We start from the raw sequence: 127,395 nt of genomic DNA, 5'->3' as shown, positions 1-127,395 counted from the left end.
ACAATATATTATAATTAAAAGCTTTTTTTGGTATATACTCCACATCCCTAATTTGGTATATTTACTAAGCAAAGTTTGTTGACTTTTAGTTGAAGCATATGCACCTCACCCGACTGCAGTCATCGACTTCCGTCTGCTTTCGTACGTCACCTTGAACACGGCCATATAAAGGCTTTATTGGTTTTAAAGCTAGAATCCTTAGTTGTTACATACATTTTTTTTACTTCTAAATGAATGATAGATACCCATTGATTCTTGAAGAATATAACTTATAAAAGCCTCATAAGCTTAGTCAAACTGTTACCCAAAATATAAGCTTGTTTTACTCCAATGCTTGTAAACAATGTAAACAAACACTTTATAGCCTCTAAACATGGTTAAAACTATCCTTTTGATATCATGGATGGTTAGTCCTTGCATTCATAGCTCTGTCTGAATTTGAGTCGTCACATTTGTCCAGGCCCATCCCTCAGCTTTATACCAAAACAGAGGTGGGGTGACGCTTTATTGTTTCAACTAAGTACTCTAACTTTAGTGTGTACTCCACACTAATTTGGTTTGTCACTCACTCACTCTTAGAATGTTAGCCATGCTGTACTTCCTCTTTAGCGTCGCCTCATTGGCTGCTTCGTTGGGAAAGACAGAAAGTGGAGGCGGTGTTGTTGGTGTCGTTTGATGGTTCCTTCTACCCAACCTAAAGCTTCTGTACTCACAGGGAGTCCTGGTGGAACAGATGAGTAATGTCTTTATCACCAAGACCTTCCCCATCCATTACAGCCTGGTAATATATAACCTTTTACCCCTGACCTCTAACCCATTGTGAGTTTTTGGGGTGGTGTACTAACCTAACCTCTGACCCCTCCAGGTGACAGGTCTGTATGCAGAGTCTCATGGTGTCGTAGCTAGCAATATGTTTGACTCCGCAACCGAGAAGCACTTCACCACCTTCAACGCCACCGACCCCCTTCTGGTGGACGAAGCCGCGGCACTCTGTGTACAAGACGGGCGTGGCCATGTGGCCGTGGTCAGACTTGGGGATCAAGAACAGAACGGCGACTCACTTCATACCCTACAACCCCTCTGTGACTTTTAGTCAACGCCTGGCCAACGTCACTCACTGGCTGACTGGGGTACTTAACCTCTGACCCCCTCGTCCATAACTCCATTGTTTTCACTGAATACTGCTTTTAAGTTTTGCCTCCATTCCTCTGGAGGGGAGGAGACAGTGTTGTTTGCAGCTCTGTACTGGGAGGAGCCAGACAGGACAGGTCATATGTATGGACCAGAAAACACCACCCACATAGGACAGGCTCTTAAAGAGGTGTGTGTCTAACACATTGGGCTTGTTTGAGTGGTAAGGCTGAAGCAATTGACTGCAGACAAGTCGAGGAGTGAAGTTGGGCAAGGTGCATCTGCGACAGCCTAAAATCAGACACTGATGTGGTTTTCCAACAGCAAGGCTCAGTGCAACATGGCACACAGCCTTGCTTTTCTTTGGAATGTTGAAATATATCCCCCCATATCACACACTCACAAACTGTAAATATATGTGTGACATTGTACTATCAATTGGTGAGCGAGAGACTCAAATATCACATTAATTTGTACATATCCACACTGTATACAATCACGTCAAAGTTCGTTTCAGTCACGTCTTTGGTCACGTTCGCTTGGGTCAAACAAAAACACTAATGATTGGTTGACAACAGAGCCTCCCACAATGCAGGGTGATGCTGCAGGGTGAAGTTGGGGAAGAGCAACTTCAGAAACCTGCAGTCGACTGACATAATGACGTTTGATCACATGGTTATTGTAAAGCTCAGGCAGTCGTAACGTGGCGCAAGTCTGACCATTTTTATCCACATAATGCAACACACTTTGAATGGCGGTGACCAACTTTGGTCATCGACTCGACAAAATTGATCAACTTAAACACATATTACATTGCATTATATTGTGCTCAGTTCTGCTGATGAATTTTTGTTACTGTACGGATGTGTGTGTTAACAGGTAGATGACGATGTGGGTCTGCTGCTGTCAGAGCTGAAGCGGTTGTGGGGGTGTGTCAACGTCATCGTCACCAGCAACCAGGGAATGGCCCAGTGTTACACTGATCACATCATCAGACTGGACGACTGTCATCTCCCTGACAACTACTCAGTAGTAGACCTAACCCCTGATGCTATCATACCCAATGGAGGTATACACACACACACACACACACACACACACATACTCACTGTGAGACGTTTATGACTAGTTAAAGGAGATGTTGGTTAATGTGTCAGCTGCTGGGGCTGCCACCGGCGCCAAACAACGGATCTCTGTCCCAGGCACGCTGCTTCCTGGCTGGGGAGGGCTGTGTCGACGTCCCCCTAATGGTGGGACTGGTGGTGGGGGTACTGCTGGTTCTCACCACATTCACGGGTCAGTCTGCCTTATTGTTTGTATTACATGCATTACATTATTATCATGTTTCTATTGAAATATGTTGTTTTTACTATAGCCGAAAGACAGGACATTTAAATGAGCACTACAACCCTTGTCTCTCTCTCTGTCTCTCTCTCTCTTTTCCTCTCTCTTCCTCTTCCCTCTCCCTCTCTCTCAGGTCTGTTCACGATACAGGATGATGATGCTGACCCTCTGCTAGACTAAAGCAATCAATCACAGCTCCCAGCCCGACTATACTGACCAACCACAGATCATAACAACAAACCAAAGCTCACCCCCATGCTCCCAACAGCCAATCAGAACTCAGACAGGAATAAATAGAGAATAGAGTGTCATTTCAGACACAGCCATACTCTTTTCCAAGAGTTACAGAGCGGTAGTCAGATTTACACACTCCTCATTCTCTGTGGTACAATACTTACAGTATGGAGGGTACAATACTTACAGTATGGAGTATTCAAATAAATATGTACACTATAAATAAACATATTGAGCCATAAATAGATCAAACTAAAGAAATAAGACACTAAAGAGAAGTCAGTTAGTAGAAACAGACTGAGGTTACTTGAATTTGTCTGTATACAGAGAAGCCATCTAATATGATATAACACATGTTATATATTTGAAGAAATGCTCCGTTAATTTTTTTGCAAGACAATCCTAAAAAGAATACATGTTTGTTAGGAGAGCTTCTGGTAAAGGGATGTAAATGTGTATTTTGAAGGTTTATTTCATAAAGAGTAGCGCTATATTGCAGAAGTAGCAGTAGTAATTGTCTGAACAGCAGTGATGGGTTTGGTTAGCTACTCTGTAGACTGCTGAGCCAGGCGGTGGAGTCAGAAACAGGACTGAAGCTGTGTTTCTGCTGTTTGTTACGGCAGAAACGTGTGTGTGTGTGTGTGCTGAGATAAGCTATAGCTCTGGTACTCTATGGTTTCCTGTAGTGTTAAAAGGAGACAGACAAGCTATACTGTTCGATTCAGGTCCTTTATCTGAAAATAAGTTATTTGAAGGAAAACAGTTTCAGTTTGTCTGATTCTCTTGTCAAGCCACTGTGTGTGCTTGTGCCAGTGTGTGTGTGTGTGTGCCTGCATGTGTGTGTATCGGTGTAGAGAAGTCGAAGATCTGCTGTTACTATGGTTACTATACCATAGTACTATGATTAATATGCTGTTATTATGGTTACTGTACAGTAACTCTACTGTTACTATGTCAACCGCCCGCCTCCAGGTGGCTTCTGAACTGGTCCTCAGGGTGTTTCTGCTCATATTGTCATTGACTGACATATGAAAGTATAAAGGAAACCTAAATGTTGTGTCCACATTGTATCATTATTTTACAAAGCATCTATGCTTAATCATTACACTGGATATAATTGTTGTGTGTGTGTGTGTGTGTGTGTGAGAGAGAGAGAAGGGGAAAGAACACAACCACACATGTTGGGTTTGAACAGTTTATATATTCTTCATTTCAGTCACATAATGTATTAAAATGCAAAGATATAAAATTAAATAGATACTGACTCGTGTAACATTTGTATATTCTGATGAAACTACATGTTTTAAAATATGGGTTATCTTATCTCTTATTACCAATATCGCTATAGATACTACTACTATCTCTGTGGTATCTCATAGTATGTCTGAATTGTCACAGGTTAATAGTCTTTTCAGGAGGTAATGTTACAGTAATAATCCATCTCACAACATCAACTTTAGTGCGACAATCTCCAAACATTAGCATCAGAGCGGTATGTCACCAAGAAAGATCAATTCGTTAGCCCGTTGAACCCTCCAGAGGGGTATACTACAAAGCTAGATCAAGGAGTTAGCCAGTTAACTTGCCTGAATATTTTTAAATACCTTTTTTGGGGGGGGGGGGTGTAAGCTTGAAATGGGGACGGTCTAATGGACTCTACAACCAAAAAGACATCACTATGTTTAGCTTTCTTAATGAACCAAAAAATCAACAGTTGTTTATCAAAGTTAGCTGGCTAATTGATTGATAATGTTTTGTAATATACCCCTCTGGACACTCCCAGATACAGCAGACCCAGGTCCTATTAAACACTGTTTTCATAATTCTCATTCAGTTTGGACATTCTAAATGGAAGAACATAAATCAGCAGTACATAACTACTATCAATATTGCTAGGGGCAACAAGAGATATGTCCAAGCTGAGGGACATGGACACATCAACATTAGAAAAATGTAAACCCTCACCAAATAAAAACACTAATATATTTATTTATTAAACTCCTTGAGATGAACCAACTAAGTCGTTTTCAAGGGGGTCCTGTGAGTTCAAAGGAAGTAATGACTTATGTCATAACTTCTATATCACACCTGTACAATACATCCATGTTAAGTTTGGTTAAAGGTAGATTCAACAATATGACATCGTCGTCATACACAATGGTAGTGATTATGATGGGTAGCTGGGATCCAGGGACTGGCCCGCAAATATTTTTTATGACAACACCCGAGAAATTACAACATTTTCCCCCTTTGTCGCACTAATGCAGTTCCACAAAATGCATGGGCATCTCTGTCACAGACATGAAGTCTTAACAATTCAGAGAGACGTGAGGGAAAATTCTATCTTGTCCTGTCCTGGAGCCTAGGCTGTTTTCCTAACCATTCTCAATCCCACTGAAACCCCAAATTCTGACACCTATCTCGTGTGAAAATTCCTAACTTTATTATGTAAACCATAGGTTACATTATCAAGTCACGTCTCTCGCCTATGCATGTCAAAATACCACTAGAACATTTCCCCCGATTCTCTGAGATGTCTCGTACTTGCTGCCGATATAAGAACTTCGGTAGAGAATGTGTGATCAGAGTAGATATGGATATTTTTAAAACCGAGTTGATACCTTGATAATTAAACTATTTCCACTCGTCATCTGCCCGTTATTATTGCGCTATCTGTATAAATATCAACTCAATTTTGCCAAATATAGGAGATATCTAGCAAGTTTAGCAACTTTGGTCATTTGACTGCCGTTACAACGTTTGTATGATTCGACAACGCTATACTCGGGATGCGCTGTGTCGAGATGGCCTACAGCTGAAATGCTCTGAATTGATAACATGATAACGCTCGGAATTTATGAACGGCCTGTTTTGCAATTCACGTCATTGGTGATCAAAGATAGTTACTCTATCATGACTAAATATCATTTTCTCTGAAATCTTTACATAGTGCCACAGCCAAGCCGACAAGGTGGCGCAGCGCCCCTCTTATTTAGGGATAACCCTGGCATTGTGACTAAACGCTTTAAATGGGCACTTCTGATTTTTGGGGTATTTCCTGGGACTGTCGGGATAAATATTAATTATTCCCGATATTGAAACTTGTTAGAGTTTTGGGAAAATATTCATCCCAACACAGCAGAGGGATTTCCAAATCTGTTCCCTCTCAATGTGTACTGTACCTTCCATTGAGACTATAGTGGCAGTGCCAATACTGTCAGTCTTGGCAGAAATTAATTTTACTGTTGATTTCTGTAAGTAGGAAGTTGACCCATATGATGATGTCATATTGCAGTGTACCTTTAACCTGCTTTGTGCTGATAAGAGCTGGCTCCAGCTCAGCCTGGTGTCCTGATTGACTTTATTTTTTATAAAACTCATTTCTGATATGAACCTGGATCAATACAGCCTAATCTCTGAACCGATTGCGTCTCAAACTTTGGCTACAAAGTTCAGACCCTTTACCTGCTGTTACTTTTGACCCAGAACAGAAACAGAGAGAGGTTAAAGGTCAAATGTAGAATGCTGAGTCCACTTGTGACTCCAAATGCATACGCTCAAGTGTATTATTGCTTTTATAAATAAAGTTAATATATATTTGCACCATATGAAGTTCATATATGTTCATATATATTTGCCAAAAAAATAAGTTCATATTATGTTCATATATATTTGCACCAAATGAAGTTAACAAATAAAGTTCACATATATACAGTACCAGTCAAAAGTTTGGACAAACCTACTCATTACAGGGTTTTTCTTTATTTTTACTATTTTCTGGATTGTAGAATAATAGTTAAGAAATCAAAACTATGACATAACACATGGAATCATGTAATAACCCAAAAAGTAATAACCTCAAATATCAAAGTGTATTTTATATTTGAGATTCTTCAAAGTAGCCACCCTTTGGCTTGATTACAGCTTTGCACACTCTTGGCATTCTCTCAACCAGCTTCATGAGGTAGTCACCTGGAATGTTAATTTGTGGAATTTCTTTCCTTCTTAATGCATTTGAGACAGCCAGTTGTGTTATGACAAAGTAGGGGCGGTATACAGAAGATAGCCCTATTTGGTAAAATACCAAGTCTATATTATGGCAAGAACAGCTCAAATAAGCAAAGAGAAACGACATTCCTTCATTACTTTAAGACATGAAGGTCAGTCAATCCGGAAACTGTCAAGAAATTCTAACGTTTCTTCAAGTGCAGTCGCAAAAACCATCAAGCACAATGATGAAACTGGCTCTCATGAGGACCACTACAGGAAAGGAAGACCCAGAGTTACCTCTGCTACAGAGGATAAGTTAGAGTTAACTGCACCTCAGAAGTTGCAGCCCAAATAAATGCTTCACAGAGTTCAAGTAACAGACACATCTCAACATCAACTGTTCAGAGGAGACTGCGTGAATCAGGCCTTCATGGTCGAATTGCTGCAAAGAAACCACTACTAAAGGACACCAATAAGAAGAAGAGACTTGCTTGGGCCAAGAAACACAAGCAATGGACATTAGACCGGTGGAAATCTGTCCTTTGGTCTGATGAGGTCAAATTTTAGATTTTTGATTCCAACCGCCGTGTCTTTGTGAGACTCAGAGTGGGTGAACGGATGATCTCCACATGTGTGGTTCCAACCATGAAGCATGGAGGAGGAGGAGTGATGGATCTTTGCTGGTGACACTGTCAGTGATGTATTTAGAATTCAAGGCACACTTAACCAGAATGGCTACTACAGCATTCTGAAACGATAAGCCATCCCATCTGGTTTGTGCTTAGTGGGACTATCATTTGTTTTTCAACAGGACAATGACCCAACACACCTCCAGGCTGTGTAAGGGCTATTTGACCAAGAAGGAAGGTGATGGATTGCTGCAGCAGATGTGCCTCCACAATCACCCAACCTCAACCCAATTGAGTTGGACCGCAGAGTGAAGGAAAAGCAGCCAACAAGTGCTCAGAATATGTGGGAACTCCTTCAAGACAGTTGGAAAAGCATTCCAGGTGAAGCTGGTTGAGAGAATGCCAAGAGTGTGCAAAGCTGTCATCAAGGCAAAGGGTGGCTACTTTGAAGAATCTAAAATATAAACTATATTTTGATTTGTTTAACACTTTTTTGGTTACTACATGATTCCATATGTGTTATTTCATAGTTTTGATGTCTTCACCATTATTCTACAATGTAGAAAATAGTAAAATAAAGAAAAACCCTTGAATGAGTAGGTGTGTCCAAACTTTTGACTGGTACTGTATATTCATATATATTTGCATCATATAAAGTTGATCGGTGGAAGGCTTAGTGTTGATTGGTGGAGGGATGGTCAGACATAGTCAGGTAAAGGTCTCTGTCACCATGACTACCTCAGGGATGAGGTCATCAGAAAGAGAATCACATATCCATATTCTACATGACAGAAAATCTTATCTGTTCTACACAATTCATGTCTATCTTAACGTTCTGTAATGTTGTGCCTTCCTGAGCAGACAAACAAGCAAACATAATTTACTATGACTCACAGCTCAGGCACAACACACACAGTACACACACATCTCTGTACATATAAATATATACACATTCAGTTAAAAACTAAAGATAATACACACCCAGTTAACCAAACTAAAGATAATACACACCCAGTTAACCAAACTAAAGATAATACACACCCAGTTAACCAAACTAAAGAGAACACACACCCAGTTAACCAAACTAAAGATAATACACAGCCAGTTAACCAAACTAAAGAGAATACACACCCAGTTAACCAAACTAAAGATAATACACACCCAGTTAACCAAACTAAAGATAATACACAGCCAGTTAACCAAACTAAAGATAATACACACCCAGTTAACCAAACTAAAGAGAATACACACCCAGTTAACCAAACTAAAGATAATACACAGCCAGTTAACCAAACTAAAGAGAATACACACCCAGTTAACCAAACTAAAGAGAATACACACCCAGTTAACCAAACTAAAGATAATACACACCCAGTTAACCAAACTAAAGAGAATACACACCCAGTTAACCAAACTAAAGAGAATACACACCCAGTTAACCAAACTAAAGAGAATACACACCCAGTTAACCAAACTAAAGATAATACACACCCAGTTAACCAAACTAAAGAGAATACACACCCAGTTAACCAAACTAAAGATAATAAACTCCCAGCTAACCAAACTAAAGATAATACACACCCAGTTAACCAAACTAAAGAGATCACACACCCAGCTAACCAAACTAAAGATAATGAACTCCTAGCTAACCAAACTAAAGATAATAAACTCCCATCAAACCAAACTAAAGATAATAAACTCCCAGCTAACCAAACTAAAGATAATAAACTCGCAGTTAACCAAACTAAAGATAATAAACTCCCAGCTAACCAAACTAAAGATAATAAACTCCCAGTTAACCAAACTAAAGATAATAAACTCCCAGCTAACCAAACTAAAGATAATAAACTCCTAGCTAACCAAACTAAAGATAATTAACTCCCAGCTAACCAAACTAAAGATAATAAACTCCTAGCTAACCAAACTAAAGATAATAAACTCCCAGCTAACCAAACTAAAGATAATAAACTCCCAGTTAACCAAACTAAAGATAATAAACTCCCAGTTAACCAAACTAAAGATAATAAACTCGCAGTTAACCAAACTAAAGATAATAAACTCCCAGCTAACCAAACTAAAGATAATAAACTCCTAGCTAACCAAACTAAAGATAATAAACTCCCAGCTAACCAAACTAAAGATAATAAACTCCCAGCTAGGATACAGCTTTCAGGCCGCTGTTTATATTACATTCACATTTTTTCTAATTTCATATTATCTTTTAGTATTATTCATGAAGACGTGAAAATAACATGACATGCTGTCTTCTGTCACTATCCAGTCTTCTCAGCAGAGTGAGAAATACAAAACAGAGATGAAGAGATAAAAACAGAGAGAAGAGTCACATTTGTGTGTATCAGTGTCGCTTCCGTCCCTCTCCTTGCCCCAACCTGAGCTCGAACCAGGGACCCTCTGAACAGATGGACAACCATCACCCACGAAGCATCGTTACCTGTCACTCCACAAAAGCTGTGAAACAACTACTTCTAGGTCAGAGCGGGTGAGGTCACCGGTTGAACACTACTAGCGAGCACCACTAAATAGCTAGCCATTTCACATCGGTTACATGTGCACACTTTTAAATATGTGTGTTTGTCTATGTGTGTACGTGTCAGAAAGAAGACTCGTACTGCAGTAGTTCATAGAGCAGAGGTCTGTCCCTGTATCGAATGCCTGCGGCTGCAGGCGTCAGGTACTGTAGTAGGTTGATGGTCCTTCGCAGCCGTCTGTCCACGTAGTGAGCATCCCAGGCCGGGTAACGTTTCCTGGGCATGTCAATCTTTATCAGAGGACCTTCGAAACGCCTCGAGGTGGGGGGCTCCAAACGCACCTGGAACACCGGCAGACAGCCTTCTGCGATGATGTCATCACTGTGAAACGGGGCAGCCAGGTGGACTGGGGTGGGTGGAGCTGAGGGGGGCAAGGGGTTACCCCACAGCAGCTCATCCCACCAGGTCGATGCCGGGGTGGGGTGTGTGTGCGAGGGGTGAAGAAGGCCGTAGTACAGAAGCATCACCAGTACTCCACCCGCAAAGGACAGGTAGACACCACACAACGCTGGAACTGCGTAGCTGTCTGTCTCTTCATGGTCACGATACACATACCTGTAACACACACACACACACAACTGTTTTGATATCCACGCACACACATTTGTCTCTGTACAATCATGAGAGATACACCTATTCGAAGATAAAACACATACTGTAGGTGTGTGTCTATCTGTCTGTCTACATACCACAGTCCAGTGAGCAGTGTGTTCTCAGCCAGTACCACAGAGTAGTAAGCCACCATGCGTCCCCTGGTGTGTCCCTCCTTGACGTTGAACCAACAGAAGATGTAGACGATGCCCACCACCATGTTAAACAGCACCTCCTCCCAGCGAGACATACAGAAGTCTGTTCCTCCATGCACCACCCACAGGGCCATGCCACACCAGTGGAGCACCACGAAGATGCCAAAGTACAGGTGGAAGAGGGAGGCGAAGAGGGCGAGAGAGAGAACGCGGGAGGAGATGGTGAGGAGGCGCCAGAGAAGGTGGAGGAGGGCACCGCGGTAACTCAGACTGCGCTGGTCGTCTCTGGAGTCGCGCAGGAGCTTGTGGTACGAGGCCAACACCCAGGATAGAGACAGAAGAGAGCCTAGACTAGATATACCTAGGGAGAGAGATGGAGTGACTCATCTTGATAGCTGTAATACTAGTTGACCAGTGAGTGTGTGTGTGTGAACTGTGTGTGAACTGTGTGTATACATACACTGTAGAGTCTCAGCCCGGTTCTGCTGTATCATAATACAGAGCTGCAGTACCAGTTGAGGAGCTGACTCCAGGAAGGTCTCCAGTAGCCGCAGCATGTTGACGTCTGCGTACTCAAACATCATGGCCCAGTAGAACCTCCTCTGTGCCTCCTTATGCTCCTTCATACGGTGGGACTGGATACCCAGGTATAACGTACGGATATACCTGGGGGTCAGAGGTCAATTATCATGGCAGAGAGAGAGAGAGAGAGAGAGACGGTTTGTGTAGAATGAATCAGATTAAACCCTGAGTGCCCCAGGATGTGCTTGTGGGGTGTGTGTGTGTGTGTCTGTGTTTCTCTTGTGTGTTTGTGTATGTGTGAGCATGTGCGTAGACATGCTCATACAACCATCTGGGCTGCATCATATGAGCTAATTTCATACCACACCAATAATTCACTGGCCACATACAGTAGAAACGCATGCACGCACGCACACATTTCACCAGATAAACCTGCAAGATGCCGCATCACAACAGAGAGTTTAATTTGGTAAAAAATGGTATGTCCCTATCCATCATTCCCCTCCCCCCTTCACTTCTGTTATGCGTGTTTCTGTCCATTCTACTCCCTCCCTCCTTCTCACAGTGATCTAACTCAATCAGACTGAACCATTCCACACACACCACTCTTTGGGAAAGACTCTATTAGGGAGATTGTTACAAACGTACACACACACTAGCTCTTAAGCCCACTCAACATCTCCCTCAGGCACCTAGGCCATGAAAGATTAGTCTGACAGAGAGAGAGAAGGAGAGAGAGAAGGAGAGAGAGAAGGAGAGAGGGGGGGGGGGTACACACAGGATATCCGAGTGGAGTGGCATGCCTTTGACCTTTGGTGTTCAGTCTGGATGTTTTGATGTAGTGTTTTTCCAGTTTGATGGCTAACTAGTCTTGTGACTATCAGCTCTGCTAGCTAGTTAGCTATCCAGCTAATTATCTAGCTGTGTCAGACACAGACAGTGGGAGTGTAGAGAAACCACAAGAGAAGATGGAAATCGATTGAGCCCAAATAGGTTCAAACTGTTTTTACCGAGTGAAAAAAAAGAAGCTTTATTCAGGTCAGTGCTGGTTCTGCATATGTGCCCTTCCTTGCTAATTATATAAGCCATTTAGTGTATGGTTTGAGTAGCCTAGCTAATACTTACAGCCAATCACATCCTAAATATCACCTCCTTCACTGACTTCCAATGTGTGCGTGCATTTTTTTGTGTGTTTGTGTGTCAGCGGCAGATACTCTTTCTTCTTTGTTCTCCACCTGTACACACACGGTGAGGTTAACATGTGATCTAGCACATGGACTTCATTAGATAGTAGATAATAGAGAATGGGAGAGGAGAAGGGAGGAGAGAAGAGGAGAAGTGAGGAGAATGACCTAAATGGCCATGTAGTCCTGTAATCTCCACCAGGCACAGCCAGAAGAGGACTGGCCACCGCTCACAGCCTGGTTCCTCTCTAGGTTTCTTCCTAGGTTCCGGCCTTTCTGGGGAGTTTTTCCTAGCCACTGTGCTTCCGCATTGCTTGCTCTCTGGAGTTTTAGGCTGGGTATCTGTATAAGCCAAGGGGTAAATTGTGGTGTAGATATTGGGGGATGAACAGTAGACAGGGTGGTCCTGGTGGTCCACCCCGGATTTTCTTTTTGACATTTTAAAACGCATTCCCTGCAATTCTACACAGTTTGAAATGACTTATTATGCCTCTCTTGAGTGGTATTTTGAAAACACAGCACAAGTGGAAGGATAAGTAGAAGGCCACCCAACCCCCCCAAAAAATAAAATATAGATATAAATATATTTTTAGGAAACCAGCTAACTTCCTGCATTTCAACACCTTTTGTCATGGGGCAGAGAGAGAAACGTGCAGTTTTATAATGCTATTCTACACATTTTCTCATGAGTCTGAGAACATTTAGCAGTTTTAAAGCAAATTTCCTGCAATTCTACAAATCCTTCCATGTGGCAGAGAGAAAAATGTGCTGTTTTATAGCTTATCTCATGGTATTCTTCACATTTTGACATGAGGCAGAGAAAAAATGTTGCAGTTTTAAAGTAACTTGTCCAGTGTAAATCTCACTTTTAAAAGTTAATAACTCATACCCAAATAATGTTGTTGACTCATCCTATACTTGGATTTGTGGCCAAAGCATAAATTGGAGAAAAAACACTTTAAAAAAAAACCCTCTCACACTTGTATCTCAAACAGACCTTTTCAAAAATAATTCCTATTTCCTCATAGAGGATGATGTCATCCTCCTAAGGAGGATGAGCTGGCCAATCAGCGGTCTACTTGCATGAACATTTTTAATGACTGGTATATGCCCACACCATTCTGTTGTTGGGGTACACCCACACCATTCCAACGCAGAAAAGATGTGTTTTAACATACTTCATTTTCCTTCCTATTTAAAAAAAACTCATATTGTAATTCATTCTAGGTCATATTTCATAGAAATCTGGAAACACTGGACAGTTAGACTTTGGGCAAAAACACAAAAATAATTCCTTTAAACTGTATAACTGATCAATGCACCATCACACCAGGTCATTTAATGCTTAAAAAAAATTGCTGAATAAGATTTTGGCTACAGAAGTGGCATTTCGTACCGATCTCTACAGCTTACGTCCAAAATCATATCCTGTGAAATGACGTCAACACATAGTGGAGGAGTTACTAACTAGCTACAAGTGGCTAGCATAGCTAACGAAGTAGCTACATCATTCACCACCAACGGCAAACCCCATTTTGTGTTTGAAACTTGAGAAAGAGGAGGAGTTGGAAAGTTTTTTGTGCCCAAAGTTTACAGTTAAAGCTAATTTCCTGCAATTCTACAAATTTTGCCATTGCTTTTTGACATGTTCATATGCTATCTGGGGGCCCCACGACCCAATAAAAAATAAAATAAAGTATTTGAAAGATATTATTGGGAGGAATGAATCAACCTATTCTGAATATTGGGTAGGACATATTGGGTGGCAAGGCAAATGTGTCCTACCCAATATGGTATAAGCACTTTGTGGCAACTGCTGATGTAAAAAGTGCTTTATAAAATACATTTGATTTAAATTTGATTGATTGAAGAAGAGAGGGGAGGAGAGAACAGGGGGGCATGCTCTGTCCTTACCTCCAGACCTGTCCCAGCTGTAGAATGTGTATGGTGATCTGTCCTTACCTCCAGACCTGTCCCAGCTGTAGAATGTGTATGGTGATCTGTCCTTACCTCCAGACCTGTCCCGGCTGTAGAATGTGTATGGTGATCTGTCCTTACCTCCAGACCTGTCCCGGCTGTAGAATGTGTATGGTGATCTGTCCTTACCTCCAGACCTGTCCCGGCTGTAGAATGTGTATGGTGATCTGTCCTTACCTCCAGACCTGTCCCGGCTGTAGAATGTGTATGGTGATCTGTCCTTACCTCCAGACCTGTCCCAGCTGTAGAATGTGTATGGTGATCTGCCACAGCCACACTGAGGCAACTTTGATCCGGTCTGTTCCAGGATAAACCCCTCTGTGGCCGGCTGGCCCTTGCCTGGTCAGCTTTTCTCTCTCTCCTCCCCTGCTGCAGTCCACCGTCCCCAGCCAGGTGGTCAGACACTCTCCGCTGTAGTCCTGGACGAACCAGCGGAAGCTCAGTATCTGAACTACAATGGACGGCACCAGCACCAGGAAGAGCGTCAGGCCAAACCACAAATAGTCCTGTCTGGCATAGTAGTCCGCAGCGAGAAGTAGGTCTGTTCCCACATCCCAGAAGAAGACGAGGAGAGCCAGGATCAACCAGAGACAGTCCAGCCACAGTCCCTCCTCTGGCGGGCAGCGAGTCTCCCTCAAACTCCTACCACCGCCAACTCCGGTCCCCCCAATCCTTCTATAATAATGATCATAATAATAATGGTAAAAGGCTCAAAATGAGAATAGCAGAGACAATTATCATAACACGCATGCACGCACGCACACACACACACACACACACACACACACACACTCTTACCCAGTAGTGTGTTTCCCCAGCAGGTTTCCCAGGCAGTTGGAGCGACAGCCCCAGTAGCAGACAGCAGAGTGACAGCAGAGACAGATGTGGATAGCTGCAGAGTCCAGAGGCTGACAGTCTTCCTCTGTGTCTCCATCAAACACCCCCTCCCCCACTCCTTCCTCCGTTTCTCCCCCTCCCCTTCCATCAGACTGCGCTGCCATGTTCCTCCCCTTTCCTCTCGTCCCGAACCAAAACACACCCTCCTCTGATCCCACGTCACTTCCCAAATACCTCCTGTCCCTCCCCAGCCGCGGTGTTTCTGTCTCTGACTCTCCCGGGGAGCCATCAGAGCCGGTCACCGCACGAAGGCGGCTGCCCCTCTCCCTCCTCCTCCTCTCCCTTCCTCCTTTCTAGGAAACACTCTATCCCCTCTCCTACCAGGCGCCCCTTGCGACCAGTGGCAGCGGTTGAATCCGTTCCTATTCCTCTCCTCCTCCAGCCTCTCTTCATCTCCCAGTCTCTCGCTCCCTCTGCATCTTCTACATGGCTGTTCTCACCACGGTCATCTAGGGAGACAGTGGCTTGTTATGACGTAATGCAGCATCTCCCAGCTAAGAGACGTGTGTGTGTGTGTGCTGAGACATGAGTGTGTGAAAAGCCAGTGAATTAATCCTCATCCATGCGGAGCTGTAGTAGCGTTTCAGCCTTTCCCAGCCTGTCTCTCAACCTGTCACACATACACCACAGCAGCCTATGAGCTGTCCGCTCCACCTCACTGCTTGAGCCCTCTGCGCTGCTCAGCTCAGGTCAGAACGCACTCACACACACTCCGCCTCCTAGCGGCAAGACTAGACACAACATCTGCACATCTGTACATACACTCTCTCTCCCAACCCCCCTCTCTTCTCTCCCTCAGCAGGCTTCAGGCCAATAGCTCAGCCAGCCTAATCACCCAGAACATATGTGTGTGTGTGTGTGTGAGCCCTGCCAGAGGAAGGAGAGGGGAGAAGAGATGGAAATAGAGAGGGAGAGAGGAAGGAGAGGGGCGAAGAGATGGAGATAGAGAGGGAGAGAGGAAGGAGAGGGGCGAAGAGATGGAGATAGAGGGAGAGAGGAAGGAAGAGGGGGTGGGAGATGGGAGAGATAGTGAGGGGGTAGGGGAGGAGCAATTATAAGGATTTAAGAAGAGGGGGACGAGGGAGGGATAAAGCACAAACCAGCCTCTTCACTCTTTCATTTTCTCCCTCTCTCTTTCTGTGTCCACTGGAGATGAGCCTCTATGTTGCCATGACTACCATCCCAGGGTGGCTGAAGGGGAGTCTGGTAATGTGGTCTGTGAAGGAAAGAGAGATGGAGAGAGAGAGAGGTAATCAGTTGTAATTTGTTCTATAATCAATTCTCCTATTTCTCCATGTTTTTCCTAATATGTATCAGATACAAACCACACTAGTCTACTGGCTACAGGGACTCTTATGCAATATCGATATTTGCATATTTCATAATGACAATAAAGCTTTATATTAAATTGGACCGAGGGAGAGAGGAAGATGTACTGCTCACTTGAGATTAAAATAAGAACTGTTTTTTAGAAGTGGGATTGTATGTGATTTTAATTGATGTGACACTTGGTGCTCTGCTTTGAAATGTAGTCCTGTGGCCTGTTAGATAACTGGTGTGTTTCTGAATGCAGACATCTTGGCTGGGTTTCCCAAATTCTATGTTTTTTTACGATACATCGTTGGTTACTAAAGTGCAATATTAGTAACCAGTTTCAAATAAGCTTATGAAAATATATGATAAAAGTGCCCCATAATAACACAAATGCATCAGGACTGACAGTTTCAATATTGTTCATATATACTTTTTTTTACCAATGACATTTTTGTTTTGTTTTATTGTTTGTGTGTGTAACCTAGGCATTTTGCCAGATCCTCTTCCCTAATCTTGGGTTTGTGTGTGTGAGGCTGCAAAGGGCCAGGATTCCATTCTAGAATCATAGTTTCGACTGATCCCACAGTTTTGTTTTGGTACTGCAGTTTAACTGTTGCCCAGCCCAGAAAGACAATTTCCACAGATGGCCACAAAGAGAAGTCAGATTTGAAAAGACACTTTAATCATCACCTTCGTGCACAACACATCCATTGAATTATTCAAATAATTGTAGCTGAGGCCATTTTTTTTTAATCACTCAAAGATATTAACATATGAACATTTTATATTCATCCAATGTCTGCCATGTTTCTGGATGACTTCGTCGCTGCTCGCGTTGCACTCTGTGCACACTGAGTGATAGTGTGCATGTGACGTTGGTCCGTATAAACCGGATGCAACCCGAATATAGACGGTCTATGAATCAGTATATGCGAACATGAGTAAATTACCTTGAAAACAACGGTCCGACATCTTGGATCTTAAATACACCTCAGAATTGTGATGTCAGGGTGCATGAAGGCTTCCCCCCGGTGGTCAGGGGTATGTGTTGCATGCTGAGCTCTAGCAGGTCATACACCCGGCTGCTCTCCTTCAGCAGTCTCACCAGCGGCTGCTCTCCTTCAGCAGTCTCACCAGTATCTGCTCTCCTTCAGCAGTCTCACCAGTATCTGCTCTCCTTCAGCAGTCTCACCAGCGGCTGCTCTCCTTCAGCAGTCTCACCAGTATCTGCTCTCCTTCAGCAGTCTCACCAGTATCTGCTCTCCTTCAGCAGTCTCACCAGTATCTGCTCTCCTTCAGCAGTCTCACCAGTATCTGCTCTCCTTCAGCAGTCTCACCAGTATCTGCTCTCCTTCAGCAGTCTCACCAGTATCTGCTCTCCTTCAGCAGTCTCACCAGTATCTGCTCTCCTTCAGCAGTCTCACCAGTATCTGCTCTCCTTCAGCAGTCTCACCAGTATCTGCTCTCCTTCAGCAGTCTCACCAGCGGCTGCTCTCCTTCAGCAGTCTCACCAGCAGCTGCTCTCCTTCAGCAGTCTCACCAGCGGCTGCTCTCCTTCAGCAGTCTCACCAGCGGCTGCTCTCCTTCAGCAGTCTCACCAGTATCTACTCTCCTTCAGCAGTCTCACCAGCGGCTGCTCTCCTTCAGCAGTCTCACCAGTATCTGCTCTCCTTCAGCAGTCTCACCAGCGGCTGCTCTCCTTCAGCAGTCTCACCAGTATCTGCTCTCCTTCAGCAGTCTCACCAGCGGCTGCTCTCCTTCAGCAGTCTCACCAGCAGCTGCTCTCCTTCAGCAGTCTCACCAGCGGCTGCTCTCCTTCAGCAGTCTCACCAGTATCTGCTCTCCTTCAGCAGTCTCACCAGCGGCTGCTCTCCTTCAGCAGTCTCACCAGCGGCTGCTCTCCTTCAGCAGTCTCACCAGCGGCTGCTCTCCTTCAGCAGTCTCACCAGTATCTGCTCTCCTTCAGCAGTCTCACCAGTATCTGCTCTCCTTCAGCAGTCTCACCAGCGGCTGCTCTCCTTCAGCAGTCTCACCAGCGGCTGCTCTCCTTCAGCAGTCTCACCAGCGGCTGCTCTCCTTCAGCAGTCTCACCAGCGGCTGCTCTCCTTCAGCAGTCTCACCAGCAGCTGCTCTCCTTCAGCAGTCTCCGACAATGCTGAATAAATGTTTTGCCTGCGCTACTGATGGCTATATCAAGACTAGTAAAGGCCAAGTTTTGTGAAGAAATTATTTTGATTTGTATTTTATTTTGAAAATTTCAAAAAAATATTGTGGTCTGTCAAAAAGCAGTGTCACTTGCCACATAATTTTGTCACACTTTGCTTCTTGAAAGACCAATATCTTGAAAACTTGACTGCTGTCATGCAAAACATTTTTGGGACTGTATCAGAGGCTTATTAAAAATATAATCAGAATTGGCTAAAATTAGGTTGGGGTTAAGGTAAAGGTCAGTTTTAGATTTTGGTAAGCCGTTTTACAGGTCAGAAGTGACTTTATAGCTTCTCCCGTTGCATTCCACTTAAACAGCGACATTTGGCCTCCATCTTCTGGCCACAAACATTTGGTTCACCATAACCCAATCAAACATTTGGAATGGGATTTTCCCATTCGTACTGACGGTTCACTGCACATAGTTAAAATATCTGCAGGATAGTCTGAACACAAGAGGTCTGGAGTACAGTAACCTTCCCATTGCTCGCACACACAGCGACCAGGTTAAAGCTTTTTCTTTGTTGAGAAACACACAACTGTCACTTGACTTAAATCTAGAAAATCTGATAAATAACAGTAGGCTATACACAGTGTACAAAACATTAAGAACATCTTCCTAATATTGAGTTACAACTCAACCTTTTTCTCTCAGAACAGCCTCAATTCGTCAGGACATGGACTCTACAAGGTGTTGAAAGCATTCCACAGGGATGCCGGCCCATGTTGACTCCAATGCTTCCCACAGTTGTGTCAAGTTGGCTGGATGTTCTTTGGGTGGTGGACCATTCTCAATACACACGGGAAACTGTTGAGTGTGAAAAACCCAGCAGTGTTGCAATTCTTGACACAAGCGGTGCGCCTGGCACCTACTACCATACCCCGTTTAAAGGCAGTTAAATATTTTGTCTTACCCATTCACCCTCTGAATGGCACACATACACAATCCATGTCTCAATTATCTCAAGGCTTAAAAATCATTCTTTAACCCGTCTCCTCCCCTTCATTTACACTGATTGAAGTAGATTTAACAAGTGACATCAATAAGGGATCATAGACTGAACCAGGTGAAATCTATGGTCATGGAAAGAGGTGTTCATAAGGTTTTGTACACTCATTGTATATGACAACGAAGTCAGATGTAAAATTGGATGGCAATGATTTTATTATATTAAGAAATCAACACTTAAGAAATTCACAGTCATTTTATATACACTGATCTATTGCACATATAAAAAAAAACAGGCTTGACACCCAGCTCACATGGGTTTTAGACTATACATTTCTGATCCCCATTAAATTAAGATACAAAAAATAATAATTAACCATGGTTTAGCATTACAATACATTATATACGAGGATTTAAAGCATCCAATACTTTTTAGTTCATAGGAAAATTTTCGAAAAACTGACACTTAAAATGAGATTCCTCATTCCAACTTTACCATTGGAAACAAAGAAAAGGCAATGATTTAGAAGTAACCCCCACTCATCAGAAAAAAGGTAATGATTTAGAAGTAACCCCCACTCATCAGAAAAAAGGTAATGATTTAGAAGTAACCCCCACTCATCAGAAAAAAGGTAATGAACCATAAAAGAAGTATCATAAATGATGACTTCAACGTGTTTGTTCTGACAACAACCATATAAAGCATGTATATCATATAATTCATGTTGGGGTTTTTCAGGGTTATTATTTTAAGCTGCCAAATAAGACTTGCTATTTTGTTCAAAATATACATAAAAACAGTGCACATTTTTCTGTCAAAACCCATAGTGGCATGCACCACAGTAAACATCTATGTTGAAATTTACACGGCTTAGAGGTAAATGTGCCTATGACGCTATCCACTGTACAGCAAGTCAAGGAACTATCCAGTGTTTCCAGTTATCCAGTGTTTTGTTTGTTGACGATTTACCGTCTGACCTCCAGTTTTTAAAGTTTTGTGTTAGTGCTCTTCCTTGTCTCGTCCTATCTTCTCCTTCTTCTCTTTCTCGTCCTGCAGGGCCGTGCCCAGTTTTTTGATGAGGACAGAGAGGACCTTGTCCAGGGGGTCCATCACTCCCCTCTGGAGCCATTTGGGAATTGTAGTCCTTGCGTGGTGGAAGCCTAGCTTCTGGAGAATGTAGTCCACGCCGACAGGATCGATCTTCCGTCCAGTCCAGGAGATGAGCCTGTGGAAATGAATTATTAAGACTGCGTCAAGAAACCTCATAGAGATGTATGACAAAAGGGTTTAGGGTTAGTGTATAGGCCTAAAAGTGGGCTTATGGAGTAGTTGAAATGCTCAGGTGAGGGGTTAAGGAGTCACACACAGGGATCACATACTACAAATGTATGCACTTACTGTACTGTTAGTTTGGATAAAAGTGTCTACGTAGTGGCATATATTGGGTCTGAGGGAAGGGGTCTGGTTTACCTGAGCGTGGGCTCCAGCTGCCAGGTGTTGCACATGAATTCTCTCCAGTCCACCGTAGTATAGTTGATGCCATCCTCCTTGTCTGTGGAGTTCTCATCATTAAGGGCCGTTGGGCTCTTCTGACCAGGCCGAGTGGAAAACATCCGGGGGTTGAAAAGGGCTTCAGACCAGGGAAGGGAGAGAGGGAGAGAAACTATCAAGAGTGCATTGGTTCTCCTTTTTTACTACTAGTTCCGAAATCAAACAGCACCTTCAACTGAAATTCTATTTTAGTTGTACCTTTGGTGCTCTTATTTTCTATATAAAGTTCAGTGCTATTTATCTAATGTAAAGTACAGTTAATTGTTCTAGGTTGCGCAGTGTAGTGTGCTACTGCTGTTGACATTTCAGGTGCCCTCACCCTTCTCTTTCTCCTTCAGGTAGGCAGAGACCAGGTCATGCAGGAACATGATGAGCTCTGCGTCCATGGTGACACAGATGTGGTCGGTGAATTCAGTCACCAGGCTGCACTCCACCTTAGGCTTACTGTTGGAGTCTGAAACGGACGCGAAACAATAGTGTCGTTACCTTGCTTTCCAACAAACAAACAAAGAAAGACAGAAAAAAAAGAAAAAAAAAAGAGAGATAGATACACAAAAGTATGTGGACACCTTCAAATTTGTGGATTGTGCAATTTCAGCCACACTGGTTGCTGACAGGTGTATAAAATTGAGCACCCAGCCATGCAATCGCCATAGACAAACATTGGCAGCAGAATGGCCTTACTGAAGAGCTCAGTGACTTTCAAAGTGGCGCCGTCATAGGATGCCACCTTTCCAACAAGTCAGTTTGTCAAATTTCTGCCCTGCTAGAGCTGCCCTGGTCACCTGTAAGTGCTGTTATTTTTTTGTGAAGTGGAAATGTCAAGGAGCAACAACGGCTCAGCCGTGAAGTGGTAGGCCACACAAGCTCACAGAACGGGACCGCCGGGTGCTGTCCTCGGTTGCAACACTCACTAACGAGTTCCAAACTGCCTCTGGAAGCAATGTCAGCACAACACCTGTTTGTCAGGTGCAGTTGCACACAAGCCTAAGATCACCATGCACAATGCCAAGGTTCAGCTGGAGTGGTGTAAAGCTCACTGCCATTGGACTCTGGAGCAGTGGAAACACGTTCTCTGGAGTGATGAATCTCGCTTCACCATCTGGCAGTCTGATGGATGAATCTGGGTTTGGTGGATGCCTGGAGTACACTACCTGCCCGAATGCATAGTGCCAATGTAAAGTCTGGTGGAGGAGGAATAATGGTCTGGGGCTGTTTTTCATGGTTTGGGCCCCTTAGTTCCAGTGAAGGGAAATCTTAACGCTACAGCATACAATGACATTCTAGACAATTCTTTACTTCCAACTTTGTGGCAACAGTTTGGGGAAGGCCCTTTCCTGTATCAGCATGACAATTGAACACCTTTGGGAGGAATTGGAATGCTGACTGCGAACCAGGCCTGATCGCCCAAAATCAGTGCCCAACCTCACTAATGCTTGTGGCTGAATGGAAGCAAGTTCCCGCAGCAATGTTCCAACATCTAGTGGAAAGCTTTCCCACAAGAGTAGAGGCTGTTATAGCAGCAAAGGGGGGACCAACTCATTATTAATTCCCATTATTTTGGAATGTGATGTACGATGAGCAGGTGTCCACATATACTTTTGGTCATGTAGTGTTTCTCTGATATAGGTCAGACACTTCAGAACAAACTTCCTTTAGATGTTTTGGGGACTATCTGTTGTTCCATGCAGTGAATCTGTTATTCAATATGTTTGTATGGGCTAATAAAGGCCAAACATAATTTTTCAAGGGGTATTAAAATTCAAAATCAAATAGCTAAATGATCCTTGGGATGACCTTCTTAAAACAATTCCATATAGCTTAGTAGACCCCCCCCTCGACTTAGACTCTTCGGGGTTAAGTGCCTTTGAACAGGGTATGGTAGTATGTGGCACACCGGTTTGAGTGTGTGAAGGACTGCAACGGTGCTTGGTTTTACACTCAACAGTTTACCGTGTGTATCATGAATGGGCCACCACCCAAACAACATCAAGCCAACTTTACACAACTACTGTGGGAAGCATTGGCATCAACATTGGCCAGCATCCCTGTGGAACTCTTTCGACACCTTGTAGAGTCAATTCCCTGACGAATTTAGGTTGTTCTGAGGGCAAAGGGGGGGGGGGGGTGCAGCAACTCAATGTTTTGTACAATCAACTGAGCCTACCGGTCAAGGAGGGTTCGTCGGGATCCTGAAAGTTTTTGGAGCTGAAGTTCAGCTGCATTCTGGGAAGGGCGAAGATTGTCTCTGTCTCGTGGTTGTAGCTTGAAGAGCCGCTGAAGCTGCTGAGCAGGCTTGAACTCTTGGCGGCCGCCCCGCTCTCTGGGTTGTTGGCGTGTACGTTGCGCAAGAGGTTCAGTTCTGGGGAACAGGATACATTAGAATGAGGCAGGACTCTTGAATAACATTGGGTCAAAGGAAACAATAGACCTTGAATTTGACATTGGTAGTATTTAGTACACTTTACCCTCATTCCTCATGGCAGTCACGTAGTTGAACCACTCTTTGACCGTGGCTACTCCGTGAGGCGGGTTTTCGTGCCGGCGACGGGTGATTTTGGTGATGGTGGCCATGGGGCTCTCTAGCGCCCCGCAGGGTTTAGTTTCCATAGTGTTGTGACCCAGATTAAAAGCCAACGTCTGCACGATGTAGGTGGACTCATCAGTGGAGCCTGATTGGATAGAAAATAGGTTGAGGTTAGACGTATTTAGGGCAGCTTGCTTAGGGATGATGTGCCACTTTGTTTTGTATGCCTATATGAATGTAATGTGGTTGTTCATCATTTTTTCTAGTCTTTGATCATTAGATGTTTGATTTGTTTTTACCATTGAGGACCACTTTGGAAACAAAAGTATCAATTAAAACACTTAAGTCCTATCCTCTGGGAAGACACTGTACATATTGTTGTATCGTTTTTTACCCAAATAAATCCAAATTCCCCATCCCTCCTCTCAGTCTCTTGAATGCCTTACCGTCCTCCAATATCTTCTGAGCCTCAGTCAAAAAAGCTATGTTGGGCTCCTCCAGGTGGAATAAGGCCCAGGACTTGGAGCGGAAGTTGGGCCCGTGGAAGCAGGCCAGGGTCATGTGGTTGCCATGGAGACTAATGGAGCCACCCAGTTGCACTGCGTCTTCTGGAAGAGGCATCTGGAAGAGGGAGATGTGGCACCCGGCGATCACCTTCAAAACTCCAGGCCAGTGTCGATGGTGGGCCGCATCCATGTCTAGGAGAGAGGAAGGGAGAGAGCCGGAAGGTGTAATGACAATAGAGGGGGAAAGGGACGGAAAGAGTGGATGAGCATTTAGATGAAAACCAGTCCATTTACTTGATGAACCCGGGAACCCAGTCATAATGGATACTTACACAGCTCTGCAGCACCTTTCTCAATGTTGATGACCGGCGCCTTGGGGGGCAGGTAGGGGACTGGACCCCATGTGGACAATGCTCGTTTGCTTGTGTCAAACTGCTGGGTGAAAAACTCCTGCAGCTTCATCCCAATCTTGATGAGGTCGGGGGTAGTGGAGCGCGAGATGATCACCTGGAAAATATCCCACTGCAAGTCCCCTTGGACAAATATCTTACTGGAGAGAGGGAGGGATAGGTAGAAAGAGGTAAAAAAAATTGAAAAAATAATATGAGAAAAATAATAGGAAAAGAGAAGAGGGGGAAGGGACAGAGGGAGAAAGGGGCCACAAATGAGAGAGAATGAGAACATACAAGAATGTAGCTTCCAGAGGGGTTATAGCTATACATTTTCTCTGGTAGGATAGCTTATTTACCTTTTCTCTGATAGGCTTGTCTCCACAGTGCACAGGTTGACCTTCCACTCATCCTTAAGCTTCAGGTCTGCGTTGCTGAAGACGCCCATGAGGATGCTGGAGCCCATGTAGTCCACGCGGGCCTCCGTGGAACCCATGGTGATCTGGATGTTATGGCTGGGCTGCTGGTTGGGGTGCTCCGAGATGTGGGCTTCAACAAACATGTGTTGTTAGGATCGGCAGAGGGATTTAAAATTCTACTTGTTTGACAGGGATATTTAAGTTAGAGCTGGATGCATTTATCATTTAAAAACACCAAGACCCGAGGCCAGAGTTCAATCTTTGACATCCATAACAATGTGTTTTGGAATAGCACAAAAACAGTACATGCCAGTGGCATAATACATGATTCCCCATCCCTGTACTTACAGACCATCTCTAGGGTGTTGACATCTATATTGCCCCCCACCACGCCGCCTTTAGAGTCCAGTTTGGAGCGGCCCAGACCCACGGACATGCTGATTTCTCTGTCTCTGTTACTACCCACTGACAGACGACCCTGACTCTTCAGCCCACTGGTGGTCCAACTAGAGGTAAACAAGAGCAAAGGGGAAAAGGTTAGTTCCACCCACCTCCTCATGAATAACCAACATCTGCTTTCTATGAGGCATGGTTTGTTTCAACAGAAATATTTCCATGTTAATAATCATACTTTTGGTAAGGGTTATATGTCGGATTGTGTTATGTTTTTATAGGTAGTCAGATATAGACATTAAGTAATATGCTGATATGAATTATAAGGAATAGACTTAAATCTGTGTCTGGGAAACTGGCTCCTAGTGTGTAGAGTATAGTGTGTTGAGTGGGAGGGGTAAAAGGAAGACATACGTGTTGTTGCCCATGACATTGCTCATGTTCATCTGGACGTTGAGCTGCTTCAGGTTGATGGCGAACACCACTAGTGTCTCCCACGGGGTACCCTGGGGGCCGGCTGCCTTGCCGCTCTTATTGAACGATGGCGTGGACGTCTTGGTCACAGAATCTGCATGGGAGGGAAATACATTACCGTTCAAAAGTTTGGCGTCACTTAGAAATGTCCTTGTTTTCGAAATAAAGGCACATTTTTTGTCCATTAAAATAACATCAAATTGATCAGAAATACAGAGTAGACATTGTTAATGTTGGATATGACTATTTTAGCTGGAAATGGCTGATTTTGAATGGAATATCTACATAGGCATACGGAGGCCCATTATCATTAACCATCACTCCTGCCTTCCAATGGCACGTTGTGTTAGCTAATCCAAGTTTATCATTTTAAAAGACTAATTGATCATTAGAAAACCCTTTTCCAATTATGTTAGCACAGCTGAAAACTGTTGTACTGATTAAAGAAGTAATACAACTGGCCTTCTTTAGACTAGTTGAGTATCTGGAGCATCAGCATTTGTGGGTTCGATTACAGACTCAAAATGGCCAGAAACAAAGGACTTTCTTCTGAAACTCGTCAGTCTATTCTTGTTCTGAGAAATGAAGGCTATTCCATGCGAGAAATTGCCAAGAAACTGAAGATCTCGTACAACGCTGTGTACTACTCCCTTCATAAGAACAGTGCAAACTGGCGCTAACCAGAATAGAAAGAGGAGTGGGAGGCCCCGGTGCACAACTGAGCAAGAGGACAAGTACATTAGAGTGTCTAGTTTGAGAAACAGACGCCTCACAAGTCCTCAACTGGCAGCTTCATTAAATAGTACCTGCAAAACACCAGTCTCAACGTCAACAGTGAAGAGGCGACTCCGGGATGCTGGCCTTCTTAGGCAGAGTTGCAAAGAAAAAGCCATATATCTAAGACTGGCCAATAAAAAGAAAATATTAAGATGGGCAAAAGAACACAGACACTGGACAGAGGATCTCTGTCTAGAAGGCCAGCATTCCGGAGACGCCTCTTCAGTGTTGACGTTGAGACTGGTGTTTTGCGGGCAAAGTTATTCCCAGTCTTAATGAGGGATATAGTATTCATTCATCATTCTAACTGCATTTATTGTGTTCCTTGATGGTGCTGAGCACTAATTTTTGAGTTGGTACCTCTTCTGGGGGCAGAGGAATCGGAGACACTCCTGGTGCGTCCGGGGGCCGGGGACTTGAGGTGGGAGGACAGGCCCCCGGGGGACATGTTGCTCCCAGTGGAGTGGTCTGAGAACACGTTGGGGGACTGGGGCATGTGCTGCCCAGTGCTACCGTCCCAGGTCCTCCAGTAGGCTTTACAGCTGGACTCTGGTGACAGGTGTTGGGCCATGTTCTCTACAGAGTCTGGGGTGGCTGGACCTGAGGCTGGAGGAGAGAAGCAGGTTCAGGTAAAGGGCATGTTTTGAAATCAACACAGGTTTGGGGAAAACATCCCTATGGTTTTAAAGGGACTGACATTAACAGATTAAGAGAGTGAGAGAAAACAGAGTATCTAGGAAATAAACCCAGTCAGAAGTAAAAATGTTGATAATTTATTACACAAGGAAAATTACACTCTCAGGGCTCAAAGGCCTATCGAGGAGTTGTGTTTCTACCTGTTGGCATGTTGATGGTCTGGTCTCCTAGGAAGAGGCGTCGGGCGATGCTGCGGCGGTACCAGGCTCTGGGGAAGGCCAGGATTTCACTCAGCCTCCGCATGTCATACTTGAAGGAGGCAGAGCCGATGTCACACACAGCTAAGAGAGAGAGAAAACATTCAAAGTTGGCCAGGAATACCATTGTCTGTGGATTCAACCATCTTGACAGGGGAATTGAAATGTCAAAATGGATCAGCTTCATTGTCAAGATATACATGACATTCCCATTTTGAAGACCAAATATTGAGCTCAGGTTAGAGACAGTGTCCCAACCATTAACCCCGTTCCAAGAGCAGATAAGGCACCTGAGATATTGATGAGGGTGGTGTCCATCTTGCCCCCCTTGCCGGGTATAAAACTCTCGATAAAGGTTGGTCCTCCGGTGCGTCTCATTCTGGACAGGCTGACCTTGACGAACTCCAGGTTGATGCTGAGGGAATCCTTCCTCCCAGTCACAGAGGACGGCTCCTCATCCACTGTACCTTAAAGGAAAAAACAGCTATGAAGTGACACTTCATGGCGCTGTTATAATGCTACACATTGAACTGATGGAAGACTGAACAAGCCTGCTGTGAAAGTACACTATCACTATAAGGCATGCTGTACAGCGTAGTTGGTAGTCTTCACTGCAATATAATGCACAGGACTAAACATAGGCTATAGAACAGGGGATAAGGCAGCCGACTGTACCGAGTTCAGACAAGTCCCAAGATGCTTGTGGGGGTCGTACAGCAAAATGAACTATTGTGTTCGTGAGAGTCTCATCTTTCCATAGGGTCCATTATAGTTTGTAGGCCAAACCGTTCGGACGCTACAGACGATTTTGAGAGAAGACCGATTTTCAGGATGTCTCATGATCTGACAAACACTGCTCTAGCTCTGTCACCACAGATGCGGAAGTGCAACATTGGCGGATGCGGTGGATTGAGACACCCGTATCCAATGCAAAAAATATATAGATATCTCTAGTTTAAACTGACAGATTTTTATGATGATAATTACAGTGTCTTCAGAAAGTATTCATATCCCTTGACTTATTCCACATTTGTTGTGTTACAGCCTGAATTTAAAATGTTAAAACATTTTTTTTTATTTAAGTTCTCACCCATCTACACACCAAAGTTTGGCTAATTTATTGAAAAAGAAATACAGAAATGGCTCATTCTCACCACTGAGTCAATACATGTTAGAATCACCTTTGGTGGCGACATACAGCTGAGAGTCTTTCTGGGTAAGTCTCTAAAGAGCTTTGCACACCTGGATTGTACAATATTTGCATTTTTTTTTTTAATGTATTCTTCCAGCTCTGTCAAGTTGGTTGTTGATCCTTGCTAGACAGCCATTTTCAAGACTTGCCATTGATTTCCAAGACGATTTAAGTCAAACATGTAACTAGGCCACAGGAAAAGTCAATGTCATCTTGGTAAGCAACTCCAATGTATATTTGGCCTTGGGTTATGGGTGAATTTGGCTCCCAGTGTGTTGGAAAGCAGACAACCAGGTTTTCCTCTAGGATTTTGCCTGAGCTTAGATCTATTCCGTTTCTTTTTATCTTAAAAAACTCCCTAGTCCTTGCCGATGACAAGCATACCCATAACATGATGCAGCCACCACCATGCTTGAAAATATGAAGAGTGGCACTCAGTAATGTGTTATGTTGGATTGGCCCCAAACATAAGAGTTTGTAATCAGGACATAAAGTTCATTTATTTAGATGTTTTTGTTGTTGTGGTTATACTTTAATGCAAACAGGATGCGTGTTTTAGAATTTTTTTTCATTCTGTACATGGTTCCTTCTTTTCACTCTGTCATTTAGGTTAGTATTGTAGAGTAACTACAATGTTGTTGATCCATCCTCAATTTTCTCCCATCACAGCCTTTCAACTCTAACTGTTTTAAAGCCACCATTGGCATCATGGTGAAATCCCTGAGCGGTTTCCTTCCTCTCCGGCAACTGAGTTAGGAAGGATGCCTGTGTCTTTGTAGTGACTGGATGTATTGATACATCAACCAAAGAGTAATTAATAACTTCACCATGCTTAAAGGCATATTTAATGTCTTTTATTTTTTTATCTACGAATAGGTTCCCTCCTTTGCAAGGCATTGGAAAACCTGCCTGGTCTTTGTGGTTGAATTTGTGTTTGAAAGTCACTGCTCGACTGAGGGACCTTACAGATAATTGTATGTGTGGGGTACATAGATGCTGTAGTCAAAAAGCATGTTAAACACCATTATTGCACACAGTGAGTAACTTACACAGAGTGTAACTTATTATGTGACTTGTTAAGCACATTTTTACTCCTGAACTTATTTAGGCTTGCCATAACAAAGGGGTTGAATACTTATTGACTCAAGACATTTGTGCTTTTCATTTTTTATTAATTCTAAAAACATATTTCCACTTTGAAATTCTTGGGTATTGTGTGTAGGCCAGTGACACAAAATCTCAATTTGATTAATTTAAAATTTAGGCTGTAACAACAAAATGTGGACAAAGTCAAGGGGTGTGGATACTTTCTGAAGGCACTGTCTATATTTTTTTAGGATTTTAGTTTTAGGTAAATAAATAATAAAAATCACCAGGAATTCAGTTAAGAAAGTTTCATTAAAAAAATCTGTTCCCAAGTATTACCATGAATAAATAAGGAAACCCGGCCATCCAATCCAACCCCCCCCCCCCCCCCCCCCCCCCAAAAAAACATTCAAATTGCTATAGAATATACATGAGAAATGTTAAAGTTCAAAAACTTTCCGCTACACTTTTCCATACCTAGAGGTCCTGGGCCTGGTGCCTGCCCTGTGACAGCAGATTTCTGTTTCCCTGCCCCGTAAGGGTGGAACACGTAGAGGGAGAAGTCTGACATGCAGGCAGTGAAGCTGAGCCCTGAGGAGTTGCTGGGGGGGGTGGTGAGGTCTGACTGGCTGCTGCTGTGATGGGTCCGGCCCAGAGGGCTACCCAGAGATGGAGAGGGACCTGGAGGTTAGATAAGAGGTTTTATTATGGACCAGATAGGCTTAGAAAACAAAATTAATCCACTCACACACTTAGAAGATGCTTTACAGGTGCATTGGAGTGTTGCTATCTATACCTCCTTTGCCAGGGGGCGGTTTGAGGATGTGTTGGCTCGGGGGGGTGGAGGAGGGTGTATGTGGGCCGTCGGTAGGTTGGGTGCTGGATGGGATCTCCAGTTCACCGCGATTAGAGGAGAATACCAGGTCTAAAGATGGCAGTTTCAGCATACACTCCACTCTGGACATGGGCAAGCAGCTGAAGCGGATCTGAGAGGGCTAGAGACATTGAGTCAGATTAGAATAGAATTTTGAAAACGTCATTACTTTGAGTGTGGTGTCTCAGGGATTGGACATTATGACAGCAAAACATACTCATATTGTACAATGGAGAACAGAGTGACATGAACTGAGCTATGGGGGCCACAGTAAGGTGGGCAGACGGAGGTAGGTTACCTGTACTCTGACATAAACCACCACGTCCACAGGAAAGGAGGAGTAGGCAGAGGTGGATGAGGACACCAGGGATGTGGTGGACTCCTCCAGGGGCTCCACTGGATCAAACTGGCCTAAGTCCTCCTCCTGGGAGTTCAGATCTGAGACACACAGAGACAAAAAGGGGTCAGCTTTGAGCAACGGTTTTGTAAGTTCTTGATGTTTCAGGTCCAGCAAACATTTATGGATTTTTTGTCCAATTAAAATCCAAAGAGGTGAGGTGAACAGATGATGTATTTGCAATGGAATGACCCAACATACCAGTATAGTTCCTTTCCACCGGTGTGATGGGAATGGTCTCCAAGGCTTTCTCCAGGAAGTCCAGAAGACAAGGGCTGATGACCATCTCTTCTGGGAGGGTCTGGAGGGCCACCCAGGCATACAGCTTGGCTGTCTTCACCCCACCACTGCCCTTGCCTTTGGCTGCAGGGGAGACATGATCGGCGTTTGGACAGGGTCACACAAGGCTTCACTACACCCACCAACATTGGTAAGAGAGTGAAAACACAAAGTGAAAGATATATTGGGACAGATTTAACAAATGTTTTTCACTCCCAAGGAAATGAAACAAAAAAAAGGTAAGAAATAAGACCTTGTGCTTTCATTTACTTTTTGGGTCTACATGTTACAGTGTCAAGAAAAAGTATGTGAACCCTTTGGAAATACCTGGATTTCTGCATAAATTGGTCATAAAATTTGATCTTCATCTAGGTCACAACAATATACAAAACACAGTCTGCTTAAACTAATAAAAAACAATTATACGTTTTCATGTCTTTATTGAACACACCGAGTAAACATTCACAGTGCAGGCTGGGAAAAGTATGTGAACCCTTGGATTTAATAACTGGTTGACCCTCCATTGGCAACAATAACCTCAACCAAACGTTTTCTGTAGCTGCGGGTCAGACCTGCAAAACGGTCAGGAAGAATTTTGGATCATTCCTCTTTACAAAACTGTTTCAGTTCAGCAATATTCTTGGGATGTCTGGTGTGAACTGCTCTCGAGGTCATGCCACAACATCTCAAATCGGGTTGAGGTCAGGACTCTGACTGGGCCACTCCAGAAGGAGTACTTTCTTCTGTTGAAGCCATTCTGTTGTTGATTTACTTCTGTGTTTTGGGTCATTGCCCTGTTGCCTCACCCAACTTCTGTTGATCTTCAATTGGAGGACAGATAGCCTAACATCCTCCTGCAAAATGTCTCGATAAACTTGGGAATTCATTTTTCTGTTGATATTAGCAAGCTGTCCAGGCCCTGAGGCAGCAAAGCAGCCCAAACCATGATGCTCCCGCCACCATACTTTACAGTTGGGATGAGGTTTTGATGTTAGTGTGCTGTGCCTTTTTTTCTGTAAGTCTTTAGCTGACACTCTAGGATTAGAGATTAACCTCATTGAGCATTCTGCGTTGTGCTCTTACAGTCATCTTTGCAGGACGGCCACTCCTAGGGAGAATAGCAACAGTACTGAACTTTCTCCATTTATAGACACTTTGTTTTACTGTGGACTGATGAACATCAAGACTTTGAGATACTTTTGTAACCCTTTTCAGCTTTATGCAAGTCAACAATTCTTAAGTCTTCTGAGATGTCTTTTGTTCGAGGCATGTTTCCCATCACGTCTCATTGATTGGACTCCAGGTCAGCTGACTCCTGACTCCAGTTAGCTTTTGGAGAAGTCATTAGCCTAGGGGTTCACATACTTTTCCCAACCTACACCGTGAATGTTTAAATGATGTATTCAATATAGACAAGACAAATACAATAATTTGTGTGTTAGTAGTTTAAGCACACTATGTTTGTCTATTGTTGTGACTTAGCTGAAGATTAGATAAAATTTGATTACCAATTTATACAGAAACCCAGGTAATTCCAAAGGGTTCACATACTTTTTCTTGCCACTGTATGTTTTCTTTCCTTTGGAGAATAACTTTGCAACAGTGTTTAGTAAAACAGCCACTCTGCGTTTATCCACCCACCCACTAAGTGTTTGAAACAGAATGAAATCAAACCGGATCTTAAAACATTCCAACACAGAAATCACCAGTGTCTTCAACATTCACAGATCAAAGCCTTGGAAAGACTGATTGAGCATGCATTAGATTTTAATGGGTGGGTTGATTAAGGATGTCTATGGGCACGATGGAGACGTGGCGCTCTACTGCGGGTCAACACAGAAGGCGAAAGGGCATGCAGGTAATGATGAGAGCTCTCAGTACCTGATGGTAGAGGTGGGGATGGGGGAGGAAGGAGCGAGTTAGTCTTGCTTTGGCCAGCATTGGGAGGGTTGTGAGGGCCGCTATCATTCATACCATACAGCTTGGATTCTTTGGAGAGGGTGCGGGGGAGGGAGGATCCGCGGGAGGCATCAGGCGACTCGGTCTTTATGGTCTTGGAGTTGTAGTGCAACTGGGGTTGGAGGAAATTGAAAAATGGTTTTGCATGAGAATAGTTGAACTCTTAGGTCATCAACGGCAATATAGTTCCTACCATTTAATGAATCCAATCGATGGGTCATCGTTTAAACTCATTATTTACACCATTCCATAGATAGAGGGAAACAAAACAGTAATGGCCTGAAAGCAAAATAACTGACCTTGACATCTACTCCCGGAATGTAAAAGACAGTGGTCTCCAGGTCACTGGATTTGGTCTGCAGAGAGGAGGGCACCTTCTTCCCGGCCAGGAGCTGGGTGGTGGAGGTATAGGTGGGCTGGAGCTTCTTCTTCTTGGGTGGAGATTCCTGGTCCAGACTCCTGGAGCTGCGGTCACAACTCCTACAGTACAAGAGGAGTAGGAACACTTTGGTTACATAGCATTCTTTGACTAAGAAACTTTGGTAACACTTTACTTAAAGCCTGCAGGTATAATGCTTTATAACTTGACTAGATTATAATAAGGCATAGGTCTCTCTATATATCAAAATAGTTAGAAGATCCCTAGGGTTCAGGTGCCGTACCTTCTGAAGGAGACATCCTCGTTCTCCGGCTGCTGGGTAGTGGGGTGCAGGACACACTTGCCGCTGTCAATCTCCACGCGCACGTCCAGCTCAAAGTCGATGTTCCTCTCGGTGACCGAGCTCATGAGGCTGCGGTTGGTGGGCGTGCTGGGCCAGCGCTCGCTGAACAGCTGGCTGACGGCGGCGAAGCCAGATGGTTTCCTGTGTGGTGGTTGGCTGTGAAACAGAGAGGAAAGCAGGGTCATTAGGGGTTCAGCAGGCACAAAAACAGGAAGAATAAAATAATTAATAGTTTGAATTATTATCCTCCATTGAGCATGCTTTTCAGTCCAAGAGTAGGCTTAATCTGGGTCCAAGAAACAGGCCAAATAAACAGTAATGAGAGAGGACTCACACAGGCCTCCTGAAGTAGCAGGAAGGCCTCTCGCGGTCAAACTCTTCTTCCTTGTCGGAATCCTCTGAGGAAGAGGAGGAGAGCTCGTCGCGGCGCATGTCGTCGTGCTGGAAGGGAATGCCAGGTGAAAAGACGGCAGGGGTGGCAGGGGCGCTGAACACTGAGTGGGGCCCTTCGCTAATGGATGGGAAATTATGAAGGTGATGAAGATGAGGATGGAGTCGCTCATCAATGGTGATAGACAACAGATCCATTTCTGTCTCCTCCGGAAACTTCAGCAGAGGACAGATGGGAGGTGTTGAGAGGGGGACAGTTAGACTCAACATTTTTCGGTGATATAAACTCTGTAGCAGATAGCATCCTGCTCAAAGGAACTGTATGCACGTGTAGTACTAATTAATTTATCACGATTATGGATAGAAAATTGTCATAACCAATGTCATAACCAATCTACTCTAACTTAGCATATATACATACAGTACCAGTCAAGTGTTTGGACACACTCATTCAAGGGTTTTTCTTTATTTTGACTATTTTCTTCATTGTAGAATAATAGTGAAGACATCAAAACTAGGAAATAACACATATGGACTCATGTAGTAACCAAAAAAAGTGTTAAACAAATCTATATATATATGAGATTCTTCAAAGTAGCCACACTTTGCACACTCTTGGCATTCTCTCAACCAGCTTCACCTGGAATGCTTTTCCAACAGTCTTGAAGGAGTTCCCACATATGCTAAGCACTTGTTGGCTGCTTTTCCTTCACTCTGCGTTCCAACTCATCCCAAACCATCTCAATTGGATTGAGGTCGGGTGATTGTGGGGGCCAGGTCATCTGATGCATCACCATCACTCCCCTTACACAGCCTGGAGGTGTGTTCTGGGTCATTGTCCTGTTGATAAACAAATGATAGTCCCACTAAGCGCAAATCAGATGGGATGAAGTATCACTGCAGTATGCTGTGGTAGCCATGCTGGTTAAGTGTGCCTTGAATTCTAAATAAAAATCACTGACAGTGTCAACAGCAAAGCACCCCCACACCACCTCCTCCATGCTTCACAGTGGGAATCACACATGCGGAGATCATCCGTTCACCTACTCTGCGTCTCACAAAGACAAGGCGGTTGGAACCAAAAAACTCAAATTTGGCCACAGACAAAAGGACAGATTTCCACCGGTCTAATGTCCATTGCGTGTGTTTCTTGGCCCAAGCAAGTTTCTTATTATTATTGGTGTCCTTTTGTAGTGATTTCTTTGCATTAATTCAACCATGAAGGCCTGATTCACGCAGTCTCCTCTGAACAGTTGCTGTTGAGATGTGTCTGTTACTTGAACTCTGAAGCATTTATTTGGGCTGCAATCTGAGGTGCAGTTAACTCTAATGAACTTATCCTCTGTGGCAGAGGTAACTCTGGGTCTTCCTTTCCGATGGCGGTCCTCATGAGAGCCAGTTTCATCATAGCGCTTGATGTTTTTTGCGACTGAAGACACTTAAAGTTCTTGAAATTTTCCGGATTGACTGACCTTCATGTCTAAAAGTAATGATGGACTGTCGTTTGTCTTTGCTTTTTTGAGCTGTTCTTGCCATAATATGGACTTGGTGTTTTACCAAATAGGTCTATCTTCTATATACCAACCCTACCTTGTCACAACACAACTGATTGGCTCAAACGCATTAGGAAGGAAAGAAATTCCACAAATTACCTTTTAACAAGGCACACCTGTTAATTGAAATGCATTCCAGGTGACTACCTCATGAAGCTGGTTGAGAGAATGCAAAGAGTGTGCAAAGCTGTCAAGGCAAAGGGTGGCTACTTTGATCAATCTCAAATATACACTTTTTTGGTTACTACATGATTCCATATGTGTTATTTCATAGTTTCATAGTATTTCATGTCTTCACTATTATTCTACAATGTAGAAAATTGTAAAAAAATAAAGAAACCCTGGAATGAGTAGGTGTGTCCAAACATTTGACTGGTACCGCACGCACACACACAAACATGGATAATGTCATGGCTATTGCTAGATGTAATATATATTACTAGAGGATAAAATGTCCTGTAATACAGGTTGCTATGTGCGTTACGTTTCCCCCCCCACAGGATGCTCAGAGATCGTGCAATGCTCTGGGAGAGGACATAGGAGAGAGATACAGAGTGAGAGATAAAGAGGATGAAGAGGAGGATGTTAGGATGAAGACACCTGCAGGTGCAGGTGAAGCTGCAGGACAACATCTGGTTTCAGGACAGTGGATAAAACTGACAAACTCCCAAAAGAGAAGACATTACAAGCCCTCACAAAAGACAGTATTAGTCATAAACAACCACCAACTAAGACAGAAAGAAAACTCAATGCCACCTCTAGTCATGGCTTTGATGCACACTTATTAAGAGGTTGGCCAACCTAAAGGTTTACAGTTTTAGGCTCAAACTATACAACCTAAGGTTTTGAAGTTGGCCATGCATAGCTGCTGTGGTTAGGAAAAGACATCTGTGGTTGAAGGAAGTTGATTAGGAACAACATGGAATTCCATTACAGGATGGGAAGGTGTGAATCAATTGTAATATTCAAATATAATTTTAACCACTTAGTACCTACATGCATAGCATACTATGCATGTATACTACCACGCACATGCATAGTCTATCCATATCTACGTAGCAGCAAAATATTGTCAATGACGTAGCTGTAGCAATGCAGTGAATAAATCGTTTTCTTTGTAACACATAACCAGAGGCAACGGCTTGTTGAAAGCCTTGTTATTCCGAGTATATTATTCCCTACAGTTGCTATTAGAGTTGTATTTTGAATGCGTAAAATTATTAACTAGAGTTAACTTGACTAGCTCATCTCTAGCTATTATAGATGGCAAGGAATGACTCAAACCAAGATATGACAATCAAGCATTGATTGATAGTTCTAGCCTATATCTCACCATCCTGTTTGGAATGTCCACGTTTTCAGTTTTAACCAATTTATTAGAAGAAAGGAGAAAAAAAATCTGGTTATTTTGGGATTTTAATTTGTTCGGGATAGTTTTTGGGGGGTTTTACAAATACCTTGAAGACTTCTCCTGGACTGACCGGTCGGTTTGTAGACTCCTGATTATTAATCTTCAGTTGAACAGAAAGAGAACAATGGAATCCATCCAGAAAATCAAAGTATGGCATGTTCAGGATGGGATTTTGCGCTCAAAAAGGCACACTTAACTCTCCCTCAAGGTACAAGCAAGCGAAAAAGCTAACACTTAGCTTCCGCTGACAGAGCGTTTCCACAATGTTTAGACACACACACAGTCAAGAGGCCTGTCATAGTGACAAACAAACAAGGACATGGAGGATTAAATGATGCCATAACTCAGGGATGCACATCTCCAGTTCTCTTCAGCTGCTGTACAACTGCCATCTTGGAGAATCCTACTGTTTACAGCCCTATCTCAGGGTCTACATGGTAATAGCTACCATGAAGACTATTGTGGTCTTTCTATACACTACCATGTCCTGGATGTTGAAGGTGACTCTCGGTCCTGGGGAGGACGCATCAACTCTGATGTCCGGTAAGTCATCAACATCTCCTATTCTGGAACTGAAAGGGAAATAAGAATAATAACAATCCAACCCATTGGAAATTCAATTCACTTCTTGAATTCCTGATTGACCCCACGACTGCTAGGTTCCGGCTGCAAGCGAGGATTCCTCTTCCAGTACCTTTGGCGTTCAATCCTTTTGAGTGGAGGCCTCCCTGCTGCTGTAGAGATACTCTTGGAACGGTTATAGCTGGGTTTGTATCCCAGACCCCACTTGTCCTTCAGAGACGCAGCCTGGTAGAGAAGCAATGATCAGGGCTCATCAGTCATGGTGTCCTTTCCATTTCAGCTCAGGTTAATGACATTTTACATTTTAAACCGGAAAATGCCAGTTGAATAAAGGGTGGTATTAAATGCGTTGACTCACCCTCATGCTGGAGCGTCGTAGTTTCTTGCGCACGTCTCTCCTGATGTCGTTGACGGCCACAGACTCCAGCTGCTGGTAGCGCTGGATCTCCTGGTTGATTGTGCCTTCACTCGCTCCCAGTTTCCTGTTGAAGGGTGGGGAAGGAAAACATGATTGATCCTTGTTTAAGGTGATAAAATATACAACATGAGGTTATAATTGCATTTGACAGGAAGAACTCTTACTTGAGGTCATCAATGACTTTGGCCTGCTCATTCAGCTCTCTGATGTCCACTATTCTTTTGTTTAACTTCCCCCTTCTGGGATCCAAGATCTGGTTGCCCACTGCCGCCTGCCGCCTGAGGTCTATGGTCTCCTGTGGAGTATAGAAGACAAATGACACCCTGTAATTCACATATTACACCACAGAATGTTTGGTTATTTATATAACCTAGATTACACCAACATTAAATAACCTGAATTAGATTACACCTCCACCAACCTGGGTTACTGTATTACACCACAAAAAAAGTATTAAACCAAGCATGAATTATTACACCGAAGTTACATAGCTCACCACCGAATCCACATTTTATACTCACACCAATAATCAAGTTATACACACACATAAACAGCAGAGAAATACACAAAATGGAAGTCACCATCACCATAATCCTTGAGACCTATTGATGACCCAATTCTCAGATAAGGAAGTAAATCACAACATGTGTAACCAGGTGACAAGGGAACCATAAGTGCTTAAACCCCACAAAGTCAATTGCTAAGTGATAGAATTTTGTTTGCCCTCTGAGATTACCACATTTCATGGTGTAACTTAGCAATTGAAATCTATTCTGCAGCTTGAAACATGGGCGATAGAGACTTAATGCCACCCTAAACGTGATTGTGGGGCCCAGTAGATAGGAGACTAGAGGGTAGGGCAGTTGAGAATGGGCTACAGTACATACACATCCCCAGGATATGGGTCTGGGAGCCCTGGCCCTGTTCCCTCTGGACTGGGGAGGAGAATAGTCGCTTAGGTAGTCGGCTGGTGCCGAGACGCTCTGGACACTGGGGCTTTTCAGGCCCAGGATGGTGTTTACTAGCCGCTTCCTGAACGTGAGCCTGGGACTGAGCCTTGGGCTGCTGCACTCTCCCTCTGGGCTCCCCTGTAAGCAACGGTAAGGATACACCCAAGGCAAGGTTCAACTGGGTGCAGCTTGGATAGCTTTTAGCGCTGTCACAGTGGCTGGAAGGGGTTGACGTGGCTTGAACAGATATGCAAAGCCTTAACACTCACAGTGCATTTTTACATTTTTGACACAGACTTAGGATTTCTACACCCACACAGAGCTACAATAATCTCTTACACAAACAGTCTTCTAAACCGTCTCGTGGTTGTACTGCAATAGAATCACAGGTATTAGCAAACTCTAACAGGGTATTAACACACTCAGAATTATGCAACAATTCCAACGATTTTACGGAGTTACAGTTCATATAAGCAAAATCAGTCAATTGAAATAAATAAATTAAACCATGGATTTCATGATTGGAATACAGATATGCATCTGTTGGTCACAGATACACTATATATACAAAAGTATGTAGACACCCCTTCAAATTGGTGGATTTGGCCATTTCAGGCACACCTGTTGCTGACAGAAGTATAATCGAGTACACAGCCATGCAATCTCCATAGACAAACATTGACAGTAGAATGGCCTTACTGAAGAGCTCAGTGACATTCAACGTGGCACTGTCATAGGATGCCACCTTTCCAACAAGTCAGTTTGTCAAATTTCTGTCCTGCTAGAGCTGCCCTGGTCACCTGTAAGTGCTTTTATGGTGAAGTGGAAAAGTCTAGGCGCAACAACAGCTCAGCCGCAAAGTGGTAGGCCACACAAGCTCACAGAACTGGACCGGCAAGTCCTCGGTTGCAAGACTCACTACCGAGTTCTAAACTGCTTCTGGAAGCAATGTCAGGAGTTTCATGAAATGGTTTTCCATGGCCGAGCAGCCGCAAACAAGCCTAAGATCACCATGCGCAATGCCAAGCATCGGCTGGAGTGGTGTAAAGCTCACCGCCATTGGACTTTGGAACAGTGGAAACGCGTTCTCTGGAGTGATTCACCATCTGGCAGTCCGACGGACGAATGGATTTGGCTGATGTCAGGAGAACACTACCTGCCCCAATGCATTTGTAAAGTCTGGTGGAGGAGGAATAATGGTCTGGGGCTGTTTTTCATGGTTCGGACTAGGCCCCTTAGTTCCAGTGAATGGAAATCTTAACGCTACAGCATACAATGACATTCTTGACAATTTTGTGGCAAGTTTGGAGAAGGCCATTTCCTGTTTCAGCATGGCAATGCCCCCGTGCACAAAGCGAGGTCCATACAGAAATGGTTTGTCGAAATCGGTGTGGAAGAATTTGACTGGCCTGCATAAAGCCCTGACCTCAACCCCATCGAACACCTTTCGGATGAATTGGAACGCCGACTGCGAGCCAGGCCTAATCGCCCAACATCAGTGCCCGACCTCACTAATGTTCTTGTGGCTGAATGGAAGCATGTCCCCGCAGCAATGTTCCAACATCTAGTGAAAAGCTTTCCCAGAAGAGTGGAGGCTGTTATAGCAGCAAAGGGGGGACCAACTTCATATTAATGCCCATGATTTTGGAATGAGATGTTTGACGAGCAGGTGTCCACATACTTTTGGTCAAGTAATTGTACCTTAAAAAAAGAAGTTGGGGCGTGGATCAGAAAACCAGTCAGTATCTGGTGTGACCACCATTTGCCTCAAAGCAGCGCGACATCTCATTCGCATAGAGTTGATCAGGCTGTTGATTGTGGCCTGTGGAATGTTGTCCCAGTCCTCTTCAATGGCTGTGCGAAGTTGCTGGATATTGGCAGGAACTGGAACACGCTATCCAACACGTCGATCCAGAGCATCCCAAACACGCTCAATGGGTGACATGTCTGGTGAGTATGCAGGCCATGGAAGAACTGGGACATTTTTAGCTTCCAGGAATTGTGTACAAATCCTTGCGACATGGGGCCGTGCATTATCATGCTGAAACATGAGGTGATGGCAGCGGATGAATGGCATAACAATGGGCCTCAGGATCTCGTCACTGTACAGTCAAATTGACATCGATAAAATTCAATTGTGTTCGTTGTCCGTAGCTTAAGCTTGTCCATACCATAACCCCACCATGGGGAACTCTGTTCAAAGTTAACATCAGCAAACCACTCGCACACACTACGCCATCTGCCCGCTACAGTTGAAACCAGGATTCATCCGTGACGAGCACACTTTTCCAGTGGCCATCGAAGGTGAGTATATGCCCACTGAAGTCAGTTACGACACTGAACTGCAGTCAGGTCAAGACCCCGGTGAGGACGACGAGCATGTAGATGAGCATCCCTGATATGGTTTCTGACAGTTTTTGCAGAAATTCTTTGGTTGTGCAAACTCAGTTTCATTAGCTGTCCGGGTGGCTGGTCTCAGATGATCTTGCAGGTGAAGAAGCCATTGTGGAGGTCCTGGGTTGGCATGGTTACACATGGTCTGCGGTTGTGAGGCCGGTTGGACGTACTGACAAATTCTATAAAACGATGTTGGATGAGGCTTATGGTAGTGCAATGAACATTCAATTCTCTGGCGACAGCTCTGGTGGACATACCTGCAGTCAGCATGGAAATGGCACGCTCCCTCAAAACTTGAGACATCTGTGGCATTGTGTTGTGTGACAAAACTGCTTATTTTAGAGTGGCCTTTTATTGTCCCCAGCACAAGGTGCACCTGTGTAGTGGTCATGCTGTTTAATCAGCTTCTTGATATGCCACACCTGTCTGGTAGATTGATTATCTTGGCAAAGGAGAAATGCTCACAAACAGGGATGTAAAGAAATTTGTGCACATAATTTGAGAAATAAACTTTTTGTGTGTATGGAAAATGTCTGGGATCTTCCATTTCAGCTCATGAAACACTTTACATGTTGTGTTTATATTTTTGTTCAGTGTACAATTCACATGTTCAAAGTGATTTATACAAATATTCAGCATGGTTATCATGTTTAGGCAAAGACTGAAAGACTGACCATATGGATGGTGGGCGACATGGTGTCGGCCTCATCCTCATCAGAGTCCACCATGTTGATGGAGTTGAGGTCAGCGATGTCGTCCACGTCCTCCTCGCCCGTCAGCGAGGTCAGCGTGTTGCCCAGGGCATTGAGCCGCTTGCCGATGTTGGGGTCCATGTGGACATCGATACCACACATCTTCCACAGCACGTTCAGTGCCCAGGTGCCCGCACTGCTGCTTTCTGAGGGTCGTAGAGGGAGAGAGAATATTACTCTACACTAAATCCATCTATCACTCAATACAATACAAAGATCTTGTTCACAGAGAAGTATAAAACAGCTGTGCTGTGTCTTGGATAACAGCTTGACAATGTTCACACTGACCCCTTTCATAATAAACACAAGGTTCGATGTTCATCATCAGTGCAGTACTTACCTGCTGACGGCTGGCCTGTGGTTCTGGAGCACACTTCATATGTGCCATCAGGAACAACACCTACAACAGCAGGACAAACAACATTACATCAAAAAGGGGAACAGCACAGTGTAGGGGACCACACTGCAAGAAGTAGGGTACAAGTAGACCTTAATTAGGGTGGAATATCAAAAGGTATTGGTCCGTTTGATACATAATATTTGGGTGAAGCTGAAGACCTTCCCTATGTCATTTTATCTACTTATTCTTAAACTTCAAAACTCAGCTTTCCCAGGCCCAGCTCTAAATATAGACAAGCCAACCTATTCTCATGCTTTTTTCAATCCCAGCCTGCATGTAAAAGTCAACATCTCGCGGTCCAATCACTCACAGGCGTTCATGATCATGTCTCCTCGGATCTCAGGCTTCCAGTCGTCCCAGGACGTCTCAAAGCCCTCGGCGAAGCGGATGCAGAAGTTCTTGAAGTGGCCCTTGCTGACCAGCGACTCAGAGGAGCAAGCGGTGATCAGCGTGCTCTCGATGGTTAGCACCAGGGCCGAGCCCGTGTCAAAGTCAATGCTGTGGTTTGCCTGTAAGAATGGAGGTTTAAAGGTGGAGTAAGATGTTACAGTTAGGCCATCAGATAAGTCTAACACAGGGATAATATTTAGGCTGAAGTGTCAGTCGTTTGTTGGAAATAGTTAAAGGCTTAATGGTAACATTTTATTTGACGGTCTGCCTATAAACACTATTAAATAGTTTGTTAACAATTAAATGAAGTCCCCCCACACACACAGGGTTCACCCCAAATAATGTAAGAGGGGCGTTGCGCCACCTTGTTGTTCGGCTACACCACTATGTAAAAAATGTATTAAATAAAAATAAATTACTTTATTTGTTATATTTGTTATCAAGGCCAGGCACCACACCCTAACAGTATTATTTTTAAATTTAGATTGCAGGAAATGGCAGTTAAAAGGTGTTTAAAAATGCACAAACCCCCTTAATAATATAATGGTTTACAAATGGTTAAAAAAAAAAATGTAATAATTGTTTATTGGCAGACCCTCAAATAAAGTAGGTTACTGAGAATAGGAAACGTGCCTGTGTGTAATGTTGAAAAACACATTGCTCCTTGGAAACACCCATTTAGTTGCAGCCTGTTATAAAATGATGCATAGTTGATGCAAGTGTGACATTGTGTGTGCCATAACACCCCATGATACATGAAAACAATAGAATCTGTGCCAATTGACCATAACCATTTAAGATTCTTGAAACGGTGAGACGTTAAACCAGTCAAACCCTTTCAAGCTTAAATGAAGTTATCCCAGTAGTATCAATAAAATGGTTGGTTGTGAACTGCCATAACCTGTTATGTCAGCATTGTGTCAAGACTGCATCATAAACACTAATGACAGGTTGTTACAAGTAAAGCAGTAAGACCACTGAATAACATCACACAAGCGTTCAAAAGAGATTGAATAGGTTGTAGGTTACTTTTCGTGCATATTTTTTCTGGCCTACAGATCGGCTGGCCCCAGCTTCAGAGCGGATGCCTTCGAAACCTGGTATATGTCCTTTCTATGGAGATAAGGGATAAAATTATAACTTTAACTAACTGGTAGGAGAACTCACCAGGGACAGTGGATGTAGTCATCAAATTCTAACTTTGATTAATCCCCAATAACTATTTTCATAGATAGATAGTCAGTCATTCACCAAGTCACAAATGCAATCTTTAGCATTTATGAAGACATTTACCTTGGATACATTTTGTAATTTGCTGCTAATGCAAAGGTCACTGTACTGACAAACCTTTCCCCACCATTCCCATGTTTGCTTAATTTCCAAGTTTATCAAGGTAGGTCTAATTACATATATACAGCTAAATACTACTGCAGAGAGCTATATTTACACACACTGAACAAAAACGCAACATGTAAAGTCTTGGTTTCATGAGCGGAAATAAAAGATCCCAGAAATGTTCCATACACACAAAAAGCTTTCTCTCAAATTTTGGGCACTAATTTGTTAACATCCCTGTTAGTGAGCATTTCCCCTTTGCCAAGATGATCCTTCCACCTGAAAGGTGTGGCGTATCAAGAAGCTGATTAAACAGCATGATCATTACACAGGTGCACAGGCCACTCTAGAATGTGCAGTTTTGTCACACAACACAATGCCACAGAAGTTTTGAGGCAGCGTGCAATTGGCTGACTGCAGGAATCTCCACCAGAGCTGTTGCAATAGAATTTAATGTTCATATCTCTACCATAAGCTGCCTCCAACATCGTTTTTGAGAATTTGGCAGCACGCCCAACCAGCCTCACAACTGCACACCACCTGTAACCACGCACAGCCTAGGACCACATCCGGCTTCTTCACCTGAGGAATCGTCTCAGACCAGCCACCCGGACAGCTGATGAAACTGAGGAGTATTTCCATCTGTAATAAAGCACTTTTGTGGGGAAAAACTCATACTGACTGTTGTGCCAATGCCTTCCTAAGCCCACCCATGGATGGCCTCCTGCCCAGGAATGTGAAATCCATAGGTTAATGCCTAATGAATTTATTTAAATGGACTGATTTCCTTATTTAGACTAACTCAGTACAATCGTTGAAATTGTTGCGTTTATATTTTTAGTCAGTATAGCTAACTATATTTAAAGAAAATCAACGAAGCTCAAAATTCCCCAAATTACTTCTAGTCTATATTCATTATTTTACCTTTCGTGTTTTTATAATTGGTTATGATTCAAATGAAGCATTGTGAGAATGGTTGAGAAAAAAACAAGACAATTTGGATCAGTTCTTTTGGGAATGAAATTACCTATGATTTGATGACTACTCACAGAGAGTGCCACTTTCAGACAAGCATATTTCTTACAATTTAGCTCATATCAATATAAACATACAAACAGTTCCAGGACAGGGTCTGAAACAGAATTGATCTAAGACAAAATGGGTCTAAGTGTAGAAGACAAAATGGAGCACTGTCAGGGTTGGGGTAAAAAAAAAATCCCACACCATTTTAACATGCCGCATTGGAAAGGTTTTCTCCTTAAAACATATATGCAATCTTTGGTTGCAAAAATCATTGTTCAGATCATCATTCTCCTCCTACCAGTGAGGTGTTGGTGATGGGCAGACAGATTCCCAGGTCGTTGACGGTGAGCTGCAGGAACAGGGTGCTGAAGGCCTGGGCAGAGGTCTGCTGGATGCCCGGCAGCTTATCCACCACCTCCTTGGTGGCCATGTGTATGTCTTTGTTCAGTGCCAGACGCTGCTCATTCCAGTTGTCATAGGCCGCCTTGTAGTTCAGCCAGAAGAGTACAGCTGCAATGATAAGGGAAACAGGGATGATGTTTCACTATAACTCCCACTTCCGACAATTTTGTTGGAGGTTATACGATTTAGACATTTTTATTTAGAAAACGTAGTCTATTATCAAGGCCTGACCTCTGTCAAAAGCCACAGGCTGAGCAAAGACGATTGGCCGGTTGAGTGTAATGAGGACCGCCTCTTTGTCTGAGGAGCCACTAATCTCCTCCTGAAGGGCGTTCCGTAAGCCAATACGAGTGCGGAAGTAGGCCACCTGGTGAAAGTCTGAACCTGCCTCCTCATAAACCTGTGGGGGAAAAAAAAGGGTTATATCTAACAAAACCTGATTGCAGCAGCCAATAGAAACCAACACAACCTATTTTGATTTGCTGTAGCCTACCTGGTGTTTGACTATCTGGCCCAGGGCGAGGTTCAGATCCACTTGGCACTTCCCAAACAGTTTGAGATAGCTGCTGCTGCCGCCGGCCTGGGCTTTACACTGGATCCTGTTGGAGAGCTCCAGCTCTATCAGCCCTGTCTCGAAGCGCACCGCTCTCATGGACGGAGTGGTGGCCGTCATCTGGATCCCCTGCAAACCACAAGTGTTCAGGAAAGTCAATATATTTCATTTTCAAATGATTAGGACACGTGACGATAGGTGGGTATATATGCATGTTGCAGGACTTTTCTTGTTTCTCATACTGGTACCTTAAACATCAGACTGAGTGAGTAAAGCAGAATCTTGGGCTTGTCAGCGTCTGTCGAGATGTCGTGCTCATTCCACAGAGGGATGGGCTGCTCTCCTCCTGCATAGACACAAACAAGCATTTACCCAAAGTGTCTAAGCAAAATACTGAAACACAACATCAACAACTTTCAGTGTTCTTGTGTTATACAGCGGGACAGACCTGATACTTTCTGGATGACCTCGTTGACTTCCTTCATGAAAACCTTCTGCAGGAACACCAGGTGGTTCAGGAGGTCCGTTGTGAGGTTGTGCTCAAAAGAACCAATCTAGGTGAAGGGGGATTGAAATCAATGAAAATAACAGAAAGGCCTGCAAATTGAATATGCTCACAATAACCACATTTCAGGGCTCTACAGTGTGACCATTTTACTCACATATGCGCCTAAATATTTTGCTGTGCGACCTGACATTTTTATTTAGGAAAACCAGTGTACCTAGAAAAATGAAGGATTCTAGCTTTATTCCCGCAAATATTTGTAATTGTTCTCCTAAATTTCTTTGTGTGGGCCTACATTCTTCAACTTAGGTGCACACGTGCTCCTTGTAAAAAAAGGTCAGCTTAGAGCCCTGGCTTTATTGACAATGTTTCGATCCACAAGGATCTTCGTCAGGTCAAACGGACTGAGTGCTAACCACTCCAAATACACTGAGTATACAAAACATTAAGAACATGGGTGTCAAGAACTGCAACTCTGTTAGGTGATTCTTCAAAGTAGCCACCCTTTGCCTTGAGAGCTTTGCACTCTTGGCATTCTCTCAACCAGCTTTACCTGGAATGCTTTTCCAACAGTCTTGAAGGAGTTCCCACATATGCTGAGCACTTGTTGGCTGCTTTTCCTTCACTCTGCGGTCCAACTCATCCCAAGCCATCTCAATTGGGTTGAGGTCGGGTGATTGTAGAGGCCAGGTCATGTGATGCAGCACTCCATCATTCCTTCTTGGCCAAATAGCCGCTACACAGCCTGGAGGTGTGTTGGGTCATTGTCCCGTTGAAAAACAAATGATAATCCCTCTAAGCGCAAACCAGATGGGATGGCGTATCGCTGCAGAATGCTGTGGTAGCCATGTTGTTAAAGTGTGCGTTTAAAAATTTTTTTTTTAAAAAATACACGTTTTAAATGTTTTTTTTTTATGCCGGTTTTGGAGCAGTGGCTTCTTCCTTGCTGAGCGGCCTTTTAGGCTATGTTGATATAGGACTCATTTTACTTTGTATATAGATACTTTTGTACCCGTTTCCTCCAGCATCTTCACAAGGTTGATTTGTACTTTTCACACCAAAGTACGTTCATCTCTAGGAGACAGAACACGTCTCCTTCCTGAGCGGTATGACGGCTGCGTGGTCCCATGGTGTTTATACTTGCGCACTATTGTTTGTACAGATGAACGTGGTACCTTCAGGCGTTTGGAAATTGCTCCCAAGGATGAACCAGACTTGTGGAAGTCTACAATTTATTTTCAGAGGTCTTGGCTGATTTCTTTAGATTTTCCCATGATGTCAAGCAAAGAGGCACTGAGTTGGAAGGTAGGCCTTGAAATACATCCACAGGTACACTTCCAATTGACTCAAATGATGCCAATTAGCCTAATAGAAGCTTCTAAAGCCATGACATTTTCTGGAATTTTCCAAGCTGTTTAAAGGCACAGTCAACTTAGTGTATGTAAACTTCTGACCCACTGGAATTGTGATAGTGAATTATAAGTGAAATAATCTGTCTGTAAACAATTGTTGGAAAAATTACTTGTGTCATGCACAAAGTAGATGTCCTAGCCGACTTGCCAAAACTATAGTTTGTTAACAAGAAATTTGTGGAGTGGCTGAAAAACGAGTTAGGTTAGTCATTAAGTGTATGTAAACTTCCGCCTTCCACTGTATGTATGCATGTACGTTCAACATACAGAGATGCAAAGAAAAAGCCATATGTCAGACTTGCCAATAAAAAGAAAAGATCAAGATGGGCAAAAGAACACATACACTGGACAGAGGAACTATGCCTAGATGGCCAGCATCCCGGAGTTGCCTCTTCACTGTTGACATTGAGACTGGTGTTTTGCGGGTACTATTTAATGAAGCTGCCAGTTGAGGACTTGTGAGGCGTCTGTTTCTAAAAATATACACTCTAATGTACTTGTCCTCTTTCTCAGTTGTGCACCGGGGCCTTTCAGTCCTCTTTCTATTCTGGTTAGAGCCAGTTTGCGCTGTACTGTGAAGGGAGTAGTACACAGCGTTGTACGAGATCTTCAGTTTCTTGGCCATTTCTCGTATGGAATAGCCTTCATTTCTCAGAACAAGAATAGACTGACGAGTTTCTAGTCTAAAGGCGGCCAGTTGTATTGCTTCTTTAAATCAGGACAACAGTTTTCAGCTGTGCTAACATAATTGGAAAAGGGTTTTCTAATGATCAATTAGCCTTTTAAAATGATCAACTTGGATTAGCTAACACAACGTGCCATTGGAACACAGGAGTGATGGTTAATGATAATGGGCCTCTGTACGCCTTTGTAGATATTTCATTAAAAATCACCCATTTCCAGTTACAATAGTCATTTACAACATTAATGTCTAATCTGTATTTCTGATAAATTTTATGTTATTTTAAATGGACAATTTTTTGGGCTTTTCTTTCAAAAACAAGGACATTTCTATGTGACTCCAAACTTTTGAACGGTAGAGTATGCATGCATGCATGCATGCATGCATGTATGCATGCATGTATGCATGTATGTATGTATGTATGTATGTATGTATGTATGGTCAGGTATAGTCAGCAATACTGGAGCTACTCTACTTGACTGTGGCAGCCTCACCTCAGCCACACAGCGCAGGTAATTCCCCTGGAGGTAGTTGCCCTGCTTCATGGGGATTGGGAAGTCGTCACTGAAGTCCGAGTGGCCCTCGTGGTCCTCCATGATGTACTCTCCGGACATGGTGACTGGCGGGAGGTTGAGGCTGGCCGAGGGGGGCATGGCGGATATGGTGTCCACCGGAGACACCTTGGACTGAAAACATAGCTTGTGGTTGGGCAGCTCAAACGTGAACCTTGTCTGGGCTCCTGCACAGAGAACAAACAAGGATGAGGAAGTCCAATTGAAGTCAATAACTATCAATCAACTCAGAGGAAATTAAGAAAACATTGCCATATCACAAACATAACATCATGTACATACACAGTAATACAAATACAATATCCCATTACCTAAGTCAGGGGTTAAAGCTTGGTGCTACGCTACCTGTCATGCCGTGGCTCTTCATGCGGCCCATCTTGTACTCAGCCTTGAGGGAGGGCAGCAGGGCCGCTCCTATGGTGATGCCGTCCATCATGGCACTGAACTTGAGGACGATGGGCTTCTTCTCCAGCCCCTCCGGCAGCTGGGGGAACTCGTTGGCCTCCACAGGAGTCTGGTTGATGCTGGACGCCTTGTCAGAGGGCTGAGGGGTGGGAGTGTCCTCCCTGTTGGAGGGTGGCCTACAGAGAAAGGAACGTAGTTCGGAATGAAGACAAGTAATTGCTTAGTCCATGGAGGAGATACAGAGGAAAGGAAATTATGGTTTCTTCTCTAAATGTTACGATTCACTGAAGTGCTTTCCTCTCATACAAGATCCTTTTGGTGAGGACCACACTGAGCAAGCAGTTCTGCATACTCAGCCCCAATTCATGGCCGGGGCGCCCCGAGGAGATACCTATAGATTTCAAATGGGACTCAAAGTATATATATACACACACAGTGAGGGAAAAAAGTATTTGATCCCCTGCTGATTTTGTACATTTGCCCACTTACAAAGAAATTATCAATCTATAATTTTAATAGTAGGTTTATTTGAACAGAATCCAGAAAAACGCATGTCAAAAATGTTATAAAATGATTTGCATTTTAATGAGGGAAATAAGTATTTGACCCCTCTGCAAAACATGACTTAGTACTTGGTAGCAAAACCCTTGTTGGCAATCACAGAAGTCAGATGTTTCTTGTAGTTGGCCACCAGGTTTGCACACATCTCAGGAGGGATTTTGTCCCACTCCTCTTTGCAGATCTTCTCCAAGTCATTAAGGTTTCGAGGCTGACGTTTGGCAACTCGAACCTTCAGCTCCCTCCACAGATTTTCTATGGGATTAAGGTCTGGAGACTGGCTAGGCCACTCCAGGACCTTAATGTGCTTCTTCTTGAGCCACTCCTTTGTTGCCTTTGCCGCGTGTTTTGGGTCATTGTCATGCTGGAATACCCATCCACGACCCATTTTCAATGCCCTGGCTGAGGGAAGGATGTTCTCACCCAAGATTTGACGGTACATGGCCCCATCCATCGTCCCTTTGATGCAGTGAAGTTGTCCTGTCCCCTTAGTAGAAAAACACCCCCAAAGCATAATGTTTCCACCTCCATGTTTGACGGTGGGGATGGTGTTCTTGGGGTCATAGGCAGCATTCCTCCTCCTCCAAACACGACGAGTTGAGTTGATGCCAAAGAGCTCCATTTTGGTCTCATCTGACCACAACACTTTCACCAGTTGTCCTCTGAATCATTCAGATGTTCATTGGCAAACTTCGGACGGGCATGTATATGTATTCTTGAGCAGGGGGACCTTGCGGGCGCTGCAGGATTTCAGTCCTTCACGGTGTAGTGTTACCAATTGTTTTCTTGGTGACTATGGTCCCAGCTGCCTTGAGATCATTGACAAGATCCTTCGTGTAGTTCTGGGCTGATTCCTCACCGTTCTCATGATCATTGCAACCCCACGAGGTGAGATCTTGCATGGAGCCCCAGGCCGAGGGATATTGACAGTTCTTTTGTGTTTCTTCCATTTGCGAATAATCGCACCAAATGTTGTCACCTTCTCACCAAGCTGCTTGGCGATGGTCTTGTAGCCCATTCCAGCCTTGTGTAGGTCTACAATCTTGTCCCTGACATCCTTGGAGAGCTCTTTGGTCTTGGCCATGGTGGAGAGTTTGGAATCTGATTGATTGATTGCTTCTGTGGACAGGTGTCTTTTTTACAGGTAACAAGCTGAGATTAGGAGCACTCCATTTAAAAGTGTGCTCCTAATCTCAGCTCGTTACCTGTATAAAAAGACACCTGGGAGCCAGAAATCTTTCTGATTGAGAGTGGGTCAAATACTTATTTCCCTCATTAAAATGAAAATCAATATATAACATTTTTGACATGCGTTGTTATTCTGTCTCTCACTGTTCAAATAAACCTACCATTAAAATTATAGACTGATCCTTTCTTTATCAGTGGGCAAACGTCCAAAATCAGCAGGGGATCAAATACTTTTTTCCCCCCACTGTAATACAACTTATGAATAATCCAACTATTTCCTCCCTGAGACTCACACGTTGGATGGCTGGCGGATGAGGTCGGAGATCTGCTTGGAGAGCTGATGGGAGCTGCGGACCATCATGCTGTGCAGCGTTGCTGGGTGCTGGGGGATGTTGATCATGATGGCGCCCACCTTGAACACAGCGGCGTTATTGTTCTTCAGGCCTCGCTGGGCGCTGTACAGGGCCTGGGACTTTGCTATGTTGCATTTCACAACTGTTCTGGAATGGTAGAGCAGAGTGTCAGCGTTCCAAATATGACTGTTTGACTACAGGTTAACACAGGACAACGTCGATAGAACAACAAAAATGTACAAAAATGCTTGTTTGGGTCATTTTTGTTAGACAACAAGCACACTAAACATTAACAGGCTCACAACGACATCTATGTTATGGGGGCATAAGAACTACAGGGTTCTATATAACCTTGCATTACATTGTTTTTTGTTGATAATTTAGGCAAACAAAATAATAATATTGATCACGATTACAGGAGGAATCGCTGTCATATGGCTGATCTATAAAGATGATCTACCCACCATACACAAAGGAACATAGAAACAGAGGAGAAAAGGAGTGGGTGATTATCAGACAAACATGAAGAGGGAGAATAACATAACTAAAGCTGTACACTGACGAAACACTGGGGTACCACAGACTCGAGACAAAATGAAAGCTTAGTACTACAGTACTGTGGCATTGCTATGATGTTTCAAGGTGCAGTAGTTATAAACACATACAGAAACTCTTGTTTGGCAGTGCTGGTAGGAGATGTAGGGAAATCCTCCAGTCTATTCAAGACGATGGAAGAGAAAGCCAGGGAAAGTAAAAAAAAGAGAGCAAATGAGATAGACTATTCACGCAGAGATATATGGAGACAAGACTAGATTAGAATACTTATTCACCATCCTTCAACTGCCAAAAGTATTTCCAGTGTTGCCAGCCGAAAATGTGCAGTCCTTTGAATATTTCTAGGATTTGTTTAGAGTGAAGTAATTGTAGGAATTATTCACACAGTAGGTTGACATGCAATAAGTATGCAGGTTTCCATTGAAAAATATTTATTTGACAAACGCAAATGTCGCAAAAAATAAAATCACTGCGACATGTGTAATGGAAACGGTAGATATGAGACATTTCTAAAGACCGACAACATTTTTATCTATTAGATGGGGTGGATGTGATGGGCACGTGATGTGATCACGCAACTATAAAGCGCCACTTTAATTCTACATTTTTACTGCTGGCAAAATCTAAATGTTCAACTATAAAAAAATGATGTTTCTTTGCAGGATAGGGATTGTCCTGACGAAACACTTAACTTCGCTTCTTCTCTGGTTGGCTGGCAAGTTTCACTATCCAATTATTTTAGATCTACAGGACTTCAAGTTTCACCATGGGACAGATTGTGGCGATACGTTGGCATGAGAATTATTAGAATATGTCATATATTAGTCAATTTTTGCATTCTATCCACGCTGGCTTTCGCGGGCTATTTGAGACATGAAACAGATTGGTCTGACGTCATTACGTCCAGCTGTTTTTATTGACACAAGGAGTGCATTCGTAAAGTCGCTCTGGCCATCTACTCCGATTTCAGAGCACTCTCGTCTGAGTGTGCAGAATAACTGACGAATTTACGAACGCTCAACACCTGTTGAATATGGCCATATATGTTCAGTAAACGTTGACAAAACAGCGTAATTAAATTGTTACCAGCATCAGTTACAGTCACCAATGCTCTGGATAACCAGCTCTGGTAGAATGGTCAGAGTGAGCCGTTCTCTCATTTTTGTAGCGAGAAAGCTAGCCAACATTAGCCAGTTAGCTTGGGTGCATGACTGTCGTGGTGAGGTTAGAACGCTCGGATCAACCCTACTCCTCGGCCAGAGCGTCCAGTGTGCGCTCTGAACGCTCTGAATTTACGAAAGCCCAGAGGGCACTCTGAGCTCACTCTGGCACTCCACATTGGCTTTACGAACGCACCCAAGATGGTTAAATGGAAAAGCACCCTAGCAGGCAATTGTCGCATCTATTTTCTATATCGAGACAAATGTTAAATGTCGACACAAAATCACTGGACAAGCTAAATCGAAACATAGCTACAGACACAGTGGGGTAGGAAACTCAAACACTCATAATTAATCTTACTGGTTACCAAAATGACAGGCAAACCAACTAGAAACGGAGTGTATTTTAGGTCTTATAATGAATTAACAGACCTAATGCACAGTATCAAACGTCAATCCTCAATGTGGCAATACAAATTAAACCGTTATCAACTTAAAATTGGAGCAGTCCTTACTGAATGTCTGGGGTTATACCCTCCAGGAGCACAATGTTAACTCCTCCTATGTGGGCTGATGCACAAGTCTCTGTCATCTTCTGGTGCAGTATGTCTGAAAAACAGATTTGGGAATTATAATCCAGATATGGCACTGAATAATGTAATACAAAGAGGAGGTGTATTGAACTAGTGACATAACCCAAGAGCTAAGAGCCTCACCCTTCATCTTCTCCTTAAGTGTGAAGCTGCCGTGGATCTTCTTTAGCTCTGCCTCCATGGTCAGGCCCCCGATGTCTGCCTCCAGGTGGGTGCGGTTTACAATGCCGATGCCAAACACGATGAGGGTGACGTGCTGTGGCTCACAGCTTACCAAGCTACGCCGTCGGCCCCCCGCTCCGAGCCCGGCCGGAGGCTTGTTGGTGGGGTCCTGCTGCTCGTTCTCAAACATCACCCTGCACAGGGGCTCCGAGGGGCTGCGGCCACCGTCTGTACAGCACACATAACGCACACACAAATGATCGAACGATGAGTGTGAGGCTTTCCTACTTCTATACAAGCGCCTAGGGGGGTAGGGGCTAGAAGTGGCTAAGTGGAGGGAGAGAGAGAGCCTTACCCGAGAGGCAGTTCTCAGGGGAGCTCTTCTCCAGGATACCGGTGGGGTCAGAGATGAGGGAGTAAAAGTTGAGCAGCTTGTACATGTTCTGCCAGCACTCTGCAGAGGGCTCGCTCTGCTCTGACACTGTGATGGAGTCTGAGTCGTCCATCTGGATGGTCATGTGGTCCGCCACATCCCGAGAGCCCTTCCGCGACACCTTGATCAATTGATTAATTGAATTTATTAGATACCAATTAAAACAGAGCATACATCATTTGATAGGTCACTTAGAAATATACAGTCTATATGATTATTGTAAAATAAAGATACATACTGGTTGGTGTACCTTGGAGGTACGGCGCTCCGAGCGACCAAGCGGGTTGCGTCCCCGGGGCTCCCTCCTGCCCAGCGTGTCCAGTCCTGACTGGGGGCCGTTGGGCGGTTGACCCCCCCCTCCACCTCCCCCCCGCTTGCTCTTCTGAGCAGTGTTCCCGCCACCGCCAGCCCCACTCCGCCCGGCTCCGTTGACGCTTCCCCGCGAGCTGCGGCTAAAGTCAGAGGAGCGGAAGTGGCGGTAGGGCCGCACCTTAAAGGTGGGTGTGGGAGAGGCAGAGCCGGCGGTGTAGCGGCTGAGCTTGATGTCTGTCTGTGTGGCCTTGATGTCATCCACCATGGTGCTGAACTGGTGGATGAGGCGCACCAGGGCCATGTCCACGCGCTGGCTGATGGCCTGGCAGGCGATGGTGAAGTCGCAGTGGAAGGTGTTGTAGTGGCGACGATTCAGGTCGTGAAAGGCGAGGGGAGCAGCGGCAGCCGTGGAGTTAGGCGGGCCAGTGCTGGTAGACTTCTCCATCACCACAGCGTTCAGGCTGAACGTCTCGATCAGCAGGGCAGGCTTGAACTCCAGCAGAGGGAGGTTTGGCATGCCCTGTCTGGAGAGGGAGAGAGAGAGAAGATTACCTTTACATGGCAGGATATCTTAGAGCAGGGATCATTAATGAGATTCAGCCAAGGGCCAAGTTTTTCTTCAGTCGGAACATACTAAAAATACATTTTTAGACTGCCAACTGACCGCAATAAGCACAAAAATATATAATATTTGTCTAAAACATAATCATTATAAAACATTGATTACATATGAGGACATTGCCCAGCGTAGGGTGCGGTCTTTCGGATGAGACGTTAAAACGGGTGTCCTGACTCTGTGGTCAGTCAAAATCCCATGGTTTATTGTAAGAGTAGGGGTGTTCACCCCGGTGTCCACCCCGGTGTCATGGCTAAATTCCCAACCTGGACACATTCCATCATGGCCACCAAATCATCCCCCAAATTCCTAATTGGCATATATCCCTCCTCACCTCTCCACCTGATAGCTGATGTGGTGAGCGGTCTGGCACAAAAATGGTCGCTGTGCATCACTGAGGTGGGTGCTACACATTGATGGTGGATGAAGTGAGTTTCCCCCTACTACAGTATGTAAAGTGCCTTGAGAACCTCAGTTGGCAGAAAAGCGCTACGTACAACCAATAAATTATTATTAATTACTTGTATACGATCACGTCTCTCTATTATGCGGGAAAAAAATTAGAACCCCCCCCGGAAATATTACATTTACATAAGTATTGAGACCCATTACTCAGTACTTTGTTGAAGCACCTTAGCAGCGATAACAGCCTCGAGTCTTCTTGGGTATGACGCTAAAAGCTTGGCAAACCTGTATTTGGGGAGTTTCTCCCATTCTTCTCTGCATATCCTGTCAAGCTATGTCAGGTTGGATGGGGAGCGTCACTGCACAGCTATTTTCAGGTCTCTCCAGAGATGTTCGATCGGGTTCAAGTCCGGGCCACTCAAGGACATTCAGAGACTTGTCCCGAAGCCCCTCTTTCGTTGTCTTGGCTGTGTGCTTAGGGTTGCTGTCCTGTTGGAAGGTGAACCTTTGACCCAGTCTAAGGTCCTGAGTGCTCTGAAGCAGGTCAGTACTTTGCTCCAATCATCTTTCCCTCGATCCTGACTAGTCACCCGGTCTCTGCCGCTGAAAAACTGACACACAGCATGCTGCCACCACCATGCTTCACTGTAGGGATTGGTGCCAGGTTTCCTCCAGATGTGATGCTTGGCATTAAGGACAAATAGTTCAATCTTGGTTTCATCAGACCAGAGAATCTTGTTTCTCATGGTCAGAGTCCTTTAGGTGCCTTTTGGCAAACTCAAAGTGGGCTGTCGTGCATTTTACTGAGGAGTGGCTTCCGTCTGGCAGCTCTACCATAAAGGCATGATTGGTGGAGTGCTGCAGAGATGGTTGTCCTTCTGGAAGGTTCTCATACCTATACAGAGGAACTCTGAAGCTCTGTCAGAGTGACCATCGGGTTCTTGGTCACCTCACTGACCAAGGCGCTTCTCCCCCAATTGCTCAGTTTGGCTGGGCAGTCAGCTCTAGGAAGAGTCTTGGTGGTTCCAAATGTCTGTATTCTTGGGGACCATCATTTACATTTACGTCATTTAGCAGACGCTCTTATCCAGAGCGACTTACAAATTGGTGCATTGACCTTATGATATCTAGTGGAACAACCACTTTACAATAGTGCATCTAAATATTTTTTTTTGGGGGGGGGGGGGGGGGGGGGGGGTTCACTGTATATTGTTTTAGCTCAGAAAACTTGCGGCCCAAATAAAACCACCCCTGGGCCAAATTCATCCCGAGGGCCACCAGCTGGGGAAACCGGTCTTAGAGATTGCACCATTAAGACTATTGGGACTCGCTAAACATGATTTATTTTAGATACTTGGTTTATTTACCTTTTCAACCGTTTATTTTTCCTCTCTTTGGATGTGTCAGAGTCCACAATGTCTGCTCTGAGACACTCCAAGGTGCCAGAGAAGGAGAGGTGCTCCCCGAAGTACATCTTGTAGCTGAGAGGAGTGGTGTCCTGGGCCTGGATCCCTGTGTGACTCAGCAGAGGCTTGAACACAACCTGTGTGTTTTGAGGGAGGGGAGAGAGAATCATCAGAATTATAACACATACTCACTCACTCACACACTAGGTTACCTGGGCGTCTGCTAGCTGAACGGCGGCGGGACACTGGTTGCCCTCCTCAATGTCGGCCATCATTATGTCATCTTGGCTGGTGCTGTGCTGAGAGTGCTGAGACTGTGTTCCATCAAGAGTGTTCTGGTCGCTGGACAGCACCGTGTTGAAGTCTGACGCTGATGGGATGGTGTGGAGGTTACAGGCGATGCCTGAGGAGCAACAGAAAGACACTTAGGGTGACCTTATTTTTACAATTATTTTACTGTGAGCTTTCAGGGTTGGTTACGTCACCAACTTTCCCCCAACATTCACTGAAGAATCTCACAACATTCCCCCTACCTGTCTGCAGGATATTGTGCTGGGAGTGGTTGACCGGGGACTCCTGGGGTACAGCGTTCCCTCCGCCCCGGTTGCCCACAGCGTTGGACATCCAGTTGTAGAAGCTGACGGAGGAGGGCTCAGACAGCAGGGGGTGTTCCGTCACCACATCTGGGCCCACACTGTTACCTAAAGGGGGGAGCAAACATAATGTCATGTTGCAGTCCAATTCTATACCAATTCTCCATCATGATAGCTTGAAAAGGAATCAAAGTACTATAAAAATATGGTGGAAATTCCCTATAACCCATGCTTTAGGAGAATGTTCACACATTCGGGAATGAGGGTATGGAATTGGAACCCAAACCAAGTCAGAACCAGGATAATGTGAGCGTACCTGTGCTCTTAGTGGCGGTTTCATTCCTCTGGGGATTGCCCTCCAGCAGGTTGTGCAGGCTGGGGAAGCTGCCTGTCAGGTAGCTCAGCAGACTCTCCTTACGGGGACTGTCCTTGGCAGTCATGCCCACGCGACTCACATGGGCAGGAGAGTCAGCCGCTGTGTCCCCGCTGGTGTAGCTGAGGGACTGGTATGGGTGGGAGCCCTGAAGAACACACACCAATATCATTAGTGTGAAAACAAATGCATTCCTATGGTATACTAATGGCAAGTGGTACCGCCCTGTCGCCCCTGTCCACCCATATAATTATAATGGTACAAAGTTCAAGTAGACAATGCAGACAGGCGGGTGGATAGACATACCTTTACCTTTATTTTGAGGGCAGATTCACTGTGTGTGTGGGACTTGGACAGCTTCCTCATGATCTCCACCCCGCTAACTGGTCCAGATTTGTCTCCTGTGGGCAGGGGGCGGCTGCATGCTCCCTCCAGCAGCATGGTGTGTTCACTCACTGTGGCTGGACAGCAGTTACAACCCATTGGACCAACATACTGCATGCATTATTGCCGTCATCATTATAATCATTATCAAATTCATTAACATGTGGGGGGACTTTTCAGTACAATTGGTTTAAAAAAGTATATCTGTCATGTATTCATTTACCAGAAATGTCATCGTCCGGGGAAAAAAGAAAATAAAATAAAAAATATGTTCCTACCTGCGTCAAACTCAAACTCGGCCCCGTCAGCACTGGTGTCACTCTGCAGCGCAGCTCCGTTGTCCAGGCCCTGGCTCTGGTCCTGGAAGGTCTGCTGCTGGGGGGTCTCCTTGGGTTTGGGCAGCTGGTTGGGCCTCATCAGGCCAATGGCCTTGAAGCCCTGGGTCACCACAATAAACTTCATCCACTGCCGGGCCAGAGCCACCAGCCCCTTCTTCAGGGTCACCAGGGCAGGCAGCCCGTCATTCTAATGAGGACAAGATCAGATGGGTTTAATGGTTAATTAGGAGGTAACTTAAGGTAGATCCATAAGAACTATTCAGTCAATCATGGTTCAGATTGAAGTTCTCAAGCCTCTAAACACAAACACGTCTCACCATGGTGGCCTCCTCTATCACAGAGTAGTTAGCCTGCTGTAGGTAGCGATGCAGGATGTTACACAGCAGACAGGAGGGGTTCTCGTGGAGGTAGCGTGCTCGCTTGGTCACCCTGTTGTATTTGCTCCGAAAGGGGATGTGGATACTCTTTTTCTGTACAGAACAAGGTAAAGAAAAGGAAATGTGTCTCATATAGAATAAGAATCACCATTATTTCCCAAGGACATTTACATGTACCCTCCATTTCACCTGGTGAAATGGTGCTGACAGCAATAGACAAAATATACAGACAAAATATAGCCAGAGGAATATACACAATCACCATACAGTATATACAATACGTGGAAATATAGAACAATTAATTGATAAAAGACATTGGAACCCTCAATCTGTGCAGTACTGACCTCCAAGGCTTCAGTCATGATGCAGCCCATGACAGCACACACTCTCAAAGTGCCCTCCATGTCCAGCTTACGCAGAGAAGACTTGAGCTGGTCGATGGGGACCAACCAGGCGCCAATCGCTGGCGTCGCTGTGCTTAGGAGATTCAGCTGCCTGGAGATGGCCTGTGAGGGGGAGCGTACGTTGGTGGGGGCAGCGAAGCTGAACCAGATCTCCTTGATGGTGAGCTTCATGCTGCTGGAGTCAGGGGGCGGGGGCATGAGGAGGAGGTCCTTCTTCAGGTCGTCAGACTCCACCCCTTCATCCTGCAAGAGCAATCCACACAGCATAAGCCAATGAGAGAACGGGAGCAAGAGAGAGAAGCATGTCTATATTTTTGGTGTGAACGCTTTCTGTTACTGAAACGAGGTTGTATCAAGTACTTGTACAACAGTTCAAAGTGACGGACAGTGATGAGTTACCTGATCGTCAGAGTCTGAGTTTTTGTTGGCATCAGAGTTGGGTCTTGTCGCGTCGTTAGGAAGATTGTCATCAGATACATCGGTGCTGTAGCCGCTGCCCGTCTGAGAACACGACGAGCCATTAGATTTGGACATGCCAGTCTTCATGCCCGTACCCAACTGTCCCATGATGCCAAACGCACTGTACAGCACTGCACCCGACTGACGCCCACCTGCACACAGGACAGGCACACAATCAGGCAAAAGTGTTCAGTGACGGGGTTAATAACATTAATTTAATAAATTCAAATTAAATTCAGTTAATTCAAAGTGAATCTAAATGCCAATGTCTATATACAGTGCCTTCAGAAAGTATTCATACCCCTTGACTTATTTCACATTTTGTTGTGTTACAACATGAATAAAAAGACAATTATTCTCAACCATCTACACACAATACCACAAAATGACAATGTGAAAACATGTTTGTAGAAATGTTTGCAAATTTATTGAAAATGAAATACAGAAATATCTCATTTACATAAGTACTCACACCCCTGAGTGAATACTTTATAGAAGCACCTTTGGCAGTGATTACAGCTGGATTGTGCAACATCTTCTCATTATTCTTTTCAAAAGTCTTCAAGCTCTGTCAAATTGACTGTTGATCATTGCCAGACAACCATTCAGGTCTTGCCATTGCTTTTCAAGTAGATTTAGGTCAGAACTGTAACTCGGCCACTCAAGAACATTCACTGTCTTCTTGGTAACATGAGGCAGTCAGCACTATGCTTGAAAATAATGAAGAGTGGATCTCAGTTATGTGTTGTATTTGCCCCAAACATAAGACTTTGTATTGACGACAAAAAGTGAATTGCTTGCCCCATGTTTTGCAGTACTAATTTAGTGCTTTGTTGCAAACAATAGGCATATTTTGGAATACTTTTATTCGGTACAGACTTCCTTCTTTTCACTCTGCTAATTAGGTTAGTATTGTGGAGTAACTACAATATTGTTTATCCATCACAGCCTTTCAACTCTGTTTTAAAGCCACCACTGGCCTCATGGTGAATTCCCGGAGCGGTTTCCTTCCTCTCTGGCAACTGAGTTAGGAAGGACGCCTGTATCTTTGTAGTGACTGTATTGATACACCATCCAAAGTGTAACTAAGAACTTCAACATGCTCAAATTAAGCACCATTTTACTCCTGAACTTATTTAGGCTTGACATAAAAGGGGTTGAATACTTTTAGCTTTTATTAATAAAAAAAAAGGTAAACATTTCTAAAAACATAATTGCACTGACATTATGGGGTACTGTATGTAGGCAAGTGTACATATGTGTCATTGCCAAATATTACCTTTGACAGTGAGGTTCTCGATGCCACACTCAAACATGATCCAGCCCCACTTCTCCAAGGATGCGCCGGTCCGGGCCAGGTCTGCAGCCACCTGGTTCTCTGTCTCATCCACCAGGGAAAACTCATCCATTTCCTCCAGGCTGAACAGTACTTTGGACTTCTCAAAGGGGATGGCTGTGATTGCACATGTTCCTATGTCTAAACCACAGGACAGGAAAAGGGAGAAAATATGAAAGTTCTGTTTCACAACTGTCTAACACGTAATATTATATTAGGGCAGGGGTCTTCAACTCCAGTCATGGACAGCCTGCTGGGTGTGAAGGATGGTGTTCCAGCCTAGCACATGTAGAAAGAAAAAAACTGTAGAGCATAACATTTAAAATAGCAAATTCTTACCTGTGGAATCCAGGCCTCGTAGTTGGCTGTGGATGCGGTGGATGTTAAGCTTGGCAGCGATCTCCTTGCCCTTCTCGATGCCAGCGTTGGAGCGCAATGAGCCTGAGGACTGCGGCTGCATCTTGGTGGCCGATGCGTACTTTTCCAAGTTGACGGAGGGACGGCCATGCTCTGCTGTGTTGGGCGTCTCCTCCACGATGCCCCTATGAAGACAGACAGTAGGGTATGCACGTGTAATAATAATAGTAATAATAATAATTTGGTGGGTGCTTATAATTTGTCCTATTTCATTGTTTTTGTTTTTTATATCCCAACTCCCCCTAAGACAACATCGGAGTGGGGTGACGGCCAGGGTCTGCCATTATCAACAGCGACCCTGGAGAAATTAAGCAATAAAGCCGAGGGGGTGTGGTATATGGCCAATATACCACGGCTAAGGGCTGTTATTATGCACGACACAATGCGGAGTGTCTGGACACAGGCCTTAGCCGTGGTATATTGGCCATATATCACAAACCCCCGAGGTGCCTTATTGCTATTATAAACTGGTTACCAATGTAATTAGAGCAGTAAAAATAAATTATTTGTCATACCTGTGGTATACGGTCTGATATACCATGGCTGTCAGCCAATCAGCATTCAGGGATTGAACTACCCAGTTTCTAATTAGGTTTAATTACCTTGCTTAAGGGCACAGAGATTTTTCAGCTCAGGGATTCGAACTAGCAACCTTTCAGTTACGGACCCATGATGACTACCTGCCGCCCGCAGGTGCGGTGTAACTGTGTGTGTGTTTGTCGTAAGGAGACCCATGCAGGCTGGTGGAAGTGAGGTTACCTGTTCATGCGAAACTGTGTGGCGATCCTGTCGAAGCACAGAGCAACCAGGGAGACGTGTGTGATGTGGCTCTTACTGGAGTTGGAGGGAGAACACTCTTCTACCGAGGCCTGGAGCAGACACAGGTTCACCTGTACAGTCAGAGACAAAGATGTGTTGGACTTTTGAAATGCAACTCAGGAAAGGAGGTCAGCATTGGACTGCTGTCGACTCCTGATAAGTTCACTTCAAATTAGTGCGAACTCTGTTTAAGCACAATACAATTTCCTTGGCACAATGACACAATTCCATGGCACAATTCCTACCTTGGGAATTGACACGTTAGCTTGCAGGCCCTTGATCTTCACGTTGTCTGGTTTGACCGTCAGGTCCGTTTGGCCATGGGGCGTGTTGAGGGAGCCTGTGGTACCCTCCGTCTTTGATAGCTTGTTCTCCTGCTTGGTTGAGCTCTACAGGACAAACTTAGGGTTAATCTAAAATCACACTCTATTCTCTTTATAGCGCTACTTCTGGACAGATTTGCCAATTGGTGAGGTTCACCTACGGATTCAGTTACTGTGGACTTGCTGATCTGATAGGCTTCATTGAGGACCTTCCCATGCAGGTCATCCAGAATGGCTGCAGGGTGACGGACACTGACGTAGTGGACCATGGACTCAATGTATCTGAAAGAACATCCCATACATTGTCACTGACTTGAGCAATACACTATTCCTGCAATATGCCAAGGAGAGTGGTTGGGCACAGTTGCAGTGGGGAGACACTGATTGCAGATGGAAAGCTAACATGGAAAGCTAGTATTTTGTATGAGGAGCTGTTTTATAACATTACCTATAACGGTATTTCCACAAAGGCCTTGTGGCTATGGCATATTAGAATTTAGTATTAACCCAGTAGCTGTTACCTGTCCAGAGCTTCAGCCACCAGAGGGGTGAGCACCACATTGATGGCCCCCTTCACCTCCACGATGGCGGTGGTTCTGGTCTGGGAGAGGGGCTGCTCCATGGTCCAGTCCTCCGTGGCGGTGTCGTCTCTGTTCTCCATAGCCTTCTTATCCAGAGGCGTGTAGGGTTGGCTATAGTCACATAGCGAGAGATGCAGTTACAGATGTGTGTGTGAAACATGTCGAGCAGACCATAGAGATCCAAGTTAAGTAAAATAAATTCTAAATACTTGTTTGTGTCTCCCATCAACGAAAGGCCTCTGTCAAGTAGAGAGCTGGCAGAGAGGCCTTGTTTCACCACCTACAACATAAGATGAAGGGTTATGACTTTAGGGTACACCATGGATGAACAGACAAACACAGTAACACACACACAGTCTATAAAATCTGCTATACTCAGACTGGATCCGGACTGCGGTCTGACACAGAACAGGATCAATACATACCGCAGGTCGATTTATACAGTACAAGTCAAAAGTTTGGACACACCTACTCATTCAAGGATTTTATTTGTATTATTTTAACTATCTACTACATTGTTGAATACTAGTGAAGACATCAAAACTATGAAATAACACCTACGGAATCATGTAAAAAACAAAAGTGTTCAAAATACATTTCATATTTGAGATTGATCAAAGTAGCCACCCTTTGCCTTGATGACAGCTTTGTACACTCTTGGCATTCTCTCAACCAGCTTCATGAGATAGTCACCTGGAATGCATTTCAATTAACAGGTGTGCCTTGTTAAAAGTTAATTTGTGGAATTTCTTTCCTTCTCAAAGCGTTTGAGCCAATCAGTTGTGTTGTGACAAGGTAGGGGAGGTATACAGAAGATAGCTCTATTTGGTAAAAGACCAAGTCCATATTATGACAAGAACAACTCAAATAAGCAAAGAAAAAAAACAACAGTCCATCCATTACTCTAAGACATGGTCAGTCAATACGGAAAATGTCAAAAACTTTGAAAGTTTCTTCAAATGCAGTCGCAAAAGCCATCAAGCGCTACGATGAAACTGGCTCTCATGAGGACCGCCACAGGAAAGGAAGACCCAGAGTTACCTCTGCTGCAGAGGATAAGTTTATTAGAGTTACCTGCCTCAGAAATTGCAGCCCAAATAAATGCTTCAGAGTTCAACATCAACTGTTCAGAGGAGACTGTGTGAATCAGGCCTTCATGGTTGAATGTCTGCAAAGACACCCCTACTAAAGGACACCAATAAGAAGAAGAGACTTGCTTGGGCCAAGAAACACAAGCAATGGACATCAGACCGGTGGAAATCTGTCCTTTGGTCTGATGAGGCCAAATCTTAGATTTTTGGTTCCAACCGCCATGTCTGTGTGAGACGCAGAGTAGGTGAAAGGATGATCTCTGCATGTGTGGTTCCCACCGTGAAGCATTGAGGTGTGCTGGTGCTTAGCTGGTGACACTGTCTGTGATTTACTTAGAATTCAAGGCACACTTTACCAGCATGGCTACCACAGTATTCTGCAGCGATACGCCATCCCATCTGGTTTCAGCTTAGTGGGACTCTCATTTGTTTTTCAACAGGACAATGACCCAACCTACCTCCAGGCTCTGTAAGGGCTATTTGACCAAGAAGGAGAGTGATGGTGCTGCATCAGATGACCTGGCCTCCACAATCACCCGACCTCAACCCAATTGAGATGGTTTGGGATGAGTTGGAATGCAGAGTGAAGGAAAAGCAGCCAACACGTGCTCAGCAAACGTGGGAACTCCTTCAAGACATTTGGAAAAGCATTCCAGGTGAAGCTGGTTGAGAGAATGCCAAGTGTGCAGAGCTCTCAAGGCAAATGGTGCCTACTTTGAAGAATCTAAAATATATTTTGATTTGTTTAACACTTTTTTGGTTCCATATGTGTTATTTCATAGTTCTGATGTCTTCACCATTATTTTACAATGAGAAAATAGTAAATATAAAGAAAAGTCCCTGAATGAGTAGGTGTCCAAAGTTTTGACTGGTACTGTGTGTATACAGTATATATACAGTTGAAGTCTGAAGTTTACATACACCTTAGCCAAATACATTTAAAACTAAGATTTTCACAACTCCTGACATTTAATCCTAGTAAAAATTCCCTGTTTTAGGTCAGTTAGGATCACCACTTTATTTTAAGAATGTGAAATGCCAGAATAATAGTAGAAAGAATTATTAATTTCAGCTTTTATTTCTTTCATCACATTCCCAGTGGGTCAGAAGTTTACATACACTCAATTAGTATTTGGTAGCATTGCCTTGTTTAACTTGGGTCAAACGTTTCGGGTAGCCTTCCACAAGCTTCCCACAATAAGTTGGGTGAATTGTGGCCCATTCCTCTTGACAGAGCTGGTGTAACTGAGTCAGGTTTGTAGGCCTCCTTGCTCGCATACGCTTTTTCAGTTCTGCCCACAAATTTTCTATAGGATTGAGGTCAGGGCTTTGTGATGGCCACTCCAATACCTTGACTTTGTTGTCCTTAAGCCATTTTACCACAAATTTGGAAGTATGCTTGGGGTCATTATCCATTTGGAAGACCCATTTGCAACCAAGCTTTAACTTCCTGACTGATGTCTTGAGATGTTGCTTCAATATATCCACAGAATTTTCCTGCCTCATGATGCCACCTATTTTGTGAAGTGCACCAGTCCCTCCTGCAGCAAAGCACCCCCACAACATGATGCTGCCACCCCCGTGCTTCACAGTTGGGATGGTGTTCTTCGGCTTGCAAGCCTCCCCCTTTTTCCTCTAAACATAACGATGGTCATTATTTTTTGTTTCATCAGACCAGAGGACATTTCTCCAAAAAGTACGATCTTTGTCCCCATGTGCAGTTGCAAACCGTAGTCTGGCTTTTTTATGCCGGTTTTGGAGCAGTGGCTTCTTCCTTGCTGAGCGGCCTTTCAGATTATTAGGACTCGTTTTACTCTCGATAGACACGTTTGTACCTGTTTCCTCCAGCATCTTCACAAGGTCCTTTGCTGTTGTTCTGTGATTGATTTGTACTTTTCGCACCAAAGTATGTTAATCTCTAGGAAACAGAACGTGTCTCCTTCCTGAGCAGTATAACGGCTGCGTGGTCCCATGGTGTTTATACTTGCATACTATTGTTTGTACAGATGAACATGGTACCTTCAGGCATTTGGAAATTGCTCCCAAGGATGAACCAGACTTGTGGAGGTCAACAATTTTTTTTCTGAGGTCTTGGCTGATTCCTTTTGATTTTCCCATGATGTCAAGCAAAGAGGCACTGAGTTTGAAGGTAGGCCTTGAAATACATCCATGAGTACACCTCCAATTGACTCAAATGATGTCAATTAGCCTATCAGAAGCTTCTAAAGCCATGACATCCTATTCTGGAATTTTCCAAGCTGTTTAAAGGCACAGTCAACTTAGTGTATGTAAACTTCTGACCCACTGGAATTGTGAATTATAAGTAAAATAATCTGTCTGTAAACAATTGTTGGAAAAATTACTTGTGTCATGCACAAAGTAGACGTCCTAACCGACTTGCTAAAACTATAGTTTTTTAACAAGACATTTGTGGAGTGGTTGAAAAACGAATTTTAATGACTACAACCTAAGTGTATGTATGCATGCATGCATGTATGTAAATAACATTTCAAAAGTTTGGGGTCACTTAGAAATGTCTAGTTTGAGAAACAGACCCCTCACAAGTCCTCAACTGGCAGCTTCATTAAATAGTACCCACAAAACACCAGTCTCAACGTCAACAGTGAAGAGGCGGCTCCGGGATGCTGGCCTTCGAGGCAGAGTTCCTCTATCCTGTGTCTTAATCTCTTCTTTTTATTGGTCAGTCTGAGATATGGCTTTTTCTTTGCAACTCTGCCTACAAGGCCAGCATCCCGGAGTCTCCTCTTCACTGGTGTTTTGCGGGTACTATTTAATGAAGCTGCCAGTTGAGGACTTGTGAGGCGTCTGTTTCTCAAACTAGACACTCTAATGTACTTGTCCTCTTGCTCAGTTGTGCACCGGGGCCTCCCACTCTTTCTATTCTGGTTAGAGCCAGTTTGTTCTGTGAAGGGAGTAGTATAAAGCGTTGCACAAGATCTTCAGTTTCTTGGCAATTTCTCGCATGGAATAGCCTTCATTTCTCAGAACATGAATAGACTGATGAGTTTCAGAATAAAGTTTTGTTTCTGGTCATTTTGAGCCTTGTAATCAAACCCACAAATGCTGATGCTCTAGATACACAACTAGTCTAAAGGACAGTTTTATTGCTTCTTTAATCAGGACAACAGTTTTCAGCTGTGCTAACAATTGCAAAATGTTTTTGTAATGATCAATTAGCCTTTTAAAATGATCAACTTGGATTAGCTAACACAATGTGGCATTGGAACACAGGAGTGATGGTTGCTGATAATGGGCCTCTGTACGACCTATGTAGATATTCCATTAAAAATCAGCCGTTTCCAGCTACGATAGTCATTTACAACATTTACACTGTATTTCTGATCAATTTGATGTTATTTTAAATGGACAAAAAAAATTGCTTTTCTTTCACAAAAAAGGACATTTCTTAGTGACCCCAAACTTTTTGAACAGAAGTATGTATGTATGTATGTATGTATGTATGTATGTATGTATGTATGTATGTATGTATGTATGTATGTATGTATGTATGTATGTATGTATGTATGTATGTATGTATGTATATGTATTTTTTTTTAAAGGAAATCAGTCAGGCTTTTAACTTACTGCTCTTGGTAGCTGTAAAAGTAGAAGGCACAAGGAGGAATTTCTAAATGTGGTAGAGCATGGGCCGTTTTCCTCATGTCATTCACTGACAGACCTTGTCAGAAATGTCCAGTTGATCAACTAGAGCATGTTAGCTAGGTAGGCTAACCAGCTATCTTACCCATCTAAATCTTGTTGTTATCATGGCCAGATTACGTGCCCAGGGGCCTCGACCCCAAGGGGGCCCATAAAGATTCTGTTGAGTCACTGTGTAGGGTGTGTAGGATTGCAGGAAATGTGCTTTAAAACTGCAAAATGTTCTGTCTCCAACAAGACGGGTGTGAGCAGTTTGTGGTAAAATGCTTTGCAAGGTGGGGGTTTGTTACCATGCCGAAAAATGACAATATCCATCCGGACCCTTGCAACCTAGGAAATTTGCCTGACCGAACCTTCTCAAATAGTAGTTGAATACCCCTGATCTATATAGTGTGTGTTTCTTACCTTAAAGCTGGGAACAGAGAGCTGGTCGAAGGAGGTGGAGCTCTCCTCACTGGTGGGCGTGTCCAGGTCCAGGGGGCGGTGCAGTGAGGACTTGGAGGTCCTCTTATTGGTGGGCTGCTTCTGAGACCAGTTGGACACCTGAGGTGTATTCAGAAGGACAAACGGTCAGAAGGTTGAAGACATAATGAATAGAGCAGACATGATTCCCTATTCTACCTGACAGACAATCATACAGGGTTGTCACGTTGCCGTACGATACGTCTTCATTTTCTGATCAAATCATATAATAATAATTAGTTCAGGATAATACAATATTGTGTACCCGCCTTACCTGGTAGTGGGCCAGGTAGCTCTGGTAGCAGGCCATGACATGGGGCTGTCGAGTCACCAGGCCTGGCTCTGGACTCTTCTCCACCTCCACTGAGCCCTCCTCCTCCAACCCCATGGCTGACACAAAGGAGGCCTGCGACTGATGGCCGGGGATTGGGTGGGCTGGCAGCGGGGGCAGCAGGGGGGGCATGGGCAGGGGCCTGGGCTCTGTGATGAGATCCCCGTTCAACACATAGGTGAGAGGTCCCTCCACACTGTGGTAGATGGAATTTCGGCTGGAATCAGATTCACAACAGATTGGTTTAACTACAGTAATCATGCATTGTTTCCCTTTATTTTACTAAGAAAGAGAAAGGTTAGGTAAGAGGGGGAAGTGTCGGACTGGAGGGGCAGTCATTTAGCAGGTACAGGTCCAACCTGTAGTGGTCCATGTGGTAGGGCTGCTGCTGGGGCTGATACTGCATCTGCTGCTGCCTCCTCTTCTTCTTCCTGCCAGGGTAGGTGCCTGGACCTTCGTCTGCACTGCTGATGGGCTCAAAGTCCTCTGTTGCTGAAAAGTAAGCCTCGCTGTCTGCCACCGACATGCTGGAGTCTGCTGAGCGATACTGGTGGAAGGTGCTGGAGTCTGCGGACGGCGTGAACGGGAAGGAGCTGTAGCTCCGGCGCTGGCGAGGAGAGTCCAGGACGTTCTCGTCGCTACGGGAGACCTCACTGCTGAACTGGACGCCAGAAAGGGGCGGTGGGGGCTTGTCGGTGAAGACTGCCGCCGACAGGCTCTTGGTGCTGCCCAGCCGGCCAGATTGCACGGAGGACTGGCGCTTGAGGGGTGAGCGGAGAGAGGAGTGCTCCTGGGCACTGTTGGGGGACACTGGGGTGCCCTCAGGGAGTTCTGTAAGAGTACTGTGAGGAGAGAAGGAGGGGTTGAGAATACCAACATAATCCACTTTGTCAGCTACTTCACTAGTATATGGGCTGTTGGCGAATTGTGAATGTGTGTAAACACTGTATGCATGTTGCACTCGTGCTGCACTCATCTGCTACTCACTCTGCAGTGCTCTTGCCGTTCATGGGGAACATGCGTTCCTCAGTGCTAGGAGACGGGCTGTCCCTCTCCCCGGCCAGTAGGGGCAATGCAGCGCTGGAGGAACTATTTTCCTCGGAAGAGGCCGAACTGTGGGAGCGCGGAGGCACCTGCAGGCTCAGGTGTTGGCCCCGTATTCCGAGCTCTGGGGCCGGACTGGGGGTACAGGTGTCTCCCTTCACCCCCACACCCTTACCTACAAGAGGGAATACACAGTATGTCACAGTACTGTAGGTTGGGTGTGTTCCAGATACACAGATCAAAGCTAAAATGGACCAGCAACCCTATCATTTAACACAACTTTCACAGTGAACCCAGATATGACCTCTGTGTCAGTCTACAATCCCAGTGAAAATGTTTTATTTATTTTGATAAATACATTGAAACACTCGTACCGTTAGACAGCTTGGGCGTCTCCTTGGTGACGATCCACTCTCCAGGCTGCAGCAGTGATTGGCCGTAGCACATGTCTGACTCAACGCTAGAGGAGGAGAAGGCCAAGCTGCAGGAGGGGGTCATCTCCTCCAGATGGAAGAAGTCCAGGCCCGTGTTGGTGCCCCCGTAGAAACGACAGCCCCCCAGGCAACCACACTTGTTCCTGCTGCGCTTGTTGCGACCAGTCTCATCTGGCCACAGGAACCATAGCCTGGGAAGAAAGGAAAGAGGGAGAGAGAGAGAGCGCTCATGTTTCTGTTCTCTGATGTATGCATGTGTGTCTGTCTAGTCTATGTCTGTGATTGCTACTGGTGGTGGCAAGACCAATTTTCTCTAGGGATCCATTTCTACCCAATTTCTTTGGGATCAATAAAGTGTATTCATTCCTTCCTTCCTCCATTCCTACCTCTTGGTGTGAGCATCATGGAGCTCCAGGAATTGCCTCTGCACCTCGTACTTGGCCGGGTGGTCCGCAGCCAGTGCCACGTCAGCCGTGATCAGGGCGAAGTTGACTGAGCCAGCCTCCAACCAGAAGGATCTCCGCAGTACAGCGGGCTGGCCCAGCCCTAAGCCCTGACCTGGAGAGGGTCCTGGTCGGACCCCGTCTGACTGGGGCTGCTGCTGTTCGATGTACTGGTGGATATGGACATCCTGCACCACAGCACTGATCCCTTCTCCCACTGCCTGGTTGTGCAGGTTGCAGTTGGCTAGTCGGATGGCACCCGTCTAGGTAAAGACAGAATTGGAGCAGTGTTTCTCAACTCCTGTCCTCAAACGTGTGCCCTCAGGCCTGGAGGGAAGCTAAAGTCATTCCGCTACCCAAGAATAGTAAAGCCCCCTTACTGGCTCAAATAGCCGACCAACCCTTAGTAAACTTCTGGGGAAAAAATGGTGTTTGACCAGATACAATGCTATTTTACAGTAAACAAATTGACAACAGAATTTCAGCATGCTTATAGCGAAGGACACTCAACAAGCACAGCACTTACACACAAATGACTGATGATTGGCTGATAGACTTCAGTGCAGCATTTGACATTACTGATCATAGTCTGCTGCTGTTAAAATGTACGTGTTATGGCTTTACACCCCCTGCTATAATGTGGATAAAGAGTTACTTGTCTAACAGAACACAGAGGGTGTCCTTTAATGGAACCCTATCAATTATAACCCAGTTAGAATCAGGAATTTCCCAGGGTAGCTGTTTAGGCCCCTTGCTTTTTTCAATTTGTATTAACGACATGCCACTGACTTTCAGTAAAGCCAGAGTTTCTATGTATGCGGATGAATCAACACTATACACGTCAGCTACTACAGCGACTGAAACGACTGCAACACTCAAATCAACATTTATTTGTCACGTGCGCCGAATACAACACCTTACAGTGAAATGCTTACTTAGTGAAATGCTTACTTAAATGCTTACTTAACCAATAGTGCAAAAAAGGTATTAAGTGAACAATAGGTAAGTAAAGAAATAAAACAACAGTAAAAAAAGACAGGCTATATACAGTAGCGAGGCTACATACAGACACCGGTTAGTCGGGCTGATTGAGGTAGTATGTACATGTAGCTATGAACAGAGAGTAGCAGTAGCGTAAAAGAGGGGTTGGCAGGTGTTGGGTGGCGGGACACAATGCAGATAGCCCGGTTAGCCAATGTGCGGGAGCACTGGTTGGTCGGCCCAATTGAGGTAGTATGTACATGAATGTATAGTTAAAGTGACTATGCATATATGATAAACAGAGAGTAGCAACCGCGTAAAAAGGGGGGTTGGGGGGGGGGGCACACAATGCAAATAGTCCGGGTAGCCATTTGATTACCTGTTCAGGAGTCTTGTGGCTTGGGGGTAAAAACTGTTGAGAAGCCTTTTTGTCCTAGACTTGGCACTCCGGTACCGCTTGAAATGCGGTAGTAGAGAGAACAGTCTATGACTGGGGTGGCTGGGGTCTTTGACAATTTTTAGGGCCTTCCTCTGACGCCGCCTGGTGTAGAGGTCCTGGATGGCAGGCAGCTTAACCCCAGTGATGTACTGGGCCGTACGCACTACCCTCTGTAGTGCCTTGTGGTCAGAGGCCGAGCAATTGCCGTACCAGGCAGTGACGCAACCAGTCAGGATGCTCTCGATGTTGCAGCTGTAGAACCTTTTGAGGATCTCAGGACCCATGCCAAATCTTTAGTTTCCTGAGGGGGAATAGGCTTTGTCGTGCCCTCTTCACGACTGTCTTGGTGTGTTTGGACCATTCTAGTTTGTTGTTGATGTGGACACCAAGTAACTTGAAGCTCTCAACCTGCTCCACTACAGCCCCATCGATGAGAATGGGGGCGTGCTCGGTCCTCCTTTTCCTGTAGTCCACAATCATCTCCTTAGTCTTGGTTACGTTGAGGGATAGGTTGTTATTCTGGCACCACCCGGCCAGGTCTCTGACCTCCTCCCTATAGGCTGTCTCGTCGTTGATCAGGCTTACCACTGTTGTGTCGTCTGCAAACTTAATGATGGTGTTGGAGTCGTGCCTGGCCATGCAGTCGTGGGTGAACAGGGAGTACAGAAGGGGACTGAGCACGCAGCCCTGAGGAGCTCCAGTGTTGAGCATCAGCGTGGCAGATGTGTTGCTACCTACCCTCACCACCTGGGGGCGGCCCGTCAGGAAGTCCAGGATCCAGTTGCAGAGGGAGGTGTTTGGTCCCAGGATCCTTAGCTTAGTGATGAGCTTTGAGGGTACTATGGTGTTGAACGCTGAGCTGTAGTCAATGAATAGCATTATCACATAAGTGTTCCTTTTGTCCAGGTGGGAAAGGACAGTGTGGAGTGCAATAGAGATTGCATCATCTGTGGATCTGTTTGGGCGGTATGCAAATTGGAGTGGGTCTAGGATTTCTGGGATAATGGTGTTGATGTGAGCCATTACCAACCTTTCAAAGCACTTCATGGCTACGGACGTGAGTGCTATGGGTATGTAGTCATTTAGGCAGGTGGGTTCTTTGGGTTCTTGGGCACAGGGACTATGGTGGTCTGCTTGAAACAAGTTGGTATTACAGACTCCATCAGGGACTTGTTGAAAATGTCAGTGAAGACACCTGCCAGTTGGTCAACACATGCCCAGAGCACACGTCCTGGTAATCCGTCTGGCCCCGCAGCCTTGTGTATGTTGACCGGTTTAAAGGTCTTACTCACGTCGGCTACGGAGAGCGTGATCACACAGTCGTCCGGAACAGCTGATCGTCTCATGCATGCCTCAGTGTTGCTTGCCTCGAAGCGAGCATAGAAGTGATTTAACTCGTCTGGTAGGCGTGTGTCACTAGGCAGCTCGCAGCTGTGCTTCCCTTTGTAGTCTGTAATAGTTTGCAAGCCTTGCCACATAAGACGAGCGTCGGAGCCGGTGTAGTATGATTCAATCTCAGTCCTGTATTGACGCTTTGCTTGTTTGATGGTTCGTCGCAGGGCATAGCAGGATTTCTTGTAAGCTTCCAGGTTAGAGTCCCGCACCTTGAAAGTGGCAGCTCTACCCTTTAGCTCAATGCGAATGTTACCTGTAATCCATGGCTTCTGGTTGGGGTATGTACGTACAGTCACTGTGGGGACTACGTCCTCGATGCCATCGGAAGAATCCCGGAACATGTTCCAGTCTGTGATAGCAAAACAGTCCTGTCGTTTAGCATCTGCTTCATCTGACCACTTTTTTATAGACCGAGTCACTGGTGCTTCCTGCTTTAATTTTTGCTTGTAAGCAGGAATCAGGAGGATAGAGTTGTGGTCATATTTACCAAATGGAGGGCGAGGGATAGCTATGTACGCGTCTCTGTGTGGAGTACAGGTGATCTAGAATTTATTTTCCCTCTGGTTGCACATTTAACATGTTGATAGAAATTTGGTATTACCGATTGAAGTTTCCCTGCATTAAAGTCTCTGGCCACTAGGAGCGCCGCCTCTGGGTGAGTGGATTCCTGTTTGCTTATTTCCTTATACAGCTGACAGTACGGTCTTAGTGCCAGCATCTGTCTGTGGTGGTAAATAAACAGCCACGAAAAGTATAGCTGAAAACTCTGTAGGCAAGTAGTGTGGCCTGCAATTTATCACAATATACTCTACTTCAGGCGAGCAAAATCTAGAGACTTCCTTAGATTTCGTGCACCAGCTGTTGTTTACAAATGTGCACAGACCACCCCCACTTGTCTTACCGGAGTGTGCTGTTCTATCTTGCCGGTGCAACGTATATCCCGCTAGCTGAATATCCATGTCGTCATTCAGCCACGATTCCGTGAAACATAAGATATTACAGTTTTTGATGTCCCGTTGGTAGGATATTCGTGATCGTACCTCATCTAGTTTATTGTCCAATGATTGCACGTTGGCGAGTAGAATTGACGGTAACGGCAGCTTTCCCACTCGCCTTCTCCGGGTCCTGACCAGGCATCCGGCTCTTTGTCCTCTGTACCTGCGTTGCTTCCTCTTGCAAATAATGGGGATGTTGGCCCTGTGGGGTGTTTGGAGAATATCTTGTGCGTCCTGCTTGGTTGTAGAAAAAATCTCCGTCTAAGCCGAGGTGAGTGATCGCTGTCCTGATATCCAGAAGCTCTTTTTTGCCATAAGATACGGTTGCAGAAACATGGTTGGGCGCCCGTAAAACTGCTGCCATTTCTTCCGGCGTCATTTTATCCAAACACTCAACAAAGTGCTGCAGTTAGTCTCAGAGTGGGTGGCAAGGAATAAGTTAGCCCTAAATATTTATAAAACTAAAAGCATTATATTTGGAACAAAACACTCACTAAACCCTAAACCAAATCTTGTAATAAATAAATGTGGAAATTGAGCAAGTTGAGATGACTAACCTGCTTGGAGTAACCCTAGATTGTAAACTGTCATGGTCAAAACATACTGATGCAGTAGTAGCTAAGATGGGGAGAAGTCTGTCTATAATAAAGCGATGCTCTGCCTTCTTAACAACAGGCCCTAGTTTTGTCGCACCTTGACTACTGTTTAGTCGTGTGGTCAGGTGCCACAAAAAAGGACTTATGAAAATTGCAATTGGCTCAGAACAGGGCAGCATGTCTGGCCCTTGGATGTACACAAAGAGCTAATATTAATAATATGCATGTCAGTCTCTCCTGGCTGAAAGTGGAGGAGAGATTGACTTCATCACTACTTTTATTTATGAGAGGTATTGCCATGATGAATGCACTGAGCTGTCTGTCTAAACTACTGGCACACAGCTCGGACACCCATGCATACCCCACAAGGCATGCCACAAGAGGTCTCTTCACAGTCCAAGTCCAGAACAGACTATGGGAAGCACACAGTACTACATAGAGCCATGACTACATGGAACTCTATTCCACATCAAGTAACTGACGCAAGCAGTAAAATTTGATAACAAAAAATAAACAAATAAAAACACCTTATGGGACAGCGGGGACTGTGAAGCAACACAAACATTGGCACAGACACATGCATACACATACACACAAACTATACATACACGTGGATTTAGTACTGTAGATATGTGGTAGTGGTGGAGTAGGGGCCTGAGGGCACACAGTGTGTTGTGAAATCTGTGAATGTATTGTAATGTTTTAAAATGGTATAAACTGCCTTCATTTTGCTGGACCCCAGGAAGAGTAGCTGCTGCTTTGGCAGCAGCTAATGGGGATCCATAATAAATACAAACATTACACATTTTTGTTCTAGTGTGGAAGACTTGTGTTACCTTGATGTTGGCTGCACAGCTGTGCTCCACTATGAAGAGGTCAGCCCCATCCACAGCCAGACGGGTCATGGTGTATTTGAGCTCCTCAGACGTCCGACAGTGTCCAGGCAGGCAGGACATCTACGAAAGTAGAGAACAGAATAGTTACAATGGTTAATTATTGCCTTCGGAGGTCAGACTCACATTTTTAAACAAATATACAAAAGCAGTAGATTTCACAAACTACAGATTTTCAAGTGTGTGATTTCCATGCGCAGAAAAAGTGGGAACGTATTACCTTGGAGTCACACACACGGCGGTCCACCCCGTGCTGGCAGATGACAGAGGGCTTGGGCTGCTCCAGCTGGAACTCCCGGGAGAAGACGTGGAACATGTACGTCTCACCCCACTCCATCACACTGGCCAGCTGAGGAACAACACATTCATTAGATATACACAAAATAGAAAACGCGTACACACACACAGCAGTAGTACACACAGACCTGTGGCACGGTGACTCTCCCAGTGAGGGCCCCAGCCTGCATGTCTATGAGCCAGGCGTACTCCAGGGTGTCTGTGCCTAGAGGCAGCCCCTGAGCTGAGAACATGGCGTGGGCACGCATCTGCAGGCCAGACAGACTCAGGTGGCCGTCCCTCAGAACACCATCAGATGTGGGCCGCTGTGTGGACACAGGTAATAATATTAATAATAACTTTTTGCAGTGTAAAGACAGATGGAATTAGCTTCAAATATGCATATATACGCATCACAGAAACAAACATTTTGTGGTTCTACATTATGCATGCACATGTACAGGTAACAAAATAAAGGAAACACTTGAGTAAATGAGGGATACAAAGTATATTGAAAGCAGGTGCTTTCACACTGGTGTGGTTCCTAAGTTAATAAAGCAATTAACATCCCTTCATGCTCAGTTGCCAATTATTTTGCTTACCATGGCTCGAAGAGATCTCAGTGACTTTGAAAGAGGGCTCTCAAAGGAGCATAGTGGGTTTAAAGTGTGTGTGTCTCAGTCACCAGACCTCAACCCAATTGAACACTTATGGGAGATTCTGGAGTGGCGCCTGAGACAGTGTTTTCCACCACCATCAACAAAACAACAATGATGGCATTTCTCATGGAAGAATGGTGTCACATCCCTCCAATAGAGTTCTAGACACCTTTAGAATCTATGCCAAGGAGCGTTGAAGCTGTGCCCAACGCCCTATTAAGACACTATGTTGGTGTTTCCTTTATTTTGGCAGTTACCTGTACATCTATCATACACCCATCACATGCAGACACCACAAAAATACCTCTTAGAATGGCTATTTTCTGCAGTTTGATTGTCAGATGGTAGTATTGTGCAATGTGCTTCTGTGCCATTCAAATTTTTAGCCAGTTGATCGACATTCACTGTACTCTCAAAATACTGAGCAACAACAAAACTCAGCTGTCCATTATCCTCAGCAGAAGTCAGTTCTGAAGGTCATTGCATGAGGGAAGAGATTACCAGGGCATTTCAGGTAAAGCTCTAAGCTCTTAGCTCTGAGGCTCCTGTAATAACAAACCCAGGGCTACTGCTTAAGCATACAATCATAAACCATGTACTGCGTCATATCTACACCAATCCAATGCTTTCAAATCCTTGTGAAAATGAACAAGTGCACCCTTTGGAGAGAAGGTGGAGGGTTCCTGTATGAATGCATCCCTAAAGATGGTCCCATCGATTGTGGTCGACTCACCTGGTAGTTGTCACTGATGAAGATATGAGCCGGGGAGAGCACAAGCTGGAGCATGGTCTCCTTATAGCCCTTCTTCATCTCAAAACAGAGCCTCTCTAAGAACCCAGAGGGGCACTCAGGACTGTCGCTGCCGCAGTGCTGTCCAGACACGTGGAAAGAGTTAGAAGAATGGGTGGGTTTAGGGGTATCTCCAGTCCTAGAACTGACACAAAGTGGTGCTGGTAGACCCATAATGTGTTATTTGTTGATAGAAATGGCTGGTTGTTGGATGGGTGGGTGGACTTACCATAGGCAGGCGTCCGTGCACCTTGTAGAGGTTGATGAGGACGGTGATGTCCCAGGGACGCAGGGCCAGGGGGTGAAGGGTGGCAACAACCCTGCCGTCATTGTCCAGGCCCAGTGGAGACCAGCCCAGGATGGAGGAGGTGGACAGGTAGGACAGCACAGGGCTGGACACCGCCTCCTCAAAGTCTGTGTACATGTCGTCCTCGCCAAAGTAGTTCTCCTGCAGAAAGGAGGAGGGAAGGGTGGATGGATCAATCTTATGACTCATCCCTCAGATTTCCTCAAATTTCCCCATTTACCATCCCTGGGAAGGTTTTAGGATGAGTCACTGGAGTCTGTGTGTTGTGTCCCTGACTGTACCTTGATGGAGACGAGGGCCTTGAGCAGGGGCCCGTAGAGGATGATCTGGGAGTCGGGGGACATCTCCATCTCCACGTGGAGCCTGTCAGGGGTCAGCTCTGAGGGGTCTGTGATCACTCTGCTGTTAGGGGCAGAGCGGCGAGGCGGAGGAGGTTGGGGTACAGACGAGTGCTCAGGGGGGCGCAAGGACGACAGCATGGCATCCTCCATCTCCGACACTGCAGGGAAGGAGAAACACTCGCATACATAAGCACAGATTAAGACCATATAAACCAGTGGTCACCAAACAGTGGATCGCGATTGACTGGTCTATCTCCAAGGCATTCCTTGTCGATCACAAAAAAATTATTTAAAAAAACCTGATGATAAAGCCTTGCCATCAGCTGGAAGACGGTGTCCCCTTTTGGTCAGTCTTAGTGAAGGGAGAGAGCTGAGGGACGATCAGATCATGAGAGGCAGACCCTCTTGATGCTCTCCCTCGACTGAGACTGACCATCAGATGCAGGCACCATCAATCCAGTAAAATAAAGAAAGCAAATTGTTTAAATTCATGCTCACTCAGCTGTGCCTCACAAGTAATACAACAAATGATGATATATTACCAGTGTGATCATATACTTCAAGTTTTGAAATATCATTTTAAAATGGCCTAAGAAGATTAACATTGGCAGGGCAATTCAAGCATAGCCAATATGCAGTGATAATGAACTGGGTCTATAGCCTACTGCACAAACCTCATTGCTACAGAACTGGTTTTAATAGGTTCATGTTGCATAGGCATACGTGTTTTAAGTTATGTTTTTAAAACATTCTGAGCAGTAGATCTCGGCTCAGCGGTAGACTCAGAAAATAATCTTGGTTCAGAAAGGTTTGGTGACCACAGATAAACAGACATATGAACAGTATACACGTATTAACACAGACATGAACTTAAAACATAGGAGGCATCTGTTTACAGGACTGCTTGAGCTGTTCGTCTGCTTTCTGAGGATAGATAGGGTGCCAGGTGTAATCAATGATGAGCAGGAAGTTTGGGACAGTCCAACAATCCACCCAGCCAGCCCTGGAGAACAAGAAACAAATGATTTACTTATTTCTCAATTAAACAAGCACCACAAGGCACAACCACACAATTTGTTAGTAAATTATGGGTAAATACTGGTGGAATACTGTAAAATAAAAGAGCTCGTGGGTCTAACTCACTCTGCATGGGTGATGTTCCTCCAGCGGGGCTTGTTGAGTTTGGGCGGGCCGCTATGGCTCTGACCCTGGCTCTCCACAGGCATGCACATGTCAGGGGGCAACTTGCTGTTCTGGTAGTCCTTGGCCAGGGTGAGCAGCGGGTACCTGCTGGGGTGGCAGTCTGGCAGGGACAGCCTCAGGTCTGTGTCTTCAGCCTGGGGTTTACACAGAGACGCAGACTTATGAGTGCCCACATGGGTTAAGTACAGTAAATGCATCAGCATGCTTCAGTTAGGCTGGCGGCTAGGCGAACCGAATGAGTGTGCTCACGGACTCCCTTAAAAACGCAAAAAAAACAGCAATAGTACTGGTTTGCCCATTTTGAGATTTTAATGAATAAACATTTATTAGTTCTCATTTACAACTGCGACACGGCCAAGATAAAGCAAAGCAGTGCAACAAAAAAACGACAACAGAGTTACACGTGGGATAATCAAAAGTACAGTCAATAACAAAATAGAAAAATCTATATACAGTGTGTGGAAATGGCGTAAGGAGGTAAGGCAATAAATAGGCCATAGTAGCAAAGTAATTACAATTTATCAAATTAACATGAATAATATATGTGCAGATGATGATGTGCAAGTAGATATACTAGTGTGCAAAAGAGCAAAAAAAGTAAATAAAAACAATATGGGGATGAGGTAGGTAGTTGGATGGGCTATTTACAGATGGGCTGTGTACAGATGGGCTGTGTACAGATGCAGCGATCGGTAAGCTGCTCAGATAGCTGAAGCTTAAAGTTAGTGAGGGAGATATAAGTCTCCAACTTGAGCGATTTTTGCAATTCGTTCCAGTCATTGGCAGCAGAGAACTGGAAGGAAAGGCAGCCAAAGGAGGAATTGGCATTGGGGATGGCCAGTGAGATATACCTGCTGGAGCGCATGCTACGGGTGGGTGTTATGGTGACCAGTGAGCTGAGATAAGGTGGGGCTTTACCTAGCAAAGACTTATAGATGACCTGGAACCAGTGGGTCTGGCAAATATGTAGCGAGGGCCAGCCAACGAGAGCATACAGGTCGCAGTGGTGCGTGGTATATGGGGCTTTGGTGACAAAACGAATGGCACTGTGATAGACTGCATCCAATTTGATGAGTAGAGTGTTGGAGGCTATTTTGTAAATGACATTGCCGAAGTCGAGGATTGGTAGGACAGTCAGTTTTACGAGGGTAAGTTTGGCAGCATGAGTGAAGGAGGCTTTGTTGCGAAATAGGAAGCCAATTCTAGATTTAATTTTGGATTGGAGATGCTTAATATGAGTCTGGAAGGAGAGTTTACAGTCTAGCCAGACACCTAGGTATTTATTTATAGTTGTCCACATATTCTAAGTCAGAACTGTCCAGAGTAGTGATACTAGTTGGGCGGGCGGGTGCGGGCAACGATCGGTTGAAGAGCATGCATTTCATTTTACTAGTGTTTAAAAGTAGTTGGAGGCCACGGAAGGAGTGTTGTATGGCGTTGAATCTCGTTTGGAGGTTTGTTAACACAGTGTCCAAAGAAGGGCCAGATGTATACAGAATGGTGTCGTCTGCGTAGAGGTGAATCAAGGAATCACCCGCAGCAAGAGCGACATTGTTGATATATACAGAGAAGAGAGTCGGCCCGAGAATTGAACCCTGTGGTACCCCCATAGAGACTGCCAGAGGTCCGGACAACAGGCCCTCCGATTTGACACACTGAACTCCATCTGAGAAGTAGTTGGTGAACCAGGCGAGGCAGTCATTTGAGAAACTAAGGCTTTTGAGTCTGCCGATAAGAATACGGTGATTGACAGAGTCGAAAGCCTTGGCCAGGTCGATGAAGACAGCTGCACAGTATTGTATTTTATCGATGGCGGTTATGATATCGTTTAGGACCTTGAGCGTGGCTGAGGTTCACCCGTGACCAGCTCGGAAACCGGATTGCACAGCGGAGAAGGTACAGTGGGATTCGAAATGGTCATTGATCTGTTTGTTAACTTGGCTTTCGAAGACTTTAGAAAGGCGGGGCAGGATGGATATAGGTCTGTAGCAGTTTGGGTCTAGAGTGTCACCCCCTATGAAGAGGGGGATGACCGCGGCAGCTTTCCAATCTTTAGGAACATCGGACGATACGAAAGAGGCTGAACAGACTGGTAATAAGGGTTGCAACAATGGTGGCGGATCATTTTAGAAAGAGAGGGTCCAGATTGTCTAGCCCAAATGATTTGTGCGGGTCCAGGTTTTGCAGCTCTTTCAGAACATCTGCTATCTGGATTTGGGTGAAGGAGAAGCTGGGGAGGCTTGGGCAAGTAGTTGCTGGGGGTGTGGAGCTGTTGGCCAGGGTTGGGGTAGCCAGGAGGAAAGCATGGCCAGCCGAGATGAAATGCTTATTGAAATTCTCAATTGTCGTGGATTTATCGGTAGTGACAGTGTTTCCTAGCCTCAGTGCAGTGGGCAGGAGGTGCTCTTATTCTCCATGGACTTTACAGTGTCCCAGAACTTTATGGAGTTAAAGCTACAGGATGCAAATTTCTGTTTGAAAATGCTAGTCTTAACTGACTGTGTGTATTTGTTCCCAACTTCCCTGAAAAGTTGCATATCGCGGGGACTATTCGATGCTAGTGCAGTATGCCACAGGATGTTTTTGTGCTAGTCGAGGGCAGTCAGGTCTGGAGAGAACCAAGGGCTATATATCCGTTCTTAGTTAAAAAAAAATTGAAAAGGGGCATGCTTATTCAAGCTGGTGAGGAAATTACTTTTAAAGAACAGCCAGGCATCCTCTACTGACGGGATGAGGTCAATATCCTTCCAGGATATCCGGGCCAGGTCGATTAGAATGGCCTGCTCACAGAAGTGTTTTAGGGAGCGTTTGACAGTGATGAGGGGTGGTCGTTTGACCGCGGACCCATAACAGATGCAGGCAATGAGGCAGTGATCGCTGAGATCCTGATTGAAAACAGCAGAGGTATATTTGGAGGGCAAGTTAGTCAGGAGATGCCGTAGCCATTATAGACTTACTCAAAATAGTCTGAATTAATCGAAGATAACTCAAGAAATCGGTAATTTGGCCTCCCGAGTGGTGCAGCGGTCTAAGGCACTGCATCGCAGTGCTAGCTGTGCCACTAGAGATTCTGGGTTTGAGTCAAGGCTCTGTCGCAGTCGACCGGGAGACCCATGTGGCGGCGCACAATTGGCCCAGCGTCGTCCGGGTTAGGGAAGGGTTTGGCCGGCATGGATGTCCTTGGCCCATCGCGCACTAGCAACTCATGTGGCGGGCCGGGCGCAGTGCACGTTGACACAGTCGCCAGGTGTACGTGGTTTCCTCCGATACATTGGTGCAGTTGGCTCCCGGGTTAAGTAGGCATTGTGTCAAGAAGCAGTGCAGCTTGGTTGGGTTGTGTTTCGTTGGACGCATAGCTCTCAACCGTCACCTCTCCCGAGTCCGTACGGGAGTTGCAGCGTTGAGACAATTGGATACCACGAAATTGGGGCAAAAAAGGGGTAACAATGTTTTTTATAATAATAATAATAATAATAATAATCATTAATTTTTATGTATTTTACATCTAAGAAGTTTGTTGCAGTATTTCTCATTAAAAAAAAAATTGCAGGAAAACGAGTCATCTCTCATTGAATGACAAAATACTATTGAAGAATCCTACAGTACACCAATCACAGACGAATGGGCGTAGACTTCAGCTCCCGAACTTTGGCTGAAAAAAAAAAAAACCCTTACCGAAGTCCAAAACATTACAAAATGTCGCCATAATATATGCACGAACTGTTTCGGCTGGGAGCATGCGGACGCCTTAAGGCAGGTGTTCTCAAAGTGGGGTCCGCAGAGGTACTGCAGGGGGTCCGCAATATCTGTTCTTAACCCTGTTCAACATGGGTCTGGGAGGCTCACAGGGATATTGGTATCCACAGTAGTCCTATACTCCACCAATTATACATTTTTCAACTCAATACTTCTTGTATACCGCTGTAATTTAAGCTTTAAAATGCAGTGTAATTTTAAGCTTTAAAATGCAGTGTAATTTTAAGCTTTAAAACTGCTAAGTTCTTTGCTGTATGGACAAATGTGCAGAATTGCAGAATATTAGCTTTAAAGCGGCAACAAAACATCGCGCAGCTACATAAATCTGTAGATTGCAGGACATTTGATTGAAAACTCAAATTCTCTGTCCGATGCCAAGAGGCAGGTCTCATTCTAGGACCACGAGACTTGGTTTGTCCGGACATACACTGCCGAAGTCTCCTTGTATGCTATTTTTATCTCACTCGATTTGTGTTCTGATTATGAGGGGGTCCATGATACATTTGCTATCACAAAAGGGGTCCCAGGAGTGACTGATATGGTACTGACAGAGATGGTCGCCTCGCTTCGCGTTATTAGGAAACTATGCAGTATTTCGTTTTTTTATGTATTACAAGCATTTCGCTACACTCGCATTAACATCTGGCTTCCCTGTGGCTCAGTTGGTAGAGCATGGTGTTTGCAACGCCAGCATGGTGTGTGCAACGTCAGGGATGTGGGTTCGATTCCCACGGGGGGCCAGTACAAAAAAAAAAATAATACAATACATTTTAAAAAATGTATCTAATGTATGCATTCACTACTGTAAGTCGCTCTGGATAAGAGCGTCTGCTAAATTACTAAAATGTATCTGCTAACCATGTGTATATGACCAATAAAATTTGATGAGCCAAAAAGTTTGAGAACCCCTGCTGTAAGGGTATTCCATACTACACATGATCAGAAAATCATGAAAAATCCCATCTGCTATTAACTACTCACCCTCAGACAGAACTTTGTATTGCAGGTGGTAGGGACATACTCATTAAAAGGCAATGTGAAATCAATGATCAGAGTCTCCCCACAAGCAGCCAGGTACACTGAAAGACAAAAGGGATAATATTAAAAGTGCAGCCAAAATGTAAACGTTCACTAAATAAACTATTTTGTTTACTTCTTGCGAATTATTGTGTTTGTTCATCATTGAATTCCAACAGCTCTCTCACCATTCTCCTGTTGCTTGGTGGAGCAGTCGATCCAGTTGTGCTGGTTGGCAGCCCAGATCATCTCAAACTGATGGAAGAGAACCTTGAACTTCCAGGCGTAAGGGACAAATGAGTAGATATCTGGGGCGCTGTCGCTGGCCCAGTCCCCAATCAGGTCTGGACATGGACAGAAACAAACCAAATGCATGACGTTAAAGGGATAATCCACCCTAGAAATGATGGTATGGGCATACTGATTCTATATATTTAAACAATAAGGAATTCCTCAACCACACTCACAAATTGGGAAAGACAAACATTCTATCCCATTGACCCCCATTATAAAAACGAGCCAACTTCGCCGTAGATTTTTTGTTATACAGAAATAACAAAACTTGCTTATTTTTTTACATTTATTTAACTAGGCAAGTCAGTTCAGAACAAATTCTTATTTACAATGACGGCCTACCCCAGCCAAACCCGGACGACGCTGGGCCAATTGTGCACCGCCCTATGGGACACCCAATCACGGCTGGATGTGATAGTGTCAGGATTCGAACCAGGGTGACGCCTCTTGCACTGAGATGCAGTGCCTTCGACCGCTGCGCCACTCGGGAGCCCTGATAAGCTGCTGTGTTGTTCAATATACATGTAACAAGGTAAAAAATCCCAACCTACAGTTTGCAAAGCTCCCACGTAGGGAAATAGAGCCTGCAAGAAGAGCCATGTGGCTTCAAGCTACTCGGCATATGTGGGAGAGTGGGAAATGTGGGGACGCAGTGTCCAAGAATCCTACACATAGCTATGTGTGTGTAAAATATTTAATCACAGGTATGACATTTAACTTCATTTGTATAGTCCATTTGTAACTCCACTCATTACTTGTAGCTGTATAGTCTGTTTGTTCATGTTGTTGGTCTTGGCATGAGGGAAGCCCCACAATATTACACTTTTCTAAGTAGTGAGAACTTTTTGTTGTTGCTTTGAGCAAAATGGGTAACCTAGGTAACCACAGGTTGTTTTCCCCACAGGCGTGCAGGGCCGCAACTTCTATCCAATACCGACTGGAACTACACTGGTCTAGAACACATCCATCTGTCTGTATCGTCATAAGAAAGTATATATTTTGTTCAAATGTACTCTAAGTGCGCTGCCAGATTAATATCCTTTCTTCCTTCAACTACCATGGCGCAAAGTGGTTTTTCTCCTTGCACGGCCCTTGCACGTTGCCAGAGCAACCTGACACACAGTTTTGAGCTAGAAACGCAAACTCTACCAGGTTGAACATGGTGAGATTGTAACTCCTAAATTGATAGTGCAGTTAGCTTCAGGGATTTTACAACTACTTCACATGCTGATATTGACTGGTATTATTGTGTGTAGCTACGTTTTCTAGCTAGCTACCTACCTAGCTAGCCAGCCAGCCTCCCTTTCTGGAGAGAATTTGCAATGCGGTTTTTGTCGTCGACTCGAGCTCTGCAGATTTACACAATTTGTACTTTGCTCCCTAACTTACTATAACCATGAAATGCAAAACATTTTCACAACATATATTGTTCTCAGTTGTGTTATTTAACAACGTAAATCATAGGAATGTGTGGTTTTGAGTGGATTATTCCTATAAGGGCAGATCTGTACAGTGCATTCAGATGCCTTTTTCCACATTTTGTTACGTTAGCCTTATTCTAAAATGGATTAAATAAATCAAAAATCCTCAATCTACACACAATACCCCATAACGACAACGCGAAAACAGGTTTAGAAATTCTAGAAAATGTAGGGAAAAAAATACCTTATTTACATAAGTATTTAGACCCTTTGCTATGAGATTCTAAATTGAGCTCAGGTGCATCCTGTTTTCATTGATCATCCTTGAGCTGTTGCTACAACTTGATTGGAGTCCACCTGTGATAAATGCAATTGATTGGACATGATGATTCGGGAAGGCACACACACACACCTGTCTATATAAGGTCCCACAGTTGGCAGTGCATGTCAGAGCAAAAACCAAGCCATGAGGTCGAAGGAATTGTCCGTAGAGCTCCGAGACAAGATTGTGTCGAAGCACAGATCTGGTGAAGAGTAACAAAACATTTCTGCAGCATTGAAGGTCCCCAAAAACACAGTGGCCTCCATCATTCTTAAATGGAAGAAGTTTGGAACCATCAAGACTCTTCCTAGATCTGACCGCCCGGCCAAACTGAGCAATCGGGGGAGAAGGGCCTTGGTCAGGTAGTTGACCAAGAGCCCAATGGACACTGTGACAGAGCTCTAGAGTTCCTCTGTGGAGATGGGAGAACGTTCCAGAAGGACAACCATCTTTGCAGCCCTCCACCAATCAGGCCTTTATGGTAGAGTGGCCAGACGGAAGCCACTCCTCAGTAAAATGCACATATCCTTCAAGTGCTAAAAGCCATCTGAAGTACTCTGACCATTAGAAACAAGATTCTCTGGTCTGATGATACCAAGATTGAACTCTTTGGCCTGAATGCCAAGCGTCACTTCTGGAGGAAATCTGGCACCATCCTTACGGTGAAGCATGGTGGTGGCAGCATCATGCTGTGGGGATGTTTCTCAGCGGCAAGGACTGGGAGACTAGTCAGAATCAAGGGAAAGATGAACGGAGCAAAGTACAGAGACCCTTGATAAAAACCTGCTCCAGAGCGCTCAGGACCTCAGACAAAGGTTCACCTTCCAACAGGACAACAACCCTAAGCACACAGCCACGACAACGCAGGACTGGCTTTAGAACAAGTCTCAGAATGTTCTTGAGTGGCCCAGCCAGAGCCCGGACTTGAACCCAATCGAACATCTCTGGAGAGACCTGAAAATAGCTGTGCAGCGACGATCCCCATCCAACCTGAGAGCTTGACAGGATCTGCAGAGAACAATGGGAGAAACTCCCCAACTACAGGTATGCCAAGCTTTTAGCGTCATACCCAAGAAGACTCAAGGCTGTCATCACTGCCAAGGTGCTTCAACAAAGTACTGAGTAAAGGGTTTGAATACTTATGTAAATTTGATTTCGTTTTTTATTTTTAACACATACTATATGATTCCATACGTGTCATTTCATAGTTTTGATGTCTTCACTATTATTCTACAATGTAGAAAATAGTAAAAATAATGAAAAAACTTGGAATTAGTAGGTGTCCAAACTTTTGACTGGTACTGTACAGTCGTGGCCAAAAGTTTTGAGAATGACACAAATATTGATTTTCACAAAGTTTGCTGCTTTAGTGTCTTTAGATATTGTCAGATGTTAATATGGAATACTGAAGTATAATTACAAGCATTTCATAAGTGTCAAAGGCTTTTATTGACAATAACATGAAGTTGATGCAAAGAGTCAATATTTGCAGTGTTGACCCTTCTTTTTCAAGACCTCTGCAATCCACCCTGGCATGCTGTCAATTAACTTCTGGGCCACATCCTGACTGATGGCAGCCCATTCTTGCATAATCAATGCTTGGAGTTTGTCAGAATTTGTGGGTTTTTGTTTGTCCACCCGCCTCTTGAGGATTGACCACAAGTTCTCAATGGGATTAAGATCTGGAGAGTTTCCTGGCCATGGACCCAAAATATTGATGTTTTGTTCCTTGAGCCACTTAGTTATCGCTTTTACCTTATGGCAAGGTGCTCCATCATGTTGGAAAAGGCATTGTTCGTCACCAAACTGTTCCTGGATGGTTGGGAGAAGTTACTCTCGGAGGATGTGTTGGTACCATTCTTTATTCATGACTGTGTTCTTAGGCAAAATTGTGAGTGAGCCCACCAACATTCGGAAAGGGGATTCATCAGAGAAAATGACTTTACCCCAGACCTCAGCAGTCCAATCCCTATACATTTTGCAGAATATCAGTCTGTCCCTGATGTTTTTCCTGGAGAGAAGTGGCTTCTTTGCTGCTCTTCTTGACACCAGACCATCCTCAAAGTCTTCGCCTCACTTTGCGTGCAGATGCACTCACACCTGCCTGCTGCCATTCCTGAGCAAGCTGAATCTGTACTGGTGGTGCCCCGATCCCGCAGCTGAATCAACTTTAGGGGACGGTCCTGGCGCTTGCTGGACTTTCTTGAGCGCCCTGTAGCCTTCTTCACAACAATTTAACTGCTCTCCTTGAAGTTCTTGATGATCCGATAAATGGTGGATTTAGGTGCAATCTTACTGGCAGCAATATCCTTGCCTGTGAAGCCCTTTTTGTGCAAAGCAATGATGACGGCACTTGTTTCCTTACAGGCAACCATGGTTGACAGTGGAAGAACAATGATTCCAAGCACCCTCCTTTTGAAGCTTCCAGTCTGTTATTCGAACTCAATCAGCTTGACAGAGTGATCTCCAGCCTTGTCCTCGTCAACACTCACACCTGTGTTACTGAGAGAATCACTGACATGATGTCAGCTGGTCCTTTTGTTGCAGGGCTGAAATGCAGTGGAAATGTTTTTTTTGGGGGGATTCAGTTCATTTGCATGGCAAATAGGGACTTTGCAATGAATTGCAATTCATCTGATCACTCTTCATAACATTCTAGAGTATATGCAAATTGCCATCATACAAACTGAGGCAGCAGACTTTGAAAATTAATATTTGTCATTCTCAAAACTTTTGGCCACGACTGTATGTGTATAATACATTTGTCTGTAGACTGATTGAGAGGAAAGGGGGGTCTTACCTGTGAAGAAGTTCTTCTGGGCGTAAATGAAGTGATAGGTGGCCTTGTACACCTCTATCTCACAGTTCCAGGACTGGGGCATGTTCCATACACAGGGATAGCTGGCAATCACATGGAACTGAGGGGACATGTAAAGGTAATTGTTTTTTTTGGATGGGCTGTGTCTGATTTATTTTTTGACTGTCTTTGCTATTTATGAACGTGTTATTAAATGTGTTTCTATGGGCTATAGTAGTAAAGGCCACATTTTTGTATATTTTTTTATACCTAAAGGGGTCCTAAAATTCTAAATCAAATAGTGAAATGATCCATGGTATGAATTTGAATCCCAAAAATCACTCTGTTGCAGTACAAAACTTGTATTGGAAATTCAGGCTATGGCTTGCGGTAGAATAGGACCCCTACAGCTTCCTATTGTACGGTACTTACAGCCAGCATCTCAGCCTCCAGCAGGGTCCTGTACTGCATGCTGGTGGTGGTGTCAACATGGAGCAGCTGACCTTTGATTGTGGGAGAGTAGCCTGGGGAGAGAGAGGAGAGAACGAATGCTCACAGACAGTCCAAGTTTCAACTTCATTGATGGTAATATTGATTAATGAGTCAGGATTAATGCATTCTTTCACGGCATCCCTCTGTCTTACCCTGTAACCATAGACCTAAAGACTAGTGGTGTGCCGAGTAGTTGGATAAAACAAGAATTGTAACGGATATGGGCAATTGTCCTGATTATGATCCAAGTATTTTTTGTTATTACCTGTGATCGGAAAGTAAGTCATTTTCGGGTGCCAGTGCGCAACTTTCAATCAAATACAAGGTGCTACGTGGTCTAAATAACTCAACTGGCTAGTTTTCCTGTCTGTAAAGAGAAGGGCAGGCTCTACGTTGATCCTGCTGCTCTGATTGAATAGAGCGAAGCTGTATTTCACCCGACCACTTTTCCTTGCATGTTTCGGTTTGATAATTTATTGATGCTGCCTTCTGTTAGCCTCCTGCTACGATAAATCAAATGGGTAGGACATTTGCTCAAGCTATCAATGTGCATAGTATCTAACAAGCAGGCCGAGGGTAGGGAGAAAAGATGACTGAGTGACAGCAAACTGCCACCTGCAAGTTGAGGTCAGACACACACACTGCTCCTAATCTGCAGTTTATTTTGCAGGGAGATTGGCATTTTGACAACATCTATTTAGGCATATTTAAACACTTCCGTGTTTTCAGATCACGAATATCATCCGATCCGACTATCAACTGTTAATTATGGATACGATTACGAATATGGTCAGGTCGGCACACCCCTAAAGACACACACTTTCTTCTAACCTCAGTTGTTTCTCTCAGTGTCCCACTCACCAGACTCCCCCACAGTCATGGGGATATTCACTTCCAGATAAGAGCCTGCTCCGACATTCACATGGACGGCATTGGTTTCCTAAGAGCAGAAAAATCAACAGAGCGCATATTGTGAGAAACACATGATCCCATTGTGGAATGGATTATAATAGTTTAGAGCTATTTAGATCTGCCTTATCTAATACATGGAGCTTTTAACAAAATGAGAGAGAGTGAGAAGCCTGGTCTCCTAGTACCCTGTTTTTGGTGAAGAGCAGGTCTATTGTGGCGTCTGCGATGATGTTCATGCGCAACTCAAAGGCTAGGATCTGTCTGGGTTTGCCGGGCTGAGCCACCTCCGTAACACCCAAGGACTGGTAGTCTGCCGGGAGGAAGAACTTCCACAGGCAGTCCCTGCATACAGAAAAATAAATATTAGTAATTATATTCCTATGGTCTCTGCACACAGGAGAGAATGCTGCGGAGTCTGGTGAACAGCCAATTATGTTTTATGTAGTAGTATAGTGTGTGTGTGTGTACCTCTGCCTGTCTGCCCAGGGTCCATAGTTGAAGTCAGTTCCTTTTCCACAGACTATGTCCAGACCCCAGCAGGGAGGCAGATCTTGCAGTTTGGTGCCCTCTCCACACAGCTCTGGATCCCCACTCTCCTGCTCCTCTGGGACCAGGCCTGACAATACACACACAAGAACATTAATTACTAATGACTTTACAGGTATAAAAAAAAACTATTCAGGACTCTTTGATCCTGGCAAACAGGCCAGAATTCTACACAATATGGTCGTACCTGGTTCATCCCGGTAATAGTAGATGTCCACGTCATTAGACTGCATGACCACAAATCCTTCTCCCATCAGTCTGGGCGGCCTATGGAGGACAACAGAGGTTGTATTCTTTAGGATTAAGAGGCTAGGGTTTAGGGTCGATGGTCAGCTCACTTATCGTTCAGCGGGCCCATGTAATGGGGGTTAGGGTTTAGGGTCAAAGGTCAACTTACTCGTCGTTCTGCATGCCCAGGTAGCGCGGGCTGGGTACGAGCATGACGCGGACATTCTCCAGAGAGCCCTTGACAATGTGCATGTATTGGTCCAGGTGGCTGGAGGGGGGTTTGGTGGCGTAGGTCAGGAAGGCATCCTCAAAATTCACACATATCGTCTGTGGGAGGTGGTGGTTCCCAAATGCTAAGCGACCCTAGAGAAATGCACACGATACAGTGATGAGAATTAAACATAAGTGCACTTTCAGACAACCTAACTATTGACTAGCGTGTCTGGGTGTGACGTCTCAGATGTAGCTAAGCTAACGGGAAACTCACTGTGCTGATGTTGACTTTGATGACAGGGATGAGGGATCTCCAAGATGACGACGGGTCTGGAGTCTCTGCTTTGATGTTAACACTGTCCAGGCTCTTTTCTCGTTCTTCTCTTCCTCTCTCCTCGTCTTTTTTGGGAGGTATGAGGGTGGGGTCCAACCCGAAGGTCTCCTGTAGCCGTGCATAGAGATCTGTGCGGTTGTAAACGTGGAACTCAAATCCATTTACTGTCACGTAGAGCCTGGTCTCAGCCTTGGGGTCTGGAGAAGAGAAGAACAAGATCATCTGTAACTTTGACATGATGGTCAAGAAGAGTACAAGTCATTTGAGTTACTGCGGCCTCCCACCACTCCTACACCTATGGACTTGTTTCCCATATCAAAACAATGTCTCTTGTACAATCCACTGACCGTGCTGTTTCTGCTTAGGGTTATACATTTTCCACCAGCGGAATATAAGGAAACCATCTTGTATTCTGTAACACAAAATACATTGAAGGTAGAATAAAATAGTATTAGAATATAAGCATGTATTGTACAGAGAGTAGAATACATAACACTGTAAAAGTAAGCACCTGATGGACATGTCTTCGTTGATGAAGTACACATCTCTGAACATGACCTTCCCCGACAGCACCGAGAAGGAGAAGGAGCCTGTGGAGAGAGAGAGAGGACAAACAGTGATGCTAAAACTAATCCAAGTAGGTCATAGATTCACACTGAATTTCAGACATGCAAACATTAGATTCTTCACACTGAATTCCATAAATAGGGCACCTGGTAGCCAAGTCTGAGTCTGCAAGTCTCTGGCAAGGTTCATAATTCACGCATCTGCAAGCTTGTTTCATTTCATTATTTACACTTACCAATGTGAATGTAGCCATTCTTGTAGAGTTTGTTGATGAGTAGGGTTAAGATGAGGCCGATGTTACGGGAGTTGTAGTAGGTCAGGTAGATGATCCATCCACAGGACAGAATGGTGGCTGGAAGAGAAAACGGAGCACAGTTAGCTAGCGTCACTGATGTCCCACCATCCTTAGTACCAAACATTTCCTCCCGAACTGTCGTAACGACTTCATTAAGGTTGTCACAACAATGACATAATAGCTGGTCCACGTCCTGCCATGACTCAAGTGAAAGATGGGTTACCATTAAGAATGGAATTACACCCCTGGTTACCAATGACTCAGAGGGTTTAAACTATGTCTCATATCGTTTTGATAGTGTTAAATGAGGCTTCACGCCTGTATACTTGGAGTTAAGTGCTCCCCATTCATCAACTATAATTTGAGAAATGGGTGCGATTCACTGCAGCCAGCCCTCTCTCTAACTCAGGTGTTTTTCCACCTCCACTCTTAGTCTAGAAAATTTCCTCAACACTTACCCACAAGTAGCCACACAAAATTGGAGTCATGCTTGGTGAGGAAATCATCTAAGTCTCCAAAACTAGGGAAGGTGCTGTCGTTGGCTTTGGCATCCATGACTACACCTGCGGCTCAGTATGACAACCAGCACTGAAACAGACCAAATGGTATCATAAGATGAGTTTACTGATTATCACACCAAATAACTCAGTGTTTCAAAATCAATTACACTGGGAAAATGCCAGACATAACACAACTCTTCTAGCACTAACGCAGATTCTACTAGTCAATTAATTATCAATGCCCTTGCTTGGTTGAATTAGATGTGCTGCTACAAAAATGAACAAACGTGTGCAATAGCTGAGGGACCCTGAGTAACAGATTGAAAAAGCCTAACTAGTTGCCAACATTGTTAAAAGAATTGCATGACATGTTAGTAAAGGGTCATTCCATTTGATTTCAATCACTTTTTGAATGGACCCCTTTTGATTTGAATGAAACTTTCATACATATTTTACTATGGTAGAGATGGTCAGAAAGTGACTTTTTGGATTTCAATGCAAAAACATTTTAGGAGATAGAGGTGCTCAGTTGACCCATTTTGCATACACCACCCTCCCATGAGACATCCCAGGTCTTCATCACTGGATAAGATAAACAGTTGAGTGTGATAAAATTTAAAAGCAGGGTTGTCAAACTATTTTATTATTAAAAATGTTTTATCCTCAACCCTTTGTCCTGGCATGGTGCAAACTGCATGAGCTGTTGAGACGAGGGATTTCTATCCCCTAAAACCCCTTCATGGAACAATAGATTGATTCCAATGTTTTTCCAGAATAGTAACTTTAGACCATGGTCTGATAAGGGTATCACTCTTCTGGAACATTGTTATGAGGGAGCTGAAACAGAAATACCACTTGCCTAACAGGGACTCCTTTAGCTACCTACAACTACGAAACTTTATTAGGGTGACTCTCAAGGGACAATGGAACCTACCTAAGATGTCACCTATTGAACAACTCTGCCACGCAGACCAACCACTGTTCAAGACCATTTCCCGTGTTTACGATGCTCTTATGTCAGGACTAACACTGCCTGAGCTAGATAAACCGACTTAGATGGGAAAAAGATCTGGGTATTGATCTTGATGAGGGTCTATGGAGTGACCTATGCAGGGATGGTGTTACATCCACATTGAACTCCAGATACAGACTGATCCAGTTTAATGTCCTCCATCAGCTCTATATCACCCCATCTAGACTGCACAAGTTCAACCCTGATATCTCCTCCCTATGTTTTAGATGTGGCTCAGATGAAGGAACATTCCTCCATTCCACTTGGCAGTGTTCAAAACTACATGGTTTCTGGCAGGGCGTATGCGATACCATATCCTCAATTCACGGGGTTGCATTCCCTTTAGACCCGGAGGTCTGTCTACTGGGTAACTTTACTAACTCCAATCTTAGCGAAGCCATACTATAAAGCTAGCAGAAATATTGCTAGCGATTGCAAAGAAATGTATTGCCTTGAAATGGAAATCGGATTCCCCCTGCCAGTTGCAATGTGGCTATCGGAAGTTAGTAGTTGTATCCCACTGGAGAAAATCACTTACTGCTTGAGGAATAAGTTAAAGACATTTTACAGAATTTGGCAACCTTTTAACTATATGGAGAATCTCCCCTCACAACACATTGATTGAATCTCTATATAACCCTCACATACTGTTTCACACGTAATGTATAATATGTAGCTTACGGCAAGGTCTCATTATTATTTTTTATTTTACTCTTTATTATGACTTATTTATTGTGTTTGTATATACAATTATTATTATATTTTTTTGTTACTCTCGTCTGTTACTGTCACTTTGTCCTATTGCTGTCTAATATCTTCACTTTGTTTTTAATGTTCTTAATTGGAAAATGCAAAAAAATAAATATATATATAAAAAAATGTTTTATCCTTTAATTTAAATTGTAAATTTTTTTTAAAAAAATGTAAAAAAATAAATAAAAAAACAGGTAAAATCCAAATGTTTTCATTTTCACATTATGTTGTAGTTTGACAAGAGTTGGGCGGTATCCCGATTGTCATACCATTTCTGTACTATACCGGGGTACATGGCATTACCGGAAGTGCACACAAGGGGCGCTATTTCTAAAATAATGTATGGTTTTCTTGGACGCACAAAATAATTTAGGCAACAGGGATCTTGATCCAGGAGGGGTTTGAATGTCTCTAGTCTGGGTACCAGTCTTTTTAGCTAACATTCCACTCCATGTCATTGCCAAACACTGGCCTTTCGGCAATCACAACGTTCAATATGCAGCTGGATTTACGACAGAGTTGCTCATTGGTTGTTGGAAATTACATAAACATTTTCCATGACAACACGTGCAGCCTGAAAAATAGAATTAGAAATTATAACAAAGTCAAAAACAAACATTTAGCTGTTAGCTAGGCAAGTTGTATTTTGAGGCTTAAAATCAAAGCAAAGAGGTTTTGTGGTTGGATTTGCAATATGTATTTGGTTTAAGAATTTAGACACGAGATAGCAACTTTTGACAGACTGGTTTCGTCTGGACAAACCAAAAAAAAAAAAAGTTGCTTAGCAATTGGATACAAACGTGTTCTGTGGAGAAAAAACGAAGTATAAAGTTCCAATATTTGGATAATTGTTGTGATTGGAGGACAGCTGTGAGGGTTATCGAATCAGAATCAACTCCTCTGTCCTCCTCGAGCTCATTAATGATAGAATGTTCATATTTGAAGATGGCAGAAAGGCCAGTTTCTTTGGCAATGACAAGGAGTGCAATATTAGCTAAAGAAACTGGTACTCAGGCTAGAATGTCTCTGCTGTAACCAAGAAGCTTGATCTTGACATATAGCCACTTAGCTAGCAAGTTAACAAACCAAATGCATAGCTGGAGGCCTGAGCTGGATTTATTTTGGATTTATTTGAAACGTTTCAGATCTCATAGTTATACTTAACCTATAGTTAGTTATAAGCAGTGACTTAGCACACACCCCCACGAGGTGGTACTTTTCAATAAACGGTATTGACAACCATACCGTTAGTATTTCAAATATACCATTTATACAGAGGTATCGCCCAAGCCTAAATTTGACATATTCTGAGGTGTTTGTGTTATGCCTGCCATCAGTTGAGACACAGCATACTCTTGAATACAGGGTAGGTGTAGGGCTGTGGCGGTCAGAAAATTTCATCAGCCGGTGATTGTCAAGCAAATAACTGACGGTCTCACGGTAATTGACCGTTAACTAACATAAACACACAATCTCCTGGCTTCCACTGATGCAGACCTTTGGAACATCTCCATTTTAAAGTCTAATAAATCCATGTAATCTAGTCTACACCATCACAATAAATCCATAATTTATTTTAGACAGGTCTAAAGAAACGTGAAGAAAATGTAGTCTATATTTCAGAAGAACAGAATAGCATACTCTGAGTTGTCCTTATGTTAGGGTTAGGGTTAACCCTGATCTGGCTATGCCAAATGGCTATGGGCTACACTAGTTCATTTAGTAGACATGATTTGCTTAGAATTCCATGGCATTATTTTATGGTTTGAAGAATACAATTGAACAAAGCTGAATGAAATATAAAGGATAATTTCTCCAAATGATTTGAGGGAGTGCGCACATGCAGGTATTCTGTGTTGAGCGGTTAACAAAGAAACAGGTACTTCTATATGCTTGAGTTAGCGTTCTTAATGTAACTTTAGTTGTGAAACAATGTATTAAAAATCAAAACATATAGCCCAATGTTTGTAAGGCTGCATGATGCAACTAATGATGACTTGTTTTTTGCCCAGGCTGTACACACTTCATCGGTCACTCATTTACAATTTGACAAGCCGTTGTGCCCTTCTCCCTGAGTGCTGTGCGCTCAATAACGTGATCGGGTCTTTTCTCACAGGCTACACGTGAAGACAGACACATCGGGAATGCAACTGCATGCGTCCTTATCCAATTCCGAGGTGCATATTGAAGATATTGGAAGAACTGTCCACATTTACTTTTCGTCAGCCAACAAGATGAGTAGGCCTAACAAACAGCAAAAGCATTAGCCCATGTCACTCTACTATCCCCCATAGAATGGAGTAGGTTGACCTTTGTACTATGCGAGAAATCAATATTCCAAACATAGTCTGGGAGAGTTGTGGGATGCGATAGATCCCAAATTAATACAACCACTAGCATTAATAAAACTTTTTTTACGCAATGTGGCCGACGCAACAGATCAGAACGTTTAGCCTAAAATATTGATAGCCTAATAGTTTATTTCTTCACATTATAAGCACAGCAATGCACAAAATGGTAGTAGGCTATATGCACAAACGTTCCATTACCAGGAAACACCATTATCAAAAGTGACCGCAAAAAAAATTATGCACATATTGCTTTTATTATAAAGGTGCATTTTTATGGTGAAAATGATCTTCCCCAAACTTCAAACTCACACGCCGCTTATGTATGCCAGTTAGGCTCTACACCCCTTGTAAAGCAGATTAATGATCTTCATTATAAGAAGTTATTTGGCCACTTCAGTTGTGATACAAACCTTATCAAAACATATAGGCCTATGGGCAAGGCCACATGAAGTATGAGACTTTGATTCGAAATATTTGCTAAAAAAAGTATTTGTTTCTTATTCTGGAGATCATTCACAAGCGACAATATATAATTCACAGGTGATTGGCTAATATCGTCACCCATCAGACTATTCTTGATTTCATCTTATCTTTACATACACTAAATAATAAACTCGAATAAAACATCCTCTCACTGTCACCTGCGTTTATTTTCAGCAAACTTAACATGTGTAAATATTTGTATGAACATAAGATTCAACAACAGACATAAACTGAACAAGTTCCACAGACATGTGGTTTCATGCATGTTAACATTAGAAGCCTACTCCCTAAGTTTGCATTATTCAATGCTTTAGCACATTCTGCCACCCCGGATGTCTTAGCCGTGTCTGAATCCTGGCTCAGGAAGACTACCAAAAACCCTGAAATTTCCATCCCCAACTATAACATTTACGCCAAGATAGAACTGCCAAAGGGGGCGGTGTTGCACTCTACTGCAGAGATACCCTACAGAGTTCTGTCTTATTATCCAGGTCTGTACCCAAACATTTCGAGCTTCTACTTCTAAAAATTCACCTTTCGAGAAACAAGTCTCACCGTTGCCGCTTGCTATAGACCACCTTCTGCCCCCAGCTGTGCCCTGGACACCATATGTGAATTGATTGCCCACCATCCATCTTCTGAGCTCGTGCAGCTAGGTGACCTAAACTGGGACATGCTTAACACCCCGGCCATCCTACAATCTAAGCTTGATGCCCTCAATCTCACACAAATTATCAATGAACCTACCAGGTACAACCCCAAATCCGTAAACACAGGCACCCTCATAGATATCATCCTAACTAACTCGCCCTCCAAATACACCTCTGCTGTTTTCAACCAAGATCTCAGCAATCACTGCCTCATTGCCTGCATCCGTAATGGGTCTGCGGTCAAACGACCACCCCTCATCACTGTCAAACACTCCCTAAAACACTACAGCGAACAGGCCTTTCTAATCGACCTGGCCAGGGTATCCTGGAATGACATTGACCTCATCCCGTCAGTAGAGGATGCCTGGTTATTCTTTAAAAGTGCATTCCTCACCATCTTAAATAAGCATGCTCCATTCAAAATATTAGAACCAGGAATAGATATAGCCCTTGGTTCACTCCAGACCGGTCTTCCCTTGACCAGCACAAAAACATCCTGTGGCGTTCTGCATTAGCATCGAATAGCCCCCGTGATATGCAACTTTCAGGGAAGTTAGGAACCAACATACACAGGCAGTTAGGAAAGCTAAGGCTAGCTTTTTCAAACAGAAATTTGCATCCTGTAGTACAAACTCAAAAAGGTTCTGGGACACTGTAAATTCCATGGAGAATAAGAGCACCTCCTCCCAGCTGCCCACTGCACTGAGGCTAGGAAACACTATCACTACTGATAAATCCACAATTATTGAGAATTTCAATAAGCATTTTTCTATGGATGGCCATGCTTTCCACCTGGCTACCCCGGTCAACAGCCCTGCACTCCCCACAGCAACTCGCCCAAACCTCCCCCATTTCTCCTACACCCAAATCCAGATAGCTGATGATCTGAAAGAGCGGCAAAATCTGGACCCCTACCAATCAGCCGGGCTAGACAATCTGGACCCTCTCTTAATAAAATTATCTGCCGAAATTGTTGCAACCCCTATTACTAGCCTGTTCAACCTCTCGTATCGTCTGAGATTCCCATAGATTGGAAAGCTGCCGCAGTCATCCCCCTCTTCAAAAGGGGGAGACACTCTAGACCCAAACTGCTACAGACCTATATCTATTCTACCCTGCCTTTCTAAGGTCTTTGAAAGCCAAGTTAACAAACAGATTAACGACCATTTCGAATCTCACCGTACCTTCTCCGCTATGCAATCTGGTTTCAGAGCTGGTCATAGGTGCACCTCAGCCACGCTAAACGATATAACTGCCATCGATAAGAGACATTACTGTACAGCCGTATTCATCGACCTGGCCAAGGCTTTCGACTCTGTCAATCACAACATTGTTATTGGCAGACTCAACAGCCTTGGTTTCTCAAATGATTGCCTCGCTTGGTTCACAAACTACTTCTCCGATAGAGTTCAGTATGTCAAATCGGAGGGCTTGTTGTCCGGACCTCTGGCAGTCTCTATGGGGGTGCCACAGGGTTCAATTCTCGGGCCGACTCTTTTCACTGTATACACGAATGATGTCGCTCTCGCTACTGGTGATTCTTTGATCCACCTCTATGCAGACGACACCATTCTGTATACCGCTGACCCTTCTTTGGACACTGTTAACCAACCTCCAGATGAGCTTCAATGCCATACAACTCTCCTTCCGTGACTTCCAACTGCTCTAAAATGCAAGTAAAACTAAATGCATGCTCTTCAACCGATCGCTGCCCGCACCTGCCCGCATCACTACTCTGGATGGTTCTGACTTAGAATATGTGGACAACTACAAATACCTAGGTGTCTGGTTAGACTGTAAACTCTCCTTCCAGACTCAAATGAAACATCACCAATCCAAAATTACATCTACAATCGGCTTCCTTTACAAAATAGCCTCCAACACTCTACTCAACAAATTGGATGCAGTCTATCACAGTGCCATCCGTTTTGTCACCAAAGCCCCATATACTACCCACCACTGCGACCTGTATGCTCTCGTTGGCTGGCCCTCGCTTCATACTCGTCGCCAAACCCACTGGCTCCAGGTCATCTACAAGTCTCTGCTAGGTAAAGCCCCGCCATATCTCAGCTCACTGGTCACCATAGCAGCACCCACCCGTAGCACGCGCTCCAGCAGGTATATCTCACTGGTCACCCCCAATGCCAATTCTTCCTTTGGCTGCCTCTCCTTCCAGTTCTCTGCTGCCAATGACTGGAACGAACTGCAAAAATCTCTGAAGCTGGAGACTGTTACATCCCTCACTAGCTTTAAGCACCAGATCACTGCACCTATACATGGCTCATCTGTAAATAGCCCATCCAATCTACCTCATCCCCATACTGTATTTATTTATCTTGCTCCTTTGCACCCCAGTATCTCTACTCGCACATTCATCTTCTGCACATCCTACCATTCCAGTGTTTAATTGCTATATTGTAATTACTTCGCCACCATGGACTATTTATTGCCTTACCTCTCTTATCCTACCTCATTTGCACATGCTGTATATAGATTTTTCTACTGTATTATTGATTGTATGTTTGTTTATTCCATGTGTAACTGTGTTATTGTATGTGTCAAACTGCTTTGCTTTATCTTGGCCAGGTCGCAGTTGCAAATGAGAACTTGTTCTCAACTAGCCTACCTGGTTAAATAAAGGTGAAATAAAAAAAATAAAAAAAATGTGACTAACAGAAATGGAATAATGTGTCCGGGGGGGGGGGGGGGGGGGGGGGGGGGGGGGGTCAAAATCAAAAGTAACAGTCAGTATCTGGTGTGGCCACCAGCTGCATTAAGTACTGCAGTGCATCTCCTCCTCACGGACTGCACCAGATTTGCCAGTTCTTGCTGTGAGATGTTACCCCACTCTTCCACCAAGGCACCTGCAAGTTCCCGGACATTTCTGGGGGGAATGGCCCTAGCCCTCACCCTCCGATCCAACAGGTCCCAGACGTGCTTCAATGGGATTGAGATCCGGGCTCTTTGCTGGCCATGGCATAACACTGACATTCCTGTCTTGCAGGAAATCACGCACAGAACGAGCAGTATGGCTGGTGGCATTGTCATGCTGGAGGGTCATGTCTGATGAGCCTGCAGGAAGGGTACCACATGAGGGAGGAGGTCGTCTTCCCTGTAACGCACAGCGTTGAGATTGCCTGCAATGACAACAAGCTCAGTCCGATGTGACACACCGCCCCAGACCATGACAGACCCTCCACCTCCAAATCAATCCCGCTCAAGAGTACAGGCCTCATTCCTGACGATAAACGCGAATCCGATCAATCACCCCTGGTGAGACAAAACCGCGACTCGTCAGTGAAGAGCACTTTCTGCCAGTCCTGTCTGGTCCAGCGACGGTGGGTTTGTGCTCATAAGTGACGTTTTTGCCGGTGATGTCTGGTGAGGAACCTGCCTTACAACAGGCCTACAAGCCCTCAGTCCAGCCTCTCTCAGCCTATTGCGGACAGTCTGAGCACTGATGGAGGGATTGTGCATTCGTGGTGTAACTCGGGCAGTTGTTGTTGCCATCCTGTACCTGTCCCGCAGGTGTGATGTTCGGATGTACCGATCCTGTGCAGGTGTTGTTACACGTGGTCTGACACTGCAAGGACGATCAGCTGTCCGTCCTGTCTCCCTGTAGCGCTGTCTTAGGCGTCTCACAGTACGGACATTGCAATTTATTGCCCTGGCCGCATCTACAGTCCTCATGCCTCCTTGCAGCATGCCTAAGGCACATTCACGCAGAGGAGCAGGGACCCTGGGCATCTTTCTTTTGGTGTTTTTCAGATTCAGTAGAAAGGCCTCTTTAGTGCCCTAAGTTTTCCTAACTGTGACCTTAATTGCCTACAGTATGTAAGCTGTTAGTGTCTTAATGACCGTTCCACAGGTGCATGTTCATTAATTGTTAATGCTTCATTGAACAAGCATGGAAAAAAGTGTTTAAACCCTTTACAATGAAGATTTGTGAAGTTATTTGGATTTTTACTAATTATCTTTGAAAGACAGGGTCCTAAAAAGGAGCGTTTCTTTTTTTTCCTGAGTTTGTGTGTGAAATTTGTTTGATGTCAGTGATTAGAGGGACAATAGAGTGCTGAGTACCAGGCAGTTAGCAAGTTTGGTAGGCTACTAATGACCATCAGCAGCATCAGATTGGAGAGAGCCTAATTAACGTGATTAAACGGTCATGTGGATTTTGACTGCCAACATGACTCATGGCCGGTGTGGCAGTGAAAAAGGTCACAGCAACAGCCCTAGGTGAGTGTCATTTCAATCATAGAAATATAATTCATTCTGTGAACATATCCCTTCAGAATATTGCAATTTAACTGGTACATCATTTAAATATAATTTGAGTTATATTTTTTACTTCCAATTACTACCACAAAGGTGACTGCCGGTCCATCCACCATAGAATGTCAACTTAATAGGAATGTCTAATCTATTATCTATATGATTTCAATAAGTTATTCTTCTGCACTGTTCAACCAATCCAGTAAATTCCCACTATTTACACTCGTGGGAATTGGCCTACATTGATAAGGATAAATTAAAATCTTTCTTACATTAGATATATGAAATGCATAACCATTGTAGCAATTGAAAGGGAACAGTTGAGATAATGTGGAAATTATTAGACCAAAGTTTGGTACACGTCAGTTCAACTGACAAGACTGAATCCAAACATTACACTTGATTTTATGTGCATTTTACATTTACTGTACTTTGCCGCATTTGTTGATAACGAAATCTAGAAATACTCTGGATACATTCAGTAACATGATAAGACCATTCCTGGAAAATGTGGGGTAGCTGCAACATAAGACTAAAACATTAGAAGAGTTTAAGTGAGAGGACTAACATGTGTCTCCAAGTGGCCACACACCTCTTCAAAGTACACAGTTCCTAAGCAATTTGAATGCACTTTTATGACTCAAAGAAGAGTCTTGAACTATACTTTATACTTTTTTTTTAAATATATTTTTTATTTTATTTAACTCTCCTAGCTGTTGAAGAACTATAGCAAGGACACTTGTATTTGTTTAGTCTGGAACACAACCCTGCTTTCCCGCCATCACACAATTACTGTCGTTCTTTACTCAATACAAAAACAGCCAATTATAAAATCACAATCCAGGGAAGATGGGCATGATTTGAAAGCTTGTTCTGTTGCCAACATGACTGGCTAAGTTCTAAAATACAAGCTTACAGTGTTAAGCTTTCACAAGGCAATTCAACCTTTTTCGCATAGAAAGGAGTCATGAGTGCATTCATGAGCATATGCCGCAGCTCATTTTCTTCACAATAAACAAACATGCTCATTCTGTTCAGAACCACCCCAGGGTGTGAAAACATCTAATCTTGTAACTGTACATCAAAACAGAGATCATAAATGTTGACAATGTATATGACATGAGTTTTATGATTTGGAAATGTTTAGTGTACATTTGGACTCACAGGTGTTTGGCTTACTTGTATGAGATCAAAATGTTAATTATTATAATCCTCAACATCTGATCTTTCAAAAATACATCAAGTCAGCTTAATTTACAGCATTTCCCTCACTCAAAACAAAACATTTGCAAAAGTTGCCCAATTACTAGGAGGGATGGAGGCAACTTCTTGTCACGCGGTGCTCAAGTTCAGAACGGCTGTCAGTCAAACCCCATAATGCACTGTGAAGTGCAGAGCCAGAACGCTGATGTCATGTATAGCATGTTGCTGTACAGCCACTACGTTCCAATATAGATGCTTATTAATGCCCAAATCTGCCATTTTCAACCCGAGTACGTGTAAAGAGTTAACATCCAAAAGTAGAAGTAGCGTCATAGGCTCCCTTTCATTTCCCCTGAAAACCGGAACATCCAGTTGCTGGGGACTCAGCAGAGGCTAAGTTACAACATATTCAAAAATGAAAATCTGACTTTAAACGCTTTTAGATAATTGATGTGAAAGCGGAAATTAGCAGTTAAAACAATTACAAAAGTGTCCTCCTCGCCACTGTTAAGGTAAAAAGCTGAGGGATTGGGCTGGAGAAATCAAATTCATAGACAGAGCTATGGATGCAAGGACTGACCATCCATGATAACAAAATTATTAGTTTTAACCATGTTTTGATGGTATACAGTCTTTGTTTACAAGCGTTGGAGTAAAACAAGCTTATATTTTGGGTTCATGAGACCTTCATAAGAAGTTATTTTCATGAATTAATGAATGCATCATTCATATATCATTTAAAAAATGTAGCAACTGCAGATTGACCCTTTAAAAAAGGTAAATATTTTATATATTTTTAAATTCTAGAAATTACAAAATAGTTTGACAACCCGGTTTGTAAGCTTTTAAATGATAATCAAACTCAACTGTTTATATTTTCCAGTGTTGAAGACATGGATGTCTCATGATAGGGTGGGGTGTGCAAAATGGTTCAACTTTGTTCTCCTAAATGTTTTGGCATTCAGGTCCAAAAAGTTAATTTCTGACCTCTTCTACCATGGGCAAATATGTATACAAAGTTTTGTTCAAAAAGTGTTTGAAATCAGATGAAACGACCCTAAACTGACCAGACATAGCCTAGTCTGCAACCCTTGTGGTTCAGGCGTAAGCTTGCTCTCCAACAATACTGGAAGAGTATTGATTAACCGGGACACTTCCAAGTATTGATTGAATGGGGCCCAGTTTCTCAGGCAGGTCATGTTGAGTGGGGCAAGAGTGAAACCTCTTAGCTACCCGTGTGTGAGTAAGGTTCAACGCACAAGCATGATGTGGGTGTAGTCCAGCTGTTACGCAGAAAAAAAAGAGGTCAGTAATTGTGAACACACACAAGCAAATCCCTACCTAATCCACCTTAGATCATGCTGTGTAGAAGGGGAAAAAATTCACAGAACATAAGCACTGCCGTTCATAAACACTGTTAGTTTGGTTGTGTGGGAAAAAAATGTATGAACTGTATGCATTCACTACTGTAAGTCGCTCTGGATAAGAGTGTCTGCTAAATGACTAAAATGTAAACGTAAATGTGTGAACTGTGAATCAGGCTTGTCTGATGAAGTTCAGAGTGATCGAACGCCTAATACTACAGGAAGTTGATGAATCAGATCTGAGTAAAGTGATACGAAGCATGCCATGGTAGTAGATTCTGAGCAACAGTTATGACGAAAATAGAACACTATCTAGGTCCTGCCAGGCACACTATCTGAAAATCTACTTTTTCAACCTAGGACATCACGTGACAATGTTGTTATTTCCTTGTGTCAGTGAGGCTCATCATGTTGGTCCAGTATGCTTAAGCAGTGTCATACAGACAGCAAGTCATCTCACGCAGACAGCAAAAGAGGATTCATTCTTTGAATCTTTCAAGACAGGCTCAAACATGTTGCAGTAGAAAATTGGATGTTTGATAACAGCACAATCAGTGAAGCAACCTTCATGACAAATAGTTTTGTATTAGCTAGCCAACTGATTGTGATAGAAATACTCAAATTTATGACTATTTGTTTGCAAGTTAGTAGGTAGGAAGTTAGTTGGAGGCAAGCTAGCTTAGTCAGCCAGCTAGATAGGTGGCTTTCAGAACAACAAGTGAACCTTGCACTCTCGGTAGTGCAGCGTATCCCAAACTCGGTCCTGAGGACCCAAAGGGGTGCACGTTTTGGTGTTTGCCCAAGTACTACACAGCTGATTCAAACAATGAAATCATCGAGCTTTGATTATTTGAATCAACTCTGTGGTGCTCAGGCAAGGGTCGTTTAACCTTGCACTAGCGACTTATTCCATCACCATTTTCATGGATTGCAATAAATACAGCTAGCTGCTGTTCACGAACATGTTTAGCCTGGGGTCCCCAGATCGATAGTATTTAACGACCAGGTGAAGGCCCCCCGGCTAACCCGTGATGAACGTTCTGAAAACGTATTTACTTAGTTAGCTAGTAGCTAATGTTAGCTAGATTTGTTTGTTGTGGGCACGAGCGCTAGCTTGTACGGCCTTCCGCAAACAATTCATTTGAGATTAGTCGTATTCTCAGGTCATTAACTTCAACTATGAACGAAAGACATAAATATGGGGAAATTTGATGTAAACCGACAGACAATTGCTGCGCCATGTCTGCCTCGTAACATATTTTTGACAGCCGTGGTTCCCCACCGCTTCAGGTAAGATAATGACGTTAGCTAGCTACTGTAACGTTAGTATGTTACAACAGGCCGCAACCAACAACTTGGTATTCTTTATCCTTATAGAAAGTCTAAGGGCAAAAAGAGAACACAAACCTTAATATACGTTGTATGACATTAAATTTCATTTTGCGCCAATTCTTCGGGAATTACTATTCCTTTGTTCTTTTAGACATCCTTAGCAGCTCTCCAAAATATCTGCATGGCAGCAAACTAGTTGACAGTTCATCCTTTCACAGACACCAAACGCAACATTCGACCAATGGGTAAATCGTGGGCGATAAATCAACCAATTAAGACAAAGGATTTGACAAAGTACAACCCACTTTGAAGATTGACATTTATTTCAGCGTATCAACTGTAATGTTTTTATTATTATGCCCGACCTGAGTACCATCTAATGCAGGGTTTCCCAACTGGCGGCCCAAGAACCGAATTTGCCCCGCGGGTCGTTTTATTTGTCCCGCCGTGTTTTGAGCGCAAAATAAACAAAAATACAACTTTTGTGGAATATCATTTTTGGATATGATACTGTTAAAAACCCCAGAATCAGCTCCAATTGATTTTTAAATGAGGAAATATGTTCCCAAATATTCCTAGGCATAATAGAGACGTGATTGTATATAAATAATAATTGATTGGATATATATATATATATATATATATATAGCACTTTTCTACCAGCTGAGGTACTCAAATTGCCTTACATAGTAGGGGGAAACTCCCCTCAAACTCCACTCACACACTTTAGTGATGCATGGTAACCATTTTTGTTCCAGAACGCTCACCATACATCAGCTATCAGGTGGAGAGGTAAAGGAGTGATATATGTAAATTAGGAATGAGGGGGATGATTAGGTGGCTAGGTTGGGAATTTAGTCATGACACCAGGGTGAACACCCCAATGTTGTAGTGGCGGGTATAATCAGGTATACCCGCTTATTTTTCAGTGTCGCCACTGATACTTATCAAAGTAGTGAAGGTATACGCGTATCAATCAATAGGGCTGATAGATCGGAATGTTTAGCTTAACATGTTGATAAACGATTATTTCTTAATTTTAGGTGCAGAAATGTACACACGGCAGTAGGCCTAAGCGTGAACGTTCCAAAATTCAATTTGCGGGAAAATACCGTTCTAAAATTCGCACCGCACATGCAGGTGGTTTCATGGACAGAGATGGAAATATCCGTTAGAAAGAGGGGGGATTTAAAGATGCAACAACTATCGTGGGTTGCTAATATGATTAAGATAATGCCTATGGCTGCTAGACAACGAAATAAAGTTGAAATTAAACCAATATGAGTCTTTATAAAAAATAAGTGCCTCCACGGTTCTATGGTGTGATTTTGGCTATAGGCTATTTTTAAATAAGGTAAGACATGCCTCATAAAATGAAGTAAAACATCCAGGTTTCAAACAATTAAGGAACAGGAAAATATAGCGATGCGGTAGGCCTAACCGTCTTCTGCTTGATGGTAGCCTATGCCCATGTCAGAATGATATCATGATGATTATTTGCATCAATCAAGTGGCCATTCCTTTTGCAAACTACATCTTATGGTATAGAAACACCACTATTCAAACAATAGTGCTAGGTGCCTGCACACTTGAATTAAAGGGTAACTACTCAACAACAACAAAAACGGGTCTCCTGGTGTGTTTTAAGAATTGTTATGGGCTTAAAAAATACAATTTAGTTTTCCTGTGAAAAAAAAGTGTGACTTTCAGAATGAAAACAGAAACCTGTGAATTTCTGAAGCAGTTTGTTTCAATAGTTGGCCTACTTTTAGCCTACTGCACAGTACAGCTTGGATTGGACTGACGGTGAAAGACCAATAGGAGATTTATCATTTTAGGTCATTCAGAGTGTATGTCACTGTTTCTCATATAATTACAAAAAAAATGTTCCTTTGCCAGGGGAGCTGTATTTTTTTCAGCAAAATGTAACTATACCCACTTCTCGAGGCACCCATACACTTACAATAAGTGCCATGGGATTTTGAATAACCACAGAGTCAGGACACCTGTTTTACGTGGTCTTCCTGTCTGAGTTGGCGCCCCCCTTGGGTTGTGCCATGGCGGAGATCTTTGTGGGCTATACTCGGCCTTGTCTCAGGATGGTAAGTTGGTGGTTGAAGATATCCCTCTAGTGGTGTGAGGGCTGTGCTTTGGCAAAGTGGGTGGGGTTATATCCTGCCTGTTTGGCCCTGTCCGGGGGTATCATCGGATGGGGCCACAGTGTCTTCTGACCCCTCCTGTCTCAGCCTCCAGTATTTATGCTGCAGTAGTTTGTGTCAGGGGGCTTGGGTCAGTCTGTTATATCTGGAGTATTTCTCCAGTCTTATCCGGTGTCCTGTGTGAATTTAAGTATGCTCTCTCTAATTTTCTCTTTTTCTTTCTTTCTTTCTCTCTCTCTCTCAGGGGACCTGAGCCTTAGAACCATGCCTCAGGACTACCTGGCATGACGACTCCTTGTTGTCCCCAGTCCACCTGGCCGTGCTGCTGCTCCAGTTTCAACTGTTCTGCCTATGGAACCCTGACCTGTTCACTGTGATTATTATTATTTGACCATGCTGGTCATTTATGAACATTTGAACATCTTGGCCATGTTCTGTTATAATCTCCACCCGGCACAGCCAGAAGAGGACTAGCCACCCCTCATAGCCTGGTTCCTCTCTAGGTTTCTTCCTAGGTTTTGGCCTTTCTAGGGAGTTTTTCCTAGCCACCATGCTTCGACACCTGCATTGCTTGCTGTTTGGGGTTTTAGGCTGGGTTTCTGTACAGCACTTTGATATCAGCTGATGTAAGAAGTAAATACATTTGATTTGATTTTAGAAATTTTATTTGATTTTAACGTCCCATCCAAAAGACGGCACCCTAAGCAAGGCAATGTCCCCAAATGTAATCAAAGTTTGAAATTATTGTTTTAGTCAAATATTACATGTGTTTAGGCTTCTTGTGGTCAATCTGGCCCCTGCTCAAGAAAAAATTGGCCCGCCGCTGAATCTAGTTGATGATCCCTGATCTAATGCGTTTATGTATGAAATGTTTGATCGTACAATCACGTCTTTTAACATTGTCTTATGTAATGTACTGTATACAGCACATTTGGAAAGTATTCAGACCCCTTGACTTTTTTCACATTTTGTTACATTATAGCCTTATTCTAAAATTGATTAAACGAATGTTTTTCCTCAATCTACACACAATACCCCATAATAACAAAGCGAAAACAGGTTAAACATGCAAATGTATTAAAAATAAAAAGGATGCCTTATCTACATAAGTATTTAGACCCTTTGCTGTGAGACTTGAAATTGAGCTCAGATGCATCCTGTTTCCATTGATCATCCTTGAGATGTTTCTACAACTTGATTGGAGTCCACCTGTGGTAAATTCAATTGATTGGACATTATTTGGAAAGGCACACACCTGTCTATAAGGTCCCACAGTTAACAGGTCATATCAGACTAAAAATGCTGTGTTGTTTTTCAGCGGCAGGGACTAGGAGATTAGTCAGGATCGAGAGAAAGCTGAACGGAGCAAAGTACAGAGAGATCCATGATGAAAACCTTCTCTAGAGCGCTCAGTATCTCAGGCTGGAACAAAGGTTCACCTTCCAACAGGACAACAACACTAAGCACACAGCCAAGACAACACAGGAGTGGCTTCGGGACATGTCTCTGAATGTCCTTGAGTGGCCCAGCCAGAGCACAGACTTGAACCCGATCGAACATCTCTGGAGAGACCTGAAAATAGCTTTGCAGCAACCCTCCCCAATCAACCTGACATAGCTTGAGGCTCTGTGGAGAAGAATTGGAGAAACTCCTCAAATACAGGTGTGCCAAGTTTGTAGCGTCATTCCCAAGAAGACTCAAGACTGTAATCACTGCCAAAGGTGCTTCAACAAAGTACTGAGTAAAGGGTCTGAATCTTATGTAAATGTGATAGTTTATTTTTAAATTAGCAACAATTTTTAAAAACCTGGTTTTTCCTTTGTCATTATGGGGTATTGTATGTAGATTGAGTATTTCTTTAAAAAAAAATCTATTTTAGAATAAGGCTGTAACGTAAATATGGAAAGTCAAGAGGTCTGAATACTATCCGAATGGATTGTAAATCATTTAGACATCGTTTCTATGCACATTCTGTAAGAATAGTAAATGTGTAAACTAATTGTCGTAAATATGGATACCATTTTGTATTGACACATTTATTTATTTTCATCATGGATGCATTGACAAATGTTAGAATAAAATGTGAACACTGCATCAGCATGAAGGCCTGTGGGGTGAACAATATTAAGGTTTAATTGGCATACGCCATAAACCACATCTGCCAATGAAAGTTTGTGAGAAAATAAGTTAAGGCCACTTGAGTCAAAGTTGATGAGTCAAAGTTGCTATAAAATAAAACATTAAGCTGCATTTAGAATCATGTCATCAAATGGCAACTATATGATGACAAGTATGGCAAGACATGATACCGATATATGGCCTGGTGTATCACATACCTCATAAGTTACGTTAATAATTCATTCTATACACATCAAGATGTACATGTTAAAAAACAATTACTAAAAATAACCTGTCTCTTGTCAACAATCAGCATGCATGCTCAGACCTACAGTACATATCCATAATTGCAATGTGCTCAAATTCAAGACTACAGACCATATCTCATGCAAATGGTTCATTATAACAAAACCAGAGGGTGTGTTGACCATACGTGCATCAGATGAAGTTGTCCCTCTTATAATTATCATTTTGCCAACCTAAAGCTCTACAGTAGGCTACCATGTAAGTGTGAAGTATTGGCACTGCAAAGGGCAATTATGGTTCATAACCTAGACATGGCTGTTCTGGTCTGTCAGTCAACAGAAAGACTACATTAACCCATGTAATTAAACATGTTGTACAATCAGTGTGCTAACATTGATATGAAAGGTATCCAAACATTCAAGTTTCACAAATAAATTGAAGTCCCGTCAAGTGCTTGTTGTACCACACAGACACTGAAGACACCAGACTCACGCTTTCAATAAGACATTAAGTGTTCGGACTTTAAAATGGGACAGAGATCCTCCAAAAATTCAACATCTGAAATGTGGACCTTTGGAAATTCTGTATTGTTTTTGAACATTTCAAACACTGTTTAGTGGACAGAAATTGTCTCTCTAATAAAAGGCAGCTTTTGGACAAATCACATGTAAATGTCTTACCCATTTCAAGACATGATAGAGTTAAGCTTTATTAGTCTTATGTACAGGATACCCATGGTAAACATCAAGGTTATTATAGTTTTGTGATTTAATATTAGTTATTTCTATTGTTTTTAATTTGAAATTCAGTTAAGTTTGTTAGATCAGACTTGGTTTACTAGTTTTTATTTAGTTTGTTTGATAAAACAATTCTATTGTTTTTATATTTAGGGACAGAAAGCAGCCTGTGTGTAGGAGGCCAGGAGCCATTTGTGTTGTAGGTCTATAGTTCGTTTTTTGGGGGATGTCATTAAACATGTATCAATGAGTAAGCCCTTCAAATAGGTTAAGAAAAATGGCTGCAACAGCAAAAACATAAGCAACACATTCACAAATCTATCAGTTCAAAGCCAGCCAGCTTGTGTGTTTCTGTCCCACCAAACAAGATTTTCTGGTTCATCTTCAAGAAGACTGCGTTCCAGAGAGGTAGTCGTTCGGTTTCTCAAGCCTGATGACAGTTGCCTACGGACAAAGAATATTCTCTCCACGAACTCTTGGGATGCAGGTGCAGAAACCAGATCCAGTGCCACAGCTTAGGATAAACAGCCATCCTTGCCGGAGGTGACTTTCTCGCTCTCTCCCCCAGTAGTAGTAGATTGCAAGTGAGAAGGCATGGCACCACATCAGACAGCGACTGGCTGTCAGTGAAGTTTGTTATTGTAGATTGTGAACGGCTCCAACTTTGCAAGCTGTTCTAGCTTAGCCCAGTCCGGCTCTGTGCTCACTCAGATTTCTTCCCTGTTAGCTAGTGATAGCAATGCACAAACTAAGCCTATTTGAAACATTGGCATATTCAGAAGCTCAAAAATCCCATTAGAAAAAAAGGTTACATCGTATTAGATTTGTTTAATAATTTATGATGGCTTCTATTTTATTTTAGTTCGTTTTGCAGTCAATTATACATTTCAGCATATGTTTTTATTTGTTTACTATATTGTTTTTACAATTTTAGTTTACTATAATAACCTTGGTATACACTGTCCAATTAAATGCTTACTTGCAGGTTCCTTATTGACAATGCTACAATAAGAAATAATTAAAGATAAGAAACAAACATAAGTCATGAGGATAAGAGTAAGAGTCAAAAACTCATGAGCACATCTCGCTCCTGTACACTGGTATAGAATGGCTTCCCAAATACAAAGGAGTGCAGTCCAGCCCTCAGCTTCTCAGCAAAAGCCATGACAATATTCAGGTCGCCTTCCACCATCAGGTCGAGGTCTGTCTTCAAGCTGCGCAAGGAGCGGAAAGGCATCTTTCCCTTTTGCCTGTGGGTGGGGAATTCAAACATAGAAAAAGTTGTATTACACGGTGTCCTGCTGTGCTGGGACAAAAGTCCTATTGAAACCAATTACATCTTCTTCCATAGCGGGAGGTAACTTACGTTTCATCTTCAATGTATTTGAGTAGCGTGAGAGCCTTCCTGTGAAGGATCAGCAAGAACTGTGCTAAGTAAGTACTTCGCAGATTGAGGCCTGGCTTCAGCATGAACACCTGGGAACAAAACCGAGAATCAACTATTATTGTTGGCCCTGATAAGCCAACAAAAAGGTTGACATATGAGGAGACAATTTTTCAGCACCACAAATATTGTTGCTTCCTTTTTTCTGGTGTCTTACCTCATCTATAAATAACTTCACCAGAGTGTCTTTATGCATAACATCATGAAAAATATTTCTGAGAAAAGAATTGAGCTTTTAGTGGTCATAAAAACAGAGTAACGTCCACATCTTTCATGAACGTTAATGTAAACAAGACATACAAATTTGATACATAGGAAATAAATCAATCAATGCTGTTAAGCATCTAAATAAACACAGGCAATTCCAATCTAATTGGAATAACAGAACAGGAGAGAAGAAAGCATACAGGTTGGGGGTGAAGGACTCATCGGTGTGAATGACAGCGTCGGGGGCGATGTCATCCTCGCTGGCCGCCTTCCAGAGCGTGCTGAGCTCCGAGCGCATGTAGAGGCGCTGGTTGTACGTGTGCTCATGGCAGGGTGGCATCTGCTTCACCGTGTTGATGTCCACGTCGATGTGCGTGGTCGGGTAGGGCGAGTACAGCACCTGGCGGAAGGGCAAGACAAAGCTGCCCGTGGAGTCCTTAGTTTGGAGGAAGGAGGGGGGAGAGTAATGAGGGGGATCACAATGCCAAACTGACAGTCTGTTTAGCTATGACCTTTTGTTCATTTTTTGAGGCCTTGGTTTGAAATAAAATACTTACTTTGCATGACTATTAATTTGCATGCACTTACAATGGGATAATCAAGATGTGAGAAAACAAATTTAAGTAACCCTCATTGAACACATTGGACCGAAGATCATTTTTAGTGCTAAAAAAAATATATACAAAAATTGCCTGCACATCCACTGGCTCTCCAGGACCAGCATTACAGAACTGTAATTTAGAGTGGCATGGTACCTTGAGGAGGCCTTGTACAAACAGTCCTGTGTCGTACTTGAAAGAGGAGTCAGCTTTACAGAGCCGAGAGCACTTCCTCTCAGCAGGGGTGAGGAAAAGGCTCAGTGTTCGCACTATCTGGAGCACAAGAAAATACAAATAAATATCAACGTGGAATACCTCACAACACATCCACATTTTAGTGAGGGAGAGAGGATTTGGAGGAGAGTGTGGGTGTGTGCGCGTGTGTTAACCTGTAATGTCAGATTTTGTATGCTGCAATTTTTTTGTAGATACACAATAACATATGCAGACACGCCTGTGTATAGAAAATGTTTATACAACTACTGTGTGCATGAGTGTGAATGGATATGCTGATACAGCAGCCAATGCATGCATGCATGCATGCATGCATGTATGTATGCATGTATGTGTTAAGCACAGAGTATTGGCAGCCTGTCAGTACCTTGTTGACTTTCTCTGGGTTGCTTCCGACCACCATGGAGCAGCCACACGTTTGGAGATGAGAACTGATTGCCCTGAGAGACGGAGGCAATTTCATTTGTGTGTATTTTTTATTAATGACAAAGATGAGGAATAGTCACTTGATATTAATTTACCATAATGAGAACATGAGCAACATTAAAATGTATTAAAATGTGTCCACGTGTTTGTCATAAAAATATGACTTTAATATAGGTCTCTAAAGTGACATAAGTGTTTCCTGACTACTGCAAGAGCACTTAAAAGCTGAGTAAAGAAATGATGACTTGCAGTGTATTTGTCATCTCCACAGGCAGTTAAGATAATGATGTTTAGACAGATTTCTCAGGGGGTGCATAACTGCATTCCCCTGATAACTACAATCTCATCACAAATATAGTGTGCAAGGTAAGCAATGTGCACCTAATGGACCTGCCCAGTTTGGATAAAACAGAGAGAAAAGCTGTTCACCTGAAGGAGAGTGAATTTTTTTTGTTAACCCTGTGACTATCCCACAAAAAGAAAAGCATGGGCACTCAAGGTTGTTTCTTGATAATGTGCAGGGTTCTCCACTTGTTGGCAACATTAGTTAATTACTTATCAGTCTCAGAGCTGAATTTAGTCAACACTGCATTGCAATATTTATAATTTCCCTATGGTTAAATAGTCACAGAATGGTTTTGGGTACTGTAAAAAAAAATTCAATAAGAGAAGAAAAAAAAAAAAAACAGGTAGACAACTTACAGGCAGATGCTTCCAATTTTCAGAATGAAGCAGATAGGCCTACAATAAAAGTGCTTACTTATGCAGGAAATCTTCATGGCAGCTGTCTCCAATGTCGTCATCATTTAGGATGGTGTCCTTGATCTAACACAGATGGAACAAACAGAGTTCTTTGGTGAAATAGTCCTCAACATGAAGGACAAGATACAAATATTTGCCTACTGTAACTGTAGTGAGACAGAGAGAGTAGTTACTGGCCGAATTTGAGTAGTCTAATCCTCAAATTATTGTGGAATTGTGTGTGACTTCGTACATTTTTACATCTCATTGATGAACATCAAAAAGATAATTAAAGCTTCAGTGGAGCCTCAGTGGTTAGAACTTTCAGCTTTCTTTTTCACAGAAATTGTGGAGGCTTTGAAGTTTTGGTTTAATTTTCAACTGGGGTTTTTGCCTGGTAATGAAAGCTGTGCAAGACTTAACATATCAGTGAAACTAGTTGGATAGCATTCTTGGATACCCATGTGATAATGTGACAGTGAACTGCAGGCATAATAGTCTCCTTCTCATGGACATACAGTGGGGTCAGAAATGATTGACAGCTTTGATAAAGATGAGCAAAAATGACTATAAAAAATAAATACACTATAGCTAAAAATTTGTATGCTCAAAAAAAAGGGGGGGGAAATATATTATTTTAGACTAACATAATTGCTCAGAGAAGAGATTTTGTTTTACAAGTAATAATCTTTCTCAAAAAGGTAGGGGTAAAAATGATTGACACCCGTTTTCAACACTTCACCTTGCGAGGGTAACATCCCTGAGCATTTTTCTAAAATGTTTTATGAGTTGGAGAACACATTGGAAGGGATCTTAGACCATTCCCCCATACAGAATTCTTCCAGATCCTTGATATCCTACGTCCACGCGTATAAACTACCTTCTTCAATTAAAAACATGGGGTTTTCAAGACCTGAGATAACTATAGTTAACTATGCTTTGTGGAAAGTAACAATTTTTCCAGGGGAACAACTACTTGCATATAGATCCACAAAAATAACTTATTTTTAAAACTATTTCAATACACATCTCAGAAAGTATTACTTTTTAAAACTATTTGAATACAGATCTGAGAAAACTACTACTTGATATAACTACTTGGAGATTGGGTGGTGGCTGTTTTAATCTGGCCAGATCAGTTTTTTGGTCTAGAGCAGCAAGAGCTGCTGGGGCGGCAGGTAGTCAGAGCGTTGGGCCAGTAACCGAAAGATTGCCGGATCGAATCCCCGAGCTGACAAGGTAAAAATCTGTCGTTCTGCCCCTGAACAACGACAAATATTTACCTTGTCAGCTCGGGGATTCGATCCGGCCCAACACTCTAACCACTAGGCTACCTGCCGCCCCAGCAGCCCTTGCTGCTCCAGTCCAAAACTGCCTTGTTCAGGGGCACTGTCATTGAAAATTGAAAATAAGAATTTGTTCTTAACCTGTCTGGGATATTTTCACGGCCGGATGAAAAAACGTACCCAATTTAAACTGGTTACTACTCTTGCCCAGAAACGAGAATATGCATATTATTAGTAGATTTGGATAGAAAACACTCTGAAGTTTCTAAAACTGTTTGAATGGTGTCTGAGTATAACAGAACTCATATGGCAGGCAAAATCCTGAGAAAATTCCAAGCAGGAAGTGGCCTGTCTGAGAATTTGTAGTTCTTCTTTTGATTCTCTATCGAAACTACAGTATCTGTGGGGTTACGTATCACTTTCGAAGGCTCTAAAGCCTTCAGAAAGCGGATTGAGGTGTCTTCTGTCTCTGGGCAGAGAGACAGCTCAGTTTGTCAGTGACAAAGAGATTGCATATGCGCGTTCACGTGAGCACGCTGTTTTTTTATTTTCCTCTTTGAATGAATACACTATTGTCCGGTTGGAATATTATCGCCATTTTACGAGAAAAATACCATAAAAATTGATTTTAAACAGCGTTTGACATGCTTCTAAGTATGGTAATGGAACATTTTGAATTTTTTTGTCTCGAAATGCGCTCGCGCGTTACCCTTTGGATAGTGACCTGAACGCACGAACAAAACAGAGGTATTTGGACATAACTATGAATTATTTGGAACAAAAATAACATTTCTTGTGGAAGTAGCAGTCCTGGGAGTGCATTCTGACGAAGATCAGCAAAGGTAATACCATTTTTCTAATAGTAATTCTGAGTTTAGTGTGCCCCGAACTTGGCGGGTGTCACAATAGCTAGCCATGATAGCTGAGCTATGTACTCAGAATATTGCAAAATGTGCTTTCGCCAAAAAGCTATTTTAAAATCTGACATAGCGATTGCATAAAGGAGTTCTGTATCTATAATTCTTAAAATAATTGTTATGTATTTTGTCAACGTTTATGATGAGTAATTTAGTAAATTCACCGGAAGTTTTGGGTGGGAATGCATGTTCTGAACATCACATGCCAATGTAAAAAGCTGTTTTTGGATATAAATATGAACTTGATTGAACAAAACATGCATGTATTGTATAACATAATGTCCTAGGAGTGTCATCTGATGAAGATCAAAAGGTTAGTGCTTCATTTAGCTGTGTTTTGGGTTTTTGTGACACATATGCTTGCTTGGAAATTGGCTGTGTGATTATTTTTGTCTATGTACTCTCCTAACATAATCTAATGTTTTGCTTTCGCTGTAAAGCCTTTTTGAAAATCGGACAATGTGGTTAGATTAACGAGTCTTGTCTTTAAAATGGTGTAAAATAGTCGTATGTTTGAAAAATTGAAATTATCGCATTTGAGGTTTTTGTATTTCACGCCATGCGATCCCATTGGCTGTTGGCTAGGGGTTCCGCTAGCAGAACACCTAGATGTAAGAGGTTTTAACTGACTTGCCTAGTTAAATAAAAGGTAAATTAAATAAAAAATTAAATAACAAATATTAAAAAATAAATTAAAAAGCTGACATGCAGAAAATACAAATAACTGGGAGGGATATCAAACCCACACTGGACAGGAACCTACCGGATGTTACTTGGCTGTAGACCTGACAATACTGCTGCATTTCTGCTTTCTTTTGTTGGATACGCCGGTAAACAGCTTAGCTGTCCAGTAGCAGAGAGGGACCGGAAGACGAGCTAGGTTTTGGTTTGGTTTTATTGCTACCCAGCGCCGTGGCGCATTCTGTTGTTTCGTCCCCTGAATAAAAGTCCTGGGTCATTTCCCTGGAAAAGGGTCCATTTTGGTCTACGCTTGTGTTATTTCACTCTCATCACACTCATCAGGTCTGCTTGAAAACCTGTGGTTAGAATTGAAGAGGACAGTCCATAAGCCAAGATGTAGGATATCAAGGATCTGGAAGGAGAAATGGTCTAAGATCCATCCCAATGTGTTCTCCAACTCAAAGCATTTTAGAAAAAGGCTCAGTGTCGTTAGCCTTGCAATGTGAGGTATTGAGGACAGGGGTGTCAATAGTTGAGGACAACAACATCTCTGAAAATGTATTAGTAAAAAAATGATTTCCCTTTTTTTTTGAGCATACTCAGTATTTGAATTATTCATTTTATTCAAGTCATTTTTGCTAATCTTTATCAAGGTTGTCAATTTCAGACCCCACTAACTTTTAAAAGCAAAGTTGCAACATAAATGGGTCTGCAGAGTATAGTGAGCTCTACTGTATTTCTTGCACGATGAAAGTGTTGCCAAATGAGCACGATGGCTTCTGATACTCACGTCTATGTCCTCTGGGACACTATGTGTCTTCATGGAGGACAGCAGCTCCATGATGTGGACAATCTCTGATGTCAGCACAGAAATTATGTTGTAGCCCTGTATGTCAATACAAATACCGGCATGGCAGGCTAGGTGATTCAGGTGATAGTACTGGGCTATAACGATAAAGTCAATTTCCCTAGTGATGGATTGAGAAACACTGCCTTAAGGGGATGGCCTCGTAGGGGATAGACTTGGAACTTAAAATTTGAACACTTACTTTCTGCATCCAGATGCGTCCCTTGCGGATTATGTGTTTGAGCCTCTCCACACAGACAGTGTGCAGGGGCAGGTAGAAGGCCAGCTCTGTCTGTGGAAGAATAATGGACAGGGCACACGTGTTCTTGTCACCCTTCAGCTCGCCGTCAAAGATCAGCGAGACAATGATGACGCCCTTCTCAGCTAGGACGAAGAACTTGACGTCCACCGCTCCACACTCGGCACTGCGCAGAATCTCCCCGTTCAGCGTGTGATTGGCCAGGAAGGTGACTTCACCGTCACTCAGCAACAGTGGCTGCTCACACCTGGGAGCCCAGATGTGTCGCACCCGCGGGCCCAGGATGTTGTCCCAGTAGGCAAAGGTGGCGGCGAGGAGAGGGCATTCTCCTTCGACAGTCACCTCTGTCTTAGCCACTGCGGGCGACTGAGGTGGGCCGGAAGACATGTTGTTACTGTACCTGGGGGTGAGTTGGAAGACCAGAAAGATGGAACGTAGATCACGCCTGGCTGGTAGAATTATACATCTATTTATTGTTCAAGCTATCTTATAGGAAGAGAAAATAGATGTCAGACAAATAGAGTACATCCCACAAACTAACAATATTCAACTCTTACAGACAGGCGAGTTTAGTCTCATAGTGTATAAGTCCACACAAGATGTAATACTTTTTAACAATCTAAAATATTTTTTAAAATGTGTGTATTTTCTCCAGCGTTGTGTTCGGGAGCAAATCGAGTCCGAGTCAAGACCATGATTGTAATTGTCAAATCAGCACCATAAGAGTTGAAAATGTCTAGTATTTCTGTGTTCATATTTCAGAACATAAGGATTCTTTAGACATTCAGAATGGTGAAACAATGCATGCTGAGGGAAAATAGAGCCACTCATCGAATTATTACTAACCCAAACACAGCGGGGAACAATAATTATTATTTTCAATGATGTTCTGATTTAATCTCTTTAGTTTTGTTAGAAAGGAAAGGGTTAACACTAAAGAGAAAAAAAAATCCAATCAGGATTTTCCTGTGCTGGTCTCTGGGGAGATAAATCTAGCTATCCAAGTCAGCCATTGGCTAAGCCATCAGAAGCTAGACAAAAGGCATCTGCCATTCAAATCAAATCAAATGTTATGTCACATGTGCCAAATACACAACTGTATTAGATAACATTTTTGGAGTGACAGTGGAATCAACCAATCACATTTTCACTAAGTGGGACCATTTTACAAAAACAATCAGAAACTTCTGCTTCTTGAAGGCCAATAGGTCACTGCGCAATAGTGAGCAGTAGTTTTCCCACGGTCTAGCTAACTAGTTTGCAGCGGCTGCAGCAGGTGCTATCAAAGAGGATGTTGTTGCTAATTTGTCAGCTTCTCCCTTTTCAAGAATAACTTTCAACAAGAAGTTAAGTTTCAAATGATCATCATCTGGTGAGTGGAACTGGATTTTTTACTGCAGCATGCTTGCCATTAGCCATCTCTTTGAAATTAACTTGTGTGCGTGTGAAACATTGTTGCATTTAAAGTGGAACGGACAGCATTTTAGCAATATGAAACCTTATTCAAATCTGTTCATATACACCCCCAGAAAGAATGACACTTTAAAATGAGCTGATAAGCGACCACTTAGTCATTTTCATAAATTCTTAGAGTGTTTGGGAAGGCACTTGTGAAAATTCTATAGCAATATAGAGTGGGAAAGTGGCCATGCATTTGGACAAATAATAGACACTGCAGCAAATAAAACCTAATAAAAACACTCAGACCGCTGCGCTGTAGCCAATCAGAGCGACAGTAGACCTTTACAAACAAGCCATTTGCCACCCGGGCCTGCCATCATTCACTTTGAACTGGACTGTGTGTTTACAGGCAGTTAAACAAAGCGACTTCAGATCATTAGAACGCATTCGCCAAAAGCCACAAAATACACCCAAATGGATTTCTGCAAATATGTAAACACCACAGGAGTCCTCTTACATTTTGGAACTTTACAGTCCTATTGACTAAACAACCATGAAAAAGGTAGACTCTCTCTCCATCAGTTATGAGCAAGATAAGCTCAAATCTAATGAAGGAACATTAGATAAACACTCAAACTTTTTTGGCTAGTTGGCCGTCAAAATTGCACTGATAAACCATAGGGAATTGTAGCCTCCTCTTCCTTCTGTAGCTTGCCTGCCAATGCATGCTTGTCCCAACCAAGCACCCAAGCTAACTGGCTAAAGTTGGCTAGCTAGCTACCCAGACACAAATGAGAACACCTCACTCTGACCATTTTACTTGGCGTAGTCGAGCTGGTTAGGCTGTTTATATGTTATCTACAGCGTTCTTGACTAACTAACTTTTTTCACCCTACGTTTACTGATATCGGTCATATTCAGCAGGTGTTCCGCGTTCGTAAATTCATCAGTTCTGCACTCTGGCACACAGACGAGAGTGCTCTGAAATTGAAGTAGATAGCCAGAGTGAATTTGCAAACGCAAGCGATATGCTAACTGTATAATAGTTGTACAAGTTCTTGCTAGCTAACCAAATGAAACCTGCTTCTCTAGCGGTGTATAGCCACCAAAAAACAATAAAGGAAAAAGTCAGTCACTCACCCACCCACTCCTCCAATGGCATGTCATCCTCCTAGCAGCTAGCTAGCTAACATTAGGCTCCTTGTTTTTAGCGTGCTACATAAATAGATACGTTAGCCTATTAGCCACATTATGACTTGTGATCATTGCCCGTGCTAGTTTGAATGTATTGACATTCCCAGCCTTGGTTACATTTGTCAGTTTTTGTCCAGAATATTGAGTCATTGAAACAGTGCATCCCGAATGGAGGCAGCAAATAATGTACCAGGCCAGATGTAATTTACAACCTGATAACAATACTTTTTGGACTACCAAGAAATGTATTGATGAATTATATTAATCATACATTGAACTGTATTAATCCATTCTGCCAACAATGCCTTAGCGTACGTCATGGAGTCAAATATAACCTATTTTTAAAATCTATTGACTGATATTATGATTGTCTGTTTGTTTCATATCTGCAAAGCAGTTCAAATGCTGTCAGTTTCACTTTAAGTCACTGGTTACTTTGTGTGCTAAATGTTTCATACAACGGGAGTAATAGTTGTACATTTTGAATGGCTGTGTTTTTGTATTCTTATGATTGGGATCTACTGGCTTATTATGTCCGAGTTCATGGACTGCTTATCCTTTAACATCATACTGTGTGTATGACTGCTGTCTTTCCATCGGTCCTATGCAGTGTTGTAGTGGGTATACTCAAATTGACAAAAAGTTCCCAAATGGCCCGCCCAGCGAAAGGCACCCTGTGTGAAAAATCAAGTTTTTGTTATGGTTTTCCAGATTGTCACCCCCGCAAATATTTGTGTGTGTGTATGTATATATATTTAGTTTTTTAAACTATTGTATTCAGCGCATGTGACAAATAAAATGTGATTTGATTTATTCCACTGAAAGTAGGCTGTGTGTGCGGCGCGCATGTTAATACACTGCTCAAAAAAATAAAGGGAACACTAAAATAACATCCTAGATCTGAATGAATGAAATAATCTTATTAAATACTTTTTTCTTTACATAGTTGAATGTGCTGACAACAAAATCACACAAAAATAATCAATGGAAATCCAATTTATCAACCCATGGAGGTCTGGATTTGGAGTCACACTCAAAATTAAAGTGGAAAACCACACTACGGGCTGATCCAACTTTGATGTAATGTCCTTAAAACAAGTCAAAATAAGGCTCAGTAGTGTGTGTGGCCTCCACGTGCCTGTATGACCTCCCTACAACGCCTGGGCATGCTCCTGATGAGGTGGCGGATGGTCTCCTGAGGGATCTCCTCCCAGACCTGGACTAAAGCATCCGCCAACTCCTGGACAGTCTGTGGGGCAACGTGGCGTTGATGGATGGAGCGAGACATGATGTCCCAGATGTGCTCAATTGGATTCAGGTCTGGGGAACGGGCGGGCTAGTCCATAGCATCAATGCCTTCCTCTTGCAGGAACTGCTGACACACTCCAGCCACATGAGGTCTAGCATTGTCTTGCATTAGGAGGAACCCAGGGCCAACCGCACCAGCATATGGTCTCACAAGGGGTCTGAGGATCTCATCTCGGTACCTAATGGCAGTCAGGCTACCTCTGGCGAGCACATAGAGGGCTGTGCGGCCCCCCAAAGCAATGCCACCCCACACCATGACTGACCCACCGCCAAACCGGTCATGCTGGAAGATGTTGCAGGCAGCAGAACGTTCTCCACGGCGTCTCCAGACTGTCACGTCTGTCTCACGTGCTCAGTGTGAACCTGCTTTCATCTGTGAAGAGCACAGGGCGCCAGTGGCGAATTTGCCAATCTTGGTGTTCTCTGGCAAATGCCAAACGTCCTGCACGGTGTTGGGCTGCAAGCACAACCCCCACCTGTGGACGTCGGGCCCTCATACCACCCTCATGGAGTCTGTTTCTGACCGTTTGAGCAGACACATGCACATTTGTGGCTACTCTGGATAGTTCTGGATAGTTCTGACTTCGAATATGTGGACAACTATAAATACCTAGGTGTCTTGCTAGACTGTAAACTCTCCTTCCAGACTCACATTAAGCATCTCCAATTCAAAGTTAAATCTAGAATCGGCTTCCTATTTCGCAAGAAAGCCTCCTTCACTCATGCTGCCAAACTTACCCTCGTACAACTGACTATCCTACCGATCCTTGACTTCGGCGATGTCATTTACAAATTAGCCTCCAACACTCTTCTCTGCAAATTGGATGCAGTCTATCACAGTGCCGTCCATTTTGTCACCAAAGCCCCATATACTACCCACCACTGCGACCTGTATGCTCTCGTTGGCTGGTCCTCGCTACATATTCGTCGCCAAACCCACTGGCTCCAGGTCATCTATAAGTCTTTGCTAGGTAAAGCTCCGCCTTATCTCGGCTCACTGGTCACCATAGCAACACCCAGCCGTAGCATGCGCTCCAGCAGGTATATTTCACTGGTCATCCCCAAAGCCAACACCTCCTTTGGCTGCCTTTCCGTCCAGTTCTCTGCTGCTAATGACTGGAACGAATTGCAAAAATCACTGAAGTTGGAGACATATCTCCCTCACTAACTTTAAGCGTCAGCTGTCAGAGCAGCTTACCAATGCTGCAGCTGTACACAGCCCATCTGTAAATTGCCCATCCAACCAACTACCTCATCCCCATATTTGTTTTTCTGCTCTTTCGCACACCGGTATTTCTACTTGCACATCCTCATCTGCACATCTACCACTCCAGTGTAAATTGCTAAATTGTAATTACTTCGCCACTATTGGCCTATTTATTGCCTTACCTCCTTACTTCATTTGCACACACTATACAGATTTTTCTATTGTGTAATTGACTGTACGTTTGTTTACCCCATGTGTAACTGTGTTTTTGTCGCACTGCTTTGCTTTATTATGGCCAGGTCGCAGTTGTAAATTAAAACTTGTTCTCAAACTGGCCTACCTGGTTAAATAAAGGTTAAATAATAAAAAATAAATCTGCCTTCTCCCTAGTCTTCAGCCATTAACTTCGCCCACGACTGGCTCACGTGAACTACAATCCCGACGCTGTGTTAACGTTTAGAAACGTCAATAATCATTACTTGCGATACGGCTTTCGAAAAATATGGCCCTTATCCTGCATCCGCGAGGATTAATCCTTCAAATAAAAGAGAAACTGCTACAGTAAGTGTTGCACAGATCCATACAGCTATGGGTGTCTCCATCCAACAAAACTACACAGCCAGGTGCATGCTAGATGGCTAATTAGCACAAGTGGTCACCTCTTGACTTCTGTCTATTTTCTGTAAACAAGCGCTGTAACATGGAGATATGGCCTGAGTGGGAACATGAACCCTATCCATATCAAAGTGTGTATCAATGTAACCTTTGTTTTCTTCTTGCTGATATGAAAGATAAGGTCCTTATACATCCAAAACCTTACCGTGGCGTAAACTACGACTGTTAATGTTCAGATTGAGTGTCGGGGCTCTTAACCAAAATCCCACAGAAGACGTCTTCGTCCAATTAGCTATGTGAACTGAGAGTCATGATCAAAGGCTCGGTTACTGTCTACAACAATTGGTCAAGGTTAGTGTTTTTCAGGGGTTTAGTAAAACATAAAAGGAGAACTACACATCTTAATACAGAGCCAGTAGCTGGCTGATCATTACTAGTTAGGCGTATGTATGCATTACCAGCAGTAGCTAGCTAGCCAAGCTCTAACGTTAGTGCATATAATGTTGGTAAATAGAAACTGACATGCCGAATACATTTTCAATGTTATCTGCATTTAAAAGAGTGGCGTTACTCACCAAAGTCTCAATGTATTTTGTTTGTAGCTCGCATAAATAGTGTGTCATGACGGCACAAACATATGTTAAAAGTGCACTCTGCCACCTAGTGTGTGGGGGTGCAAACGGGGGAACGTTAAGCAGAGAGGAAGAGAGAGGCCCAACTCAGCGGAAAATCTTTCTCCCTCCCATTGTTTGGGCGGAGAGACATGTATCTTGTCAGTATACCCATACTATTTGCTTTAACGCAGAAAAACACGGAGAAATAGAATCACTTCCTCATTCGTTAACACTACATTATGTCGTGAAGGCACACTGCCGTCTAGCGAAATATTAGGGGTATCTAAGAT

At 43.6% G+C, this 127,395-nt stretch overlaps 3 protein-coding genes and 1 pseudogene across 18 annotated transcripts; 1 reads left to right on the top strand and 3 right to left on the bottom strand.

Annotated features, from left to right (window-relative positions):
• Window positions 1–3,118, top strand: part of LOC115162201 (bis(5'-adenosyl)-triphosphatase enpp4-like) — a 3,370-nt pseudogene extending 252 nt beyond the window's left edge.
• A 6,083-nt stretch (window positions 3,119–9,201) lies between these two features.
• On the bottom strand, window positions 9,202–15,307 carry LOC115161797 (XK-related protein 6). Its single transcript, XM_029712574.1, has 5 exons — window positions 15,105–15,307; window positions 14,532–14,981; window positions 11,084–11,289; window positions 10,567–10,984; window positions 9,202–10,432 (listed from the first exon to the last, which is right to left on the bottom strand). The coding sequence occupies exons 1-5, from the start codon at window positions 15,305–15,307 to the stop codon at window positions 9,940–9,942; spliced, it is 1,770 nt and encodes a 589-aa protein (XP_029568434.1). The 3' UTR covers window positions 9,202–9,939.
• Window positions 15,308–19,867: 4,560 nt separating this feature from the next.
• Window positions 19,868–108,103, bottom strand: kiaa1109 (KIAA1109 ortholog). Of its 15 annotated transcripts, none has more exons than XM_029713265.1 (89): window positions 107,941–108,103; window positions 94,404–94,533; window positions 93,886–94,002; window positions 93,595–93,673; window positions 93,431–93,495; window positions 93,024–93,280; window positions 92,706–92,899; window positions 92,496–92,575; window positions 92,231–92,378; window positions 91,948–92,104; window positions 91,712–91,790; window positions 90,791–90,882; window positions 90,362–90,479; window positions 85,713–85,868; window positions 85,489–85,586; window positions 80,692–80,885; window positions 80,445–80,551; window positions 79,489–79,706; window positions 79,130–79,348; window positions 78,844–78,981; window positions 77,601–77,777; window positions 77,396–77,524; window positions 77,119–77,238; window positions 71,820–72,139; window positions 71,374–71,624; window positions 70,943–71,174; window positions 70,315–70,797; window positions 69,899–70,172; window positions 69,568–69,705; window positions 64,600–64,670; window positions 64,331–64,501; window positions 63,971–64,091; window positions 63,732–63,875; window positions 63,427–63,557; window positions 62,590–62,792; window positions 62,194–62,391; window positions 60,855–61,066; window positions 60,396–60,698; window positions 59,992–60,144; window positions 59,615–59,861; window positions 59,259–59,413; window positions 58,896–59,100; window positions 58,520–58,687; window positions 58,199–58,389; window positions 57,948–58,123; window positions 55,486–56,083; window positions 55,170–55,368; window positions 54,776–55,042; window positions 54,575–54,668; window positions 53,010–53,060; window positions 52,285–52,491; window positions 50,186–50,421; window positions 49,763–50,007; window positions 47,118–47,223; window positions 46,918–47,015; window positions 46,610–46,798; window positions 46,348–46,516; window positions 46,013–46,224; window positions 44,386–44,469; window positions 43,277–43,475; window positions 42,907–42,966; window positions 42,489–42,712; window positions 39,355–39,555; window positions 38,632–38,762; window positions 38,408–38,531; window positions 38,162–38,274; window positions 37,949–38,039; window positions 37,514–37,567; window positions 34,448–34,719; window positions 34,054–34,269; window positions 33,691–33,871; window positions 33,314–33,503; window positions 31,355–31,516; window positions 31,055–31,194; window positions 30,679–30,877; window positions 30,360–30,563; window positions 27,895–28,071; window positions 27,548–27,688; window positions 27,072–27,317; window positions 25,875–26,028; window positions 25,416–25,573; window positions 25,008–25,197; window positions 24,592–24,809; window positions 24,200–24,451; window positions 23,695–23,898; window positions 23,394–23,588; window positions 21,546–21,680; window positions 21,146–21,305; window positions 19,868–20,900 (listed from the first exon to the last, which is right to left on the bottom strand). In XM_029713265.1, the coding sequence occupies exons 2-89, from the start codon at window positions 94,498–94,500 to the stop codon at window positions 20,675–20,677; spliced, it is 15,558 nt and encodes a 5,185-aa protein (XP_029569125.1). In that variant the 5' UTR covers window positions 94,501–94,533; window positions 107,941–108,103; the 3' UTR covers window positions 19,868–20,674. The 15 variants fall into 15 exon arrangements, with proteins under 15 accessions (XP_029569125.1, XP_029569127.1, XP_029569133.1 ...); XM_029713267.1 differs by having other exon boundaries at window positions 27,895–28,065; XM_029713273.1 differs by having other exon boundaries at window positions 33,407–33,503.
• Window positions 108,104–112,044: 3,941 nt separating this feature from the next.
• c9orf72 (C9orf72-SMCR8 complex subunit) lies at window positions 112,045–127,158 on the bottom strand. Of its 2 annotated transcripts, none has more exons than XM_029713263.1 (10): window positions 127,067–127,158; window positions 120,710–121,166; window positions 120,451–120,546; window positions 116,796–116,860; window positions 115,977–116,049; window positions 115,532–115,648; window positions 114,977–115,212; window positions 114,727–114,784; window positions 114,492–114,601; window positions 112,045–114,375 (listed from the first exon to the last, which is right to left on the bottom strand). In XM_029713263.1, the coding sequence occupies exons 2-10, from the start codon at window positions 121,151–121,153 to the stop codon at window positions 114,189–114,191; spliced, it is 1,386 nt and encodes a 461-aa protein (XP_029569123.1). In that variant the 5' UTR covers window positions 121,154–121,166; window positions 127,067–127,158; the 3' UTR covers window positions 112,045–114,188. The 2 variants fall into 2 exon arrangements, with proteins under 2 accessions (XP_029569123.1, XP_029569124.1); XM_029713264.1 differs by lacking the exon at window positions 127,067–127,158 and adding an exon at window positions 126,697–126,996.
• Between the last annotated feature and the right edge of the window lie 237 nt (window positions 127,159–127,395).

The sequence above is a fragment of the Salmo trutta genome, chromosome 25 (assembly GCF_901001165.1).
Source record: "Salmo trutta chromosome 25, fSalTru1.1, whole genome shotgun sequence".
Taxonomy (NCBI): domain Eukaryota; kingdom Metazoa; phylum Chordata; class Actinopteri; order Salmoniformes; family Salmonidae; genus Salmo; species Salmo trutta.
This window is presented reverse-complemented; position numbering and strand designations above follow the sequence as displayed.

Bases quoted from the DNA above. Each gene is read 5' to 3' on its own strand.
- LOC115161797 (XM_029712574.1), bottom strand. From the start codon at position 15,307: ATGGCAGCGCAGTCTGATGGAAGGGGAGGGGGAGAAACGGAGGAAGGA. The intron at 11,290-14,531 runs GTAAGGACAGAT...TCTGACCCCCAG, and splicing joins CAGCTGGGACAGGTCTGGAG to GTATATCCGTACGTTATACC. The intron at 10,433-10,566 runs GTATGTAGACAG...TGTGTGTTACAG, and splicing joins ACACTGCTCACTGGACTGTG to GTATGTGTATCGTGACCATG.
- c9orf72 (XM_029713263.1), bottom strand. From the start codon at position 121,153: ATGTCTTCCGGCCCACCTCAGTCGCCCGCAGTGGCTAAGACAGAGGTG. The intron at 120,547-120,709 runs GTAAGTGTTCAA...ATTGACATACAG, and splicing joins GACGCATCTGGATGCAGAAA to GGCTACAACATAATTTCTGT. The intron at 115,213-115,531 runs GTACCATGCCAC...CTCCAAACTAAG, and splicing joins TTGTACAAGGCCTCCTCAAG to GACTCCACGGGCAGCTTTGT.
- kiaa1109 (XM_029713265.1), bottom strand. From the start codon at position 94,500: ATGGATGCCAAAGCCAACGACAGCACCTTCCCTAGTTTTGGAGACTTA. The intron at 79,707-80,444 runs GTAAACAGATGC...CCTTCCCTGCAG, and splicing joins CGAACAGCTCAAGCAGTCCT to TGTCGGAGATGGAGGATGCC. The intron at 59,101-59,258 runs GTATGTCTATCC...TGTGTTCTTCAG, and splicing joins CCCTCAAAATAAAGGTAAAG to GGCTCCCACCCATACCAGTC.